The sequence below is a fragment of the Seriola aureovittata genome, chromosome 1 (assembly GCF_021018895.1).
Source record: "Seriola aureovittata isolate HTS-2021-v1 ecotype China chromosome 1, ASM2101889v1, whole genome shotgun sequence".
In the NCBI taxonomy this organism is placed as follows: Eukaryota; Metazoa; Chordata; class Actinopteri; order Carangiformes; family Carangidae; genus Seriola; species Seriola aureovittata.
Window position 1 is genome coordinate 3653309 of NC_079364.1, and position 144179 is coordinate 3797487.

At 39.9% G+C, this 144179-nt stretch overlaps 4 protein-coding genes and 2 long non-coding RNA genes across 8 annotated transcripts; 4 read left to right on the plus strand and 2 right to left on the minus strand.

The window, feature by feature from the left end:
• The first annotated feature begins 14640 nt into the window (after positions 1 to 14640).
• On the plus strand, positions 14641 to 16669 carry LOC130171355 (guanylyl cyclase-activating protein 2-like). The gene is made up of 4 exons (XM_056379325.1): positions 14641 to 14838; positions 14938 to 15087; positions 16212 to 16320; positions 16420 to 16669. Exons 1-4 carry the CDS (start codon positions 14641 to 14643, stop codon positions 16545 to 16547), a joined length of 585 nt encoding a protein of 194 aa, XP_056235300.1. The 3' UTR covers positions 16548 to 16669.
• Positions 16670 to 18217: 1548 nt separating this feature from the next.
• On the plus strand, positions 18218 to 19489 carry LOC130169644 (guanylyl cyclase-activating protein 2-like). The gene is made up of 4 exons (XM_056376545.1): positions 18218 to 18418; positions 18538 to 18687; positions 19112 to 19223; positions 19347 to 19489. The coding sequence occupies exons 1-4, from the start codon at positions 18218 to 18220 to the stop codon at positions 19487 to 19489; spliced, it is 606 nt and encodes a 201-aa protein (XP_056232520.1).
• A 5376-nt stretch (positions 19490 to 24865) lies between these two features.
• Positions 24866 to 31712, plus strand: si:ch211-210p4.6 (malignant fibrous histiocytoma-amplified sequence 1 homolog). The gene is made up of 10 exons (XM_056376558.1): positions 24866 to 25027; positions 25918 to 26782; positions 27084 to 27381; positions 27681 to 27867; positions 27956 to 28149; positions 28407 to 28906; positions 29526 to 29683; positions 29795 to 29969; positions 30193 to 30260; positions 31654 to 31712. The coding sequence occupies exons 1-10, from the start codon at positions 25012 to 25014 to the stop codon at positions 31710 to 31712; spliced, it is 2520 nt and encodes an 839-aa protein (XP_056232533.1). The 5' UTR covers positions 24866 to 25011.
• Positions 31713 to 32864: 1152 nt separating this feature from the next.
• On the plus strand, positions 32865 to 80938 carry mapk8ip1b (mitogen-activated protein kinase 8 interacting protein 1b). Of its 2 annotated transcripts, none has more exons than XM_056379107.1 (12): positions 32865 to 33018; positions 50366 to 50477; positions 60746 to 61003; positions 67461 to 67542; positions 69270 to 70406; positions 73035 to 73110; positions 74865 to 75037; positions 75699 to 75802; positions 75995 to 76111; positions 76898 to 76968; positions 77338 to 77436; positions 77675 to 80938. In XM_056379107.1, the coding sequence occupies exons 1-12, from the start codon at positions 32942 to 32944 to the stop codon at positions 77745 to 77747; spliced, it is 2379 nt and encodes a 792-aa protein (XP_056235082.1). In that variant the 5' UTR covers positions 32865 to 32941; the 3' UTR covers positions 77748 to 80938. The 2 variants fall into 2 exon arrangements, with proteins under 2 accessions (XP_056235082.1, XP_056235090.1); XM_056379115.1 differs by lacking the exon at positions 32865 to 33018 and adding an exon at positions 41148 to 41408.
• Positions 79570 to 82993, minus strand: LOC130171223 (uncharacterized). Of its 2 annotated transcripts, none has more exons than XR_008828106.1 (3): positions 82868 to 82993; positions 82646 to 82722; positions 79570 to 82424 (listed from the first exon to the last, which is right to left on the minus strand). It is a non-coding gene; the product is annotated as an uncharacterized LOC130171223 (long non-coding RNA). The 2 variants fall into 2 exon arrangements; XR_008828105.1 differs by having other exon boundaries at positions 82646 to 82725.
• A 37678-nt stretch (positions 82994 to 120671) lies between these two features.
• On the minus strand, positions 120672 to 122758 carry LOC130169722 (uncharacterized). The gene is made up of 3 exons (XR_008827881.1): positions 122628 to 122758; positions 122427 to 122519; positions 120672 to 120964 (listed from the first exon to the last, which is right to left on the minus strand). It is a non-coding gene; the product is annotated as an uncharacterized LOC130169722 (long non-coding RNA).
• Positions 122759 to 144179: the final 21421 nt, after the last annotated feature.

A 144179-nucleotide genomic window follows, 5' to 3' on the forward strand; every position in this document is an offset into this window, starting at 1 on the left:
ATTTCCAAGCAGGACTTTGTCTCTGACCTTGATCACTGACCCAGACTCTGAGACAGAGGATGTGATTTACAGACAACCAACATGAGTGCGCACACACACACACAAACACAGACACACACCCACACCCACACCCACACGGCTGCCCTCCCTGTCTGCTTAGCCATGTGGTCGATATTCACCGGTGCATGTCATTGTGTCTGGGGAAGGGAGACAAAGGTTAACAATGGGGTAAAGGGCAAAACCTCCATCCCTGCATGCAGCTTGTGTCCATTCCAACTGCAGAGAGAACAGGCAGCACACCACAGAGGGCTAAACAGGGGTAGTAATTGATGCACAGAGAGTGTTTGTTTGTGTGTGGATTTCCCCTAAATGTCTGTGACAAACTGTAGTTTGGACTAAGAAATGTTTCATTAGGTTAACAGTATCTTTGTTGTTTGACTTGATTACCCTGAAATACACTGGGAACACATAACACATTTTAATACCTGTTTACCTGTTTGCATTGTTCTTTCTTAATAACAGCACACGAGGCTTGATTAATGTAATCTGCACAAGTCAGTCTTTATGGTTACACCAAGTGTTAAAGGGTAAATCTGGTTCATTACAACTTCGGTTTTATTATTTTGGTAGTTTTTCCCATCATTCCTATCTGTGGTAATAACTGTCTGCTCCCCAAATTAATTTCTGAGCACTTAGCAGTGTTGGCTAAGCTGTAGCTAATGAAGCTAACTGAAGCTACACACTTTTGTTTAAAGTAGAAAGTTACATTAAAAGCTACTCAAAAAGTAGCTTATTGTAGCTTACCATTTCACATAAAAACATCTACTGTTAATATAATAAACAAATGCTCATTATTTTGTACTTCTTGCTTCAGACCTTACATGGTTTTAAATGGCTAAGCTACACGTGCTACTGGGAAATACAGTAAACTACTACATTTAGTGATGCTAGCAGATGATCATACAGGTGTGTCACCACTTTCTTGTTTGTTAGCAATTGCTTTCTTGACTACACTGTTGTCATCATCAGTAGAGACAATGACCAAAACTACAAAAACAAAAGCAAAAAAACGTATGTATATGTAAAGAAAAGTGATGACTCCTTTTAATTGTTGCACGTTAGCTAGCAAGCTAGCCCAACTTTGAAACCTTAACAAGGCTCTTCAAGTATAATTTTGAGACATTTATCCCTGCGGTCTTTAAATTAAAATCTGCTTGTCATTTACAATTACTGCAATTAAGTTGGATTGCTGACACACATTACACATGGAAAGTTCAACTTTAGCGAGCTTTTGTCAAGTAGTTGTTGTCGGTTAACACATTTCCTCTGGTTGCTAAACCTCAGAGGAAGTTTCGAGTTGCTGATCATTTTGTTGCAGAGTAAATACTGGACGGGTAATACATGGGTATAAAGAAACACCTACATGTAGTTTTCTGTGATATCTCTGTTCGACGATAATGACTCCAGGGCTACAGTGAAAGCAGACTCCAGTTAGACTTGTTTAATCCTCTTTAACTGCACCCTGCTTCTCTCACCAAAAAGAAACTAGCAGCGGAAAACCATTTTTCTACTCCAAATCCCATCAACAAAGGCTTACATTTAGTTCACGCCTCTGCAGAGTTTACTCATGGAGAGAAAATAACACATCAACAGGTGGTCACAAAAGAAATGGTTGGCCTTGAAATCCTTGCACTGGATGTCCCATGATGAAAATAATGACAGGAAATTCTTAACTCTCATGTGAACGAGAGCTCACCACACCTAAAAAGGTCTGTGCAAAGAAATTTAATTTGAACTTCCACACTTGGACTTTAAAAAAAACAACTTGTCCTTCATCGTGACAATCATAAGGGTATAAGCAATCGTGGTATTAAAGAGTTTGTTTGCTCCTTGGTGTGTTGCTAGGTGCTACGGCAGCCATTGAGCCTGATTCATTGTTTTCACTGAGTCATCATGCCGCTGCATCAATACAGTGGCTTAATTGAAATTAAAAAGCGGGCTGCGTTTTTTCATACAGTGCTGATATAGGTCTGAACACGGCCTCAGGGAAGAGAAGAGCTCAGTCTGCTATATGGAGAGTGATGCCTCTTATCCGGGCAAAGGGATTTCTCTTAAAATTATCACTGCACTGAAATAAATGACTCTTTGTGGGATTCCCTCGGTTCCTCGCTATACGTAAAATTCATCTTTTGTGCATCATTATATTTTTAGAAAGCGATGTTTATTATCATTTCCCGATGATTTTCCTTCCATATGTGGTAGGATTAATTTGCTATTGAACAATTCCTCTTAACAGTACAATACCTTTTGAAATAGAAAAACATACTGTCAATCAGCTGACAGCTTTGACAAAGACTGAATGATTCCACTTAGAATCTCAGTTTACTGGTGTTTAGAAAAGCACTGAACATTAATTACCGTTAGATCCTGTCGCCATATCAAAAGATTTTAATAATTAACAAAGTTACTGCTGATGTGCCGAATGCCTATCTTTTTTTTTAGATGCAGACACATCGTTCCAGCTGCTGTGTGGTGGCTATAAGAAATTTATAAACTCACTCACTTGTGGGCAACAAACAGAACATCAGGTGGTCGTCATGTTTGCGAAAAGCCCAGAGTACATCCGGTGACAAACAATATTATCAGTAAGACTTTGAAGTTGCGTTGTACATTTCAATCAGTAATAAAAGGGATGAAGCAAAACCCAACATGCATGAAAGCGTTTGTAATTTTGGAGAGGAATGTGTGTCACTCCTGCGGTTCCTGCGTCTCTGTAAATGTTTGAGGACCGATCTCTGTGGAAAAGAGCCTGATCACCTTACACCTTATCCTGCATCCATCCAACACCCCATTTGCTCTCAGAATGCAGGGGTCCAGCTCTGGGGCCTTTTTCCCATCTTGCCGTTGGCAGCACCAGGAAGCTGCTCAACAAACCTCCCAAATAAAATTCTTCATTAATGGTTACGATCTATAATGTTGTCATCCTGATTGTCCATGGTGTAAAGCTACTGTTGCTCTCTTCTGTACACACAACATCTATTGAATGTCTGTCTGTCTCAGAAGAGGGATCCCGTCTCTGTTTTTTCTTCCTGATATTTCTTCAATTTTTTTCCCATTAAAGGGTTTTTTTACAGGGAATGGGGGTTCTTTGTCTGATTGGAGGATCTAAGAACAGAGGATACAGCTTGTCAAACCCCTTGAGTCAAATTTGTGATCTTGTGAATAAAATTTGACTTGACTAACCTTCATAGTATTTCTCATTGGACTGTGGCTTTTGTTGCTTCCTATTCCATGGCGTGAGATTTGTCTGGACAGCGTGAGCATGTGAGACAGAGCCTGAAAGCATTAGAGTTGGCAGCCCTGGATTCAAAACAATATTTGATCACACAGCTGGTCTGTGAGCAGCCAGCTGAAACCTGCAAATTGTTCCAGTCATATCACCATAATAACAGCATTTTGAGGTCGGAAGAAGCTTCAGGTTACATGCGAGCATGCAATGAGAGTCAGTGTTTCAGTGCAGCCTTCAGTAGCCAAACATACAGGTGCACATGTATGCTAAGAAAAAATCCAGGTTCTCACATGTAATTTTCCTATGAAATGGGAGCAGATTTTACAGCTAATCTGAGGATCTCAATTAACAGCATTCAACCCTGATGCCTATTAAACAAACACTTAATTTGCAGAAATATATGGTGAGCTTTTTATGCACATATAAGTTAAATTCCATACAGACATAACGTAGGTCACACATATGATAGTTGGAGCCCGGCAGGCTCGTCCTGGCGTCTTCAAACTGACAATTACCTTATTTACAAGGTTGACAAAAACTGGGTTGGATGTTGAGTTCCACTGATGCCAGTGAAAAGCACTGAAGCGCCATTCCAGAAGATGAAGGAAGATCAAAACGGGTCTGATAAGGAGTTGGGAAAAAGGTGATGATGACTAAAAACAAGACTTTGGTGGTTGGACCAGATATGGTCACGGTGCGAAAACTGCTGTAAACAACTTCCTGAAGACGTAATTGTTTAATTGTTTGTGTCAATTCATTTTGAAAGAGAAACAGGGGAAACTCCAACACCCTGCCCTCCGACCAGTGGTGTAACTGCTGTAACTTCATCACTCACTCAGTCAGTCAGTCAGTCAGCAAAAGACATTTGCGTTTCTATTGCGGTCCTCCCAAAATTCAGCTGGATTGCCGCTGGTGTGAATAGTACGTATCATTAAAATGGGCATACATGACAACAACAAGTCTTTTCTATGCTTGTAGAGAATGATTTTATTTAACCAACACCTCAGTTTGTGCACACACATGAAAATACACTCAGGGGATATACACGAGACATTCACTGGCTTCTCCGCTTTCCATTTCTCCGGAATATCAATATTTCCTCACTGATTTGTTGTTTCTGGGTAAACTTTTAAACTCCCAGAGAATTATCTTGGCTTTGATCACAATTGTACATTTTCAGATTTCAGATTTACCTCTGGCAAGGAGTTTATGCTTCTAACCATTTAATTAGTCTCCATCTGTCAATATGATATCTCCAAAACGTTTGACTGTATTTCAGTGAGATTTGGCAGAAATATACGCCTTGGAATAAGAAACAGCTAATTAAAGTTTGGTGGTAATCTGGGATTTCTGCCATTAGATGAAATATATATGACTACGAGTGACTAAGACGTGATTCCAAACCCTGAGGGACCATTTCAGGAGAAGAAATCAATTTAACTTAAATGTTAAAGATGGAAATGGAAACAGCGTGTTAGGATATTGTTCAGCACGGGCCAGTGTTTCTGCTCTAGTGCTTTTAGTTTGATTTGTCTCTCTATAGCCTCCTGCATGTACCTATGGGTGTTTTTCCCAGCTTTAGCTCAGCTGTGCTGCTGGGATCAAACAGTATAAATGATTCAGAATTTCCTATAGCTCTCAACCCAAACCATGCCTGTTATCCCCACAACACCGCTCGCACAAAACACAGCCACATAAACACACACTAGCACACTCTCAGGCATGAACACGCAGCACCACACACACACACACACACACACACACACACACACACACACACACACACACACACACACACACACAGCACCCTAAAATAACTGCATTCCCAATTTGAGAAGGAATCAGAGGAGCTTGCAGGCCTGTGTAGGAAATGAAACACTGCTAAAAACGTATTTTGTTGGGGGGTTTTTCCACTAACTGAGTATCACTTTCATTAATGCCCCATGTGGACAAATCCAAAGGCTTCATGGGCTTGCCATGCCCCTTCACTGCTGAGCTACAACTGGACGATCACTGTTTGGTTTCGTCATTCTACTGAGGAGGAATCACGAGGCCGTTATCTCAAAATCTCAGCACATAAAACCAAAATGATCTGCATGGTCAGACTCCACAAGGTTTTGGCTGGTCTGCAACAGCAGAATGCCACGTGACTGAGATGGAGTTTCTGGCATATTTTCTATAAGAGGGGGGGGGCATTCACATACTGCAGTGTTGCCAACTTAGATATAGAGCCTTTCTTTCAAACAAACCTGGTGTGGCTGGTCTGTGCATGGATGCCGACCGGGGGCTCAGGGCTACACCTCTTACGTTACAGTGCCTATAACTGAAATCACAGCTCAGTTTTTGTCTTTAATTAATGTGTTTGGTGCTTCTGTCGGATGATGCTGCAGTTACAAAATCAGGATTGGACCTCGTCTTGTTTTGGGTTTTTTTTTGTAATTTGGGTGAAGAGTTCCTTTAAGTATGGAGTTTACAATGGAGCATCAAAATGACCCAAGGTTATGTCTCCTTTTTTTTTTTCAGCTCTAAACCAATACGACTTTTGCTCTTCTGTTTTCTAATGAACATATCTCCCTGGCCCATTACTCATAAAGACAAAAACCATGCTGTGCACATTCTCCCTTGAGAAAGAAACCCATTGATTTTTGTCCTTTCTGTCACATACCCACACAGTTTTGACACTGAGTGGAATGACCAGCTACGGAGATTATTACACTCTACTGGGAGCTTTTATGTGTCAAGCTACAATTCGTACACTCAGTTATTTTCTTTCTGCTTCTTTTTTAAATCAGGGAAAGGTTGGAAATTACACTATCTTAGGAGAACACAAGTCTCAGTAAAGTCTGAAGTTTATTAAATGTGTTGTTCGATGTCACCCATTCTGACTAGTGTTAATTGCACATGAGAAATAATAGTGTAGTGATAGAACGGGGGGGGGGCAAGGGACCTGTTGTTGTGAGACAATTCATCCGCTGTGTCCTTGTGATAGTTGAGACTGTGTGTGCATGTGTGCGTTTGTGTGTGTGTGTCTCACTAAGGAAAGAATGAGGAAGCATTAGGAACATATGTTGACAGAACGTTGTGCAGAGAGAAATTAAAAATCAATGCGTCCTCCTATCAACCGTGCTTTTCCTCTCTTTCATCACAAGCAGCGGTGACAATTGACCTCCACAGACTCTTCATCACGGAGATGCCAGGGGAGGAAAACGTCCCAAGAATCACTGCATCGACCTTGATTTCTTTTCTTTTTTTTCTTTCATTAAATGATTGATGAAACTGGCCATTAACTGAGAAATGATTCATCATCAGGCATTATCTCTACTGAAACCAAACCATAAAAATACTCAACAGTCTCATGCTCTCAAGTTTGAACCGGGGAGATTTAAACACCGGTTCTTGGTAATTCCAGGATGTCTGTTTCAAGGACAGTTCATAGAAAAGGGATTATAACTCTCTTATGTAATACAAGATTGGATTTGGGTTTTTCCGTTTCTCTCAGCGCAACAATGGAAACTGTTTGATGATACAGACACTCGGGGGCAGAGGGGGCTCAACAACAAACCGACAAACTGAAATATCTGATAGATAACGGCTTCACAAAGTCGTTATCAGCGACATGTGGCTATTTACACATCCAGCGACATGAGCGTTCAGTTGAACTTGGGTTGGCTACCAGACAACTGCAAGTGCAGTGGCTCTAAAAGTTGACCGATGCACTGATCTGGGAGACAGGATGGACACGTCAGAGCGACGCAGGATGATTGATCATCACGGGCGAAGACCTCCAGGCTTTCAGCTGTTTCTCATCAAAGCATTGCAAAACTTTCAGGCTCTCTGTGCCAATTAAGGAAAACCAGCCATTCATTTATTTTGCACTGTACAATCGCTTCTTGTGCTAACATTTTTACATCTCCGTGTTACGTTCTTGAGCTTTTTACCTGCTGTTTGTTGTGGTTTTGTATTGTATTTGTGCATGCATGTAGGTAATATTAAATGTCATTTGCAGGTAAACACACATTCAAAACTACTGCAATACAAATGGTTATGCAAGACAGTACATTACTCCATCTGGGTTGCATCACTTTAACAACAGCCCTGTGTTATGTTTTGTGACTTCTAAAAATGTCAGGTAACTTACTCGACACCTGCTCCTTGGAAGCAAAAAGAAGAAACGAACAACCTGAACAATTTTCAAAATGGCTGAAGGGAGTGACCTTTTATTTTGCCTTACAAAAGAGAAAGAAGAAAGAACAAACTTGACAAGTTTTGGGACATTGCGAAACATGTTTAGTAACTTCCTTAAAATGTAATAATATTTTAGTGGAAAGATGGAATAATGAACTGAACTGAATTGACTGCTACACAAGGCGGTACCCAGTGTTATGTCTCTGCGCCACAGGCACTATGTGTTTGCGCTTTGTCCGTCCATTTGCTCTATTCTTGTGAGCACGATATCTCAGTAATGCCTTGAGGGAATTTCTTCAAATTTGGCAAAAACATTCACATGGACTCAAGGGCGAATTGATTTTGGTGGTCAAAGGTCAAAGGTCGAGCGACCTCACAAAATGCGGTTCTGGCCTTGTGATATCTTCGGAACCCCTCAAGGGAATCCCTTCACATTTGGCACAACTGTCCATGTGGAAATGAACTGATGAGATTTTGGTGGTCAAAGGTCAAAGGTCAGTGTGACCACACAAAACACTGTTTTAGCCATTACTCAAGACTTCACACAGTAATTATGACAAGATTTGACATAAATGGGATGTAACCTGAAACTAGTCTGAGTGGAGGAGGGATAAAACTGCAAGGAGGAAATTTCTAGTTTCTATTTAAATCTTATTTATTTTCCATTATTATTTCTATTATTATTATTATTATTTTATAGTGATTGTTATTCCATTATCATATATGTTGTATCTGTGTACTTGTGTCTGCCTTCTTGTTCTGTGTTGTTCCTCTGCTTAAAGAAATAATTCAATAAAGAAATGTTTGAAAAGAAATGCCACAAATAATTTTCCTTCGTAGTTTCTCAAAAATGAATCAGGAAAGAAACTAGTTTGCTCCGTGGATGATCACTGATGAAAATATCCTACATGTTCACACTATGTCATTCCTGTTTCTTTATTACCCTGATAAATACTAACCAACACACAATTTTTAAAAAAGTTTTTCTCAGTTTTTCTGGCAAAGATGAGAGAATAGACGACAGAGAAAGTAAGGCGGTTGAATGCACTGTACTGTATTTACATGCTGCATAGTGGACCTTAATGGCTGTTAATAGACGGAAGGCTTTCAGAAGTGGAGGATTTCAGGATCTCTGCAGTTAGAGTACATCTGAAAAGGATGCTTCCATTCTGTGAGTGCTGCCTCTCAGACTGTGTAGGATATGAGCTTTGGGAAAATATGAAAAGCCTCTTGAAATCTATAAATAAAACCTCCCCAAAAGTGCTGTGACCCCGACCTTTTTTCAAATGAAAAAATAAATAAATAAATAAAATAAATGGTTGTCACTCTCCTGGGAGGGCAAGATCTGTCCTCAGAAAAGATAGTAATCTGATGCACCAGTTCGGAGGGGAACAAAAAGGTGGCAAGAAATACATTTTACAACTGTGCGGCATGTCTGCCAAGTTAGATACTTTCCTGATAATTGATTTTTATCAGACTGTCCAAATGAATCCAAAGAGATGGCTTTGTCTCCGTCCGTCTTTTCTGACTCGGCTCTCATAACAAAGTACCTCTGACAATCTCAGGATATATCTCATGAAGAAGTAGTGAACAGGCTTTACTCAGCAACACTATTGTGTATGTGTAAGAGTGAATTGCTCTGTACAACATATTGAAGGTTTACTTGTATTTAAAGAATATGAAAAAAAAAAATACAGTCCATAATTTGTCATCTGAGCATTTGGAAAGGAAAGAAAGAAAAGAGCTCCCCAATCTACGTGGAGAGGAAGTAACAGCAGCAAGTGCAGAAAGCTCCTGTAGGATCTGAGAAATAGATGAAAAAGGTCTGATTAATGGAGCTTTAATGCTGCTTTTGTGACGATTTTTTGTCACCACCCAAGTGAAGCACGGTGATTTAGAGCCACGGTAACAGTGTGGACTTCACCAACAGCATCATGCAAAAAGCCACTCGTTCGTCCAGCTGAGTGTTTGTCGGTACACAACACATTAGTCACTGTTTATCACTGTCATGCAGTCACCGTTCTGACTCTGCCTTTTTATCTAGTTTCAAACGGCGACTTCATGACATGTAACAAAAAAAAAAAAAAAAAAGACTGTATTGAAGATGTTTGATTTTCACTCATCTGTCTGAAGTACTGTATCATCATGTGATGGCAACTGAGCAGTCTCCATCTGCTGAGAGAAACCACGAGGTGCGGTTGAAAGCGGCAGGAAAAGCGCCGAAAAAAAAAAGGAAAGAAAAAAGCTTGGATGCAGCATCGTCTGTATTTAATACACCGAGCGTTGTATATGATCTGCTTCAGCTTACACAAATCATTTTGGTCCAAGTGGAGGGAGGACATGAATAATGCACAGATGTTTTTATACTCTTTGGTTCCATATATGAAAAAAGGCATTTTCATTTTTTATTTATTCATTAATTTCTAAAATAGTTATTTAAGTATTTTATTTATTTATTTATATTTATTTATTGCAGTGACACAGCAATGACAGTCTTCACTGCACCTCAGTAAATGTAGCCTACCTTGTAAAATATAACGTATCACTTAGGATGTGCAATAATTCATCTTAATGGAATTGATTAAGTGTTTAAGTTTAATTCTGTGTGAAAGCAATAGGAAACACATAAACATTTATTAGGTCATGTGCTTCTGATGCAGGTGAACATTTTCAAAGAAACAAATTGTGGCAGTTGATCATCATCTCATCCCTTGCATCCCTTGATTAAACATTTCAACATTTTAACTTGGTGACTGTTGGAATGCTTGTGTAGTAATAAGTCATGTTTAGCTGTGCTGTATCAATTTGTGTATTAAAATAGTTTCCCAATAACCAGCTTTAATGCTGTAAATCAAACTGCAGCCACACTTTGCAGCCCAAAAGCTCCAACACTGGTTCAACATTACCATCTAGTGGCCATAATCTAACATGGCAACTAGTGTTTCTGCAGAGGTTAAACCTGAACCTCGTCAGTTGCAAGAGGTTATTTTACCTTTGCAACTGTTTGTGGGGGACTCATGCAGCAAAAGGGATACTGAGATCAACTTCACATGTTATGTAAAGGGAAAAATTTGCCAACGGCAATTAGTTACCGGCGGACAGTTAAAAGAGTTCGTATGAGAACTTTAGGTCAGAGTTCAGCGGGGGATCAGCAGAATAAGTGGAGGTCAGAGGGCCTGTGAGGAGAATCCCTCCTTCGAGAGTCTAATCTTGTTAGGCTTGTCTGACTCTGTTTGGTTAAACAAGAGGACCAACAAATCAGAAACACAATCACAGAACGCATTAACCTCAACAAGTGTGAACAGATCTTTTTCTTTACTTTAAGTACTAAGATCTTTTTCTCTTTTTTTTCTTTTTATACTCATTAAATAAACATTACATTTTATTTTGTCATTTACAATGAGTTGGTTTTTAAATCAGCTTATAACCAAAGCACAGGTGAGATAATCGCCTGCTTCTTTACAGCTGATTAAAAATGACTTTGCTATCACAGTTATATCAAATTGTTTTATTTAAAAAGAAACATATTGTCGGAGCATTTTCAAGTTCCGATTTGTAGAGTAATGGTATTATGCAAGTTTGTGAAAACTGTATTTCAAAGGTCCATCCAGGAATAATCATTGCAAACCAGCTCAGGCTGTAAGTGCTCTGGTATGTTACATTGGGTAATTGGTTCATACTATGTTCTTGTCCCAGTCAAAATTAACATAAAATAAAATTGTCTACACAGTTAATGTAAACCTACAGAGTGATGTGGAAATATGCATACGTTATAACATCATAAAATTGTAATTGACGAACAGTCTTGTTTTATTTATTTCTTTGCAACTTCAAGACATGAATAGAACAACCCCTGACGCCTTTCATTTAATCCCCTTAACCTTCTCTAAACTTGGCCACGCCTGAGCTGCTAATTTTAGATCCAAAGGTTGGCCCTGTATCTATTTAAGACCACGGTCCACAGGTAGGTAGTCCTGCCTTCTGCTCCATTTCTGACAGGTTGTAATGGGCATAATATTCAGTGTAAAAAAGCATTTCACTTTCCACCCAAGGGACGAAGACAACAGTCAGATTTCTTGCCCTATTAATATTAATATTATTAAATATTTGATATTTTTATTTAATGCATATTGTATAGAACAGTAAAAGCCACTGAAAAGTAAAGCATTGACACATACCACTATAATGAGCTCACCAAAATACAGTTTTTGCAGCTGGTTTGCATGGCTGGGATAAATCAGACAGGATATGCAAAGTGTTTTCCACTTATTTTGACTACATATGCTTTTTATGGCAAGTAAATATAGTATAAACTTAGTATCAGTAAATATCATGCTAAATAACAGTGTTTTAATACAACATTCGCAAAAGAAACATTAGCAGGGAGGAAATGAGGACGTGAGTGTAAAGAGCAGTTTATATAAACAGGTCAGATTCGTGACCTCGACAGCACTGGCAATAATTGAATTATTGGTAGGAGTGGCCTTTCCAAAATATCCATGGGTCACTTCGAGTATTCCGTTTATTTATGCAACTGTATTCGCAGCCATGTCACAGCTGCTTGAGGCTCCATTTTCTTTGGAAGGAAGGTGGTTGGGGATCCGAAAATCTACTTCTACAACCCGCTGCCTGTTTGTGCCGCACTTTGGGAAGTCAAGCTGAAGAACAGATAAAGCCTGACAGAGCCACATAACCAGATCAAAGAAAGGAATAGGAACCAGTTTCTGTAAGGTCACACCACCAAAGAAAGTTACTAACTGTGCACTCAAAATAAAAAAGGAGCAGCAGACGGTTGCCACAGTATGATCCACTGTTTATTTACTAAAGGTGGCCACATACCAGCATCAACCTTACTCTGCATGGAAATGTTGCCAAAGAAGAATAAATGATTGATGTGGGAATATCAGACATATACAGTAAAGCATCATAAGAGGTGATGTGCATGTACATTTGCATCATTTTCAAATACACGTTACAGAGATCATTGCTAGAGGTGGGCCTCCTGTAGTGTGATAATCTCACTAACCTCTAATCACCTCTCAGGGATTTCACTGTGGATCACACAGTTAATACAGTGCCCACTAACTACTAATGAGACATCAGCATGAAAGGAATCCCAAACTGTACATTGGGATTATTACACACACCACAGATTTTTTGTTTTTTTATTTTTTTGTTCCAGCTCATCCTGATTGGCGGTCCACAACGGTCTTGTGGTTAAACTGTGACTGCAGAGGCTGGAACACTTTATCAGCGCCGCTGTACAGCAACTCATTTTTATTCCATTTGATTTGCTTGAAGGATTGTTTTGAAGGGTAAAAACATTTTCTGGGAGAACCATTTAACTCAACAGAATTACAGAGTTTTATCTTGAGCAGCTCCTCTGGAGGCCTCGCTCGAGGACACTCTCGCTTTACCTATAGTCCAAGAAAAAATACATAGTTTTCTGTCCTTTCTCAGAAAATGCAAATTTGTCTCCAGGTTTATTGCCAACGGTTACTTAACAAAGCATGACGGGGTGCATGACATGAGGCCTCATATGTTCGCTTCACTTTAAAGCTGAGTTTTTGACCCACAACGTAAAAACAGTTCCAGCTCATTTGTGCAGGGTTTGGGGCGTAGCTCCCTTTATCTAAAAAGAAAACAATATAAATTACAAAATGTTTAAACGCCTCAGAAACACACATCAAAACCAGAATTACTTATCCCCAAAAAGCCGCTGGTTATTTCGGACACACAGAGGGATCCTCTCAATCAATACCTTCTATAGGATTTGTCTCCTTAGCTTATTATCTGCAGAGCCAACGCAATCTAATTAAAAGAGATTGATATAACAATTGCAGAGTAGCATGACTTGATCGTCTTAGTCACTTAGCTTCTTCTTTCTGAACAGAGAAACAACACTGAGACTGATTAAGGACAGCAGCTGACTGGGACACCGGCCATTTGGCAGATAAATTTATGGGCATGAATTAAGACGTGTGACTATACGAGAGCTCTAAAACTGCACCGCACCGCCCTGTGCTGCTTAAATGTGTTGATTGAACAAAGAGTTGAGTTGAGTTGAGTTAACAGGATGAGCCTGGACAATTCTCTTGTTTTTATTTTCATATCAGAATCATACCAGCTGCTGCAGCTGGCTCGTCAAGACTCAGGTTGATGATCAGATTAAGTCAATATGACAATGCTAACATGCTAATGTTCGCCCTCTCTGTTTAACATGTTAGCATGCTAAGATTTGATAATTAGCACAAAACACAGAGCATGAGGCTGATTAGTTACAGGCATTTCCTCACATAAACTAAAGTACTGAATACATTTTGACCTGATGATGGCTCCAGAAGTTCAAGTTATTAAGATTCGTCATCTGGGCACCATGGATGTCTGTATAAAATCTGATCTAAATGAGAATGACATCTCATAACGTCTCATGTCCTGGAGATGATTAATGACGTATTTCAAGATGGCATGAATAACTTTTAAAATTGAGTTAAATGTTTTTTCTCTTTAGTTATGGATTAAATCTCTTGTGTAGGCTGCTGCCTGTCTACACCCGTGACTTAGATGAAGATCAGATCATATTTTATGACCAATCGATGCATAAAACCAGGTCATTCTATAGGGTTCACGTTGCTTTTCTTGCCACTGTAAATGGCAGACATTCAAGTTTAGCAACAAGTAATATGTCAGCCAGCTAAAGCTAAGTAATGCCGTTATACTGGAAACAAGTAAAATTTCTGTTGACATACATGATTCAGTCTCTGGCCAAACTGGGCTCACCTAGTCTCACACATGTATTGCCTTAATTTCCTTAATATTCATTGATTTTTTTAATCAAGCAGAGGCAATATATTCTTTCCCACACTACTGGAACACACACACACCTGCAATAACGCCTGCCACTCTAATGTGTTTGGCCTAGACCCACATTTAGCTGCAAATCTAATTAACACAGAGAGAGGAAACCCCAACAGCGTATAATACCATTGTAATCCCGAGGCCCCGCTAATCACTGTCTCACACGCAAACTTCAGCTTTGGGATTCCACAGAGTTATAAAAAAACACCTCAGAGTATGAGATGCACACTTCAAGCCCGGCCTCTCTCCGTGGCAGAGTACATACTCAGAGGCTACAGGACTATGGGCTGTTGAATCACGAGCCGGCCATGGGGCAGACCCAGCACACGGAGAACAGCGAGGAGATTGACGTCAAAGCTCTTCAGGACATGTACAAAAAGTTTGTCATGGAGTGTCCGAGTGGAGTACTTTTCCTGCACGAGTTCAAGCGTTTCTTTGGTGTGGACCCGACGGGAGAAGCGTCCGACTATGCGGAAAACATGTTTCGAGCTTTTGACAGAAATGGGGTGAGAGAGTAAGAAGCTTTAAGGGCCTGGCTCTGCTGTACATCGTTACCGAAATGTTAATAAATTAACCCAGTTGTTCTCATTCAACCTGTTTTTCAGGACAATACGATTGATTTCCTTGAGTTTGTGGCAGCACTCAATCTTGTTTTCCGGGGAGACCTGGAGCATAAACTGCGCTGGTCATTCAAGGTGTATGACAAAGACAGCAATGGTTATGTGGACAGGGACGAGCTACGGTCCATAATTGATGTAAGTCTATCTAGAAGTCATCTAAAAAAATATCTGGGGGGGGGGGGGGGGGGTTTGGATTCAGCACAGGTTTGAAAAACCAGATTCCGTTATAGTAAGCTCTCCTCTCACAGAATGATGTTTAGTACCACCTCCAAACTTAAGCACCAAGTGACAGCAGCTCAGTGTTTGATATTTGCAACATCTTCAATAGGACACGTTTTTTGCTTCTACCGTTCAGAACAGGCTGTGGACTTTGCCATGTCTTCTCCCGCTTGTTCTCCCATATTCGCTGTCTCCCTCTAACAAGCCAGAGCTACTTCGCTTCAAAAAAAACTTTGTTGGTTTTCAACCTCGAATAAATGCATCTCTATAATAAAATAATTCTCTATAGGTACAAATATTCCCTCTGGACAAGTCTTTAACCATGTGAGCCACACACTGATTTATAGGTACACAAATCACTGAGGACAACTTCTGTTTCAGTGGATGGAGATAATATAGAATCTTTTCACTGGTCAGATAATCTCATTGAGTCACTGTAGCTGCACCATTACATCACCTCTCTAGGAGCTAGTTACAGGTCTCACATTGAATGTGAAAATGATGATGGAGCAGCAGTCTCAGGGTCAAGTCTGAACCGAAATATTTTGTGACTTTGTTCCTCTGTTGGATTCCAAAATCTTCACTTCAGTGCCAGTCAGTTTTCATTGAAATAAAAACAAAGTATTAAATATGTGCATAACGAATGAGGAACCAGACGATGGGTAACCCTTGTGTATCTTAACGATTAACATATGAATCTGCATCTTCGTTTAAAGCAAAACACAATGCAAAGCTGGAAATTTGCAAACAGGTTTTGTTAATAATTTTTGAAATCATAGAAACAAGACATGATACACCAAACAATATACAATATATTAATAAAAGAGTGCTAAAGATCTTTGTAGTTGAAAGAGATCAATAGATGTATAACCAAAGTAAACATGATGCTCATTTATCCAATTACATCACTGCTCAAAACACATTGTAATATTGGTCAGTCATGGAGCGTATCGTGCATCATCACTAAGTGCAGCAGCTTATGGTGAAATGTGTTTGATCACGACATACAACATTTCTCTTTCTTTCTTGTTTCTGTCCAGAGCATCTATCGGATAAAGAAAGGCACAAAGACAGACATGAGCGACTCACAGCTGACGGTGGACGAGGTTGTGGATCGACTGTTACAGGCCGTCGACAGTGATGGAGATGGTAAACATTCAGTCTCATGTCACCGTTACAACGCGGTGAAAGTGCTTTAGAAGCAACAATAAACAAATTGAATATTTTCTTTTTTTTTTTGTTCCACAGGTCATATTAACATGGAAGAGTTCATTAGAGGCGCGCAGCAGGACCCCTGGGTGCTCAACATGTTGAAGTTGGACATGAACCCTGCAGGATGGGTGCTGGAGCAGAGGAGAAAGAGTGCGCATTTCTGAAATGGCAACGCACAGAGGCCTTTTCCATGTGGATGAAGGGACAATACTCCAGGCTAATTCTGTAGACGCATTATTGTTCTCCATTTTCACATTTAAAACTAAATAATCATTTTATTGTCTTTAAATACTTTTCAAGCAACAAGTTCAAGTTATTTTAAGCAAGTGCATATATACATTTATACATATATACTTACATACATGCTTGCTAACTGAAGTTACAGCCTTCTGAGCTCATAAAGTGTCAATATGTAAATAGAGATTATGTCTGCTTTTCTATTGTTATGTGTGTGTTTTTTACTGTTTCTAATTTTTTGCAAATGACAATATTACTGGGATGTAATATTATAGTAGTAATATTACGTTTTCAACACCTATAAATACAAGTTAAATAAAAAAAAACACTGAATTAAACCTGAAATGCATGTTGAGCTCTATTAGAAGTGTTTCACCACACGATGCACAGACGCCACCTACTGATCCACTTTGGTATGGCTGCCTTTTCACAGTCAGTAAAATCCTGGGGCTTTATGGGAGTGACTAACGGATTCTAGTTTCACCAGTTTACCTGTACAGGTTTACTTGTTACCCCGAGTGTCACCATGTCAGTTATATTCATGTAGATTCTGTTGTCAGACTCACTGACTACATCTAAAGGCAAACCGCAGTCCTATTATCAAGCCACACCTTGTGTCAAAATTGAAGATGAAAAAAAAGGTGGTCAATACTTTCTAATACAGTCTGATTTGTGGTGTCATTTCCTTCTATGAGTCAGGTACTGATAAAATAATTAAAAAAAAAAGGTTTCTCCCATTTTGACAGGAAAACACAGTGAAAACAAATTAGTTGTAAACATAATTTCCAGGAGACAGGGTTGCAACAACTAATTCCATAGGTGTTCTGCACAAAAGACATTTTGACAAATCACAGAAGGAAAAGCACAGGTTCAAATGATAAATAATAATTCCACTCAGCTGTATTCAATTCAACAGACAGGAAGAAGATGCGAACAAAGAGGTCACTAGAGGCACTAAAGAATGTAATTACTGTACAAGACCTGACAATAGGGAAGATAATTCATGGTTCATGGTTTAGATGCACAAATGAATTAAATCAATAGTCATTAGACTTGTAACCCGACAGCTTTAGCAGCTCCAGTTTACTGCAGTCTGCAGTCACTATCATGATCTCTCCTTCCCTCTGCCCAGGAGGTTATGATTACGTTTGTGTTTGTTTGTTCGTAAACAGGATTACGCAAAACGTACTAAACCAATTTGCACCGAACTTGGTGCATGAAGGGGGCGTGGGCCAGGGAAGAACACATTACATTTTTGGCGCAGATCCAAATAATTAACTGATGAACTGGTGACCCTGGGTCACGAAAGGTTCAAGACGGGATCATGAATGAGGATTACTGCTTAAAACTCATCTTACTGAAGCCTTGGACTAAAAATAAGCCTCTTGTTAGGGTCAAGGATCACATGAATCACTTATTACACTGTTGTAGACCCCTGAGCTGCAGAGGAGACCTTCGACAGCCGCCATGAAGTGGCCACGAAACTATTCATTGCAGGCAGTCTTCAGGATATTACTCTACTAAAACATCTGCATTTATTTCTCAACAAAATAAGAAACTCATCGTTTTTACTGCAGTGGTAGAGTCTGGACAGAGCATGGGTCAGAATCAGCAAAAACAGATAGAGGAAGAAGAACTGGAGTTAAACAGCATCCAGGACCTCTACAAGTCATTCATCAAGGAGTGCCCGAGCGGATCTTTGTACCTGCACGAGTTCAAGAGGATGTTTGGAGTACAGAACGGCACGCCTGAATCGCAATACATGGACAGCATCTTCCGAGCATTTGACATGAATCATGTGAGTTACAAAGCTTGAAGTAAAAATGTGATATCTGATTTATGTTCTTGAAAATATATTTTTATCTATCTGCACAAATCATGTTGGGAATTCAACAGTAATGTTTCCACGTTTTTCAGGACAACACAATGGATTTTATAGAATATGTGGCCGCACTTCATCTTGTTCTGCGTGGGAAACTTGAGGATAAGCTGCGGTGGTCCTTCAAGGTGTTTGACAACGATGACAATGGTCGTCTGGACAGACATGAACTACTGAAGATTGTAAAAGTAAGTCCTGAAATCATACAATGACAAGTGTTTGCTTTGAGGTATAGCATCAGATTTCATGTGTTTTTCAATGATTATATCTTTAGGGTTTTATTAACTGTATATGCATCAAATCCAGCAGTGATATAATGTTCTGTTCATTGATATTTTTAATAAAGGCACTAGATGAAAAGTTGAGGGATTATCAAAGTTGCTACAATTCATCCTCTTGGGACCATGAATGGCTGAACAAATTTGTTTGGTAATCTGTACAGTATTTGTTGAGAGTTCAATCTGGACCAAAGTGGCGAACCAAATGACGGACCATCAGTCCAACATTGCCATCCCCATGCAGAACCATGCCGCTAGCATGGTCAAAACATCACAAGTTCTCAACAGCATGATCAGTATGATAAACAGTCTAATTCCTGGATTTATCTTTCAGATAATCTACAAAATAAAGAAAGGCTCTGTGTCTGACGAAGCGGGAAAACCAAGCCTTACTCCTGCGGAGGTGTGCGATCGCATCTTTCGAGAGGTTGACGACAACAGTGACGGTAAGTTGACTGCATAGTTAAAACCGAAACGTTCTCAAAAAAGCAAAAACCCCCCAAAAATAGCTTTCCGCAGTGTTTAGCCATAAATAATTCAGTCGAAGCTATTCGCTGTTTGTGCTGCAGGTCAGATTACACTGGACGAGTTTGTCCAGGGCGCTCAGAGGAGTCCTTGGCTACAGAGCTTCCTGCGTCTTGATGTCAATCCCTCTGGATGGGTCCAGAGGTATTTGTGCGACAGGAAACTCACGAGTAGCAAAAGTTCCTGAAGTACATTCAGACCAACCTGCCAAATGGAAAAAAACCCTGATTGACGCCTCGGCCAGCAGCGTGTCAGAAGACTCCGCTCGCCTTCATCATGGTACAGTGTAAAACCTGCAATATGGTGACTGAGATAAAAAATACCGGACGCACTGAGCATTTTCACACCTTGAGGAAAACAAGCTTTTCTTCAGATATGTGATTTTAGAAGAAATGAAACATTATATTAAGAGAATGTGATTTAATCTGTGGCCTCATATTACTCTGACGTTATTTTATGAATCATTATTAAATATTTGTTCATTTTTTTAAAAATAAACATTGAACGGAAGTGGCTGTTAGTAGCATACAGTGTGGTGTGGTCTTTTTCTAAGGCTACAATGGAGAGAAAGTGCTCTCATGTTTTACTCATATGTTGCATACAGAAACAGAAACAATAAACAGGAACAGCAGGGGCACTTCAGCAATTTAGTATTTCACTTCTGTCGAGCATGAAGAGAGATTTCAGAGAAAATCAATATCGATAGAGGACAGACTGAAACATTCTGAATTTGAGTCCCTGGGATTAGACAAGCTTAAAAAAAACACTTGATCCTACACTCCCCATAATGAAACTTCATGGAGTCCCTGTTAGCCCCTCCCTGACTGGTCAACAGCCATGTCTTTAAACTCTCCACCTCTTTTTGTAATGCAAAGTTTATTTTCAATATCCTCAGAGTGGTAACCCGTGACTAGTCAGTCTGACGTGTAAAAGTGATGCAGTGCCCCTTTAAATCGTCCAGAGATCAAGATAGTGACGTCAACATAAAGTATATGTGAGTGCTGAACAACATGAATCATGGTTATGTTAGTCTATGACCCTAACCTTCTTAAATGCTTTGATTAAACTTTGCCTTTCTCAGCACGACTGTGTGACGTAACAATGAATTATGATTGATTGTAATTTACTAGTTTTCAGTCGTAAAACTGACAAATGTCTGTCTATTGTTGATGTGTATCTGTAACGGCACACTGCAATGTTTGCTTTAACTACATGTACATGGTAACACATGATTAAATTTACTGAAACCACAACACAACAGATTTTGACGATGACTAATTTTCACCACTGCCACATAAAAGACACAAAGATTGTCCGATGTGACTATTTTGAATTTACATGACACAGGTGGGGAATGAATTTGGCACAAACAGCATCACTAATCTTGACACCTATTTTTGTTACACTATGCTGGAGTAGAGTTCACAGATTTAACGTTTAGCTGACAAATCTACATTTAAATCCAGACCATAATAATATGTGCTGCTCTAACTGAGCAGACGTGGATCCACAACAAGTAAATGTCTTCACGACTCTAAACTGATTATTAGGCCGGAAGAAGAACATTTACTCTAATGATATTAAATTTCTTTGAAGAACAGCATCATAGGATAAAAAACATGGACATGTACTGTGATATTATCAGACAGTATTTTATTTGATCTACTCCGGATCACTCTGTTCTTCTTATTTCACTCTCTCAGCTCCACTCACCTTTCCCTGGAAATATCCTGCTGACTGCTTCTGCTGCTCTGCTCATATTCATCAAGTCAAGTCCAGTATCATCCTAGAACATGTGTGAAAAATGACATTGCTATCATGGAATTACATTTTCATTTTCAAGTTTACATGATTATCTTAATAGTCCCCAACAGGCTTCTATAATGACTTTAATATTTATAATTTTAGCCTGTCATTTCTCCAGATGCTTTGAGGAATGAACACTATATCATAATCATGGATTGTGCATTTAAAGGAGAATCTAACCCTTTTTAAGAATTCACATTTGTTATTCCTGTGCCCCAGAACAAACTGGTGAATAATTGTGAACATGCAGCACTCTGTAACAATGAATGGGGCTCTGATGCTGCAAGGCCATAAAATATTTGTGTAATTTCTTACACTAAAATGAGTGTTTCAAATTTTAAGCTTTATATCCAATTCAAAATCTGGATGAGAGCTGTGGGGGGGTGCTCTACACAGCTACTGTAGATTATTGGGTTCGTGAGCAATTAGGGAATTTAGTGGCTGGAGGTAATTTCAGCTGTATAACTTCAGCAGCCTGACTCAATTAGAAAGAGTAATGCAATTCCTGCATTCCACATTTTCATTTGTCACTTCTGACGTTTAATCGATATTTTACTGGAAATCGCATCGGTTGATTCTTCACAAAGTCAGTGCCCCTCATGTTGATCTATGGATTCTCTCTGACGTCTCGCCTCAGGACAGATAATTCAGATTTAACTGTCTTTGGGCCCAGGAGTAACACGTGGTATTTAAGCCTTTCATTTAGTCAAAATTGCTTTCAAATTAATGAACTGCCGGTTTATGTGATTATTATTTATTAGTAACATGAAGTTCGTGCACAGGTGCTGTTGGACTCATAGTTGCAGTTTACCATCACTTACCACCTCAGTTATTGATTTTTGCTGCTGTGGACTTCATGCTGGTTTACTCTGTGTCCATAAGGATGTGAGTACTTGTGTTGTGTAAATGTGTCTTTTAATAAAACGGCATGTTATGTTATCTGATTCCATGCTGCATCTAAGGGAAGGGCCGGCGTGCGGAAAATAGCAGGAAATTAACAAACGCGGTTCAGGCCCACCGCCGGAACAGTAGGCCTAATGGCTGTCCGCCAGGTTCGGCGCGCTTCAGGCCTGGTCGTGGAACCGCGAACCCGGTCCACCTGGTTTTCGGAATCCAACAACCCTCAACCAGGTTTGAAGCACGCCACACTTGCCGGTTGATTTCCTGCAATTTCCCCCATGCCAGCCCTTCCCTTAGATGCAGGATGGAATCAGATTACATGACATGAAGTGCGAGTCTTTGCCAGAATAATGTGAAAAATGTGAATAACAGCATAAGAAAAGTAAACTGGGGAACAAACAAACAAACGCAGAAACGTTTCGTACCTGTGGCAGTTTTAGAAATCGGACGAACAGGAAACGGGGCGTGCAGGGGAAAAACCAGAGGTGCGCACATCTGTCTGCTTAGATTAACTGCGCACATACGGGCATTTCGCCCGAAACGCGCCAACTTTGCTTTAAATACTGAAGACAAAATGCAGAAAGGTCGCAGTTGGTACATGCCTGGCTCTGAAAACAGTCCGCCGTCCAAACACTCAGAAACTTCTACCTTAAATGCAGTCTGCAAGAATCAACTGCCCGGTACCGGAGGTAAGTCCGACAGCGTCGGAAGCTTTGAATTTCCTTTCTCAGCAAAGCTGTTCGAAAAAAATGTTAATTTCTTCACGCCTCATGTGAACAGTGCGACATTTACTGGCCTGAATGTAAGATAGGAAAACACAAACGTTTGCATATCACAAAAAGAATATCGGTAAAAGGGAAACCATGAGTGTAGTTTGTATTCTAACCATACATTTATAGTAATTACTGTTAAAGTAGTTATTTTTGTGCGTCATTCCTGAGCGCACAGTGGGACTTTTTGTGCACAGGCAAAATACATTTTGCAAACACACAAATGATATTTTGAAAAATATATATATTTTTGAGCAAATAATATCGTACCCTGAGCAAACTAAAATCTTAGACGCCATGTAAACTGGTAAAACGGATCTGTCACATTTCATCTCCGGGTTGGTGCTCCTGTAAAAGTGTCGGGCCTCCTATCGGTTAATATGTGTTTTACAGCGGGTCTGGGCTGGACAGGTGACAGGTGTGTTTACAGTGTCTGTGCTTTGAAAGACGTCACAGCAGGAAAGGGGTGAAAATTGGCGGGTTCGCTCGGGTGTTGCGTTTACATCACTGCCGATCGGAGCCGGGGCCGCCATTACGTCGTAATGAGTCGTTTGACCCGGATGTGAATGCCGATTTAGTCCCTTTCCATCGCCGAAAAAAGCCCGATGTTAGCGGGTTTGCAAAGAGATTTATCTTTGTTAAAAACCCGTGTGATTTCAATATAAGATTACAAAATAACAAAATGTAAAAAAAAAAAAACCATTACAGAGAACTTTCTAAATGCAAAGAATGTCATCGATTTCTAGTCTTCTTTCCTAACAGGTGCTACCCAACAGGGAGTTTCTCTAGTATGAGGTGTAATTCAGACAGAGTCCATGTTGTTTCAGCTGCTTTTACACCTCTGTGTGTTTATTACATTCCCACACAAATATTGAAAAACATTTGAAACCTTTCTTTCTCTCTGCATCCAGGACATATGGAGTACAACAAGGTGCCACCTCAGCTGCATTCAGGACCCACCAGGTGTGCAGCTGTACACGGAGACTGGTAGGCTGACAAACGGCGGGGTCAGCCTGCCGGTTTCCACCTTAAATAGTTCATCCCAGGTATATGTGTGGGTCTCGTGTGCGTATGTTGTATATTATCATTTCATGCAAACATTAAAATCTTTATGGTCCAAAACCTTTTTTCCTCAAGCCAGTGCCAAGTACTCCCAAGCTCCTGGCAACACCTGCCACACAGAGCAGGAGTAATGGTGAGTTGTGTATCCTCCCAGATACCAGGAGAGGCAGCTTAGGGTATACAGCTCGCCGGCTGGCTGCATGGCCATTTCTTATGTTACGTGTACCTTACACTATAAGCAAGAAATAAAGTTTCCTTCCTTTGAAAAAATACTATGTGACATCTTTTCCCTGAATAATCACTTATTCATCATTGTCACTTATTGAATTGTTAACTGTCACCCATTCCGCTCCCTTTATCATATGTAGAGGTAACACTCATTTGAAGCAGATAAGCAATTTATTTTTTATTTTTCGCCCGGACAATGATGTGACAAGCCACATCACAATCTTGATGTAATTGAAAGTGACTGTGCAGCAGGTCAGCCAGAGGTGACTTGTCACTCCCCACTCGGCCTTGCTGCTCAGCACAGTTGAGGAGCTGTGGTGGGAAACCCACTATTGCCAAACAGCTCAGATAATAGTTTCAGCGCACAGGCTGCAAAATGAAGTGGAAAGCAGAATAATCAGTAAGAAAAGGTTGAGTAGGCTCATACTAGAGCAATTATTGGGTTGTGTGTGCATGGAATATGGATTGTATTTCTAGCACTAAGACTGTTAAAGTAAAATCAAAGAAGGGTCAAAACTTTTGAACTTAACCACACATGTTGTAATTTGGTCCAAACCTGCAACATAAAGACAGAGTGAGACAATAAGAAGCACAGTGAATGTGCATGGTGCAGTGAAGCCAGAGTGTACAGCACTTAGGCACCATCTGGTGGTAGTATCAAGAACGACACTATGACACTGAGTTTGCAGAGTTTCATTCACTACAAATAATAAGTTGTTTATCTCAAAATTAAGTAAGAAAAGGGTGCTTTTTCTTATTTCTTTGTTCCAAATTGTGACATAAAATAAAATGGGAAGTACTCTGAGTTTGCATATTCCAGTTCCTCATGCCTGCAGTGGGAGCCAGTAGTTTGCATCGATCATAAAGTAACTGGTCTGTTTCACTCTCGGTACACTTCCTGAGGATATCACCCATCAAGAAAACACAAAGATCTGTGAAGAAAATGGCCTGTATAAGTGGTAAGCAACCTAACATGCACTTCAAATATTGTTTGAGGTCTGTGATTTCTGTTGGGAATGTTGACATATCTGTTTGGTACAGAAATATTATACTGAGAGATACCAGTATAATGTTCCATAATACTTGTCTACCATCGACACAGTTGAGGTAAGTAACTTCCAATGAGGTATTATGCCTTTAAAAAAAAAAAAAAAACAGTTTATATAACAATATTAAGGTAGTTTTATGGGGAACAGGCTAAACTCAAATACCAAAACAAACACCATTGAGTTTTTTATAAGTATAAATTATATATTTATAAATAATAGGATGAACCTACGAAAATGCTCTCTTTTACATTTAATATCCTATTTTGAGATTTTCAGTTGCAAATCATGAATCACTTGTTTCGCTCTGTTCAGTGTAAAGATTTGTGGTCACTGACCATATTCATTAATGCTTCTTTCTAAGCTAAGCGGCTGCAGCACATGCTCATTGTACAATTCAGTAGTGAGTTGTGTCTGTTGCTGGTTTCAGGAACAGTCCACTGGAGGGAGTTCCACTTCTAAAAGCTAACGAGTCATCCAGTAGTGATGATGACTAACAATAGTGCTGCATCCTGTTTTTGATCAAACTCTGGTTATGGTGTTTATGTTGAACTAGTGTCCCCTTGTTAACCTCATCCTATACATTATTGTAACCTTCGTTCTTTTGAAGGCAACAGGTTTACTAAGTTATCTAACTTTTGCTCAGTGAAACTCCCAAGACCCCCTAAACCTAGAGCATGGACATAGAAATAGCTGTGCCTGCTTTTATGTTGTGAGGTTCTCCAGGCAACTCAGTAAACCTGCTTTTTTGACATAATGCCCATGTCTTAAATATACTGTAAATGTATTCATTCACAACACAGCAAAAAGTTGGGAGGAGTGGGACCTGTCAGGACAGAAACTGAAGTCTCTTCCTCGGGATCTGCTGACACATGCTAGGAGTGTGGATTTGCAGAGGAACAAACTGAAACGGGTCATTGGCATCTCCAGATTCACCCACCTGATGGAGCTTAATCTCTCCAGGAACAAGATAATGGAGTTTTCTCAGGAAATGTGCTACCTGGACAAACTGGAGATACTCTACATGAACCAGAACAACATCAGAGTCATTCCAGAGGGAATCTTCCCCCATTTAAAAATGCTAAAGTTTGTAAAACTCAGCACCAATCGCTTGGCCAAGCTTCCTTCAGATATAAACCAGTGCACCAGCATCACTTATCTGGACCTTTCCAGGAACTGCCTGCAAAACATCGAACCACTGATCGGTCTCCCGAAATTGAAGGAGCTTTTTGTTGAAAGGAACCGACTGACCGAGCTCCCATTCCAGCTCTTCCAGGCCAGTAACTGCGAGCTGACTGTGTGTGAGGCCAAAGCCAACCCGCTGAGGTGCCCACCAGAGGAGGTCTGTGCTGGAGGGGTCGAGGACATCCAGAGCTACTTCCGTCAAATTGAGGAGAACCCAAACACATGCAGTGCCTGGACGGTCAAGACCATGTTCCTGGGATCCTCCATGGCGGGGAAGTCCACACTGTGCCGCAGCCTGAGAGAAGGGAAGCCCGTGGTGGTGGCAGTAAAGGACCGGACCGAGGGAATTGAGATCAGTCAACTGTACACCCAAAAAGTCCGTTTCTTTTTCTGGGACTTTGCAGGGCAGGAGGAGTACTACCTGACGCACCATGTCTTCATCACATCACGAGCCCTCGTCATCCTTACTGTTGATTTATCCAGGTGAGCAAGTATTAAGATTTTGATAAATCTATAATCTATAAAGTCACTGGTTCCCAGTCTTTTTGGCGTTTGACTCTGTAATGCTAGGATCATATGTTGAACCCTGCCCAATCATTACTGAGCTTCTTGAAATGCAAAGCTTATTGGGTGAAGTGGAAGACAAACAGTGTTTGTTTTTTTTTTTAACTGTGGAGTCATTTTATTTGCACAAGTAACAACCACTAATGTGCACACTGGTTTATCTTTTTAGGATTTTGAAATGAGACGCTGAGAAAATTGTCTGATTTTCATTTCCAACCAGTTACAGCATTGAGAACCCGCAATCCTTCAAAGACAAACTGTGGTTCTGGATAAACAACATCCAGTTGCGTGTGCCAGACTCGGTGGTCCTGCTGGTGGGAACACACTGCGACCAGTGCAGAGACCAGGAGGAGGTGATGGAGAAGAAGACGGACATCGAGGAGAAGGTCAAAACCATGCTGGAAAACCGGAGGATGGTTTTAAAACACCAGAAAAAAAACCTGGAAGAAAACACAGACCCCTCTCTCTTTGCAGACCAGGTGGATGAGCTGGATTGTCTTTTGGAATACAATTTGAAGGTAATGATGAATTGATGGATATATATTATGTTGTTCTAAAGGTCTTACTTTTGTATAATATATCACTTTTTTGCCTCTAAATTTGTTTTTAGATATAGTTTAGTTCCATGTGTACTGATACATTAATTTTACAATATTGCCATGTAAATAAATGCTCTTAAAATCTTCTATTTTAATAATTAAAATAATTAATTTCAAGAAAAGCATTAGGAACCCCCCTCAGTTGTGCTACGGTCTAAATGAACTTTTCTTGTCTTGCCTATAGAGCCTTTCACAGATGCTCTTAACCTTCCTTTCAGGTTCTTGATCTCTTGACTCTTGACTGCACAAAGATTGAGGATATTGCAAAACTCAGAAGTCATATTTTGATGTGCATTCAGTCGGAAAGTGTGTTTCTGTGTTCTGAGAGTATCTTACCAAAAAGCTATGAAGAAGTGGAACAAGCTATTTACACACTTGTTGCTTTAGAACAAGTTCCCCAGCATGGTAAGTAACTCCATCAACTGCGTATTTAAAGAAAACTAAGATTAAGACTTTACATCTTAATTAAAATGTGTTCTGTTTTCCATATTAGGTATTGTTCTGATTGACGAACTGAACGATTTCATTCTAAACCATGTTAACCTGAGCAGAGACAGTCTCCAGTCCATCTTGCGATTCCTCTTGCGGTATCTGCACCGGATTGGGATGATCGTTTGGTACGAGGACATCGATGTGCTAAGTGACAGAGTGTTTATCAAGCCTTCGTTCCTCATCTCAATTTTCAAGGTCAGCATTTGCTTTTCGTCTTGATTGTTGTTCTGTTAATGCCCATTGTGTCTTAATTCCCATTTACATTTTCACAGAACCTCCAGCTTAGTCGTTAGAGACAGTATGTGTCACAGAGGCGGTCTGTCTGCAGCCCTCCACATGGATAACAGTAGAGTTCGCAGAGACAAGGACTGCAGTGCGGTGTCAGTTGTCATAAGAGCAGCTAAACTCTTTTCATCCATTTTTGCCCTTCCTGCCGCTTTCTCTAAACACAGGGCATTGTGAGACATGACCTGGTGCAGCATCTGGAGGGGGTCTCCAGAGACCTTCTCATGCAGGAGGGGGCTCTGGTGAAACAAAAGTTCACCTGGGTGGATGACCTGAGGTGCAGAGGGACCCTACACAATGCAGCCATGCGAATCTTGGTCCGCAAAGAGTTAGAGAAACTGTTTGTGGACGATGACGACTTGATCAGAGAGGTGGTGGGAACCAAGAGGGAGGAAGGTGTGATACTCACCCTGCTGCAGTATTTTGAAGTCTGCCTCCCCACTCTTGTCGGAAGCCCCCTGAACCCCCATGCTCTAGAGTCCATCTCCGGTGTGAAGCAGTGGGAGTCAGGCAGGGAGGCCAAAAGAGATCCAGATGGCGCCTGTCTCTTCCCCATGTACCTGAAGGACGACCGCATAGTGTGCCACAAGTGGGGCGAGGACAAGCGAGACGACCTCAGTGTTCACATCTACTTCCTGCCCGAGATTCCTCACGGCTTCTTCCACAGGTAGAAAAAGCTCCTGACATGTTTCCTCATTGGACATTTTCTGTATCACAGTTAATAATTACAGTTATAGCTGAAATCCATAATAATGAGATTATTGTTATTATACCCATCAGTATGGGTATGAGGAATGTTCTTGATTTAGCCTATATGTTGTTAATGTGTTTTATTGTTATTAGGCATAATTTTAGGCCATGAATCTGCTGTGTGGGCACAAAAACAAATTATGGTTATCAATAGCAGCGAAGTGTGGACATTTAGTGTCACTCATCAAAATGCTATTTGCAGCCTAACAGATGTGCTGAATTAGCAAGGATCACATTTTTTGTTCCTTTAATACTGTATACCTGCCAATACAGAGTCCGACCCCATACTTATGTTAATTCAAATGTTGATTAAATATGTATCTGACAAACTGAAATAGCAACTGTTAATCTGGCACATCTTATTTTTCACAAGCTACTTGATCCAAATATCGAATATTTAGTTTATAAGCTTAAATAATAGACATGATATAAATGAAAGTTAACCTGTGTGTTTCCTCTTTGAAATATACAAATTAAATTAGTTTAGAGCAATAAATGTCCGTAAATTACTTTCATGTACTGTATGTAACCATCAGAGTGACCATCAAGACGTGCTCCTTGTTCACGACTCACTGGGCGGGCAGAGAGCAGAGTCTCCTCTGCTGTGGGAACAGGCTGGTTCTGGTCAGACAGAGGAATAAAGATGGAGATCCGTTCATAGAGATCCGCTGCAGGAGACCTGAGAAGGATGAGGGTAAAAAAAAATATTGTTATTTATTTTTTAAATCTATGATCGCTCTTTCATAATGAGACCAAACACTGTGCACAGCTACAGAGCAGACAGCCGTTCCTGTTCTCTCCTCAGAGTTTCGGCCGTTGTGGGATCTGATCTTGGCCGTGATGTCCAAGCTGTTCGTGCTGTCGAGGCAGTGGCCAGGACTGACTCAGCAGGTGCACACTCCTTGTCCAGAGCGAGGCTGTCCACACTACTTCACCTGGAGGGACTGGCAGGAGCTCAGCAACACTAACCTATACAACCTGTAAGTGTTGCGTGGTTGTATTAACAAATAAGATTATAAAAACTGTCTGATTTATGATTTCTTATTAGATGTTTTGTGTTTTAAAATAGTCACTGAGTGCTCTCATTGTCACATCTTTTGTTTCTGTTGTCAGCAATACAAATGTGATTGACTCAGATTGACTTGTGTCTCAAGCAAAGACAACACAGTCCCACGTTTCCATTTTTGTCTTTTTTTTTAACAGCGTGAAGGAGGAGAAATTAGTGTGCCAGGGAGGCCATACACGACGGACAGAGCTGATCTTTCCAAAAGGTAAAGGGGAAAAAATATATTACATTTATTTATATATAAAAAATATATGTTTTGAGTTTGTTTTTAATTATATTACAACCTGTTTTCACTTCAGTTCCCACTTTGCAGCGAGGAGTTTGATGAAAATAACCTCAGAGGTGAGAAACAAAACACCATGAGGATGACTGACTCCAAATGTTCACCTTCAGTGGTTGAGATGAAACATAACCAGAAGTTTACAAATTGTTCTTTAAGTGAAAATTGTAATAAAAATTTGTTTATTGTAGCATTTTGTGATTGCTCTGAAAACAAATAAATGTCACAAAGGTCAAATAATACTAATGTGTTAATCATAAAAACATGTGTCATCATGTGTGATAAGTGACATCAAGAATTGATCATTTATCATCAGCTCAACAAATCCCTCATATTCCTGTTTTGCTTTACGTTGCCTTCAAGTGCAGTCAAAAAATATACCTATTCCCAGCTTGCCTTCTGACTGTAGATGACGAAGTAATCAGGAAGACCATTGATGCCATTTATATTAAATATTACCTTCACAGCAGTGTTGCAAAGATGTCTACGATTGGCCAGAGTGCAGAAACAAAGGAAATGGATTCCACAGCTGTCTTATACCTTTTGATGCAAAAACATTTCCTTGGTGGCCCTGAAGGAGCCGCTCAAAGTATTAGCAGCAGTCCTGCATTTGTAGCTATTACAGTAAGCTGTTACGGTGTGAATGTACAGGTTTAGGACCTTCACAAATTAAGGTTGTGCTGTTTATGTGTTGCCGTGTTTATATGGAAGAATTTTGTGTTTATATGGAAGAATTTTAATTTAATTTAATGTTTCTTTTTAATTACTTGGGCATTTCTTTGAGAGGGGCTCTGGGGCTTAGGAGTGAACCTGTAAGAAAGAATGATAAAAGAATGACAGCAGATCGGGTGGAAAAAAAAGACCAACAGGATGTAGACTGGTAGAAAAAAAAAAAAGCAGAAATCAAGACAAATATTGTTCTAATAATGTCAGTGTCATCACTTCTCCAAGACTTCCTGTATTTGTAAACACAACATGCTGTGTTTGTGTGTAAAGTGTCGCCCTCTGCTGGTTCCTGTCTGACACGACTCCTTAATGATCTCAGTTCTAGTTAATGGACATGTCAACATACTGTCTCCAATGTGAATGTAGTGTTTGTTTCACAGTGTAAGGATGAAGCTGAGAGCTTTGATGGATTCATAAACTACTGTCAGTATGTAGACCCGCAGGAGACATTACACGTGTTACATGCACCAGTAACAGAGAGTTGATAAATATACTGGCTCAGATATTTCAGATTAGTCCAGTCTCATAGTGACTGTTTATATCCACCAGCAACTATCCACCTCTGTTTTTCTACTCTGTGTTTTTCATCCAGTTACTAGCCCTCTCCTCTCTGCTGTGGGAGCTCCTGCTGCCTTCAAGGTCTCCTCGTAAAACTCCAACTTTTGGAGGTAATGATGAGTTTATAAAAGTCTGACGTTTTATTAAGAAAAATGTAATCATTCAGTTTAACTTAATCTTAAGAATCACAGCTGTGAGAGTTAAAACAGACAGATACAGCTGAGATAATAGGCTATGTCTCTTTTTGTTCCTTTTTTTTTTATCAAATATGCAATTTGTGCTAATATGCAAAGTAGGGCAGACCAGTGGTTTCAGTCTAAATTCTACTAATAAAACCTGAACTAAAACATAATTGATGGGATTAAAAAGCAGTGCCATTGTTATTTGATGTTCAGTGCCATCACTTCTCATTGGAAATCGAGTCCCCTTTTTATAGTCTTGGGCATTATTCCTGTTTGGTTATTCTAACATTTCTTAAAACCAGTTTAGTAATTGTTGAAATGAGGTGATGTTGCTACAAATAAGTCTGTTGGGATTGTAAGCAAACCCCAGGTTGAAGCTTTCCCAGTCTGCCCATGAGGTGGGGATGTTTGGCTGCTAACTAATTTGTAAAAGGAAAATAACAACAAAAGACTCTGAGGATCTAGAAAAATACAATATATTGAATATGATCATTAAATCTCAGTGTTGGGCTCCACATATTTACACAATCATCTTTATTAGACTGAAGACAGGTAAGGGATGGTTTCCTACACCTGAGTGCCCCACTCAAGTACCTTTACAATTAAGTAAGTTGAGTTGGTAACAAACAAACAAAAAATAAAACTGAATGCCAATAACTGTGGGTGGAACAGTGGGCAGGCAAAACTTATTGTAAAACATAAATCAAATACATTAGGCTTCGGGCTGTGCCTTGTGCATATAGCCGGCCAGTTATAGCCTACCTGTTTACACCCAAACACTGGCCATTTAAACATTTATACGACCTGCTGGTAAATATATAGCAATATCAAACACTTTTTACAATTTAAAATGTTCAGCGGGCTCTTTTATTGTAAGCTAGGCTAATAAACATATAACGTATACTCTTAACTATTTAGTACAATCAGTAATCGAACCTGTTGTTGTATTGGTTATTGGCAAAAATAGGACACATTTCCCAAGTTATCGATGTAATTTCATAATTCTTGCACAGTTCAACTGAGTTTATATTTTCCCCACAGTCCCCAAAGGCAGCACACTATCGCAGCATCGCCGGACTTCTCAGGTGTCTCTGCCGGGCGGCTGCAGCGGAGCCAATGGAGGAATGATAACAGGGAGGCATGGCGGACAGAGAGAAAAGGAAAGGCAGCCCGCCTTCTGGCCGCAACATCCAGGTGAACTCCCCGGCCAGCTTCAGGTAAGAGCTCCGGGCGAAGGGAGCCGGGGGGGGGGGGCCGAACCGTCTGCCTGCCCGCCCGCTCGCTCTCTCGCCGGGCTGGAGGCTGTGAACGAGCGATGAGGCTCTGCAGCTGAAGGCTCTCGTGCTCGATGCTCGGAGCCGCTTGCAGCTGCGTTTGGCTCCGCTCATCTCTGCGGATACAAGTCGCTGTTGAGTGGCATGTTTTGTGTTTGGGCGTGTCTGCTCCCGGAGGACCAGAGACGAACTGCGTCCAGTATCTACTCGAACCATGCGTTTTTCAATATGTCGCATACTTTTGGGTCATCTGCTCTGACCAAAATGCTTGTAGCCGACTGTAGAGTTCCAGCTTCCAGTAATGAGTTTTTATTTTGGTTGGCTGTTTTTTTTGTTTTCCTGGCATCAGCATGATTTTACTGGAGGATAGTTTCCCCACCTCAGCTTCATGATGATCTCAATCTGTCACAAATGTATTGTTTTTATTGTTGTGATGTTGTTGCAGCCAGTAACCTGCTGTGTTTGTGGCGCACATCAGTGATTGTATTATCAGCAACTCTAACAGCATATTAATCTCCATCCACTGTAATAAGCTATTAGAGAAACACATATTGATTCTGCAGGAGGCACTGGTGAGTTTACAGCAGCGGTATCAGAGCGGGAGCAGAAACCTGTCTCTGTACTTTGAAGTGTAGCAGAAATCTTTGAAATAAAATTCTTATAATAATGTTTTTGGCAGTTTAAAACTGGAGGCCAGAAAAAACAAAATAAATAAATGTCAAAGCTGTTTTGCAGGTTTGTATTTGCAGAATAGAAACTGCATATTGCAAATTAATGGGTTTGAATGTATAATTTAGTGGCCATACAGTTCATTCTCTGGCCCCAGAATAAATTCATTGTTATTTTCACCTTGTGTTAGTTAAAGGTAATTAATGCAGTAAAATATAAACAATTATCTACTATCTGTTTAATTTTAGTTTAATTCTCTTTCGGCTCGGTACGGTTGTTTAGACTGAAAAAAAAAAACACTTTGAAGATTCAGTCTGGGCTCTGGGAGCAGGAGATGGGAATTTTATTGTGTAGAATTAATTAGTAATCAGTCATATAATAACATCATTAATTCTGTAGATATAGATAACCCAGTGTTTGTCAGATCAGTCAGATAATTCAACAGTTCAAATCAAATTATCAGGCTTATATGTATGTACACACACACACACACACACACACACACACACACACACACACACATCTTGTCTTATTATAGTTGTAGGGACCCGTCGTTGAGATAGAGCCATTTACACATGTGGGGTCTCTATAAAGCTTTCAGACCCCACAAGTATAGTTGATCCTCGTTTTTGGACCCCATGAATATAGTAAACTAGGCCACACACACACACACACACACACACACACACACACACACACACACACACACACACACACACACACTCAGAGATCCTTAGAATGGTGCCTGAGGAGAGGCTGTGATTTTTCAGTGGCATTACTGAGTGGATGGAGGTCTGTGATCAATATTCCTCAGTGAGACGTGGCAACACACACACACACACACAGACACACACACACACACACACACACCCTCAGGCTCAGTCTTTCCCTCTATCACTGGCTGAGCAGCAAACAGGCGGATCCACAACCATCTTTCTTCAGATTTTCATTACAGTGGCATCAGAGTCGCTCCAGCAGTGTTTGATTTATCTGACAGAAAAATATATAAATAAACTTTAAAAAAAATAAAAGTACCACAAACACAAAAATCAAACCGTCGGGGGGGGGGGGGGGGGGTGTGTGGGGGGTTGTAGTTTCATTTTCAGTAGCACAATGAATTAAAGATGCATCTATGATCTAAATGTAAAACTAAAGTGTTGTATCATCACCCAAACTCAAAACCACAAAACATCAAGCCGTACAACTAGGTCTACTTAATCAGAGTCATGAATGTTAATGCAGAAATTTTTTATTTATTTATGTAAACAAACAAAAAAAAATACAGTTAGTGCCTTCAAAATAAGAGTTTAGGCAGAAAAATGATAATGACACAGCAACAAAAATAAGACAATAATACTAATTCAAGAGCAACTGAAAAATGCTGTTTAAAAGAAGGATAAAAGGACAATTAGGAAAATTATAATTCCATGTGAATCAGGGGTTATAGTTTGTAACCTCAGCGTGTTTAGTCTCATCATGTTACTCATCATGACTGAACAGTATTGATTGATATTTCAGAGTTATAGACGACTAGAGAAAGGAAGCCAGATAATCCATAACCTCGGGGTCTGGCTGAGTCCCAGAGCAGCCATATGTTGGCATGTTTTTCCTCTGTCACTCTCCCTGCCTGTGCTCCAATCCTCCGTCTCTCCACAACCTGCTGCTGTTGGAGCACAGACAGCCGATCTACCGCCGCCTGTGAGGCTCTTTGTGTGGAGGTATTCACAGAATGAGATGCAAGAGCAGCTCGCTGTCAAATCTCCATCCGGTCCGCGGTCTCTCTTAGCTTTTTAAATGTGACCTCATTTCGAGGCATCTAAAATTTTCATGACTCCTCAATTGAGACTTGTCAAGTCCTCATTTATTTTAGTTTACGTTCAGCATATTTCTGTATTAATTTTAAAAGCCTGAACAGAATGGATGATAGTTTTTTTTTGTTTTTTTTTAGCTCTAAAGCAAAAACATCTTTTATATTTTAGACAACAAAGAAAGATAATCAATATTTCAGTCACAGAAACCTTGTCAGCTTATCAAGCAACAAGGATGGAAACTCTTATTTAGTCATAAAACAAGCTCCATTAAATAAAGAATACATATTGATGTCAGCAAAGATTTAACGTACAGCTCTAAAAAGCTGATTTCTAATGAACAAGTCGTGAAGTTGTTTTTTAGCGAGAAGCACGGAGGATCCTCGACTTCATAAAGCTTCAGTAAACCCGCATATTCAGGGGAACTGTACCTTTAAACTCTCCAGCACTGCATTGATCGTCTGCGGCACGAGAGGGCGTAGCAGGAGATCCTTTCAGATTAGCACTGTGTTTATATCTGTGTGTGTGTGTGTGTGTGTGTGTACTGTATGTGTACAAAGCAGCATGCATGAAGCAACAAGACATTGTGGGCTTGTCCATTCATAATGGCATCGGCAACATGAAACCAGAGGCAAAAACGAATTCTCATATGCAACGCAGCGTTTATCTCATTTTAATCCCTGGCACTCTAAATAAATACAGATAAACAAACTAATGAATTCATGATTTACAAACCCAGTAGATATCAGGGAGGTAACGTTATTGTTGGAAGTGATCTGATTGTGATCAGCTGCTAGCTGTTTGTCTGAGCTGAAACAATCCATCAGCAGCAAATGGAGCAGAGCCGATTATTCAATTAGCTCTTTGATAGAAAATGAATTGGCAACTATTTGAGGTTGTTCTTTAATCACAAATCCAGATTCTTAAATGTGAGGATGGTATGATAGTAAACTGAATGTCTTTGGCTTTTGGACAGTTGCAGATGTCACCTTGTGCAAATTGCATCAGGTCATTTTTCACTATTTTCTGATAACAGTTATTGGAGACAACCATTGTTAGTTGCGGCTGTAAAATAGATGAACTCATGCAGCACTCGACTTGTGTTGTGCTGGTTTGTTGGTGGTTGTGTGTGATTTAATGTCTTCCTCCTCATAATGCATCTGGAAATTACGTTTATAGACAACTAATTTACGAGAGCAGATATGAAATGGGAGTAATCAGACATGATTATTTCTTCTTTTGATATGAGAGATCTGTGCAGGATGTGTTGCACTGTGTTCACAGTTGCTGAACCCTGATTGCAGAAACAGCAAAGTGGAAGTTGAAAGTGGTTGGAATTCATTTGAATTCATTTGTATATTTGTTCAGAGCAGCGGTGTGATGAGTGTGAGGAACCTAGACCTTGAAATCTTGCTTTATACAATAAGATACCTCTAACCAAAACCACAATCTTTCCCTAACCCAAGTGCTTTAGTTCCCTGGACTCTGTGGTCAGTCCTGAGCTCTGTATGCTCTGTTATGTCATTATGTTCAGAAAATAGATGAATGAAAATAAATCAGACTCATTAAGCACATGTTTTGTGCAGATCATTGAAAAATATCGGCATTAAAGCGTGGAGAGTCCATCTCTCTTCTCTTTCATCTTTTCACTGCAGCTTTCAAGCTGCCGTGACTCTGCCGACAAGATCTGCTCAGGCAGATGGATTCACAGGGTGTGGGATGTGTCAGGGATGTGAGAGAGAGAGAGAGAGAGACGGGGAGAGACGAGGGCGGTTAAGGAGATTTTGAAGTGTCAGTTTCTCTGATCCTCTGCATCCATTGACTTTGATGTTTTCTTGAAGAAGAAAAAAAAAACTTGATTTCAGGGTTTTTCCAACAGGATTAGCTTGTAGTTTTTCAGCTGACTTTCATCCTCACAGAGAGAGAGGATGAAGAGAAAGGAAGAGAATTGAGCTGATTTGAATTTCACCCACAGAAGAAGCTGACGGAGAGGACAGTAATTGCTCCGGTTGCAGCCCCCCATGCTGATAATTTACTGCTGTCGCTCAATTCTGCTGACAAGGCGCGTTCCGCCCGATGGCACCTCCCCTCTGCCTATACACTGAGCTCCCTCTTCCTCTGAAAGGCCGTGTAAAACACGACGCCATCAGAGCAGAAATGGATCATTGGTGAAATACAAACCTGTTAAATTAAAACATCTGTTACACATAGACAACAAAATATACTTAATAGATAAATAATTATGAAAACAAGTAAAAGAAAAACTACTGATGGTTTACAATTTGTCCAAACATACTTGTATTAACAGCTTTATACTGAAGATAAATCAAATTCTTCCATTTGGCTCTTTTATAAACTCCGTAGTCTTTTTTTTTGTCTTTGGAAAATGCAAATTTTTCCACAGATGGTGATCTTAGCAATGGGACGGGTTTATACTGGCTTTTTCCAGCACACAGCAAGTGTATATCTGACGTGCAGATAACAAGAATAGATCTTTTTACTTCTTCTTCTTCTTCTTCTTCTCATGACTCATGTTGCAGACAGTAGGAAGCATACCAAGAGATCATAACTTGGGGAACAAAGGATTAAGAGTGTGTAAAGGATTTGTTATATTTTATGAGACTGTGGATTTTAAATGTGAACTGAAATTCGAACTCACATTTTTCGTTTTTCACAAGAGAAGATCATTTTTGGACATATTGTATTTGTGGAAACAGGATCTAACCTTCATCTCTCTGCCAGTGTTTTGTGTTTTTTCAATAAGCGTTAAGCTACTGTTGGTGAAATTCAACACTCCCTGCAGATTCACACATTTAAAAACCCGGCAAAGTAGGAATTATCCCCAACGTCCTGCAGGGTTTTTTGATATGAAACATCTGTGCAGGATTTGTCGAAATGTATCGAGAATTGCTGAAAAGCGATCGCAAACTAAAGGATAAAAAACAAAGATCTAAATGTGGTTCATTACATATATTTGCTTGATTGAATGTAATCCTGTTATATTTTTATTATCAACTCATGATGTATTTTTTATGAAATAATCTTTAAGTGTCACTTAATGGATTCAGCACTTCTGTTATGAACTTTCTGGTATCATGAGACAGACTGAGCTTGTTGTCTTGACCCTCACGGCCATTACAGGGTTAATTCGGCTCTGCTGATGAGCTGTACGGGGATTAAACGTTACACACACACAATACTGCAAGAATACTCTGTCTTGCTCTGAAGACTAGCATGAAGATTTCAACCTGTTTGTCTCAGAATCCAAAAGAATTATTCTGTATTTGTGTTTTTTTTAAATAACATTTCTTTTCTCATATTTCTTCAGCTTGCAGAGTATTTTTACTTCTCTACACTGTGATTTCACGTGTATAGAGGAAGTGTGTGTGAAAGCCTTTCTGGTGGGTGTGCGTCTGTGTGGGATCCATAGGTTCTGGCCAGTGGCCAAGGCCATGCTGTATGTCCATATGGCTGCATGCTGGAAGCTCAGAGTGAAGAAAAACAAGGGCTTAGTGTCTCTGACCTTTTCGTAAGGAGAGGGCTGGAGTTTGGTACAACTTTTATTATTACCTGTCCGCCTGTGTTAAGTTGTAATGCTTCACCTGGGACTGTGTGGCTGAATGAAAATGCTTTTTCTGTCATTTAGAGATTCAATAATGGATTATTGGTCACGCAGCTTATACATTAGCTTGTTATAAAGCTGTTATATTTTACATAGAAGCAATTAATTGCCTGTTTACATGCAGTACTGTTCTTTTTTTTAGCTCTGGTTTGATCTTTTCCACCTGAGAAAATATCTGACCCTTAAGCTGCTAAATTATACACTTTCTGCAAAAGCTAGTTGCTAACTTAGTCTGTCTTCCATATGGTGGAGGGCAGTTAGTGCTCAGTGGGATTATCAGAGCTTGTTTGCTAAAAACTGCTGCTGCTGCTGCTGGAAACGAGGCTGATGGGAGTGGACTTGCAGGCCAGAAAATTCAAACAAATACCCTGAAAGATGCTGAAACGCTCCATCAATCTGTTCTGCAGAGTTCACATTTACTCATTTGGCAGATGCTTTTATCCAAAGTGACTTCCTAGTGAGGGACATCATTAAAGCTTCAGTTCGGTGGGAGACCTTGGCGTAACATACTGCACCTATTCAACCAGTGCAAGGAGATCATTAGGGGAGGAGGTGCTCTTGGAAGAGATGAGTCTTGAGGATGGAGAGAGACGCTCCTGCTCTGACTGCACTCCGAAGCTTGTTCCACCATCGGGGAACCGCAGCCGACACAGTCTGAACCCAAAGACCCAAAGGTCACTCTGAAGGCTGCATCAGTGAATGCTTGAATTTGATCAGGCGGCCACGGGTAGCCAGCTGAGCAGCGGAGTGACATGTGCCCTTGTAGGCTGATCGAAGACCAGACACACCGCCGCGTTCTGGACCATCTGTACGGGTTTCACTGTGCGTGAAGGGAGGCTGACCCAGAGGGCACTGCGGTAGTGAAGGTGATAATATTGTGTGTTCATCCCCATCAGCGATACACAGTCATTCAACTGTTCCATTTTTTAAAAAACAAATATTAATTAGTGCAGCTGAGAGAGTCTGATTAAAGCCCAGTGGCTGTCTTTATGTCATTAGCGTAGTATCTCTCTGGCTCAGCCACATTAGCAGAGGTGAGCTGAGACGCACCTCCTTGCTTCATATATTTACCGAAGCCTTTTTTGGTGGTTAAAATTAGCACAGAGCTCCGATATGCAGCGTTACTGCGCACACACAGTGCGTACGCTTCAGCCTATGAGATGATGGAAGGAAGTTCTAAGGGCAGCAGGGCTGATGGGGTTAATGGACTGTACAGTTGATGTGTGTGTGAGGGGGGTGGGGGTGGGGGGTGCACTGTGGTTCTACACACATGTTGATTTTGAGAAGAAGCTTAACCTTCTGCCTGATCAATGCAAACCAGAGCAGGTTAAAAAATCATTCCGGTTTATTACGGCACAAACTCGTATTAATTAACGATCAGGATGAATTGTTGTCTTGTTGACAAACTTTCTTATCATCTCTCTGTTTGTATTTTATGCCTCATCAGGCTTCATTTCACCAATGTTGTCGTGCTGGTAGACCTCAGAAATCACCATGGGAGAGTGCATCACTATCTTAACTAATAGAGAATTTGGCAGAAACTACAAAAAAAATATGTTGCAGGAAACAGGAATCTTCCTTTAAGAGGGTGAATGGAGAGAAAGCATGAGAAGGGAAGATGAGGATCAATGGGCCTCATGTATAATTGAGCACAGCGATGTGAGAGAGGAGTGTCCTCTTGTTCTGATGTTTCTCCTGTTTGGGCTCGCCGTGGCGTTGGATGTTCTGCTAACACCAGTAGTTTCCTGCAGTGGCGTAGTAAATCTGATGCACACAGGACAGAGTAAACATCAGAGAGGAAGAGAGAGAGAGAGAGAGAGAGAGAGAGAGAAGGGAAACGAGAGGGAGAGAGAGAGAGGGAGTAGATTATATAACACTATACTCCTCTCTGGCAGCTTCAGCTCCTCTGCTTTAAATAATTCCCCCCCTTCCATCTCTCTCGCCTCCGGACGAGCGGCGGCAGCAGCAGCAGCAGCAGGGCATCTGAATCGGACGCCTTTCTCATCGACCGGGACAAGCTGCACCCCTCCTCCCTCTCCTCCGGCTCTCTTCCTGCTCGCTCCTCCCTCTCGCACTCCCTCCCTCCATCCTTCACTTTCTAACCCCCTTGCTCCTTCTCCTCCTCCTCCTCCTCCTCCTCCTCTCCTCTCAGCTGTGGATGCCCTCCTCACTTACAGTATGGACTCAGGAGGGGAAGGAGGAGAGGGTTGGATGGAGGACCAGTGGGAGAAATGGTAGGGCATCTCTCTCTTTTTCTTTTCTTTTACTGGCATGCAGCAACACGGCTGAGTGTGACCTTGCTAACATGCCTTTTTCTTTGCTGTATGTCGTCTCCTTGCATCTTAAAGCTCAGGACAGGCATGCCCTTGAAGGAGAGCGGATGCATATGGCCGTGTGTATGTTTGTCTTCCAGAGGAGAGGTAGAGTGTGCGGCAGAGGTTGCAGGTTTATGTTGAGCAAAAATAGAAAACACACACCAACATAAAGTGTGGTGTGTGTATTATGACAAGTAACGCTGTGTAGGAGAAGCATCGTATGGATGTTTGAGTTTGTTTTCATACAGCGGATGATGGAGAGGGGTTTTTTTATTTTATATTTTATCTGGATGAATGAGATGGGACAGTCCTGATCCTGATCCTTGTCCTGGTCCTGTCCTTGCAGGAGGGCGAAGCCGATGAATGACAGACAGCGTGCAGCCTTGTAATCTCTCAGTGGGAGAATAAATTTGTGAATTATTGTGGAGACGTGGGGGCAAAAAAGACCCAGGCGAAGGGTATACATGCGTCTGCTGTGACGACTAAAGGCTGGGCTTAATGTGCATGGAGAACGAGATGATTGGATCATAACAGCACAACACAGATGCTAGTCGTAACATGACTGTCCTGGTCCTGCTGATGCATTAACAGACATTGCAATGAAGAAATAATAAATAGAAGTGAGATCGTTTTGTTTTATATTATATTTAATTTTTTTTTTTCTTGTCTTTTTTTTACCTAAGGTGATTGTTGGTCATAATTAGCAGTGTGTTTGCATTTTTTATCCACATTTCCTGTTTGTTTTCTAATACTGGAAGCATTTTTCTTATCCGTCTTCACCACATCACGACCCTTTTCCACTGTAAACTGCAACAAAAGTGTGTTTTTTGCACAACATGTGAGTCTTTAGAGACCAAATCCTGGTGAAAATCGGGATTAACTAATCTCCTTTTCAGTGAAAATCTGTTAGAAGGACCCATATGAGCTTGGGTGCATATATATATGTATTTGACCTCACGTTCCACTTGTGAACAAAAACTCTAGTTGATATTTGCAAGCAAGCAGGACTCACATACAGTGCCGCTGTTGGTATCAGGGTCATAGCTGGATTCAGATAAAGACTAATGAGCTGGCCAGGCCTATCATGGCCTGAGCGCGAGGTCATGCTGTCCTTCATTAACACGAGCAGAGAGGCAGACAGGCACAAACACTCCAGTGTGCCGCCCGGTCACCCTCCACCGTCAGAACAACGCAGGAGTTTATCGTAAATCCTCAGAGAAAGACACTGAAACATCGATCCTGCGGTGCTGTGGCCCTCTGATGTCATTTTACGACATAGACTGTGGGACATGATGATGTCACGTTTGTGAAGGGACGTTTTAGTAACCTGCTGCTATTTTGTCGTTTATTTGGATCCTGATAATCTGAATTTGGGCAGAAGATTAGACCTAGAAACGACCAACTAGTAGCACTTTATACAGAGTGTAAGTCAGTGATGCACCTTAAAAACCTGATGAGGAGTTAACGTCATCAGCTGATCACAGAGCCTTATTAAAAAATCACATTTACTGTCATTAATACTGGAACAGTGGGAGGAAGATCATACATCCTGAGAATGGGATCAAAATCACTGAATAGCACATGAAATATTAAAATGGCCCCTGGAGGGATGAACGCGTGGCTTAAGGCACATTAGAAGTAAAATTAACTAATGAGACTCTGACATCTCGTTGAAAAGAATTTCGATATCACAGGATGTTGGGGGTGGGTCCAGTTAACTTAGATTTCCTGGAGCTGGTACTGAGTGTCTCTTACAGAACTACATCTTATCTTGCATCAGTGGCATCAGCATTTAGCTGTGATTTTTCCATGTTTTCCATTTAAGTCCCAGTGTGTAAACCTTTGCCAAATCAATTCTTAAACTATAAGCTGCGGTATTGTTTTATGTTGTCTTATTTGCTGTGCGTGCGTGTGTGTTTCTAACACATGTAGAAATAGAAAAAAACAAGACATTTTTTAGTTTCCACACTGGAGCAACAACAGCTGAGGACAGCAGCATGAAGCATCTGTCCTCTCCTCATAAGTGGCTGCTTTGCACCCAGCTGAGTCTTGGATGTTATATCCACTTGTAACAACTGAAGCAAGATGAATGTTTTTATGTTTTGTTGGTTTTGGTTGAAAGTCAGCGCTGACGCAAAGATGAGAAAGCATAAGTCGAGTTTGACATTTAACCCGTGGCCAACCAGTCCTCCGGCCTGAAGAAACCACACAGCAGCGTCTCCTGAAATAGCCCCCCCCCCCTACGGCGGCAGGCGTGGCAGACCTTGGTTGTCGTAGTTGCAATAATAAACATGCAGGACTGTACAGAGAGTGGCATACCTATTTTCGTCACCATGGTTACTAAAAAAAAATGGTCATGGCTTGGTTAGGTTTAGGAACAAAAAAAATACTTGGTTATGTTTAGGAAAAGAACGTGATTTGGGTTAAAATAAGTACTTCCTTAACATTAGTTGTCATGGATACAATAATAACAACATGGTTAACTAAACTGCTACCTTCACATGGGAATCGAACGTCACTGTCCTGTCTCACATTCCTGTGTTTTGTTGATGCGTCCATCCACCACAACCTCGTCCTGACGTGGACTTTGTCTCTCTTTATGCTGCGTCACCGCGCTTTTCCCTTTGCTCCCGTCATAATTACTATGACCACTAGATGTCGCCTAGCAACGAAACGTAACGTAAGGATCCAAACGTGTTTTTGGCTTCTTAAGTCATGAGCTATGTGCGACCAATCCACATCCACTCCCACTTCTTCTGATGACTCGTGTGCTGCATGAGAACGCTGCACCGTCTGAACTGGAGAAACATTAATGGTATAAATGCATTTTGTTGGAGACAGATTTTACAATTATGTCATCTGCCAAAATGTTGTTATGTTGAAATGTTGACCAGTTTTTAGCAGCTCCCTTCAGGTGCCTGGACGGTGCCCAGGATGTGAGGCTGTGAGGAAACAGTGTCACAGCGATGATGTCGGTGTCAGCCGGTTCTTACTACAGTCATTTGCTGTGTCTCACTTTCAGCGATGATGACACAGACTCTGTATCATGGGCATCTCTGACCTGGGCCTGCTCTGCTCAGCTCAGCTCAGTCTGCTGTGTCAGCCTACATCGATCACTGGGGGTGTTGTGAGTGTTGTGAGTAGGGAGATGTTGGCAATACGTAGTTCAGGAACACAATCCCAGAGAATACTAACGAGGATGTTTAAGGTTCCAGATTTTCTCGGTTATCCATTTAGTGTTTGTTTAGGATTTTTCTTTTTCTTTTGTGCATATGAATGTGTGCTGATTGTTTGCTTAAGTTTAAACAAAAGTTTAAGAGATTTGGGTCAGATGTGTCATGTGCCTGCAGTGGACCTTTGTTGAATGTCAACACCCCCCCTTTCTATTCACACATTTCCTGTCTATGTGCACTAGCAGGAGCAAAGTCAAAATGCCTAAAGACTCATTGTAAAAGTAAGTGTGAAGGTTGTCTTCACACTTCGGACAGTGCCACACCTGAGGCTGTTTTCCCTGAGAGTCTGAAACCTTTAAGGTGGTATGGAAGCTACTTCTGAGCGCAGGTGTGATCCACAAAAAGCGTCTCTGTACCGCCACAAAATGCTGATCTCGTGTTCTCCCTCGGCTCCGTCGCTCTTGAACAATGTAAAATGTCAGGTGACATCTTCCAGTGTTTTTGTTTTGCTTGACCAACAGTCCAGAGCCCTGAAGGATCTTCAGTGTACCATCAGAAATACTCACATTTCAGAAGCTGGACTGCAGTTTCTTTTCTTATATTTTCTTTCTTTGATTTTACCACATAATGATAGATACTGATGAAAAAAACAACCTTTTTTTGTTTTCTGGAGATCAGAGATTCAGAATCGTCGAATCATTTACGTTAATTGAGGAAAAAATACCTCAGAATTTGTGACTGGAGGTTTTTATACCGCAGCTCTGATGTGACTGTGACTGTGTGGCCTGTTTGATTGTCAAGCGTGCTCGACATTACGCGCGCTCCATTCCTCCCTGTGATGTCTGAGCTTTGATGTGTGACAATGTAATTTGCTCTGTGCTGTACACTCTGTTGGTTTTCTTTGGTGTCTACATCCCTCCATACCCACAATTCACTGCAGTGAAGGGGTCACCCTGTCCTGTCCAGGTGGTTTATCTCCCAGCACTTAATTTGCTCCCCCCCCCTTCCCCTCCCTTTATTATTGTCCCCATGACTCTCTCCATCCTCTCACTGTCCGCTGCCTCTGTTTGCACTTTGCTCAGGGTTTAATCTACAGTCACGGCATTGTTTCCTCTCACCTCTCCTCTTTTTTTTGTCCTTGAAAATCCACAATTTCATGTCAAAACCTGCTATTCACGGTCAAAATAACACGACATACCTGTGGCTGATTGGTTCTGATTGGCATTCCTGCTCCACCTTCCTCCTCCTTTCCTGTAAGTGATGCTGATAACAGGGGGACACTCAGGAGCGTATTGATTTCATTCCTTTCCCAGGCATCTGTCGGTGTTATAATACATTTGCAGTGAACTGATAAGCTACAGTTTTTGTTATTGAAAAGCAGGAGGAGTGTTCGCAGACCGAAGGCTGTCAGTATAATTCGGTCAGGACAAAAAATAAAAAATAAAAAAGTTCAGCTGGCCACATGCCACATGTTGTTGCTCAGTGCTGCTCGTGTTCGGTGTGAAAAGATGAGGGGAGCTGGATGGATATTGGCAGAGCATTTTTTCTGTAATAATAATAAAGAACCTCAATGACTCAATGTGAATGCATGAGTTATATTCATATAGAGAGGTAACAGCATTTTTAATGCTATTGCAAATCAATCTATGTAACCTACTTAAACATGCATCAAGCGATATTTTGAATGTAAACACAGTAGTTCTACTGAAGTTAGCATGCTAACCAGCTAACGGTAGCGGCTGACTGTAGCCCCAAATCTGCCCTGGAGACGTAGCGCTGCTCAGAGGACGTATTATAACCTCTGGTCTTGTAAACACAATGATAGCTGAAGCTTTTGTCCAACAACAATCGCCACCACCCCACCAGGGAAATCTTACAAATAGCCCCTTTAAATAAAAGCGAAAAACTTTTAAAGAATTAAGAATAATGTTAGTGTCTTTCAATATTTATCCTGTTAAATCATCACATAAAAAAGGCCAAAACCGAGGCACTGTGGCCGAAACCTATTCATACTGATGACGGCTTACAGATGTAGTGTTATGTCTAAAAAGCTTTTATAGCAAACTACTCAATCAGGTGTAAATAGCACCTTTGTTGGGGACTATTTTCAGCTGCAGATCAATACATATTTGGTGCGTTAGTATTTACAGCAGGATGGAGTAGAGTAAGTAGGATTGATCCTAAATAAACTAAAGTAGCTGTGTTCGTGTTGATAAAGAAACATGTCACCAAAAGTGTGTCTCACTGGCACTCAGGGATAAACTGCTAATACTTATGCATAGGATCAAGTCATTGTTGATCTCAGCTTTAATCCCAGTAGTAAAAGAGTTACACTACGTTGCATTTACGCAGGTGTCATTTTAGAAAGTCAACCCTGGATGAAAAATAAAATGAAATCAATCACTCGAGGTTAAACCGTCACTGTTGCTGCAGCTTCACCAGTTGGAGGATTGTTTAATGGGCGACTGTATTCCATTGGGTGATTTCTTAATGTCTCCCTCTGTCTCTTGCTTTCTATCAGGCGTACATATATTCCCATCTGAGATCCTTTTCTCTCTACCAAAGGATTGCTAGATTCATATACTCTCTCATCTTCCTCTCTTTCTTTCTCTCTTTTCCTTTCCATACTTCAGCCCTTCTCTCCCACCTCCTTCAGGGCCTCATTATAGAGGTAAACAGATGCTTCTTCCCGGGCTATTTAACTCCCATGCCCATCCTCCGACACGTGACGGCCAAAGCCGGTCGCAGCTGTGCAGGAGGAGACAGCTGCACTGTCGATGTAGCCAGAAATGACATTAGCATCATGCAGCAACAGGGGGATCGCAGCTCTCCAGGTTCACCAGGTCTCTCTGACAGCTCGCTGCCATGCTTCTTGTGATCGCTGTCATCCTTTCTTTCCTCCCTCTAATAACATTTTCCTGCTCTGTCTCTGTCTGTTACGCCCAGGAGGATGCTGGGTAAAGAGATAACAGGCGGACATAATTACAGATGGGGAAAACAGAAGCATTGTTTACTGGGAGCTAATTGAATCCTGCTACAGACAGCAGGACAGTACACTTCCCTGCCTGAAACTGCTGCAGGAGCGATGAAGACCTTATGCTCTTCCCTGCAAAATAAAAATGTTTTATTCATGATTCTATATTTTTTTTCTTATGTCCATGGACATTTGATGCAAGAAGATGCATGCCTCCATATGCACTTGACTGCCACACCAGGTCGATGTGCTGACAGGAAACTGATGCAGAGGATCATGCTTTGTAATGAGAAGAAAGGTTCAGAGGTTTGCACACCACTGAGTACTTTTGTATTTGTATGTAGGGATGGGTGATCTGGCCAAAAGATCATATGTCTCAGTCTTGATCTGCATCTTGTTTCTGTACAGATTTTATTGTGAAAGTGCTGACAGGAAGTTGTGATTCATACCTTTTTCTGCCGTTTTTAGATGCTTCCTCCGGACGTTTGTTTGCTCTTCACCCAAAATTCTTTCTTCCGTTTACAAATTGTGTCGCACCACGATCTCACTTTCACAGTTCTCACAGTTCATATGAGAATTGGTTTGGATTAGTGCTGTTGTTTATGTATGAGGTGCTATATGTAAGTATTTTGATTTTGAAAGTTCAGCTCATCCCACCTCATGTTACATGTGGCGCTACACCAAGCTCACCAGTTACAGTTAGCGGTTAGAACCTTTTGATGATGCGATCTGTACGATTCATCTGAAAAGTAGATCATATGCCAAAGTAAGATCCATCCATGATACAAGCTCGTCAGATCGCCCGCCTCTAGTTGTATATGCTTTGCTGTTGACTTAAAAGTTGTTCCAGTCGGCTTGTTAGTCGCTAGTTAGTCACCTATATCAACAACATTAACACTGGATATTCCTGGTCCCCAGAGGATGAATCCTAATGTTTTTCTGGATCCTGGCCCATCCAGCAACACGGCCATGCCAATATTTCCACGTCTACACAATAAATAACCAAATCATGCCATGAAATTTACTGAGCACATTCATCGCTCCTTGATAATGAACCTCTCCGAATCTGGATGACTCGTGTATTTCACAATCTCTCTGAAATTTCTCTTTCTCTGAAAATCGTTGAAATGATTCATGCTCCAGGATGGAAAACTCTTTTAATTGCCCCATGACCTATTGTTTTAACCCTAACACATTATTTAAGAGCTCAAAAAGCAGCAAAATCAACAGTGTGTTTCATTCATTCAGTGGTTTGTTTTATGAATGAACACTGTGGCCTCTACACGGAGCTAGTGAGGCTTTTTGTCTTGTTGAATTATAGATTGAATAACTTCTGTCACGCTGTTGTTTGCGACAGTTTCTGTTCCTGTTACAGAGCAGAGATGAAGATGTTAAACCGTGTTTTCTCTGTATCTCTGGGAAATTAACCGAGACACTTTTAGCTTCTGTCATCGAACTAGGATCAGTTCAGTCTGCTCTGGAGGCTGCTGGGATTGTAGTTACAGTGAGCTCGTGGACTGAGCTGCCGTCTGTGAAGACGCCTTCCCCTTCCACTCCACTCCCACTGTGATTCAGTCTCCTCCTCAGTGTTGGTGTGTTGGCTTTATCCATGCTGCTAATGCTTCACCAGCAGCCAAGTGGACAGTCTCATTTCCCCCCACCAGACAATGACAGTCACTGAGGGATGTAACACTTGTTCCTGCTTGTGATGAGAATGTGCAGCCAGTGGCTTTTTTCCTCCTGTACTTGTGGAGAATCTTTACTTTCTTATACAAATAACACAATTTCAGTGATTGTATTTCCAGAATAAAAAGCATTATTCATCGAGGATTAGTGGGGAGCAAAAATCTCGTCAAAATAAGAGTTTCATCTAAATTGTACCAATCCTCTCATCATGCAAAGACTTACGCAGATGCAAAATAATAATTTGATATCTTTTTTTTTTGGGGGGGAATTTTCATTTTATAAAGCGGGGGTCTCCAACAGGTGGCTTGTGAGCTACAAGTAGCAAACTTTAACCAACACAACTTCACTCAGTAGATTTATTCCAATGCAACTAAATCAAATACACAGAGCCCCCAACCACCCCACCCCATCTTCACCACCACCAGTCACTTGTCAGTCAGAGGAGTTACTGTCAGGTTTGTTTACATCAGATGTGCCGTAGGCGACATAAAGTGATAGCAACTCTTTTGATAACAGAACAGACATAAACTTTAACGTTTACTTACAGTTGTGTCACCGTGTCTGTGTGTTCAGATTTGACTGAATCACAACTCAGATTTTTGCGTGAGTTGAGTTTCAGATGTTTTGGATATTGATATTAGAGGACTTGTTAAATGATCTCATTCATCTGATTTGGTTTTTGAGATCAGTTTGAGTGTTTTCATATGATATGTAAAAGAGTAAAAAAAAGGGTGGAGACCCCTGTTTTAAAGGCTAAATACAGTCCTTATATTAAATTACACCTATGAACAAGATCAAACACACTTTTTTTTAGTAGTAGTAGTTTTATGTTATGACCAGTTATGACCAGAGCTCGTGACCCACATTCATGTATCTCACTGCCCCCCCCCCCCCCCCCCCCGTCAGACAGATAAATTCGGTCAACGAGAGATTTTGAGATGTACTGCGGGTGAGGATGAGTGCTGGAGGATTAACATTGATTTTTTTTTTTTTTTCTTCACCCTTTACTTCCTCTTCTAAACCTAATCCTCCCCTTTAACCAGGTTGACCCATGACATCAGCCTGGATGAGTTTGAAGATGACGACCTGTCGGAGATTACGGAGATCACGGACGAGTGCGGGATGAGTCTCAACTGTAACGGGCCGGATATTAAGGTAAGCTGCGTCTCACCGGAGCGCGTGAAATAAGTTTATGTTCTTAAAAGCAAGTCTTCCTCTTTTCAAGCACTTTCATTTAACTCTTGACCTGATGTGAATCTGTGACGGTTCATTCAATCAACAGTTGTTCTGCTGTGGATTTGGTGATTCACCTCCCACTGCTTCTTTCCCAGCTGCGAGAGAACAAGAAGAACAAAGAAAAATCATTTTACATTGGCAGCTTTTTTTTTAAATTACCTGGGAGGCAAACTAGAGGAGAGTTCAGTAAGAGGTTGATTTCACACAGATACAATCTCTGCACGCTCTACTTTCACACTGAGAGTTTTTAATCAGTGGTACTGGAGTGATCTTGGCTATTGCTCATATTACTTCACACCTTCTTGGTACTAAAATCACCAGTAATGTCAGACATGGTCACATCCTTTAGATGGCAGTGCATAGTTACATGCTGGATAGGTTTAGAGCAGAAACCCCCGGAGTCTCAGAGTCTCATGGGTTTGTCTTCAGGTTACGTCACACAGAGAGAGGTGTCATCTCATCGGTGGCGCTTGGAAAGGTCGATAACAAACCAGGTCAAAGGTGATACTGACCGAATGCAGATGACAGCGCTCCCCGGGTTATGGTGCTGTAAGGTTTAGTGTCTTTGCTCTGTCCATAGGAGTGTGTGTGTGTGTGTGTGTGTGTGTTTGTGTGTGTGTGTGTGTGTGAATTTTCACTCACATTTGTGTCCACACAAACACAATAGTTTGCCCCCACCACCCCCAAAAATATCTTAAGTAGAATAAATAAATAAAAACAACAAAGCATACACATAATATCCATTCTTTATGCAGAACCCGCCGCCATCATTCAGCGTCACTGTGTCCACATCCGAGCTCAGGCGAGGGGGTCGGACTCTCCTCTCAGTGGCATTTTGTCCTGAACAGCTGCTGCATTCAGCTTCCTGCCAGCAGAGGAAAGAGGCCAGAGGCAGTGAAGCCAGACAGACGCTCTGTAAAAGGACTTGAGTCTGATTGCATGTGATTGCCCCGCTTCATCCCGGGTATCTAAATAATCCACTCTGAGCTGTTTACCGTTTGTTCAAGGCCTCCGAAACTTTGATAAAGTGTTTTTTTTTTTTTTGAAGTTTTTTTTTTGAAGTTTTTCTGAGCACCATGTTCCCACCAGCATCCTGGTTTTCTCAAGTTTTATTGGCATAGAAATTAGTAGGACATTATCAGAACTGGAGCGAGCGTGAAATGCAACTAGAGAGAGAGAGAGAGAGAGAGAGAGATGTGATGATTAGGTACAGAGGGAGAAAAATAAGCAGAGGTAAATTTATCATTCTTTCAGATCTCTCCAGCAGCGTTACCATCATCACCTCCTCCTCCTCTATCCAGCTTCACTACCGTAACCAAGGCAACAGGAAGGTCGAGGGGCTTTTTTTCCAGTTTCAATTTTGGGGGAAGATGAGAGATTTTTTTTTTTTCTGATGTAACTTTTTGTATTTGATTGTTTCGGTGACAGTGACCTGACATGAGAAAATCACTGCGATATTAAGGAGTGGTGGGAATATTTTTAGGTTGAAAAGCCCTCTCTCTCTCTCTCTCTCTTTCTCTATCTCTCTCTCTCTGCTTTTTCTTCTTCCAGGGAGCTAATTATGGCCCAGATTATTGGATGTGAAAGCTCTCTGCTGGAGTTGTGTGTGCGTGTGTGTGTGTGTGTTTGTGTGTGTGTGTGTGTGTGTGTGTGTGTGTGTGTGTGTGTGTGTGTGTGTGTGTGTGTGTGTGTGTGGATGCAGATGCTGATGACTCATCCTCTTGTAGGGGCCTCAGAGAGATCAGAATCCAAAATGGCTCTTGGACGGACAAACAAATCAGACACATCAGATAAAGAAGACCGAGCCAAAAACAACAAGAGAGAGTGAGAGAGAGAGAGAGAGCGAGCGAGAGAGAGAGAGAGAGAGAGAGAGAGAGAGAGAGAGAGTGATGGCTACCATGAACAAGACTTGGACCAAAGGACCAAAATATCATAAAAAGAAATTTGTGCAGTAACTGAAAACAGAATTCACAAAAGTAGGTGACTGTTAAATGAGCTGCATTGTCCCTCATGCCAGACAGAAACGCAGTATCACCAGCGAAAGATGAGCGTGTGTGTGTGTGTGTGTGTGTGTGTGTGTGTGTTGGTTAGTAATGTAATGAAGAAGCATGACACCAGGATCTCAGCAGTAGCAAAAGGAATTTGAATTCTTTTTTTTCAGTTCCAATTAATATTCAGCCAAAAGCTCCTTGATAAAAGACTTTCCAAAGCTTAGATCTGATCACATGAGTGAAAACTTTAACATTCAGTCTCACACTGTCTATTAGATTTGGGATTTTAATGACTTGTATGATGAATTTTTCATTACTGTGATCATGGTTTTAAGTGATTCTGATAAAAACAGAAGACCAGAGGTGATAGGACCGATCATATCTCTTCCTTTAAACATTATATATTCACCCAGGGCTGAGCAGTTCACCGACATCAAAACAGACTTTTACCACCTTGATCTTACTTTTATAAAGCATCACTTTTTCTGCGTTTACGTCTGGCGTCCACACTCACACTCTCACGAGGAGGAACAGAAACGTTTGGAAACAGCGACACAGACTCCCGCCTCCTGATTGGGTCTTATCAGTCACGACTATTAGACGCTGGTTAATGCAAAATGGACAGCGACCAAACGTAACACCAGGAATTAGTTTAATCACTTAGAACAATGACAGAGAGACCAATAATCTCCAAAGTCGTCGTCTATTAAACATAATTGAGAATTTAATTATGTAATTTGAAAATAATCGAGATATTGATTTGAAGTTCTGTATTCACATATAAAATCTAACTGAACATTAGAAATAGATCCGGTGATCAGGTGATCAGGTGGTTTCTAAGCTCTGATTTGGCGACACAGCACATCCGCTCGTGAAGAAAGGATAAAGACAGAAGAGAAGACGGACTCCTGTCTGTGATGAGGTAGAGTCAGCAGGTGGACGATGGAAACTGGGAACATCTTCAACGGCACGATGGTGATTAGAGAGGTGACGGGTTGCACAGCAGTCTGGAGGATAAAATGATGCAGTGATTTTTATCCATTAACCCACTGGCTTTAGGCGTGTGGTTAGAAAGATGACGATGGCCAGATAAAGGACTTGTGATTTCCTGACAGCCTGGGAAAGCAGAAGTTATTATTTATTATTAGTTATATTATTATTTTTCAATTAGAAATACAGTTCTAGATTTGATTTCTTGCCTTCTTTTTTATAGTTATTTCTTATTGTTATAGTGTCATTAGGGATAGTGAGTAGTTTGATTGTCTTGTTTTTGTCTGGGGAACCTGTTTCCTGTGATTACCTGAATGCTGGATCTACAAAACAACACAGATATGCCGTAGATGAGCTCTTTTTCATGTGTAATTACAGGAAAAATTCACATATTCATTTGTGCCATTCAGTAACAACATACACCATCTATCCGTGGAGAGTCTAAAAATCTTCTTACCTGTGGTGTTGCGCTTAATCTGCGCGCATGCTCTGTTCTGTGAAGCTGCTCAATATAAAGCAGAAAAGCGCTCACAGAGACCGGAGGACTGTTTGTTTCATGAGCGTCTAATCCGCTCCAGATGGAGGAGCTTGTAATAAAACACAAAGTCAAAAGCCACAAGAAATTACATCACAGTGTTTAATTTTTAATTGCCGCTATTTTCATTCATTCACATTAAATTGAAGGGAGCAAATACGCTCCGATAAACCCAATGATAAACCCACCGTTGGCTCTCGGTTAACAGTTAGCAACTGGCTGCTGAAGAAAGTGGAGCATGTACAGCTGAGGAGCTGGATGTTTTTCTCAGAACACAATCCACAGCTAAAGCACTTAGATTCATCAGGTGGATACAAACACAACTCCAGTGGGATGCTAACATGTTAGCTCTAACAACATGTTAGCTCTGTGTTTCTGGGAGTTTATCTTTCCTTTGTCTTTTATACTTACTGAGGAGCAGTGAATGGATCAGCCGGGTCGGGCAAACGTTCTTGCTTCCTCCCTGTCATATATCAGCTGTCATCACAGACCTCAGAGACACAGCTTCATCCCTCTGCTTTCTATTTAAAAGTGCCCAGTGTTCGAAGGAGGTCCGGCCTGTTTAAAAATGCATGAGGAGGTGTTGCAGCTGTGGGACGTCAGGAGAGAAAGGGGTTATGAACTGTGAGCGCTTTATGCAGAGCCCTCACTGTCTGTACACACAGAGTGGTGACCTCATCAGTGAGCTCATTGTCCCGGGGGGGGGGGGGGGGGGCGTCAGGATGCATCTTCTCTCATCAATAATGGACGGTCACATGGAAGGGAGCATCTCACACCCTAGACAGGCGTGGTGCCTGGGGGGGGGGGGTCAGAGAGCATTATTATTATTATCTTACTGTTACACATACATTTGAAAATGCCAATACAGGTCAAACTGGGCTCCAGTCACATTAACATGTTCAGATTGATTTAAATACTGGTCTGTCTAATCTTATATCTTAGATATAGTTTATAAACACTACAACAATATAATGAGTATTTAAATTGTTCTCACCTCTGACACCCTTTGCAAAAAAAAAACAAAGGTTTCCAAGAAAATGTTTTAAGAAGTTTACTCCACGTTTCAACCACAGGAAGCTGGTTTCAGGTTTAGTTCCTGCCCCACATTCTGCAGGACAAGCAATGAGAAGATCAGGCTCACAAACCAAAACCACATTATTTATAAATGGACAACACATCTGTCTCCACAGGAGTGCAGACGGACTCAATTTTTATAGCTCCTGCCCCCCCCCCCCTTAAAAAAAATAAAATCCCTGCTCTCAAGGGAGCACTACACAAACACCCAGGAACTGCCAAGTTGCAGAACTTAATATTGCTGACTAAATCTCCTTTTTAACTTAATCTTAACCTGCTTCTAAATTAAGTTTGCAGCCCCATAAAAAGTTCCTGCTCTGAGACTGGTACTTTCCTATAGGAGCGTTAGCGTTAGCGTTAGCGTTAGCGTTAGCGTTAGCAGTGCTGAACGCCTTCGTTGATGTGACAGCTTGTGTGCAGGATTCATTCACAAAGTAAACAAGCACGTGTTGCTAGTAGCGTCAATATTAGGACTGGGAATAGGACTTTTTATTTTTGTAATGTTACTGACTTCTTGAAAAACCTTATTGACAGATCCCAGTATCTCAAACAAACCTGCTGCGTTTTATTCTGCTCTCTAATTTACCTAAATGTTTGTGGCTCCTCAGATGTGGCGGAAACACAAACGTGAATGTGATAAAGATCATTTAGTCCTGTGACTTATAAGTCACCATAAATAAGTTAGTCTTGTGGAATCTCAACTTAGACTTAAGATTAAACAAAGTTTGTAATTTATTTCCCAAAAGCAAAACAAACATTTGAAAATATTATTTTCTGATTCTGAAACTCAGAGAAAGAGAATCATAAAGGAGAGAAAATATGGTCAGTAAATATGAGCTACAGTTTATTATATATTATTAATATATATTTTATTGATACTTAAATTATTGATATTTCTGATGTATGCTTTGTTAACATTGTTTTAAAACCTTTGTGTCAATAAAGATGATTGATTTTTATTTAAAACACTTCAGTAACAGTGCTAAACTACAAACAGATTTAATTAATGCACAGAGGAAGAGGGAGCGAGATACAGAGATACAGAGAGAGAGAGAGAGAGAGAGAGAGAGAGAGAGGGTCCAGCAAAACACATACAAGAGGAGAAAGAGGTCTATTTCCATGGCAACAGTGTTTCTCTCACCTACTGCACGTGTCAGAGCTGAAAATACATGCAGTGTTGGAGCATATGACACACACACACACAACGCACACACACACACACACACACATATGCACTGCCCCCATGGATACTGCTCACGTCATCTCATCCACACATGGTAACAGCAGAGAGGAACCTGCTTCATCAACACAAACAGAAAGAGGAGAAACCCTGTTTGTCTCCGGTCCCCGTTTAGAGCGTCACTCACTGTCATACGCAGCATGTTTACTGATAGTGAGCTGATAGTCATGCACCATTCATGCACACCAGCGCGCTGTTTACTGGGAATAATCAGTTTGATCAGCAGCATGTCGGTATCCACTATCTTAAGTGTTTTGCATGGATTCATTCGCAGCTGTAATAATAGATTTTTTTTATATTATGTATTTATTTATTTACTTTGAGGCTTTGGAACATGTTGAAAACAAAATACTGACATATTATCACTTGTTAATATTATCTTATTATCACATATGTCTACATTATGTGGCTACATGACTCCTGAGAAAAATACCTGGCTCTTTAAGAGTCATTCCAGATGTGATTTTTATATAGTCATTTCTTTTGTAAATGTGATTTTCTCCTGGATTTTGTTGTGTACAAAGTTTTTTAGTGTTTGATTCAGATATTTCATAGTCTGTTAAAGGAATCTGAAATTCCCGTTTGCATCACACCTACACCAGATCTTGGTTTTATATCTTTGGACTTGTGTTGTTGTATCTGACCTGTTGGCCGTGTGGTTCCCCTGCTTTGGCTGCTCTGATTGGACCAGAGCCGAGCATCACAGCATCGTCAGGGCAACAGCACTTTTCTCAGCCTCCTCATCGTCACTGAGCTCCCTGTCTCCTAGCAACAACGGCCAGGGCTCTCTTAAAGGGGCCAGTTGTAATTTAAGGTCATAAATCATGAGAGGAAGAATAGAAACTACGTATAGCTGCATTAGTGAGCACAGAGCTTGAGCAGGTGAAAAGCTGAATGGAAGGAGAGAAAGGAGAGGAAATGATGGCGGGAGAATGGTTGTCTTGTTATTACAAGCACAGAGACGGAGAGTGGTCTGATGTGGCTGAGCTGAAAATACAGGAGGAGGAGGAGGAGGAGGGGTGACGGGAGCATCTTCTGACAGCCCCCAGACTTATGAGCTGTATGGGTACTTATTGATGGATGATTGATAGACGGGTGGACAGTATAAGCAGGATGGACAGATGAATGGGCAGATGGATACATGATGGATGTTTGGATGGATGGATCAAAGACTTTACAACCAGGGTATTTAAGTTAAACAAAAAAAAAACCAAATATAACATTAGGTGTAGACGTGTCAAACAGCAGTAACTACAGCAGATACACATCAGTTCTGCAGTCTGACAGTTATTGACTTTTGCTTATATCTGCATATGTTCGACATTTTCATTCAAAACAAACATTCACAGCTTCCATTATTTACACCCTGCTCTGGTATTTTCAGTGATGCACATCATATGATGTATGTACCGTTGCCTGACGACCATCTGCGCCTTAAACATGCATCATTCAAAAAAGGCAGCATTTCTGGTCTGCATTTGGAGAAGCCTCTGAAAAGGGGACAGGTTTTGTGTTGGTATTAAGTCTGAAAAAATGTGGACTTTCCAGGACTCTGTTCCTGAATAGAAACGCAGCTACACAAACACTTCCCATTTGAGTCTCAACACAAAGGTATCTGGCTTTTTAGCAAATCACTACAACAACCCTCTTGCAAATACACACAAGCGTCTTCCTTTCATGAGAAATCTGGATATCTGTGATCGGTGTCTTGCTGCATACAAATGTGCTTGAAGGCAACACTTAGCCGATGGAATTGGATTAACCTCCATTCCATTCACCCACTGTGAGTTAGCTTTCTGTCTGCAGCTGCGCACACACACACGTTAATACCCGCTCTGCTCCATTTACAAAGGGAAAACGCGCACGGTGATCTTCATAATACAGTCGTTCACCAAACTGCTACTTTGCATGTTGAAATAAACACACATGCTGCCTATTGTAACTACGGTTTAAATACTTGGCACATGATTTTGGCTTTGAATTGATCATTAGTCGGGATGTGAATGTTGTTCAGGGAATGAAATGTAAAATGGTGGTTAAAGCCGAAGCAGTTTTGTTTCCTCTGTGATCTTCTCTCCTGCTATAGTCCAGACTGTGGTGAATGTGGTTTTCATGGCGGCTGAGTGTTAACACAACTGTTGCATTGTTGTTCTCCTGTCTTTGGGTTGGTTTTCTTTTTCCTTTTTTTTTAAATCCACATTACTTTGATCAATACCTGAACCTGCTGTTTGTTTTCTTCCCAATATCTTCGCTAATTAATCTCCCAGTTAGGATCTGACTGATTTGTAGAACTGGGTGATGATTCATTATCACACATCGTCTCACCTTATGAACCTTAAGATAAGAGTTAAAGCATTTCCTGCGTGACTGGATATAGTAACATATTCACATGGAGATAATCTGATAACAATTATGTGTAATAATTAGTTCAGTCTATGCTTCACTTGATTTTTATGCATAATGGTAAAATTATTCTTTTTCTTTTCAAACTCTTTCAAACAAAGGTGAAAGCCTCTTAAGGTGTCACATGACACTAAAACCAGACGTGAGATCAGGTTTATAGGCTTTTTAGGTCAAAGCGACTCTTACCTGTTTTATAATTTTATTTAATTTTACCTTTATTAGATTTTGAAGTTCTTTTTACGGCAGCAGATTAAGACTCACATGAATCTGCTGTTTGTGTGTTAGTTATGTATTTGTTTATACATGTGAAGCAAAGAGCGAGATCAACACAGTAATAGGCTTAACAGTGACTCTGCTGTCAAAGCAGCTACATCAGCTGACAGGAGGAGTTACCATGTCGTGTGTGCGTGCGTGTGTGTGTGTGCGCGTGTGCGTGGCTGCAGGGATAGTGATGGTAAGTAAAGCAGACTGTACTGGCCCAGTGCCCTCTGACTTACTGTCTCTCAGATGACACTCATGTTTGTCATTTGCTTTGATTCCAGCAGTAATGTAAAAGACAGTTGAAGTGAAGCTCAGCACAAAATTAAAAAGCCGCTCTGGTTTGTTTGCGGGGAGAGGACCGGCGCTGCAAAGCCACTCCGTTCATTTCAAGTCTAAAATTGAACGATATTTAATTTAAATGTTGCAGATCTTTACAAACAGAACGACAGTGTTTTAAGGTGGAAATTATAGTTGGTTTTTAGGTGATTAAAATCATCAATCATTGTCATTGTCTGTGATATATGGGCGCCAACCTGTCAAGAAAAATCTATGAAGTTAAGAATTATATCCGAAGTATTATGGTTATAATAATGAATCACAATGACTTTTGCCTTGCTTAATTATGAAATACTTGGTTATAGTTTTGACATGTCTTACATCAGAATTGTGAGATTATCATCTTTGATTTTCTGTGTATTTTTCTTGGGTATGGAGTATTGTGATGTTGTAATTCCCTGTGCACTCTTATCCTTGTCCCTGATAAATCTACTGGTGTCCTGTAGAAGCTGCAGGGAATCCCTCAGTGGTTTCCCATCTGTCAACAAGGCTGGTTGTGTTTGTTAGAATTAACGATCAAACCGGGAAGTATCGAACAACAGGTGGTGCAAAGACTAGCCTGGTTCACGACGTTCACATCTCTGATTTTCAGCAATTCAAATATGTCTGGTGATGCACTAACTGACGGCTATGTTCCCAGCTGGAAAAGAGTTGAGCCTGGTTCCTTTCTGTGCCGGAGTAAAGAGAACAAGGACAAGAGTACCAAGGACAACTTAGTTCAGCTTTTTAGCATGCTAACATTCGCTAATTAGCACTATTCAGCTCAGGCTGTCAGAGGATCAGAGTTATTACAATTCATCCATTGGGGACAATGAATGTCTGTGCATAACTTCTCAGAAATCCACCAAATACTCGTCGACATATTTCATTAAAAACCAAAAACATCAGCCTGATGGTGGCAGTAGTAGAGAGGTCAGGGCATCGACGAGGGCAGGGGAGTTCATCCTCTGGGGACCGTGTATCTTTGTACCACGTTGCTAACATTGCTAAAAAACAGATGGCCAGAAGCATGGAGTAAAGTTACAGAAATAACAACTCAGATATATTTCTTCTATCAACTTGGAAGCAATGAGAGTTAACAGCAGTCTTCATTAAAAGAGACAAAGAGCTGTGAGAGTGAAGGCTGTTGATTCATTCACTCATCACCACAGGTACAATGTGGAGCAGCTGAAGCTGGGAAGAGCTCAGTGTTGGCAGCGAGAGTGTTACAGTCTGAACGCGGAGCAGCTTCTAATTGGCCGGCTCAGTCTCCTCATCCCATCCACATACACACTCTCTCGCTCTCCCTCTCTCTCTCTCTCTCTCTGTCTCTCCTTTGCTGCCTCGACTGACGGCTTGTTTCCTCCAATCCCTGCAGGGCCATGTGAGGCGGGGAACCAATAGCATGTCAGGGAGGGCGGAGCTGGGCGCTGTCGGCCACCTTCAGGCAGAGATGCTGCATTTGGACCTTATAGACGGTGCTGACAGTTACTGCGGTGACAAAGAGTCCTTGAAGGCATCCGCCATCGCACCCCCGCCAGCCACCAAGGACCCTGCAGCACCTGTTACCATGGATACCTACCGGCCCAAGAGACCCACGACCCTTAACCTCTTCCCAATTGTGCCGCGCACACAGGTAAAGCCTAAATTAATCTTATCACACACACACACACTGAATATTGATTAAAAAGCAGGGGGAGTGGAGGAAATGTTTCAGTGAGTGAGCCTGTGTGAGTTCCTCCTCACACACAAATATTATACACATTTTTAAAAAAAAGGGAGATATGAATGGACCACCTGCGTGACATCACCACAAGATTCATTACAATTCTGCCTCTGGCAGAATCTGTTTACTGGACGGAACAATAGCCGCAATTGTCTGGACACAGAGATTTTTTTTTCCTTGGTGCCCGTCTCTGTTTGTGTTTGAATGCTGCTGGAGCTCGTGACTGTGTGTGTGTGTGTGTGTGTGTGTGTGTGTGTCTTCTTGTACTTCAAGCTTTGTGAGGACCAGTGTCAGCTCAAGATGGAGGACAGGTTGTCTTCAAAGGGCTGTTTGAGGAACTATTTTTAAGCTTCACGGCAGAATCGGGTTTAGGTTGAGATTAAGAGCAACAGAAGGTCCAGTATCAACGAGGGTCCTCACAAGTACAGACATACAGACAGGAGTACGTGTGTTTGGGTGAGGCTGTGTGTGACGGTGGAGGTATGTGTTGGTCAGTGTCTGTTGATCTCATGTTCATACAGCAGAGCTATGCTCCATGTTCTCCTTCATTAAATGGACACACTACTGGTGTGTGTGTGTGTGTGTGTGTGTGTGTGTGTGTGTGTGTGTGAGTGTGTGTGTGTGTGTGTGTGTGTATTAAACACCGACAACTGCCAGCAAATCCTCCAAATTAAACAACAAGATTAATCTTTTGTAACTGCCCTCTAAAACGACACATAAAAGCGTTCTCTGATCTGACGCCCCTGACAGCCGCGTGACATCATTCATCTATGACTTCCAAAGCAATCGCAAATCACTGTTGGAAAATAAATCTGTTTAATGATGTGACAACACTGGTTAAGGTTCGGAAAAAATGACTTCATTAGCTTTAAAATGAAGACAATAAGTTTCAGGTTAGGGAATAATTGTGGTCATACTTGACCTTCAATAGGCAACTGGAAACAAACGATCTCACATGTTGAAAGCCAATCCACGCACACCTCCTCCTTACACAGACTGTGGTGCTCTATGAGAAGGTCACATGACTTCCTCCTTTACTGTTGTCATAGTTACTTCAGCCCCTATAAGGCTTTGCCACTTGGGTCAGCTGGTAGTTGCCATCGCTAATATGTCAGCAAACACACACACGACCTACATATCCAGCAGACACATTAGCATTCCTTTGAAGTTGCGTGTCCACTGGCAAGATCAATGTTCGCTCTCAGCCCGAGCTAGGGCGTCGTTAACTAGCTGCTAGGTTGCTTGTTGCTAACTTTGTCTTGCCATTTGGTTGTGGGCAGGGTTGGTTCAGGTTTAGTCAGTTTATCACGACTTGTTCGGTCAAAACAGCTGCTGACAGCCAGGTTGACGAGAGAGGTGAGAGTAAACCGTTCAGTAAATCTGCGTGAAACCAAAACAATGAGCTGAAAGCTCGGTAGACCTGCAGAGTGATTCATGCGCCATAAACAATATGATTCAAAGAAACAAATTAAAGGATTTCTGGATTTGGTTTTGTGCATTTAAATGCCTGTATGGTGACACTCTTGTTATGCAATGTATACAGTAATGTGCATGTTAGTGAGTTTGCCCATGACTTTGACACACACACACACGCACACACACACACACACACACTCCCCCACAGTATAGGCTGTCAACATGATCAACCAAGCGGCGCTATATTTGTCTGCGCTTTGTTCTTTGCCCAGTTTCCATGAGGTGGAAACAAGCCTACTGTACTTGCTGCTGTGCCTTTGTTCTTTTGCGTGGGTGTGTGTGTGTGTGTGTGTGAGTGTGTGAGAGCTGTCAGAACTAAAAAGCATAAAGGAAATAATTGCTTTGAAACACTCTTCTTCTTGGGAAGTCTGCACGTCTCCTGGGACCCTGTTCGCTCTCTTCATCCAGCAGCTAGAAAAGAAAAAACAAAAACCTGATTTTAAATATATTTCAATGTAAAGTGGGTGAAGTTTTCCTGAAAGTGGCTTCTGCATGAACCATGAAGACATGACGCGACAGAGACGACATCTCATTAACACAAACATCCTTCGGCAGCAGATCCTGCGGTCTTTACTGCTCCTGATGTTAATCATATTTACGGTTGATAATTTAATGTTCTCTGTATGAATCTGTCTCTTTAAAGTGCGAATGGAGCTGTTTGTTATGACCGTGTATAAAGCTTAAGACGGCTGAACTTCAGGAATCTTAATGGGCTAAGAGTAAAGAATAGTGTCAGCTATCCACGCTGCAGAGTTATAGAGTATTTTAATCAAATCCAACAACAAGAACCAACAAAAAGAAAGGAAATACAGTGTTGTAGTTTGCTCTTTGCTGAGCCTGCTTTCTCTCAATTGGTTGAGTGGCTTCCAGCATAGTAGGTTTGTAAACTCAAGAAAACATGAGTGGGAAGGCATGTCGTGCCTTTGTACTAAATACACAACTAACGACAGATCTGCACAATACAAGCTGTGGCTGCATTGCATTCTGGTCTGTTTACTCTTCTGCCTTGGGTTTCTCACATAAGCAAAGGAAGTGATTTTTTTTTTCTTTTCTTTCAGCCTCTAGTGTGTGCAGAAAGCCACTGGTCCATGTCTAAAATATGCAGACACATAAGACCTTATGGTTTACCCTAAAGATCCTGAAATGCATAACATATCACCAGAGTAGGTTTATAACAAAGGTAAAGTGCTTGATTGAGACACTACTCCAGCTCCAACAGAGCAAACTGAGGTTTAGCCAGGCGACGCAGGCGAAACCCGAATGAGCTGAGATAGATGAGTACTGATGATCTCCAGGCAGTTTTTCCTCAGACTGACTACTGTAAGAAGAGGGAAGGAGAGGAGAGAGAGAGAGAGAGAGACGGCACGCTGGGCGACTGTTTCCAGGTCAGTGGATCGGTAAAAATGCAAAATATACAGTTAGCTCTGCACCATTTGGCAGCAAGTGACAGACTTCTGTGGCTGAACAAGAGCAGCTCTGAGTGCTGATCAGGGTGAGAGGAGAGAGGCTTCTTTTGAAAAGCAGGATTTTTTAGATCCTATCCAACATTAATATTTTTTGCATTGTTTTTCTCAGGTAGGGGGAAGACTAGTTCCCATTTTCACAAAAATAAATACAAGCTTTGTTTAAGGAGTAAATAACTGGTTATTATCCAGCCAGAAGCCATGAGATTAGGTGAAAACCTATTGTGTATGTTCAATGTGGGAAACTGACGACGTAGTTGGAAACGAACAACTACTTTCAACAGAAAGTAAACCCTGGAAAAGTTGGTACAATGTCGTTAGATGATGTTTTAGGCTAATTAGCATATTCATATCATTGTGTGTATATTCTGTTGTGTTCTGTTGAAACAGTGACTGAAATGCAGCCTATTAAGACTCCATGTTAACCATCGGTCCGTTCCAAGCTGCTGCTGCTGCTGCTGCTGCTGCTAAAATCCTGATTTCATAACCACGACATCGTCTGAGGAAATCACCGAACACTGTGCTGTAATTTTGGCTGCAGAAATGGGGGAAGGTTTAATTTCACAGATTGTTTCATCTGTAGAAGCTTGAGTACAACAATTCGACAGACAGACACACAGACACATCTTAATCCAAGTCAGACTCTAATCTCACATCTGGCTGTGGCACGCTCCACTGAAGCCTGAGACTCCTGGCAAACGCTCCCCACAACGACTCGGGCTTATTCCAAGTTTATCTTATTTTTGTTGTAAACAATCTCCCAGTTATTACCTAAAGTATTTGCTGCAAACATCCAGCACAGTTTACTTCCTGGTTGAACTGTGAACAAGCCGCCAAACTGTCGGCTTCGATCTGTCTGATCGTCTGGTTGCTTGCGTGTCTGTTTTGTACCAATGTCACCGTGTTTGCAGATGTCAGCACTTACTGGGTTATTATAGTGCTGATGTTAGTGGTAGAGATGATGGACAAAATTATGAATTTAACAATTATTAATAGACTGTTGGACATAATCCACGAAAAGGAAGATATATCCAAAATCTCGGGATTAGATTTAAATTATGAGAAACACAACAAACTATAAATCAGTTTTAATAGTCTGCAACATGTTTCCTACAATATTTTAGTTGAATAAAGCTTCATTGTCATATAAAACGTTTGCTGTTGTAATATTCTCCGTTATGTAAGTATGTGTACTGTCATGTAGTGTTTTGTGTGTGTGTGTGTGTGTTTGTGTGTGTGTGTTGCCTGCAGCCAAACTCAGATGTCTAGTTGACAAGGTCATGTCTTGTCAGAGTCCCTTCCATATAAATCTTAGTCATTAATACAAACACACACTCGCGCTGTATCTGAGTCCCTGCCCTGGGCCGTGATCTTTTTGTAAAACAAACCTTTGCTCTTCGGAGTGATGCTGCTGTCTCCCACCTGCTGATTCACTCGTTGCCACGGCAACAGCTCTGTCTCCGCCTGGTAGGCTGCCCGTAGATGGGGAGTGAGTCATGCAGTGGGTGGACAGAGGAGGAAGACTTGATCTTATTTTGGATGACACGTCGTCGTCGTCGTCGTCACAGGAGTTTCCAGTTCTGTTTCCATCTGTTAAAATCTTCCATTTACCATCTCTGTGTCTCTCCGTCTCTTATCCGGGGCTGGAAATCAAACCTCAACACTCTTCTGGTGCCGACCGAGCCAGATACGGAAAGGCTGGCATCAGATGTTGGTTAGATTTGTAACCTTGTTTGCTTTAGATATTAAAGATTTGAACACAATATTGACATATTATGGAAAATCATTGTTTATTGGCACAGCCAGCAGTGATGTATTACTCATTCATTTGTGTTGAGTTGTGTCCAATCTTCACTCTCTTTTAGCTGCGTTTGGTCTTTACCAGCAGCTAAACGATGAGCTGAAACTCGTAAAGCTGCAGCTTCAGGCCATAAATCTCTGTAGCTCATCACTTACATTGTTGCATTGTAGTTTCACATTGTCACTTGATAGATTATTTTAAAATGCTGATCATATCCGCATTAAATAGAGTCTATAATTCTTAAAGTCATGGAAAAGGTTTTGACTTTGTGTTACTGAAAGTCATATATCGTATCATATATGAAACCCAGGCCCAGTCCGTCTCTCCTTCTCTTCACACACCCTCATCACATTAAAGAAATCACTTCTAAAGGCTTTCTAAAGTTTGGGACGAGAGAAAGTTTCGTCAACTGAAAGCAGCTAAAATGAGCAGTTTAATTTGCGTTTTGTGGGAGACGATTGTCATTTTGTTCTTTTTACCGTTCAGCGGCTCCGTGCAGGTGACGGTTGTAATTCACTCACACGAGAATATTTCAAATACAGTTTCTCCTCACTGCTGGAATAAAAATCTACAGTCAGTTATTTTAATCACTGATCGAAGAGTAACTTGGCAGACGAGAGCGTCACTGTCCTCTCTGGCTGAGAGTTTCCAGTCTGCTGCACCTCCGCCTGGGCGTGGTTGGGTGTGGTTGGGTGTGGTTGGGCGTGGTTGGGCGTGGTTTGGCATGGTCGGGCGTGCCCCTCGGTTGCACCTGTGACCGCGCTCCACAGAGACGTCACCGTGCACTGACCACAACCTGCAGTGCTATATCAAAGCCACAGGGTGCAAAGTTAAACCAGTGAAGGTCAACTGGTGCTAAGTTGCTCTTTAAATAAAGTGATTCAGTGATTCCAACCTTTTCATTAATTCTGCTCCTCAGCCACTGTGTTAACCTGGGAAACATCTGCAATTTTCTTGCTTATCTGTTTTTATTTTAAAGAAAATAAGAAGGAGGGAGATGAAGTGGTTCTGTTCTGTAGTGCACTTACTTTTTTCCAATGAAACAAGCAACAATGGAAGTTAAAAGCTGTAGTTTGGGTGAACTGACCCTTTAAATAGAAATTTGAAAGAAGTAAAAAGGGCATTTGAGGAGTTTCATGGTTTCTAGAAAAGGCTCTGTCCTATCTATTAACAACTCCCCCAAAACAGCCTAAAGAGACTCCCACAGTGTGTGTGTGTGTGTGTGTGTGTGTGTATGTGTGTGTGTGTGTGTGTGTGTGTGTTCCCAGTAGCTTGGGTAAAAGGTCTGGTTCCCTTTAAATGCACATCACGGAGCACAGACAAAAGAATCCCTGCTCATTCATCAGAATAAAAGCTTTGTGTGTGTGTGTGTGTGTGTGTGTGTGTGTGTGTGTGTGTGTGTGTGTGTGTGTGTGTGTGTGTGTGTGTGTGTGTGTGTGTGAGAGAGAGAGAGACGGAGAGAGAGAGAGACAAAAAACTTGTGTACATTGAGCGTCAGGATCCAGAATTCAGTGACCAAACCTCCCTCTCTCTCTCTTCCCGTCTCTTTTTCTCTCTGCTCACTCCATCTGTTTTTCTTTCTCACCACTTCCTTCTTCTTCTCTTCCTCTTTTCTGCATTTCCACAGGACACACTAAACAACAACTCCTTTGGGAAGAAATACAGTTGGCAGGAGAAAGTTTCAGGTTCGTCCTCGCCTCTTAAAACAGGTGAGCTTTTTTTTTCTTTCCCATCACAAAACAAAGCTCATATTTCAGTTGAATTATCTTCTTTCTTTTTGACTCATGGTGACACCTGCGATGTGCAGACGATCAATATTGTTGCCGACATTATTCGTCCTCGGTTCTACAAACAGCAGCAGCTGAACGTGTGTGTGATTTGCATTGAGTCTGGCAGGTCGTGTTCCTCTCTGATCCTCAGGAGACAGTGTTCAGGCTTGGATTAGCAATGCTGGACTAAGTCTAACTAGTTGAGGCAGTAGTATATACTCTGTGTGTGTGTGCGTGTGTGTGTGTGTGTGTGTGTGTGTTAGCCGGCTCAGGGCTTAGCTAGCCGGGAGCTGTCGTAGCTCGTTGCTACAGCTCTTTTCACAGCACAATGTGAAGTGACTAACCAAAGTCACTGCCAACAACCCTCACTGTTGGAATAAGTCACACATTAATTATTATCTCAATCATTTTAAAAGACAGCTTGGAAAAAAACCCTCAAACATTAGGATGAATGAACTTGCCTTTTGTGCTTGGATGCAGAATGGAAGCATTCACACATTAATCCCAGGCAGTTACCTCATTGCTGGCCCTGTATTCACCACATAGACTGACATCAAGCCAAATGCTAAACCAAAACAAGGTGTTTTTTTATGTTTTTTTTTTACGTGTTGTGAGGTTTCCCCCCCTTTGGCAACAAAACATATGATTAGAATTCATTTTGGATTTTAATTCAATGGTTAAACACGGCATAAAGATCCTTGTGAACAAACCTTAACAGAGCATCATTAAGGTAATCTCATTACATCCATCCTCACGAGGTCGTATAATTATTCAACATTCACAGATTGCTTCAAACCGCAGTGTATTTATCCTGGTCCAGGTTAATGACGTTTCCATTCTACAACATGGACATTATATAATCCAGTATAGATACTTACAGAACATTTATGGAGGGGTGGGGGGGGTCCTTATTTGGACTTTGGTCCTGTTCATGAACACAACTGGTGCCATTCGTATGCAAACAAGCAGATGACATCATATGGCCTCACAAACACTTGAGACTCATTTTAAGTCAGGGAGAAGTTGCTTTAAGGAGCGATCTACTACACTCTGTTGAAAATTGAAAAGCAGATCCAGATGAGCCCACGAGGATTTTATTTTATTTTTTTGATATGATGATTATTGTGAAACAGATTTACGTCAATCATAATCTGTGATGCTGCAACGCTTAGTGACAATTTCACAAAAATACAGTCTCTGTTCCTGCTCGGCTCCTTAAATGCTGAAGTGTGTACAAACATTCAGGACTCACCTGACGTTTGCTGTCCTGCAGCTCAGACGTCTGCGCTGCATCATCATCCTCGGTGACAATATCATGCCTGGATTTTCCTGGCGATGGATTATGACATAACACATCAATCACCTTCCCTTGGCTGCACTGAATTTGATGAGTAATGGGGATTTAGCTGCATAATCCCGACATCCGTTACCTAACCATTTCTACTTTTCTCTCTTCTCTTGTTTGTGCATTACTTTATCTGTCTGTGCATTCGCTGCCATGTCTGCCTTCACGTCCGTCTGTGCGTTTGCTTTTTGGTCATGTTTGCGTTTCTGCATCATGTATGTTTACTCTGTGTGTTTGTATGGCCTTTGCGCGTGCTTGTGCGTTTGCTTGTGCTTTTGTGCGGCTGTGTGCATGTTGTTGTTCGCGTCTTCTCTTCCTCCAGGAGAGCTCACCCCTCCACGTGAGCACAGCTGCCTGAGCGACGAGGACAAGGTGCAGGGTGGGGGAGCACAGACCAAAGACCGCGGGACCTCCACCGACGCCCCCTGCAGACACGGCCACAGCTCTGGACACTCGCACAGCTCGTCCACAGCAGCTGTGACACGCTCCAAGCTTCAGGAGAAGCCACCGGCACCCCCTCCACCTCAGAACTACACACCAGCTCCTCTATATCCGGCGGGGAAGGCAGATGGAGGTGGGCACCACCGGGAGAGGATCCGCTACCACACGGACGTTCGTCTAGAGCCCACGGAGGAGATCTACCTGACTCCTGTGCAGCGCTCCGCTGACGCCCTAGAACCCTCCAACGTGCAGGAGCGGCCTTTTCTCTCACAGCAGACTGAGCAGGGCCGCATGTCCATCAGCTCTGACACTGAGGGCCCGCCTCCTTACCAGCCCCTCCCAGATCGGACAAACCCCTCCATCTATGAGGAGGACGAGGTCTACATCCCCCCTCCATCATATGCTTCCTGCGTAGAGTCCCTCATCACACCGCCCAGCATGGCCATCTCCGCTCGCTCCTCCCTCGCACTGGACCTCAGCCTGAAGGGGGCAGGAACGGGGGCCGGGGTTATGCTGCGAGCTGGGTCATCGGTGGAGTACGTGGATGCCACGGATGAAAGCTACTGTGGAGAGGATGAGGATGTGGACAGGATAATAATGGATGGAAGGATGAGGAAGGGGGGAGGAAAAGGCGACGGCGGCGGCATCAGAGCGGCCCCGCTAAGGACTTCCATGAGCTCGGAGGCCAGCGGCCTTTCATATGACTCAGTCAAATACACGCTGGTGGTGGATGAGCACGCTCAGCTGGAACTGGTCAGTCTCCGGCAGTGTTACCAAGGCTACAGCGACGACAGCGACTCGGCCACGGTCTACGACAACTGCGTCTCCTCTCCCTATGAGTCGGCCATCGGGGAGGAGTATGAGGAGGAAGATGAGGAGGATGAGGACGGAGCTCAGATAGGAGGAGTGAGGAGAGAGGCCACGGCTTGTCTGTCTGAGGACTCCACTCCGGAGGCAGACCTGCACTTCTCCAAGAAGTTCCTCAACGTCTTCATGAACGGACGCTCGCGCTCCTCCAGTAAGTCACCGTCATGGTAACGCAGAGTTTCCCTCTTCAGACAGGCAGTGTTCCCTATACCCATCCAACAAGAAGGGTAGACTTAATTGGGATGTTCCCAAAGTCCAAACTGTCACATGTTACACGTTCAGGGTGATGAATTACTATTATCATGTGTCGACTGTGTGTGTCTACTGGGATCACAGTGTTTTTGTTTTATTTAAGTGAAACCATTAAAAAGCATTAAATATAATAATTCATATCTAATCTGTTATGTGTTTACCCAGATGTGACAGAGTAACAATAATGTACAAATATTTGTATTAAATAGCCACATCTGTCAGAGATATCACCCACGTATAGATACCTTTTCTTTTGTCAGGGAAAATTCAGATAAGGGAACAAATATTAATTTATTTCTGATTTATGCCATTTGATCATTTTTGTTTTTTTTACCCATAATTATAAAATTAAAAAAAAATAAAAAAGAAAGAAAGAAGGAGAGAGAGAAAAACATGAATCCAAATGTTGACAGAGTCAAGAGAACATTGAAACGTGTAAGTGATGAAGTGAGAACGGGAGGCGTTTGGGTTTGGTTTGGTTTTTTGTTGTTGTGCAACTACAAGGACATACTGCATGCAAAGACATGCAAACGAATACACTCACTCTGTTTTGTATATCCAGTGGCCACATTGTGCTTCCCCTTTTGGCCGTTTGCTAGACAGAGCGATCTCTCATTTCACCCTCCCACCCTGCTCTGTGTCTGAAACTTCTTATTTCGTTTTTTAAGAATAATATATGAATCCAAAACTTTAGATTCCAAAACAGCCGGCGAGCACATCAGCACTGCAAGCTGTTGGCCCTTGTAATTCCCTTTTAAACATACAGTAACGCAGCGGTGAATGCTGTCTAGCCGAATTGGCAGCGCGGTGGAAAAGGCTTAAAGTGATGTGGCTGATAAAGCCACAGAGATATTCAGGAGCAGGAACACTCTCGTACAGCACAGATCATTATCCACATGACTGGTTCAACTCTGGACATTGTGACCTCCTATAGGTCAACAGCAGTGAGTCAGATTTAATGTAAAGGTTTGATTATGGCTGAACGTTCCCCAGGTGGAACCGAGCAATAATGTACTGTCATTTGAAATGTTTCTGTTTATCTTTATCTGTGGTGCAAAGATGAACATTAGTTCGTTTCACCGTGTGATTTACGTGTTAGTTGTACTAATTTATGCCGTGTCACCCGGCTCGGCTTGTAAGTCTTTTAAATGGAAGCTGCAGTCTTTTGCTGCTTTGTTCAAATTTGTTATCAGGGAACCGACAGCAGCACGTTCAGGGCAGAAACCCAGCTGGACATTTAAATGGCCTGCTGGGTGGAGGGACACTGAGCCAAAAAAAACAGTTTGCACTTTCATGGATTTGCCTCCAGTCCCTTTCTTCTCCTCTGCTGTCCCAACCAATCACATCCACAGACAGGTCTTGAGCCTCTTTCAAGGCATTAAAACAATGGTAGAACTAGAGAGGGCGTTTGGAAGGACTGAGGGGAAAAAAAGAAGCAATGACACAGGCTGTATGAATTATATTTTTCACCGTTGTTATTCAGGCGAATCTGCTAAATGTTTCGACTCCATCATTTGTATTTTTGTGGCTTCAAGTTATAATCCTGAAGGTTTTCAGACCTTGTATTTTTTGGACGGTTTTGTTGACTGTCTTCTTTAGTGAAAGAAGCTGTGTAGGTAAGAACTTGAAATACAATCCAAGAAGTCCGGAGATAGTGAGGCCTTAACACTACAAAGAGACAACATTTTTAAATTCTGGAAAGTTATCATCGCAAAAATGTGTCCTCTGTCTAGATGATTGTCGGGGAATCGGCAGAAATATCTAATTCAGTCTGAGAGCTTTGCAAGTACGGGGCTAAAAATGTTAAGTGCACAAAAATGGAAAATGTTCTTCCATGAATCCTCTCAGTGGATTTCACTAAAATCCGTCTGATAATCTTTGAGAGATGTGAGAGAGATTGTGTGTTAGAAGAAAAATCAGTGAGTCAGCATAATAAGAGAGCAACTGGAGACTTTGACGGTCCCGTCGCTGTTGTCCATGAGCTCACAGCAACAGCTTCTGTCAGTTTCCAGCTTATGGTTTTGCCGCTCTCCCAGTGGAAAAGAAAAGTCGCCTTTAAGGGGAAAACAATAGGAAAAGCATCAACAAGTCACACACCGACCCACGACCTCAGCGCGTATGTGTGCGTAAAGCGACGAGCAGTGATGGGCAGAAGGGAGGAACCACGTGAAGGAGACTGAGAACGGTCATTTCCCTCTCACGGTCCTGCTGGCCTCCTGGACGCCGGCCATGTTTTACAGGCTCATTAGAAACAGCAGTGCAGTTTATCTGAGTAGTGCAGGAGGGGATAACTGATGTCTCAGGGGGAATGTGGGCAGAAATACACAATGCTCATCTGTTTCACGCCTACTTAAAGCGTGATTCATAGGTCCTAATGTGCGCTTTAAAATAAACACCATGTGCCCTAATTGGGTTTTCTATTCGTCAATGACGGACTATGGTTTCAATTTTACATTGATGTGATTATTCTTTTTGCCAGCCTGTTGCAGAGGCTCACACTTATTTCATTTTCTCTCATGTCGTCAAGGCGCAGAGTCCTTTGGCTTATTCTCATGTGTCATTAACGGGGAAGAGAAGGACCAGAGCCACAGAGCCGTCTACAGGTGAGGAAGAACTACAACATCATCATCCTCACCAATACTAACACTCACATCATCATCATCAGCATCATCATCATCATCATCATCCCTACATGCAGAGTATATATGGCACCATGATTTAAAATACGTGTGATATCATCAGCCATCATTATTATTGAATGTGATTATATTTTAGCTCAACACGTCATACAAGCATTTTGGCAAATAGCGTGTTGCTCATTCATCTTATATTTTTGCTTTTAAACAAAGTCAACAAGATTGTAGATCCTGTGATTCCTATTCAGGCTTTTATATGTTTCATCAGACAGGTTGTAAACAAACAAACAGTTCAGCCATATATTGTCTAAACATGGCTACTTAGACTATGAACTACCAAACCGAAATGCCACTTAAATTCCAAATATGTAGTTCAGATCATTTGCTTCTGGCCTGAATACTCATGTTTCTTTTTTTTAGCAAAGTTGCCGCATTCCCGGGTTCTCAGAAATGAATGCAACCACCATTAAACCAACCTTTTCCCTTTGGCTACTGCCTTAAAGCAGTTTCAACACTTAACACAAGCAACTGTTTGTTTTTCCGCTCAAAATCACCACAAGTTCTTTCTCTTTCCGTTTCTCTTGTATGCACATGTAGCAGCTTTCAGATTATGGTTTTACACATAGCGCTGGTTTTTTTATCTTCCAATCTACCAGAGATACTGGCTCTGCTTTACAGACATTTAATGGGGAAATGTGGTTGAGAAAAGTTTTATTTCAGTGTGTTATTAGTGATAAATCAGTAGGAATTTAAGAATTGGTTTTCCAGGTTTCCGGAAACCCATTTCCATGTCTGATCAGCCCTGACCACTAATGTGGAAATGTGTCCCAGATCTTAGAAATTAAGCCGGTTAGTAAACTTTATGTGGCTGTTGGAGCAGAAAACACAAATTTTCTGCTTGTTTTCTCAGTAATAGTCTCACTCCAGTTATAGCTGTTGTTGAAGACCTCATGCTGATAAATGCAAAAAGAACAGCAGTGCAGTCATGTGAACAGCAGCATCTCTGTGCACAAACAGATCATGTGATGATGCAGGACATTATTCATGCATAGCTGAAAGCAGGGGGCTTGTTACAGTGTCCCTTCGAAAATGGGTTTCTAGTTTGTATGTATATAATATTTAACTCTACATTTGTGTAGTGTCTCTACAGCCATTAGCATTACATCTGATTACGTCACGCTCGTTAGCTTGACTATATCATTGTTTCAGCTTTGTATTGTTTCAGATTAAGGTTTATTTTCTATTAAAAGCTGACGCTGGAAACCTGTGTTGTGAGTGTTTAACCTATGTTTTCAGTATAGGCTTAAAGGAGTTAGCAGCTGTTGTCAGCTTGGATTCACAAATGCCATTTATCATTTGCGACGAATGTAAGCAGCTTCAGTAAGCTGCGTGCTACACAGGTAAACTGCTAAATGTGACATAAGTATATCCTTACACAAATGCAAATGGACAGAGGAGAAAGAGGAGAAGGAGTCATTTGAGGAGTTTGTGTGCAGCTTTATTTCACCATGAAACCGGGCTGCCATTGGAATCTGTTGTAACTTTGTGAATCAAAGCTAAATTCAGCTGTGTGCTCTGTGAAGAAGCAGGCTACACATTTCTCGTATTGACAGTGGGTGAATGTTTGACACTCAAAACACAGATTTCAGAGACGTATTCCTTTAAAAATACCTTAGATCTAGACCTTAGATCCCCTACATTAACCTCATCCGCCGCGACAGGTTTGTCCCTCGACATGACGATGAGTTGGAGCTGGAGGTGGACGACCCGTTGCTGGTGGAGGTCCAGGCGGAGGATTACTGGTACGAGGGCTACAACATGCGAACTGGTGCCCGTGGGATCTTCCCGGCTTACTACGCTATAGAAGTGACCAAAGACACCGAGAGCTACAAAGGTTAGGAAGGATGCTGAAATGCTTTCTAACAAGCTGAAACGTGACGTTTTCTCTTCATATTCTGAGATAAATGAGAATCTGCTGCTGTAGTGGCAGGTAAAGTTGACAAACTTAATTTCAACAGAGATGACATAAGTGCTTTGTTAGCACAACAGTGTAGCTGAATGCTAACAAAAATAATCCTCTATATTATCACAGGCTTCTCATTTATCTGAGAACTTGGATAGAAAAATTCAAATATGATGGTTGAATGTTTAAAATAAACAGCTGGTGGAACTGCAGAAGGACTCACAGCCACACAAAATGTAAAGAAATCAACACAAATACGCTGACTCGTAACAGATCCAGTGGAAAAATGGTATTGGTATTTGTACCTTCACACACAAGTTGAGTGATGCTTCTTCTGAGTCGCGTCATGCCCGTGTAGCTGAGAGTGATCTAAATTTAGAAGCTATTTATATTCAGAATATTTTTTTTAAGAAGAAAAATGACAGAACGAGTGCAGAACAGAATATTTTGGCTGTTCCGCCTGTGAGGCTTCACGTAAGGACAGAGCTGTGATCTGCCGGGTTAACCACCGCCCTCTATGTTATTTTATGTTATGTTTATTATTTTGTAGGTATTTGCTTTTATTCTATAATTTTGTTTCTGTCCTGTGCAGTGAAGAGCAGCGAATGGATGGACAGATACCGGCTAAAGTTCCTGGGCTCGGTCCAAGTGCCCTACCACAAAGGAAACGACGTTCTGTGCGCTGCTATGCAGAAGGTACAAGGCCCATGTTGTGCACGTTTGTGCGTGTAAAAAAAACTGACTGTTATAGTGGAGCAACATTAAGGAGGGGTAAACTAACACCTATGTGACGTGACGCATCTTTCATGTTATCATCATCCAGCACAGAACTGCATCACAGAATTCCCTCTGTAAGAGTTTGGAGCTTATTAAACATTTGTTTTCCAGATTGCCACCAACAGAAGGATGACAGTCAAGTACAACCCGCCTTCCTCCTGCATCCTGGAGATCAGTGTGAAAGGCATCAAGCTTGCAGTTCAAGAGGATTATTATGCTTGTGACAGAGTAAGACACTTTCTATCCCTTTGTCTATCTAATACAAATTAAGTGAAGTGCAGCTTCATGAGGTTTTTTCATATACAAGCTCATCGTCACACCAGAAACCCTTTGAACAGTTGGGACATGCCGCCCCCGTGTGGCTGCTAATGGACACTGCAGGGAAGTGTTTTCTAGGTTTCTGGGTTTCTTTTCTCTACTACATTGATTTCACAGCTTTAGTAATAATAATAATAATAATAAACTACTGTATTTGTTTAGCACCTTTGATAGAAGAGATTTAATCAAAGTGCTTCACATAAAAATAGACATAGAAATGAGGCCTTAAATCTGCAATTTAGATTTTAAACATCAGACCATCTTTCCTTATATGTTGCCACTTATAGAGATATTACACTGTAAGCTGTTTTGAAAATTTAAAAGAAAATTACTCTTTTTTTTCTAGTGAGTTGGTTTTGTAGATAATATGATGCAATGCTATTAATCACTCTACCCAAAATAGTCATACAGTAGTTTTACGTGCCACTGCCTGGGCAAGCTACAACATTAAAATGTTGTAATGTATTAGTAATGATAATCTTTAATATATAGTGAGTGTGTTTTCTTGTGATACTTTTGTACATTGTGCTGCCAGTAATTTCATATTTTTAATGTAAGAAACATTGTGAATGCAGGACTCTCTCCTGTAATAATCGTTTGAGTTTATTATTCGTTCCATACAGCAATCAGAACATTGTTGCTAGAATTTCCCTCCATCCATTTATTCTGCCCCTGTTTTCTGTGTCTTTCTCACAGAGTAATGAGTGCAGTCACTTCTTCCAGTTAAAGAACGTCTCCTTCTGCGGCTATCACCCCAAAAACAGCAAGTAAGTACAGACAGAAAGCATGAACACTGCTTCCAGTCAGGGATTACCAAGTCCAATACAAACCAAAAGATAATTATTGGCTGGACGATTAATCAGCAATCAGTTTTTTGTTTCTGTCTGACTACAATAAAAGAAATACGGTGAAAACGTTTGATGTTCTTGCACTTTGCTAGTTTTCATCTGCAGACACCAAACAATTATTTACCACAAGGCGTCACTTGAAATCAACAAATGTACCAGACTTCAGACACAGAGCTGACCTCTTCACTGACTGAGGAAACATGAAACAGCAGTTAATCATACATACGTGACACAGTGAATTTAGCATGACCAAACTACTTATCTGTTTCTTCTCTGTCTTCTCTGCAGGTATTTCGGCTTCATTACAAAACACCCAGCGGACCAGAGATTTGCCTGCCACGTGTTTGTGTCTGAAAACTCCACTAAACCTCTCGCAGAGTCAGTGGGGTGAGTCGGCCTGTCTGTGTATCGGCTCTTAAATATTCATTCTTTGCAGTGAGGACGTTTGTGCATTTACTGACACAAACGGATGGATACTCCGCCAATCAAGGCATCGCTTTAACAGGATTAGAAAGAGCTGATTTCAGCATCTCTTAACAGACCATGATGAATTAGAAGACGCTAGGGTGTTTGCTTTTGAGTGAAGTGTTGAAATGACGCGTTGCATGTTCTTGTTTTTTTCCAGGAAAGCCTTCCAGTTGTACTATAAAGAGTTTGTGGAGTTCTCGTGCCCTACAGAGGACATCTACCTGGAATAGCACTGCCCTGCCTTCAGCCACAGCACTGTACAGTACACTGTATCATAACATAACGTTGCATGAAGGACAGACATATCTAAAAATTTAAGTAAATAAATAAAAACATAACACATCTGACAAACGAGCGGGAAAAGGAGGATGGAGTATCGGAACGTGTGGTGAAACCTTTGTGCGACGAGAAGAGGAGGATATGTGCCAAAGGCCATGTGTACTGAGAAAAGAAAATATGCAAAATGGAGTCGGTGATGAGTAAGTGATCACGGGCTGTCCATGGAAAGCACAAATCACCACGGCCTTGGCAGCGCTAGTTAGCCTGTAGCATCGTCTCAGCAGGTGCCAGCACTGAGTACTTGACAAAAGTAAAACAGCGGCTGAGACGTGGACAAATGAACATGTGATGAATTTGCTTGGACTTCAAACATTCACAGTCTGAACATGAGGGACGTGTGTATTTACTAAATGACATCCTCACACTGAAAATGTACTCTAAGTGAAACAACAGTTCATGTAGGAACGGTGAATTGTATCCTTTTGGCACGCCTAATATAAAGGGGATTCACACGGTTCGAAGCCCACCCTGTAGCACTGTTAGAAAACCGGCTGTAGGTTGATGTTCTTTGCATTTTTGGGTCCTTTCAGATCTTTGTGCCTGAACTTGTTGTCAAATCCTCACATTTTTTCATCAGCTGGTTGACAGCAGAAAAGTCATAGTCACCTGGAAGAGCAACACACGGTCTGCGGTATGAGCTGTGCAGAGGCACAAGTGCAGCAAAGGTTCACGTCTCTATCTCCAGCGTCAGGAAAAAAAACAAAAACTAGCCTAGCAAAGACCACGTATTTCAGTTTAACACAAAGGTTGGTAAGGGCTTAATTAGAGCTGAAACAATTAGGTGATCAACAGAAGCTGAGAGATGTTCTGCTGTGGACAGGCTCAGCAGAAAAAATGTGTCAGAGCCACCGAAAAAAGCCAATGACAGTTGACGTGCACTTTATTTTGAATATTTTTGCCAGTTCACTCAACCATTGGATTCCCGTATTACTGCGGACACTATTACAGCACAGATCAGGTGTTTGAGTCAGGAAGAGCTGAGTCTTAGTGCAGGGTGTGACGTCATCAGCGCCACAGTTTTCAAGCCAGTGCATCTGTTGTTTTCCTGTGGGATAGAGGGAATTCTGGGAAGTGTAGGTAATCGGTAATTCACATAGGACTGAGACATTTCAACAGTGAATCACAAAGAACTCCTGAAATGCACTGAACATCATTTTTCCATGCTTTAAAAAAAAAAAAAAGTGTGAGGGTGTAAGAGTGTGGATTTTTTCCTTTCAAAACTTTTTAGCGGCTTCTATCGGTACTGTAGTCCCAAGCTAGACAGACGCCTCCATCATTTGCCCAGTCAGGCTTCAGCCCTAATTCCTAGTCTAACGCCAGAAACACTGCGCTTCTTTACTGTGTGTTCTAACACGGTATGAAATCAGTGATGAAGATGTTTAATAACAAGGGGGGGGGGGGGACATCCAGGCTAGGCTCTGTAACGGTAGAGGATGTGGGCCGACATGCAGAATATCCTTCGTGTGGTGTTCTAGAAACTCTGCTCCTCGTAGTTTCCACATCAGAAATGTTAAATGAAAACAGCAGGTACAGGTGCTGACAAGGGAGCAAAAGCAAAACTCTGGTGTCTTCAGATCTTCACTAGTAGTGCCTCTTTCTCATCAGATCATTGTGACCTTCCTCAGTGAACATTATCACATCATTTTAAGGGATTGCCATTGAGTGCGTGTTGAATTTAAGAGTTTGAATGCAGATTTGAGACGTAGGAGTATGTTTGATGTAAGTTGAGCTTTCTTTTTTTTTTCCATTGCAGTACGTGTGGTGTGTTGTACCTGTGCTGTTTAAGGCCTGTTCTTTCCTGCCATGTTTGTTTCAGAACATGCAGAGCACAGTGAAACTTCTTCCCTGTCCCAAGAGTAAGAAGTTAAAAAGATTCAGTCCAAGAACACTCTCTAATCAACGGGATACAAGTATGTAGGAGGTAAAAATTCACATATTATATATATATTTTTATATATATATATATATATATATATATATATATCCAATTCCATTCCGTTAATACGCATCTAGTTCTCTTAAAAAGTCCACGATATTCATATTCAGGAATGTGGACAATACATTTAGAAAATTAGGCATGTTTAATAAGCTCGCTATCTTAGCTGCCAGCTAACAGTTACCAAACCAGCTTCGCTATTTAGACAGTAGAGCTGTAGGCATGAAGCTTGGGAGTCAAGTCTCTCTCTTGAAACCAGAAGCTTTCAAGTCCCAATTTCTGACCTACTGAAATTCGGGAAGGATTAAAAAAAAGACAGAGGCAAACAAGCTGTGCACAGTCACACACATGAATATTTATTCAGCCCAGGCATCATTCAGATGAAGCATTGACTTCATCAGGAGTGAACAGTTTTACCTCTTGTGATGAATTGTGATATAATATAATGACCTTGATGTGACCAGTCATCACAGATGTTGCATCAAATTCATCCAATTCATCGCTCTGTGGTTCATTAAGTCATGGAGACATGTTCTGAACGAGGCCCCACGTGATCGTAGCAGAAAAACAAAGGATTTCCGTATGATTTTGAATCATCCCGGGTCCAGCGCGGGTACAGCACAGATGTTCTGCAGTGAAAAACAAAGTGTGCTTCCTACATCATTTATCACTAACACTGATTTGTAACAGATTATTTTATGTGATCCATATTAACAAAAGATAAAATGTCTGTATAAGAAAGATTAATTAATGGAGGATGTGGAAATTGTCAGTTCCAGTCATCTCGCCAGTCCCCACTGTTTGTCCCTTTCAAAAACAAAAACAAAAAAACAACAAAAAAAAAAATCCAATCTTGAAACAAAACAAAAGAGTTGTCTGCTGTTGCTAATCGAAGCCATCGCATCAAGATATCAACACTGACTTTTATATGAGTTTCCTTTCTCGAGAGCCAATCAGGTGGACGAGAGAAAATGTATGGGGGCTAAACAAAGGGTGTACAGACATGCCATATATAAATAAATAATTTAATATCTGTAATTATAAATATGACATTGTATTGATTCAACATGTAGTATGTGAAATTTCTCTTTATTTTGGAATTTTTTTAGGTGTGAATTATTCTTTATTTAAAAATTTTAATGCAGATGTCAGAGTGTCCTGTCATTATTTTGTCGGTATAAAAGTATGAGCGGGCGAGCGAGCAGGTGTGTGAAGTTAAAGTCGCTTCACAGCAGGGTGAAGGTTCTGGGTTAAAAACTTGCCGACCGGCCGGGGCCTGTCTGTGTGGAGATTGATGTGGGTTTCCTCTGGGAACTCCAGCTTCCTCCCACAATCCAGAGAGTTGCAGTTTTAGGTTAACTGGTTTACTTCACTAATTCTCACCTCGACAGTAGTAAGTTAAACTCTGACCGTGTGCTGCTGCAAATCATTATTTTATAATCACGACAACGGCAAACAAAATCGGTATAAAAAGGTTGATTATAACAGTTGTGTGATTGGATATATCAGCATTTTGAAGGATTGAGCTCATATCACAGATATCTTAGAGACAACTGCTGCAGGAGATGTCTGGACTCTTTAATTGGAAAAGGTTTTTCAAACATTAAAAGGAGGAGGATCAGAACAAACAGCAACCTGGACAGCTTCAGGAGACAAACCAAATATTACAATGAAAAATGGAGAAAGTTAGGCCTGTTTCTTGTTTGATAACAGATTTTCAGATACTTCTCTTCGATGCACGACAGAAATAACGAGAGAGGCTGCTGGACTGAGAGCTCTGACAAGAATCAGTGATTCTAGAGAAGCTGCAGAATCCACAAACAGAACCACACATGAAAGCAGCTCATGATCCGTGGTGTATGAAAACACCCTGCACAAGTCCACATTAGTCGTACACATTATTGATAGCAGATAGTCAGAGCTGCTCACACACATTTATAATTACTGGTGACAGGACAGGGAATTAAAACTAATGGTTGTTTATCAGTTTTTTCAGGGGAGCTCAGGTCTGTTTTGGGGGGGAGTTAAGCCCCCCTGTTTCCTCTGTAATTCTAATGCTGGTTCAAATCAAACACAGCATAATTGATGACAATATAATTAAATCAACTTAAATATTATTAGCTTATGTGACAGTCTACATTTTAATTTACTGTGTTTTAACAGTCGAACATACATATCCGTTTCCATTATCAGACTACTGAACAAGGAAGAACTAGACTCAACATGTCATTCCCAAGCTGCTGCAGCTTTAACTTACTGTCCCGCAACTTCAGCCGTTATGTTTTGCCTACAATTTATGAAACAGATATGACAGGGAAAATGCTACCTGATAACAACAAGACACAGCAAAGCCCCACCCTCTCTGAAGTTTGAGAAGGAAGTTAATTGAACATGCACTAAATAAAATACTGAGAAATCTGCAAAAATGTGGGCAAAAGGAAACAAACAAAGTAAAGATAATTTCTTTTCAGTTTTTAAATTTTTTTTTATAGGTCGTCTATGCAGGGAAGATCAGCTTGATTTCCTTCCATCAGGATCTGTTTCTGTTAGTAGTATTCATCCTCCAGATTCGGCTGGTAAGGATCTTCAGTATCAGCTGGCAGAGGGGGGAAGAGGGGCCTCTCACCATAATCTGCACCAACACATCAACACAATCAGATGGATGGAAGTAAATATAATACCAGTGAAAGACATTGTTTTTACCACATTGTCCTCTCTGTTCTATCAGTGCTGCTTTTGGTCAGTGTTTGTCTTGGATGCAAAGCACTCGGTATCTTGTTTGGAAATGCACATTGTTGGGTAATCAGGAGTTGCTAAGCAAACTTTAATAAAACTGATATGATGCCGTCTTACCACCAGTCAGGCTGACATGCTGTTTGAGGAGGCCGGGGTCAAAGAGCAGCTCCAGCTCCGCTGTGCTTTCATCAGCTCTGCTGGAAGAAGACAACACTAGATGAAAATAGTGACAGTGCCACCATCAACACTGCAGAGGTGGCTGATATCAGACAGGGTTTCTATAGTTACGGTGACTGGCTGACTGTTTTCTGAGTGATCAAATAAAAGTATAGCACCTACCTCCTCAGCACAGGGGCAGACAGGTGTCCAACAATTACAAGAGAGATAATGAGAAGAGCCAACATGACTTTACTGATTGTGTCTGGCCACGTTGTTAAGAGATCACCTAAAAGTAAACTACTGCGTCAAATCACAACAAGCCAAGCCATCAGCTTCTAGAATTATTACACTTGTTAAGGTGCAGCAAACAGTTGCCCCTGCCGGCTCCAGTGTTTATATAATATTGACAGATCAATGAAGAGATATTAGTTATCACAATGTATATATATATATATATATATATATATATATATATATATAGGTTGTAAACTATGAAGGTAAAAAGGTGACCTTAACCTGGATGAGGAAACTTTATCCTGGCAGTCCATCATCTGTTCCATGATGCATCGTGGAAACAGATGATGCTTCCAGTGGCAAATTACAATCAGGACAACACAGCACTGCAGCTGCCTGATATCAGTAGAGGCAATCAAGATGACAAAAAAGAAATATCAGCGGTTCATAGAAATGGTACACAAACAAAACCTCGAAACTTACAGCCGCAACACTGATTGTCTGCAGATGGTCCAATAGTCCAAAATAGGCTCCTACTAGCTTTTACTTTCTATTAGAGGTCGGCCGATTATCCAATCTGATATTTAGAATTGTTACAGTTATTAGAAAGATTTATGCAATGTGCATCTTAAGATGTCCCCGTTTACAGGCCTAAAATGTGGGAGGAGGGAAAAGCTGCTGCACCCGATTTATCACAGCTGACTGGTCACTGTTGTAGAAGAAATTGTGTCTGAGAAAAGCTGGTGTAAAATCTATGACAAAATGAAGCATACACAGAGGGAGAGAGGCCACAGGAAACAGTGAACGAGCGAGAGCACAGCACAAAACACTTCTTTTTCACACAAATTTAATCAAGTGCAATTCAGATGTTGAAATTTTTAGTTAATTTTTAGTAGAATAAATGTGTCAACAACTATTGGATGAATTGCTTCCATATAACCATGGTGTTGTTATCCATGGACTGCTATTAAAATTGTTCTATTCTATAGATAGAAATGAGTATTAAATGTCAAGAACCAGTCTGCCCATCGCACCTTTGGGTGGCCCACCCCACCCTCAGCATGAACCACACACCAGCCACCTGTGTCATTCAGCTGACCTCAGATCAGCTTGGATCTGTCTGACTGAAGAGAATGATGCATTATTCATAGACTGCCACCATCTGGCGCATCAGCAGACCCTGCTCCACCTTAGCACTCACCCTGTCAAAGACACACCAGGAGAAAAGGGCAGAATATCATCAGAACAGTACTTGCATTAGTGCCTATAGTTTACAAGCCAAATAGAGAGGTGTGTTTTTGTTTAAAAGTCTCTTAATAGATACCAACTACCTCACCCCCCACCCCCTTTTCTCTGAGACAAAATGTGAGGGGATCATATGCAACACACTCCAGTGACAGGAAGTGTATCAAACTCAGCCACTGGACACAACAAAGCTCAAGACAGCGGAGGCTTGAATACAGAGTGCAGCAGCGCTTCTAAGTTTGAAGAGCAAACAGTGAATACCAGAAAAGAAGAGAAAACAATAATAGTTATTGTGCAGTTCAGCCACATACCACTTGAGGGAGCTAGTGTCAAGTCTACCTCTAATGAACAGCATCAAACCCACAAGGTTCACCCCAACAAATGGAGAATTAAGAGCTCATATTCCATAGTCTCCAATAATCTGGTTGTGATGAACAAAGCATTTGTGTTTCTCCAATTGTATGACATAATAACTGATATCCTGCTTGCTTCATGGACTCCTCTACTTCTATCTTTCTTTCTATCACTTTTTGACCCATTTATGTCAAGTCATCTTCACCTTCGAAGATGACCTGGAGGAGAAACACTCTTACTGTCATTTTTGTCCATTGAGTCCTGAGAGCATTGTGTCCTTAAAACAAGTGGAAAAAACAGGTGCAGCAAGATTACTTCTTTTTTTATTTTAACAACTTACTTGATTCAAAATCAGGGTCATTTTTTCCTGATTGTCATGCTGTGATCTCATTAATTCTGTCAGGATACTGACACTCATTTATAGAAAGAGATGGATTTGTACTGGAAATATGAGCACTACAATAAACAGAAAAAAAAACTCAAAGCACTGTGCAGGCGGCGCCAAATACCAGATGGGACACAGTGCATTCTCTCGGAAAAACACCACACAGTGGCGCTCAAAGCCCACAATAATTGGAGCAAGGAGCACAAAGTACTTTCCAGACAAAAGAAGATGCAACTACCGTGATATCAACATCAGAAAAGTCTAAAGAGATTAGCAAAACAACAATATCTTAACAGAAAACATCAATGCTACTTATACATATGGTTTGGTTTTGGTTTTATTCTCTTATCTGATGACAGACAACACATCGTTCCAACATGTTCAGCTAACAGTCAATCACTGCTGCTTAGCCACATCAATATACCAGCTGGCTTCAAAAACCATTTCTAAAAAGTTGAATGTCTTTGACGTCTAATTGAGCTTGTGATTATGTGAACAAAGCACCAACTTGAAAAATAACATTGTTCATGACTGTAGAGTGTCAGTCATGAGAGGATCACTTTTGTATTTACCAGGAAGTTTGCCAACTGGTTAAACCGTACAACAGCAAGAGTGCTTTATTATATCACAACCAGCGCCTTCTCTCTAATTCCTCTTCACTGAGCTTTAATCCAGTGTTGAACTAACTCGGCCAGCAGAGCAGCACTGTCTGTGCAAAGTATTTCAAATAAAGCTCAAGACACAGTCGTAAAAATTCTAAGATATCCGCTGTGTTCACATTAAACATACTTTTTCCCAGTTGTTACCACAGTCCGGCTGTGCATCCTAAACCACAGTACACACAACACAAATGGTTTGGACGTGATGGATCTCAATAGCTGTGGTCTTAATTACAAAAACAAATGTGAAAGAATTTCTTAGTTTCACTCGACTGTGTGAAAATAGAGCGTGAGACAAAGAAATCTGCTAACAGCACAACTGGTTTGTGTCCTAATTTCTGCTGAAAACAGGAAGAGTCGGGGCTGGGTCGGCAACACAGACAGAATGTGTTTGTTCATAAAGAATAAAATATAAAAGCTCTTGATAGATGTTTTCAGCTGGTATTTCAGCATTTCCATTTATGACGTTTATTACCTTTCTATACTATGTTATTTTTTTTACTTTTTATGACTTACTATATTATGACGTTTTTTTTTTACATTTTTATGCCTAAAGACATTTTTGTGGCTTTTTATGCCTTACTATACTATGATGTTTCTATGAAATTGTTATACTTTTCTATAGTTTGTTGTTTTTATGCCTTACTTTATTATGACATGTTATGCCTTGCTATGCATTTTTATGACTTTTTATGTCTTACTAGTCTGTGAAATTTTCATGCCTTACTATGGCTGTTTTGAATTTGCTTCATAGATGAACTTGACTTGATTGACACAATACTGAGTTGTTTTCATGCCTAACTATACTATGATGTTTTATGATGTTTTTATGCCTATTACACTATAATGTTTTAGATGTTTCTATTCTTTACTATACTATGAAGTTATATGTCGTTTTATGCTTTAATGTACTTTTTATGCGTCACTATACAATTGCATTTTATGTCTAACTATTCTATGACGTTTTTATAAAATTGTTACACACTATCAAACTATGACATTTTTATGTCTCTGCTATACTATGACGTTTTTTGACATTTTCTGCCTTACTATACTATGACGTTTTGTGCCTTACTATACTGTGAGGTTTCTGTCATTTTTATGCCTTACTATACTATGACATTTTTATACTTTTATATACAATGATGTTTTTTGTCATTTTTATTCCTTACTATATTATGTCTTTTTTTATATCTTTTTATGACTTAATACGCTGGGAAAGTTTTATGCCTTATAATTTTGTTTTCAGACACAATCCTCTGTTTCTTCCTATGTAAATGCATCAGTAATCACTTTGGAAGAGATTGACTACTAAAGTTTTGAGAAGATATACACTTTATCTGTCAAGAATAAATCACATTGTCACAATCATTTCATGGAAAGAGGTAAAAAATATTTTATTCAAACTTTGTTTTATGTACTTCAACACAAGTTATTTTAAATTTGCTTCTAAAATAAACTTGACTTCCTTTGATTTGATAGTCTATTGTGGTGTTTTTGTGCCTTAATATACTATAACATTTTTTGGCATTTTTATGCCTTACTATACAATGATGTTTTTTTGAAATTTTTATGCCTTACTATACTATGACGTTTTTATGCCTTACTATAATATGACATGTTTTTGACATTTTTATTGATTTATATAATATGATGTGTTTTGATGTTTTTATGCCTTACTATACTATGACTTTTTTTGACATTGTGTATGCCTTACTATAAGATGATGTTTTCATGTCTTACTATACTATGACGTTTTTTTTTTTTTTATGCCTTACTATACTATGACTTTTTATGCCTTACTATATTATGACTTTTTTTGTCATTTTTATGCATGCACTATACTATGATGTTTTCAGGCCTTACTATACAATGACAGGTTTTTTTTACATTTTTGTGCCTTACTATATTATGACGTTTTTTAAAAAAATATTTTTATGCCTTAATATACTATGACTTTTTTATGTCATACTATACTATGACGTTTTTATGCTTACTATACTATGACTTTTTTTGACATTTTATGCCATACTATACTATGACCTTTTTTAACATTTTACAGCCTTACTATAGTATGATGTTTTTTGACATTTTTATACATTGCAATGCTATGGCATTTTATGCCTTACTATACTTTGACTTTTTGTGACATGTTTATTATTTTATGTAATATGACATATTTTAAAATTTTTATGCCTTTCTATACTATAACCTTTTCATGCCTTACTATACTGTGACCTTTTTATGCATTACTATACTATGACGTTTTATGATGTTTTTATTCCATACTGTACTGTATATTTTTTTATGTCTTTTTATCCCTTTATATACTGACAAAATGTTATGCTTTAATGTAATATGTTTTTTAATGTTGTTTTATGTGCTTTGTTCAAACCTGGTTATTTTAAATTTGCTTCATAAATAAATTTGACTTCATTTGATTTGAAACTGTATTGTGTCATTTTTATGCCTAACAATATTATGATGTTTTTTGACATTTTAATGCCTTACTATACTGTGATGTTTTATGCCTTACTGTACGATGAAGTTTTTTGACTTTTTGAGCCTTACTATACAATAACAGTTTTTGACGTTTTTATGACTTACTATACTATGGCCTGTTTATGCTTACTATACTATGACGTTTTGGTGAAATTTTATGCCTGACTATACGGTGACCTTTTTATGCCTTGCTATACGATGACGTTTTTATGCCTAACTATACAAAGACGTTTTTGTCATTTTTATGCCTTACTATACTATGAGGGTTTTTTTAAATGTTTATGCCTTACTATACTATGACGTTTTTATTCCTTGCTATACTATGAAGTTTTTTTTTAAATTTTATGCCCAACTATATTGTGACATTTTTTGACATTTTTATGCCTTGATATACTATGACCTTTTTATGCCTTACTATACAATGACGTTTTTATGCCTTACTATACAATGATGTTTTTTCTTCATTTTTATGCCTTACTATAGTATAAGGTTTTATTTTTTTATTTTTATGCTTTACTATACTATGACGTTTTTTGACATTTCTATGCCTTACTATAACTATGACATTTTTATACCTTTCTATACTATGACGTTTTTATGCCTTACATTACCATGACGTTTTTTCTTCATTTTTATGCCTTACTATACTATGACGTTTTTTTTTTATTTTTATGCCTTACTATACTATGACATTTCTTGACATTTTTATGCCTCACTCCACTATGACTTTTTTATGCCTTACTATACTATGAAGTTTTTTGACATTTTATGCCTTACTATACTATGACATTTCTTGACATTTTTATGCCTCACTCCACTATGACTTTTTTATGCCATACTATACTATGACGTTTTTTGACATTTCTATGCCTTACTATACTATGACATTTTTATGCCCTGCTATACGATGACGTTTTTATGCCTTACTATATTACAACGTTTTTGGTCATTTTTATGCCTTACTATACTATGAGGTTTTTTTTAAATGTTTATGCCTTACTATAATATGACATTTTTTGACATTTATATACCTCACTATAGTATGACTTTTTTATGCCTTACTATACTACAAGGTTTTTTTTTTAATTTTTATGCCTTGCTATACTTTGATGTTTTTTTGAAATTTTTATGCCTTACTATACTATGACGTTTTTTCTTCATTTTTATGCCTTACTATACTATGACGTTTTTTTTTAATTTTTATGCCTTACTATACTATGACATTTCTTGACATTTTTATGCCTCACTCCACTATGACTTTTTTATGCCTTACTATACTATGAAGTTTTTTGACATTTTATGCCTTACTATACTATGACGTTTTTTTGAAATTTTTGTGCCTGACTATACTGTGACTTCTTCTGACATTTTATGCCTTACTATACTATGACATTTCTTGACATTTTTATGCCTCACTCCACTATGACTTTTTTATGCCTTACTATACTATGAAGTTTTTTGACATTTTATGCCTTACTATACTATGACGTTTTTTTGAAATTTTTATGCCTGACTATACTGTGACTTCTTCTGACATTGTATGCCTTACTATACTATAACATTTCTTGACATTTTTATGCCTCACTCCACTATGACTTTTTTATGCCATACTATACTATGACGTTTTTTGACATTTCTATGCCTTACTATACTATGACATTTTTATGCCTTGCTATACGATGACGTTTTTATGCCTTACTATATTACAACGTTTTTGGTCATTTTTATGCCTTACTATACTATGAGGTTTTTTTTAAATGTTTATGCCTTACTATAATATGACATTTTTTGACATTTATATACCTCACTATAGTATGACTTTTTTATGCCTTACTATACTACAAGGTTTTTTTTTTAATTTTTATGCCTTGCTATACTATGATGTTTTTTTGAAATTTTTATGCCTTACTATACTATGACCTTTTTATTCCTTGCTATACTATGAAGTTTTTTTTTTAATTTCATGCCTTACTATTCTGTGACCTTTTTATTCCTTACTCCTCCTTTTATGTCTTTTTATGCCTTAATATACTGAGAAAATGTTATGCTTTAATGTAATATGTTTTTTAAAGTTGTTTTTATGTAGTTTGTTCAACCGTGGTTGTTTTAAATTTGCTTTATGAATAAAATTGACTTCATTTGATTTGAGACTGTATTGTGTCATTTTTATGTCTAACAATATGATGATGTTTTTTGAAATTTTAATGCCTTACTATACTATGAGGTTTGTTGACTTTTTTATGCCTTACTATATTATGATGTTTTATGCCTTACTGTACGATGAATTTTTTTGAGATTTTTGAGCCTTACTATACAATGACAGTTTTTGACGTTTTTATGTCTTACTATACTATGGCCTGTTTATGCTTACTATACTATGACGTTTTTTGACATTTTATGCGTTACTATACTATGACGTTTTTATGCGTTACTATACTATGACGTTTTTTGTCATTTTATGCCTTACTATACTATGACGTTTTTTGACATTTCTATGCCTTACTATGCTATGACATTTTTATGCCTTTCTATAATATGACGTTTTTATGCCTTACTATACTATGACGTTTTATGCCTTACTATACAATGACGTTTTTGTCATTTTTATGCTTTACTATACTATGACTTTTTTTTGACATTTTATGCCATACTATACTATGACGTTTTTTGACGTTTCTATGCCTTACTATACTATGACGTTTTTTGACGTTTCTATGCCTTACTATACTATGACATTTTTATGCCTTGCTGTACTATGACGATTTTATGCCTTACTATACTATGAGTTTTTTTTTTTATTTTTATGCCTTACTATACTATGACGTTTTTTGACATTTCTATGCCTTACTATGCTATGACATTTTTATGCTTTTCTATACCATGACGTTTTTATGCCTTAGTATACTATGACGTTTTTTGTCATTTTTATGCCTTACTATACTATGACGTTTTTTGACATTTCTATGCCTTACTATGCTATGACATTTTTATGCTTACTATACTATGACTTTTTTTTGACATTTTATGCCATACTATACTATGACGTTTTTTGACGTTTCTATGCCTTACTATACTATGACATTTTTATGCCTTGCTGTACTATGACGATTTTATGCCTTAGTATACTATGACGTTTTATGCCTTACTATACAATGACGTGTTTTGACATTTCTATGCCTTACTTTGCTATGACATTTTTATGCTTACTATACTATGACTTTTTTTTGACATTTTATGCCATACTATACTGTGAAGTTTTTTGACATTTTATGCCTTACTATACTATGACGTTTTTTTGACATTTTATGCCATACTATACTATGACGTTTTTATGCCTTGCTGTACTATGACGATTTTATGCCTTAGTATACTATGATGTTTTTTGTCATTTTTATGCCTTACTATACTATGACGTTTTTAAGCCTTACTATACTATGAGGTTTTATTTTTTTATTTTTATGCTTTACTATACTATGACGTTTTTTGACATTTCTATGCCTTACTATAACTATGACATTTTTATACCTTTCTATACTATGACGTTTTTATGCCTTACATTACCATGACGTTTTTTCTTCATTTTTATGCCTTACTATACTATGACGTTTTTTTTTAATTTTTATGCCTTACTATACTATGACATTTCTTGACATTTTTATGCCTCACTCCACTATGACTTTTTTATGCTTTACTATACAATAAAGTTTTTTGACATTTTATGCCTTACTATACTATGACGTTTTTTTGAAATTTTTATGCCTGACTATACTGGGACTTCTTCTGACATTTTATGCCTTACTATACTATGACATTTCTTGACATTTTTATGCCTCACTCCACTATGACTTTTTTATGCCACACTATACTATGACGTTTTTTGACATTTCTATGCCTTACTATACTATGACATTTTTATGCCTTGCTATACGATGACGTTTTTATGCCTTACTATATTACAACGTTTTTGGTCATTTTTATGCCTTACTATACTATGAGGTTTTTTTTAAATGTTTATGCCTTACTATAATATGACATTTTTTGACATTTATATACCTCACTATAGTATGACTTTTTTATGCCTTACTATACTACAAGGTTTTTTTTTTAATTTTTATGCCTTGCTATACTATGATGTTTTTTTGAAATTTTTATGCCTTACTATACTATGACCTTTTTATTCCTTGCTATACTATGAAGTTTTTTTTTTAATTTCATGCCTTACTATTCTGTGACCTTTTTATTCCTTACTCCTCCTTTTATGTCTCTTTATGCCTTAATATACTGAGAAAATGTTATGCTTTAATGTAATATGTTTTTTAAAGTTGTTTTTATGTACTTTGTTCAACCGTGGTTGTTTTAAATTTGCTTTATGAATAAAATTGACTTCATTTGATTTGAGACTGTATTGTGTCATTTTTATGTCTAACAATATGATGATGTTTTTTGAAATTTTAATGCCTTACTATACTATGAGGTTTGTTGACTTTTTTATGCCTTACTATATTATGATGTTTTATGCCTTACTGTACGATGACAGTTTTTGAGATTTTTGAGCCTTACTATACAATGACAGTTTTTGACGTTTTTATGTCCTGTTTATGCGTTACTATACTATGACGTTTTTATGTGTTACTATACTATGACGTTTTTTGTCATTTTATGCCTTACTATACTATGACGTTTTTTGACATTTCTATGCCTTACTATGCTATGACATTTTTATGCCTTTCTATACTATGACGTTTTTATGCCTTACTATACTATGACGTTTTATGCCTTACTATACAATGACGTTTTTGTCATTTTTATGCTTTACTATACTATGACTTTTTTTTGACATTTTATGCCATACTATACTATGACTTTTTTTTGACATTTTATGCCATACTATACTATGACATTTTTTGACGTTTCTATGCCTTACTATACTATGACATTTTTATGCCTTGCTGTACTATGACGATTTTATGCCTTAGTATACTATGACGTTTTATGCCTTACTATACAATGACGTTTTTGTCATTTTTATGCTTTACTATACTATGACGTGTTTTGACATTTCTATGCCTTACTTTGCTATGACATTTTTATGCTTACTATACTATGACTTTTTTTTGACATTTTATGCCATACTATACTGTGAAGTTTTTTGACATTTTATGCCTTACTATACTATGACGTTTTTTTGACATTTTATGCCAAACTATACTATGACGTTTTTATGCCTTGCTGTACTATGACGATTTTATGCCTTAGTATACCATGATGTTTTTTGTCATTTTTATGCCTTACTATACTATGACATTTCTTGGCATTTTTTTGCCTCACTATACTATGACTTTTTTATGCCTTACTATTCTATGAGGTTTTTTTTTTTAAATTATTTTTATGCCTTACTATACAATGACGTTTTTTTGAAATTTTTATGCCTTACTATACTATGATGTTTATATGCCTTAGTATACTATGACGTTTTTTGTCATTTTTATGCCTTACTATACTATGACGTTTTTATGCCTTACTATACTATGAGGTTTTTTTTTAATTTTTATGCCTTACTATACTATGACGTTTTTTGACATTTCTATGCCTTACTATGCTATGACATTTTTATGCCTTTCTATACTATGACCTTTTTATGCCTTACTATACTATGACGTTTTTTGACATTTCTATGCCTTACTATGCTATGACATTTCTATGCTTACTACACTATGACTTTTTTTTGACATTTTATGCCATACTATACTATGACGTTTTTTGACGTTTCTATGCCTTACTATACTATGACATTTTTATGCCTTGCTGTACTATGACGATTTTATGCCTTAGTATACTATGAGGTTTTTTTTCATTTTTATGCCTTACTATAGTATGAGGTTTTTTTGAAATTTTTATGCCTTACTATACTATGACATTTCTTGGCATTTTTTGCCTCACTATACTATGACTTTTTTATGCCTTACTATTTTATGAGGTTTTTTTTTATTATTATTTTTATGCCTTACTATAGTATGAGGTTTTTTTGAAATTTTTATGCCTTACTATACAATGACGTTTTTTTGAAATTTTTATGCCTTACTATACTATGACATTTCTTGACATTTTTATGCCTCACTATACTATGACATTTTTATGGCTTACTATACTATGAGGTTTTTTTTTTTATTTTTATGCCTTACTATACTATGACGTTTTTCTGCCTTAGTATACTATGACTTTTTTTGTCATTTTTATGCCTTGCTATACTATGACGTTTTTATGCCTTACTATACTATGAGGTTTTTTTTTAAATTTTATGCCTTACTATACTATGACGTTTTTTGACATTTCTATGCCTTACTATGCTATGACATTTTTATGCTTACTATACTATGACTTTTTTTTGACATTTTATGCCATACTATACTATGAAGTTTTTTGACATTTTATGCCTTACTATACTATGACGTTTTTTGAAATTTTTATGCCTTTCTATACTATGACGTTTTTATGCCTTAGTATACTATGATGTTTTTTGTCATTTTTATGCCTTAGTATAATATGATGTTTTTTGTCATTTTTATGCCTTAGTATAGTATGAGGTTTTTTTTTTAATTTTTATGCATTACTATAATATGACATTTTTTGACATTTTTATACCGCACTAAAGTATGACTTATTTATGCCTAATTATACTATGAGTTTTTTTTAATTATTTTTATGCCTTACTATAAAATGACGTTTTATTGAAATTTTTATGCCTTACTATACTATGACTTTTTTATGCTTTACTATACTATGATGTTTTTTGGAAGCTTTTATGCCTTACTATACTCTGACCTTTTTATTCCTTGCTATCCTATGAAGTTTTTTGACATTTTAAGCCTTACTATACTATGAGGTTTTTTTTTTAAATTTTCATGCCTTCCTACATTATAACAATTTTTGACATTTTTATGCCTTACTATACTATGAATGTTTTTTTTTATTTTTACGCTGTACTATACTAACATTTTTTTGAAATTTTTATGCCTTACTATACTATGACCTTTTCATGCCTTACTATACTATGACGTTTTTTGACGTTTCTATGCCTTACTATGCTATGACATTTTTATGCCTTTCTATACTATGACCTTTTTATGCCTTACTATACTATGACGTTTTAAGACCTTAATATACTATGACGTTTTTTTGAAATTTTTATACCTACTATACTATGATCCTTTCATGCCATGATATACTATGACATTTTTATTTTTTATTTTTACTACTTACTATACAATGACATTTTTTGCCCTACTATATTATGATGTTTTCTTTATATTTTTATGCCTTATATTACTATGACCTTTTTTTCCTCACTATACTATGATGTTTTTTTACATTTTTATGCCTCACTATACTATGACCTTTTTATACCTTACTATACTATGACGTTTTTTCAAACATTTTTATCCATTAATGTACTATGACCTTTTTATGCCTTACTATACTATGACGTTTTTTTGACATTTTTAAGCCTTACTATAATATGACGTTTTTATGCCTTACCTTACTATGACATTTTTATGCCTTACTATACTATGACGTTTTTATGCCTTGCTATACTATTTAACTTTTTTTTTAATTTTTATGCCTAACTATAGTATGACCTTTTTATGCCTTAATATACTATGACGTTTTTTCGAAATTTTTATGCCTTACTATACTAAGATCCTTTTATGCCTCACTATACTATGAGGTTCTTTTGAAATTTTTATGTATTACTGTACTACGACGCTTTTTGACCTTTTTATGCCTTACTATACTATGACATTTTTATGCCTTGCTGTACTATGACGATTTTATGCCTTAGTATACTATGATGTTTTTTGTCATTTTTATGCCTTACTATAGTATGAGGTTTTTTTGAAATTTTTATGCCTTACTATACTATGACATTTCTTGGCATTTTTTTGCCTTACTATACTATGACATTTTTATGCCTTGCCGTACTATGACGATTTTATGCCTTACTATACTATGACGTTTTTTGACATTTCTATGCCTTACTATGCTATGACATTTTTATGCCTTTCTATACTATGACGTTTTTTGACATTTCTATGCCTTACTATGCTATGACATTTTTATGCCTTTCTATACTATGACCTTTTTCTGTTCACTATATTATGACTTTTTTTGTCATTTTATGCCCTACTATACTATGAGGTTTTTTGACCTTTTTATGCCTTACTATACTATGACATTTTTATGCCTTGCTGTACTATGACGATTTTATGCCTTAGTATACTATGATGTTTTTTGTCATTTTTATGCCTTACTATAGTATGACCTTTTTATGCCTATGATGTTTTTTGACATCTTCATGCCTTACTATACTATGATGTTTTTTGACGTTTCTATGCCTTACTATACTATGACATTTTTATGCCTTACTGTACTATGATGTTTTTATGCCTTACTATACTATGACCTTTTTTGACATTTTTATGCCTTACTTTACTATGACCTTTTTATGCCTTACTATACTATCAAGTTTTTTTTACATTTTTATGCCTTACTATACTATGGCATTTTTATGCCTTGCTATACTATGACTTTTTTTTTTAATTTTTATGCCTTACTTTGCTCTGACCTTTTTATGCCTTACTATACTATGATATATTTTTGAAATTTTTATTTCTTACTATACCATGACATTTTTATGCCCTACTATACTATGATGTCGTAGACATTCTTATGCCTCACTATACTATGACGTTTGTTTGAAATTCTTATGCAATACTGTACTATGACCTTTTTATGCCTTACTATACAATGACTTTTTTTAAAAATTCTCATGCCTTACTATACTGTGACGATTTTTGACATTTTTAAACCTTATTGTACTATGACATTTGGTATGCCTTACTGTACTATGGCCTATTTCTGCTTAATATATTATGACGTTTTTTGACATTTTATTCCCTACTATAACATGGCGTTTTTTTGACATTTTTATGTCCTACTATACTATGTTTTCATACATTTTAATCCTTACTATACTATGACCTTTTTATGCCTTACTACACCATGACATTTTTATTCCTTACTATCCTATTACATTTAATGCCTTACTATTCTATGTCATTTTCAGTCTTTACTATACAATATCGTTTTCATACTTTACCATTGTGTGCACGTTTTTATGATGTTGTTACACTTTACATACTATCACATTTTATGTCTCATAACTATATGTTGTTGTTCCTATGCCTTACTATATTATGACGTTGTATGCCTTATTATACTTTGTTATTTTAATATTTTTTTTATGCTTAACTATACTCTGTCATTTTTATACTTCACCATTCTGTGACATTTTTATCACCTTTTTATACTTTAGCATACTATGACATTTTTATTTCTTTCTATACTATGACAGAAATACAGTGGTTAGAACTTTTGCCTCATATAAAGCCGTTTCTGGGTTTGATCCACAGGCCCGGGGCTTTCTTGTGTGGAGTTTGCATGTTCCTGCATGGGTTCTTTCCAGGTGCTCTGGCTTCCTCTCATAATCCAAAGACATGCACATTAGGTTAATCGGCAACTATAATTCTTTACTATACTCTTGACTTTTTAATGCCTTACTATACTATGACACTTTTTTTTTAGTTTTGTGTCCATCTGAGGCTTTGAAGTGATTGGAACTGTCAGTCATCTAACATAGTCCATGCAGAAAGTGAATCAGACTTTTACCTCCAGAAGCCTGGGCAACTAAAATAGCTCTTACCACTTAGTTACTCTGTTGTATTTTGGCAAATGGAAAAGCTGTAGACAAATCAAGGGCAGTTATCATAGTAACATGAAAACATTTACGATTTAAATACTGGGGGGAAAAAAAAGGGCTCATCCCAATATGTGCTGCTTTAAGTACATGACAAGCAGGCTGAGTAATCACAGCTAAATACAGTGACTTCAGCTGCTGGTATGAGAATTACAGCAGGAGCGGGAGGGCGTGTCTTGAAGAATCCATGGATCACAGAGCTGACAGCGTTTTCTTGTAAATTCTTCCAGTAGCACCAGCACAATAAATCCTCAGCTTAATTCCTTTGTGATGGCTGTGTGTGTATGTGTGTGTGTGTGTCTGTGTGTGTGTTTGTGTACAGTTTGTGTGTCAGAGAGAGACACGGTTCAAACAGGTGGTTTTCAAACACAACATGCAGTGTTAAGTCACATTTGTACATAGACTTACAAAACCCCTTGTGGCATGATAATTAAAACACACACAATAATGACTGACGCCAGGGGCAAAAAATCAGGCTTACATCATAGTTTAAAAAGACAAAATTTCAAATTCACAATACTTCAAATAATTAACCCTTGTGTTCTATGGACATAGGTCACTACTCATTATTTGGGCTTTCACAGACCCCACTGCTATACGTGTAAATATATAGCAATGATGATGATACAATATATTTTTACCTTCGGCCTCACGAAACCAGTATATTTTAATTTTGTTTACCAAAAAGTAATTCACAAACAAAAACATATCCATTTTATATAGTGATGTTTGGGGTCCCCAAAAATCTTACCACTAATCTGAAACATTAAGACAGGTGAAGAAGAATGGCTTTTAACAATGGCAGTTATACATACATATATTCCATGTGGCATTTCATTACCTCTAAAATTACAACTGGCAGATGCAAAAATCAAAACTAAGCACATGAACATATTTTTTACACACAACCACAGACACCCAAATGGACAATGCACACTACAAAACCCTTTTACAGACTGTGCAGTGTCAAACATGTCTTAAAAGCCTGAAAAAACTGTGTCTCTAGCAGCAGAAACCAGCCACCTTATGGAAAGGTTACTCACAGGTAAAAAAAAAAAAAAAAAAACTGTCACCTGTTTGTTTAAGCTGTGCAAATAATCAAACACCTCCACTGACACATTGAAAAGTGTGAAGTGTTCTTTCCCAGAAAGGGCTGTTAATGTCTTCAACAGGCCGTGTTTTTGGAAGCAGCAGTTTCAGGTTGGGACGTGCTGACATCATTTCACTCTTGTGTTTTGTTTTTTTTTTTTTTACAAGGGGTGACATCGATTTTGAAACCCAGCTATGAAAATATGGTGGTGAACTGGAATTACACAAGCCACTGGCACATAAACATCATGGTGAACATGAAGTCAATAGTAAGTGTTCGTACACCTGCGTGCGTCTCTGGTAGTTTGGCACGTACACCTCATGTTTGCAGATCTGCCAAGCCTCCCTGTGCCCTTTCCTCTTGAAAAAGCTGCCTTCTTAAGAGCTTTTCTGAGCGGCTCACTCAAACAAAGAAGCAAACATGAATGAAGGTGTGAACCAAACCTTTATGGTTCTGCAGACCTGCGTGCGAGAGAGTGTGTCGAAAAAGAGGTGGGGTAGACCTCCAATAACCAGTTTCATTTTGGATGAAATAAAAAATTAATCCAGGTCAGATTGGTAAAGAACTCGAATAGAATTTATTATGTACTCTTGTTTTTTAGCCATGCTAGTGGCCTGGCTCTAAGTTGGTCTGTCAGTCAACCACTTTGGTCCAAGGCTACTATTTAATATATTGTCATTCATAGACCCCTAATCCTCATGATTTTGATGATCCACTGACCTCTCCTTTAGCACCATAATGAAGTTGGCATTTATGATTTGGAGTAAAATGTCTTAACAACTATTGGATGTATTTATATGAACTTTGGGACACGCAGTGGTATCCTCCTCAGGATGAATTGCAGTAACTTTGGTGATCACTTAAATTTTCATCTATGCCCATCATCGGGTCAGAAGTTTCATTTGTCCAGCACTTTGTCTCTTAATGATATTTTCATTCATGACAAAATCAGTGACTTTACTTTGTTTTTAGTCCCTAATTAGCAAATGCTAACAAACAAACATTAGCATTGTCATTGTAAGAATATTAGCATGCAATTATTTAGCGCTTTAGCACCATTTAAAGTGCTTTTCAATACTCGCCACATTCACCCATACACATCACACCCATACGCCCATGATGGAACAGCCATCGGAGGTCACTTGGGGTTCAGTATCTTGCTCAATGGACACTTCGACATGCGGACCGGAGGAGCCAGGGATCAAACCGCAGACCTTCTGATTAAAAAACCACTGACCTTCTGAGTGACGGACAACCCAACCAGACAAATGATCTAACATGTCTTGTTTTCAGCTTTAACAGATCAGAAAAATCACTACCTCATACTCCAGGTTCCACACATCGGTCCCTTTTCTTGCCAGTGGATAGCATCTCTTCTTCCGAGATCTTGTAACGAGGCATTGTTGAAGAGGCATTTTCAGGCAATGTTCTCTGGACACAACGCTTTAAAGGAATAGCTGTTGGTTCCCTCAGTAACTCCGCTTTCATTGAACTCTGTTTATACACAGAAATAATAATGTCCAAGGCTTCCCAGTGGCCTACAGAAACCTAAAACTAATCTAAAAAAAGAAATTCCTGTGGATTATTCTCCTCATTTATTCTTTTTTAAAACTCTAATAAGACACAAGAATAAAAGAGTAGAGTGTTGTTTGGTGAAATGAAGGGCAGATTTTGGAGGTTAGAGGTTTTGCCCCCCCTGACTCTCACGCCAATCTTTGACTTTAATGAAAGTTGCTTTCACAGAGTTCTAAACACAATGGATCACCCTCCCCACGCACACACACACACACACACACACACCCACACACACACACCCACCCACCCCTGCATACCCTTGTGGGGATATATGTCAAAGCTGTAACATCATACTCCAAAATATCACTTTGACTCTGCACGGTTCACATTCCTTTGTGATAGAGGAGGACATGTTGCATGGATTCACGCATGTGAGAAAAAGAAGAAAAAGGAGAAGAGTTGACGAAAAAAAGGAAGAAGAAAAGCAGCAAAAATTGCAGAAAAGAGAGAAAGAAAAAAGAAAACGTGAAAGAAAAAGAAAAGACAAGAAAGAGGAAAAACAGAGTTATGAGAGCGAAGTCTACCGACACAGAGCACCATCTGGCACAGCTCATCCTTCCCATCATACACATTCCTGTCTGACACGCTCACAAAGCCCCATTGTACTGAACTGGATCTGACTCATATCCTCGCTACTACTTAGCCTATAAGCTAGGAAGATATACACACAAAAATGCACACACACACACACACACACACACATTTGGCCTTGAGCCACCTCCATTGTGCAGTTATGGGCTGACAGTTTTAATACCATCTGTAAATGATTCTCTACTGTACAGAGAGGAGGTGTGAACTTCAAAAGATAAGGAGAGCGGGGAGGAGGAGGAGGATGGATGAGCCTTGATATACTGTTGCTCTAATGTCATGTGACCTTTGGTCAAACATGCACTGAGCTCAGTCTGTGTGTGTGTATGTGTGTGTGTGTGTGTGAGAGAGAGAGAGAGTGTGTGTGTTCCCGTTCTCCCCTCACCTGTTAAGTCTTCATACCCGTCAGTCCTTTACACATTAGCCGCTGCACTTGTCTTCAGAGAAAGAAGTAGAAGCCAAAAAATTGACTCAATTAAGGAAAGTGTTGTACTGTTGGGTACGGAAAAATCCTCACATTATTAATTTTGGGGATAAGAATAAAAAAGGAGAGAAAAGAAAGATGAAAAACTACAGTAACATGATACATAAAGAATGGAAATAAATAAAAGGAATGAGAGTTACTTCTCAGTTTTGGTATTACAGTTCCTTTATTGCAGAATTTTCCCTCAAATTCCTTAAAATGTGGGTTGGTCACCACCTCCGTTCACAGCCTCTATAAATATAATGAAGAAGATACAGCTCAGTACCAGTTAACTACTGAACAAACATTTTGTTCAACAATAAGTTCCTTTTGAAATCCTCAGTGTTTGTTTTCGAATAAAAAACTCATCATTGTCAGAGTCCTAATCTGCATGGTCTATCAGCTGTACACTGTAATGGCTCATGCAGCTAATAGCAGTCAGCCAGCAGTGATAATCTTTCACTCTCATTGTAAAACCAGCAGGGAGAGCTCGAAAACGAATTGACTAAAATCAAAATCAAACTAAAACCTTCTCTATAAACCAAACTGAAATTAAGATTAGGTTCTCCAAAACTAAATGGAAAGTTGCACTACAAACAGAACAAACATCCCTTTTGTTGTTTGTCATGAACCTGCAGCATGGAGCCATTTCAGGCCCGAACCAAAAAGTAAAAACAACAACTTTTTGAGATATCGTGTTTAACAAATTAAAATTTGAAACATTCCTCTTTGGTGAATTGCATTAAATTAAACATTGAAGTCTAAGATAACATGTTTCAGCATTGTTACATCAAATAGAAATATATATGTCTTGAGCATCACTTTATAATTCATCTAGATTTATTATTTATCTTTAAAAACTTTGTGATCTCTTATTCAATTTAAAAGTTTCCAGGTCGGAACAAAGTTTTTCACACTGAATGAAAAAGGAATCCACCAGTGGGTTGCTGGAGTTATTACCAGTAAAATAAAATAAAAATGAAACTAAATTACTTTGACGCTGGCACAAAACTGCAAACTGTAATACATCAAATGTCCTCAAGTCAACAACAACAAAGTTTTCTTCATGGCCGTAATGTAAGCTCAAGTTCAAAGTGAATGAGAAGGTTATTTTCTCTTCATCCCATTAACACTTAAACAGACACAGTAAGCATTTGCTCCACAGTCATCATGAAAAGAGCGAGCAGGGTTTTTTTTTTTGTTTTGTTTTTCGGGAGAGCTGCACCCACAGAGTCGAATGTCCCCGGGGCAGAGGTGTGTGCCCGCTAAATGGGACAAGAGAGAAAAATCCCCAAATTCCCCCAGTGAATGGCAGAGTAATTAATCTCCAGCAGGGGTTTGCCCTCCTCTCTGACATATGAGTGACATGCAGGTTCTGAGCGTGTGTGTGTGTGTGTGTTTGTGTGTGTGTGTGTGTGTGTGTGTGTGTGTGTGTGAGAGAGAGAGAGAAAGGTGTTTCATTGCCTCTCCCCCAGGCCTGCTCCATCACGGCCTCTTCTTCTTTTGATGTGCTCCCTTTCTTTTTTCGCTCCTCTCTTCTTCCTCTTTTCTCTCCGCCGCCCGCTGCGCTCACTGTTCTTTTGTTCTTCTTTACTTTTTGGTCTTTTCCTCTGTAAAATGGATCATACAGTGAGTGTGTGCATGCCGAGTCAGAGCCGACGGTAAGCTGATATACACAGGTGAGGTATCGTACGCACAATGCTCAGGGGCCTGCGTGATTTCTTTTGAAGTGAACTGTTCCTTTAATAGTAGACAGGTCAATGGACTTTAAAGCTGCTATAATCAATATTTTTTATATTAACAATACTATGATGATGTTATTTGAAAAGAGGTCACTCGTGGGGACAACGCCTTAGAGAAACTCTGCAGGCCCCCCACAGCTCCACTGAGCTCTTTTAGCATCTTTCAGCTCATTGTTTTGGTTCAGTGTCAATCGACGGTGTCATTTCCAGCAGCAGCAGCAGCAGCAGCAGCAGCAGCAGCAGCAGCAGGCTGGTGTTTGCAGCAAAGAAGCTCTGATAAACCGTCTCTATGCTCCTTGTCAAGCAACAGACCGACACAGTTAGCAACTAGCTGGTGGAGCATTTAGCTGCTAAAGAGCCAGCAGTTAGCAGAGAGCAAATCAGAACTAAGAGGTGGTGTATTGGACTTATATTCACCATGTGGCCGGAGACACGACGTTAAATAAGTGATATTGTTGCTCCCTGTCTGCTAGATGTCCAGATATACAACCGTTTGCTTATATGTTGTGAAAGAGTGTAATACACACAACAAACACAAGATGATTAACAAATATAAAACTGAAGTATGGACACCAGAGTGTACATGAAATGTGTTTGGGATTTTCAGGTAGGCAATAGGCCTATATAATGCGTATATACTAAGCCTCTGTTACTTTCTTTTATTGCTCTGTATAAATTTAAAAGGAGCTGACAAAATAAAGTGTAATAAGCTAAGGCTTTCAGCCTACACCTTTTCGATCCTGTTTTGCTTATAGTTTATCTTTTGTTTTAGTGCTAATAAAAAGCATTAACTAAATGTTTATTTGTTTATTTGTTGTCTATCTAACTGAGTATTTGAGTTTTATAAGTTGGGAAATGACCAAAATAAACTAAACTATGTTTGCCATATATTAATGTCGTGTTTACAGCCCATAAGTGGCCACAAAAAATCAGTTCATGCATGTCTAATAACTTACACCTGAACTTCCTTTGAGCGTGTGCAAACTTCAAGGCAACAAAGTCCCCACAGAGCCTTTAAACAAACAGGTGATCCAGCTGTGGCACCCAGGGCTGGACTGGGATAGTAATTCATGTCAGGAGTCTCCACCCAGTCACAGCAGACTATATATACTGTGGATTTCACCAACTTTTTCTTCAGAGACCAACTCCAATCCAGACCAATTGGAGCACTGATGGATTACCTGGAGCGAGATTGAATGCGGCTGGAAAACCAGCGGATTTTCAAAACCTTTAAATGTAACCACTCAAACAGAGGCATGTGTGTCTGCATTTATCATCTGTAAATACTGGAATGTTTTATTTCCCATAATTGTGCTTCTTTAAATAAAATCTCACTGGTGAGGTAAAGCGACGGCCTACGGGCCGTAACTCGAGAAGCGGCTATTTGTGAGTAACACTAAGTGTGTGTTAGTGCTGCAGAGGAGGAACGGAGGAAAGCCTGCCACATTAATGACAACCACACTTATGTAAAGCTCCACACAGTATTTATAGAGTCAGCTGGGCTTCAGTGGGCCACGGTCGGAAAGTCCACAAACCACCAGTCATGACACACATACGCAGACATTCAAGCACACACACACACGCGCATACACACACACACGCGCACACACACACACACACACACACACACACACACACAAAATTAACAAAAGAAAGCAATGTATGGCAAACAAATGGCTTTTACCTATCATTCCTCGTGATCAAATTCTTTATGTACAATACACAACAAAAGACTCTTCTTTCATCTGTATCTATCATCATCTTTGATTATAGATCAGGTCTAGCTTCTATATTAATACTGCGAAAGTATCAAAGCGCTCAGTCCCCAGAGAAATGCACACAGCCTGTATTCAGAAAATGAGCCTTAAAACCAGCCATCAGGACTTCCTGTTACTTTGTGATGTCACAACAAAGCAGTTACAGCTCTCAGCCTTGCCCCAAGCCCCGCCCACCTGGACCCACCATTCAAACCCTGCAGGATTTGGTTTCTCTGAGTCTTTACCTGAAATCTGAAAAAAAATGTATTCAACTCAGAAAACAGACCTCAGACCTGTTGTTGCTATGGCTTCAGAGAGAGGCTTGAGAGAGGAGATGTAAAACTACATTGAGATGTTTATTGGTTCTTAAAAACACGAATATATCTCCTTATGGATCAACACTTCAAATAAAACACTGTGTCAAATATGAAACCTTTAAATAGTGTGTCTAGATGCAGATAAATATATCATCACTATTCTTTCAAGTGTCCCAGGGTTTTGTTTTGACCCCCTCATGACCCTTTTTCCCTAAATGTCTTTGCTGGACTCCTCCTGCACCAAACAGACAAAAATGGCATTTCGTCACATAATTTTATCGTAATCTTAACATCATTTCTACCCACATCAGATCGTCTGAGATACAGCTCAAGCTTATTTCACAGTATCAGATAAAACCGGAGCTGGACGACAGAATCAGCCCCGCTGCGTGTCTGTGACCTGATAGTGACCTCACTATGACTTCAGACTTTCTCTGCCATATTTACCAGAGCTACATCTGTGTTTACTGAGCTGCCAGGGAAACTGCACATATACAAATATACACAACATCGATACTGACACATCTGTATCTGTATACATTACAGAGGACATGGAAATAAATGTGTACAACTCTGCTGTAAAGAAGGAAGGAGAGTCTAAAACAGTTTGAAAACCACCTGCATCACCTCTCTTCTCCCATCATGCATTCTGAATTTTTCCCAGTGCTGTTCTTTCTTTCTCTTGTGTCAGGTTGACAGTAAGCAGTGCTGGAGTGTGTAGCAGTTCTGGCCTCGGTGACAAAATGTGTCATCAGTGTTGCACTACAAGTGTTTGACAGCTGACATTGGGGTTTTAAATTCTGACCTGTCATCATAGCGTCCTCATACGGCCATTTATTTTAAACAGGGTTGTGGATGTGTGCTGCAGGATTAACGTCAACACACTGTCAGCTTTTCCAAGGTGAGCAATGGATTAATGCACTTCACAATTTCTAAACTCGAGCCAGTTACTGAAAAACACAACCATCCAATTAGGGTTTGCATAATGCTGTTTTTCGAGCAGTAATTTGAATAGCAATCCTAAAACTAGTCAACCACTAATCCTGTGTTTAGCAGCAGTTCTTTAGCTTTATTTGAAAATGTGTGCACAGTAAAATGCATTTACATGCACCATGAGAATTAAAAAATTTATAGCTGTTTTTGATGAGAAAAAAATCTGGTATTTTGATGATGATGATTTTATTCTCTTGTTATAGAGAATAATATTCTCACCTTTTTAAATGGTAGGATGATGATCTTGTGATGATCATGATCTTGTGTTACGTTGTATTTTCACTCCACATGACTCAAGTTAGTTCTGGCAGCTGGTCTCATCTTCATTCTTGAAGTGTCTGGGGTCTTAAAGCCAACAGTATGGTAACCTGTCTGTCACTCGAGCATCACACCCACTTGTAATTCAGACTGCAGGTTGGAGGCCATGGCCTGATGAAGCCAAAAATGACAGCATCATCCACGAGTTAATGCAACACATGTAAACAGACACATGTAGCCTGCGAGCGAACATCACACAACTAGAGAGCTGTCAAGGGACACAACTTAAAAGTTTTTGGGAGAAAGTTACTGCAGATTCAAAAGTTTACAGAATGAAAACTTAAAGAGACATAACTCCCACATCTCCATTGCCCTAATATGTAGATGATTTCATTTCTGTCAGTCCTGACACCTCCTCAGACAGATAAAAGATGCTGCCGCGGTGGGGGGTCCCTGTAATTGGCTCAACCTGACGGATGATGGACGGAATAGGATTATGGGGGTGGTGTGTGTGTGTGTGCGTGTGTGTGTGTGTGTGTGTGTCAGGGGATAGTTGCAGGCTCATTCTGTGGAACAAAATTTACCAGAAAAACTGTAAATTGTTCAAAACTGCACACCACGCTGCACACACGGACTCGAGAGGCATCGCTTTGTATCACAATCAGTGACAGGCCTCTCATTTGTCTTTGTGTTACAGTGTTTGTGTGTGTTTCTCTCACAGGCTGTTTTCTTTCCTGTGTCAGTTTTATCTCTGCTCTTATCTCTCAGGGTTGTCATGTGTTTGGGCCTCTCTCACCAGTGTGTTTACAACAGCAAAGTTTTGCACCAACATTAATTAATGGATGAAAATTGCCATGATCTCTGTGATTGCAGTAAAAACAATTCCACTTCAGTAGCCAACACGCTGACACACAAATTCCCTGTCAAGAGACATTTAGTTAAAACAAGTTAAAACAAGAGAAAATGATTATTTCATCTGTGCTCCAACATTCAGTTCTGTATAAAGGGGGGATTTATAGTTGTGTGTTTACACTGTAGTAAGGCCAAAGCGCCGGGACTATGGCAGCGATACAGAGATACCATGTGGAGACTGCAAGGACTCTGTTAGTTGGCTTTGGCCAGTAGTGTTTTTTTTCCTACAGGTTTCTGAGGTTGGTAGAGATTTAGAGTGAAGACAACATTAAGGGAGTTGAGGAAAGCCACAGAAATCCCCTTCTCTGCTGCAAACCCAGTGCTCACTGCGCTCACTGTTGTCTACATCCATCTAACAAACTGAAAAGTAGTGCAGAGCGCTGTGAGTCTTAGTTTACTGATGCATGGAGGTCACACGCAACAATTTGTGTTTCCTTGGGGTTTCAGGAAGTATCCCACCGTGGCGTGTTGCTCCGCTGCTCTCTGCACTTTTGTCGGTCATACAATATCTCCGCACATGTTGGAAGAGATTGGCTGAATGTTTTCTGAGTGATCGAATAAAAATACAGCAGATTTCAGAAAAACACTCAGAGAAACCAAATCCTGCAAGGTCGGATGGTGCGTTCAGGTGGGCGGGGCTTGGGGCGCAGCTGAGAGCTGTGACATCACAAAGTTACAGAAGTCCTGACGGCTGGTTTTAAGGCTCAGTTTCTGAATACAGGCTGTGTGCATTTCTCTGTGGACTGAGGCTTTGATACTTTCACAGTATTAATATAGAACCTAGACCTGATCTATAATCACACTACACATGGACATCTACATTTATACAATATGGGACCTTTAAAGCTGCTGAAAACACACCAAAAAAATACATAGAGCTCAGGGGAACTGCAGACCAAGGTGATAATTGATCACTATGAATGGTGCCTTTCACATACATTTGATCCATGTCAATAGAAAGATATTGATTGCAGAAGCTTTTCATTTGGCTGCGTAGAATTTTGGTTGTGAGTTGTGAAGGTTCTGAAGAAAACTCACTTCTCTGTCTCCTCAGATGAGAGATTTCTCCCTGAACACAGTGGTTGTCAAAATGAGTAAATATGACAACAGACACAATAGTCACTGAACACAAACATCCTTGATAATATTGCACAATATAGACTCTGGAAGACAAGTAACACGCTCAGCCATTTAACTACCACACACTAGAGCTGCATAAACTGTAATGCTACACCAAGGTAACCGGGTTTCACGGTTCAGTGCTGACAACTTAGACTCCACCAAAGCCCTAAAAGCACATTTCTTGGCTGCAGGACGTGCACACAGTAACTTGGGGACTGGGAAAGCTGTCCACTTGAGCCTCATTTCTGTCCACCCGAGAATGAATAACGCTCACTTCAGACATCCATACGTCCATAATCGTGTTTAGCAGAGTCCGAGACGTGTCCACGAGCTTTTTCCACACTGTAAATCTGCTTTTACAGCTGGGATATCCATTCATTCGTCTACACGCCTTTAACAATTTACAGTTTGTTGCATGAGTGAAGAGAATCTATCAACAGCCGATATGTGTGTCTACACAAAGCGGTTTATGGTAAAGCTCAGGGTCTTTTGAAGCTTTTTTCGACTTGCTGTGTTCATGTGGTTCCGCACTGAAAACTGATACGTGACAACTGACATCAGAAATCGGTGGAAGCACTGCGTTGTGTTCGACACCTTGAAGAGGATTTTAAGCAAAGCTACTGCATTAGTCCCAAGGACACTTTGACACTGAGCCAAAACAAAGAGTGTTTTCTTTAAACCTAGCACACACACACACACACACACACACACACACACACACACACACACACACACACACACACACACACACAGGCGCAATGGCAGCCGTGAAATAAAAGCTGCTGCCCCATGTGACCAACAAGGACAAACCAACAAAGGAAATAAAAATCACTGAAGGTGTTTTGACAGTCTCTTTTCACCACCGCTCTCTCTGTCTGTGGCTTACCTCTCCTCTCGGTTTTGTGACTGTTTTCTCTTTCTCTTGTGTACTCTGTGCGCCTCTCAGCTCAGCGGGCGCCGGGCTGCAGTGGCAGCCACGCTGCAGGATGAAGATGGGTAGTTTTGTCCTGCAGCCTGACACCTGGGAGGCAGATTTAAGCTGCTGGAAGTTCAAACGCTCAGACAGACATGACGCCCCCTGAGTCACTGGGACAAACACAAAGACTCTGCAAAGACAAACTTCTCTCAGCTTCTTCCTCTCTTTCTCCCCGCTGAGTTTCAAGGCCAGAGACGTCTCTGTGGTCCAACCAGCTCTATTGTCATTCCTCTGCTCACCTTCCACTTTTATTTCATCCTCCACTTTCTTTTAAGATACACCTGATGTTGCTGTTGCACCTGATAGAAAAAACAAAATTACAAACATTAGCTGCTTAAAATGCTAAAATAAATGAACTTTTATGAAAAGAGTGAACGGGCTAACAAACATCTGAGGAGTTATAGAGAAGCCTGGTTATAATGACAAAATCACTGATAAACTGTTGACTGCTTTGAATGTGAAAGGTTCTGAATGTGAAATGAAGCTGGGATTGGTTTGTCTCAGGTTTGGCATCACAAGCCTCCAAGTGTATTTTTGTGGTTGACAGCTGAAAAGAGTAATCTCTTAAAGTACAGCTGAGGTGACAACAGCGGCTCCCAGCTCTAAATGCTCTCGAATGCTGAGCGTTCTTGAACGCTGCCTCAGCCTGAAACAAAACAGCTTGTTATTTTTAAAATTCGAGTAAAATCCAGAGACAAGTGATGATTTTTGATGATGTTTTCTAGTTTATTTGACAAATAAACTAGAAAAGGTTTAAAACGGAAACAAAAGAGAATTAAAAACAAGTGATTAAAAGAACGTGTGTGTGTGCAACTTAAAGGAAACAAGGGGTAATTGAATGGTTAGATGAGTATGAAAATTATGTGAATCATATGCTGCAGCCGTGTTTGTGTGTGTGTGTGTGTGTGTGTGTGTTGTATTTTCAAAGATATCACCAGATCCCTTATCACTGACAATCAGAAGCTTTGGAGGACATCCATCTATCACTGTCAGTGAGCTGCAGCCTCCTCACTTACACACACACACACACACACACACTCACACTCACACACACTCACACACACTCACACACACAAAGGCACAAAGGTAAAAAAAACAATTAGGGCGTGCTCGTTCACAGCTTCACACTTTGTTCACTGACTGTTTTGACAGACTGTCCTCAGGAGACCTGTTCCATATAGGAAAAAGGTTCTTTTTATTTTTTGCCAGTCATTCCTTAAAGCAATGACATCAGTTGACTCATCAACGTGCTGAGATCAGAGGGAGCAGCTTTACAGCTCGTTAACAAACCTTTACTTTAAACCAGTTCTCCACACCACACAGTGAAGATGGAGGTTGAAGATGTCATCGAAACTGTTGTCTGCAAAGACTGTGGCCCACCGTCTGGCCCACGCTACACTACTCAGTATAGTTGTAGTCATACATTTTTACAACATTAATGCTGTGCAGCCCCAGATTATCACCGAATGGAACGACAGAGAGTCCAAATGAATGTTTGTGCCAAATTTTAAGAATGTCCTGCAAAGCCCTACTGAGATATGGCGTTCACAATGCCAAAAAACGTGTTTTGTGAGGTCACTGTGACCATGACCTTTGATCACCAAAATGTAATCAGTTCATCCTTGTGTACAAGTGAACGTTTTTGGGGACGGGACGGTCCGACGTATGGAGGGACAACATGATGCCTCCTGTCCTGGCTGTCCTGGAGAAAACCAATGTATGAAAAGCTTTGAAAAAATGTTATCTAATGGTTTGACAACAAATAAAGTTTTCACCAAGCTAATAAACTTGTGGTCAAGTACTGCTCATTGTTGTAACTGGTCGGTTTCTCTATTGTAAGGTCTTGACCTTGAGATAATGTATATTATGATTTGGCGCTATACAAATAAAATTGAATTGAATTGAATAAAACTTCTTAATATGGGGTTGGAATCATTATTGGCTGCTCCAGTATTCTGGATGATGCACTTTTCCTTTTCTTAAAAAAAAGATTTCGACTTTTCCAATACTTTAGAGCTCCCCTCTGGATATTCAGAGTCACCCACAGTCACCCACATCACCCCCCACCCACAGTCACCCACATCAAAGACCCACCCCCATCTCGCACTGTCACCATGCTTTGAAGACAAAGGTGCTGGTCCCTGTCAGTGGTCCCGACTGCTCCCGAGCATCTGAGTAATTCATCAACAATCACAATAACAGACTGCTGATTAGATCTGTGTCTGTGTGTGTGTGTGTGTGTGTGTGTGTGTGTGTGTGCGTGTGTGTGTGTGTGTGTGTGTGCGCCATGACTCAGTGTACAGTGGGGAACAGGCAAGCTGCCAACCAAATCTTTATTTTCTTCTCTGCAGACACAATCCTCCAAAGTCAGGGGGATTGACAGGGTGTTAGAGAGAGAAATGAAGCAGTCACTCCAAATCTCAGATTCTACAGTCGTTGCGTAGCTGGTTGGAAACAAGGTGTTGTGAAAACAGTACACACTGCACGCTTTTATAAGGTCATAAATGATCTATTAAGATTTCTTTTGGTAAATCCGTAAGTCTTTCTTCTTTATGGGAAGATCGTTTTCTTTTCTTCCTGGAGGAGTAGAACATTTTGATGTAGACAGGTTTACAGATGAGTAAGTCTGACTCACATGTGCTGTGAAGCAAACCGGACCGAGCTGAGATTCCTGTGCTCATCATAATTAATTTTAATAGGATATAAAAATACTTGCTGCTGGATTAGGCAACAAAAGTTACAGTTTAACTACAAATACGTGCAGTGGTTCATGTGGGAAACTAGAATTACCGCCTCACAGTTGTCTGCCTCCGCCACTCACACTAGTTTCAGAATACATCCCTGTTTATCCAGAGTCATAAGGTTAGGATTAGATTTATGGCTAAAAAAAAAAAAAAAAAAAAAAAAAAAACCTTGATCTTTGATTACCAAAGTCTGATCAGTTCATCCTTGATTCCAAGTGAACATTTGTGCAAAGAATTAGAAGGTACTCCCTTCAGGAGTTCTGGAGATATTGCAAAATCATGTTTTGCGAGGTCAAATATGAAGAAATTCCCTAAGAGGTTACAGAGATATAGAGTTCACAAGGCCAAAACCGCATTGTTTGTGCCATATTTGAAGAAGTCCCGTCAAAGCGTTACTAAGATATTGTGTCCATGAGAATGGGACGGACATAGGTGTCCAGCTCTTGCTGTCTCCGGCGCGGAGGCATAAAAAAGTGAAAATATTGAGCAATAAGAAAGAAATCAAAACTTCTGGATCTGTACCAAAAGCTGCTTGTTGGATCTAACTTTAAATCAAACAAAGAAGTAACCTCCTCAGTGGAAGTAAAAATACTTCTCAACAAAGTAAAAGTTCCTTTTCAAATTGAGATGCTTTAAAATCACCACATCCTGCTCTGCTGCCTAAGCTCATGTTTGTTTGTCTGTGGTTTTTTTCATTTATCATTTCCTGTTTTGTCTCATGAAGATAACTTCACTTCCTGCCCTCATGTGTTTCCCACCCTGATGTGATTCACCTGCGTCCAGTTGTCTCGGCCTCTTTGTGTGTATTTAGTCTCTGTGTTCCCGCTGTGCCAGTTCGTCTCAGTACCTTCTGTCTATCGTTCCAGCCGTTTTCTCCTCTTGTCTTTTCCCTATGGTAACGACCTAATTTCTTGTTTTTTTGACCCTGGCGCTTTTGATACCTCTGTCTGATATTTTTGGACAGAGTTTTGTTACCATACCCTGATTCATGATTTAAACATTTATGATTCTACTGCTTGAGTTTTGAGTCTGAGCCCCAATTTAGCACCCAGTTCAATCAAGAGACATTTCATTCTGAGTCAGCCACTAAACTTTTATTGCCATGTGAACAGTGTGTGTGTGTGTGTGTGTGTGTGTGTGTGTGTGTGTGTGTGTGTGTGTGTGTGTGTGGGGTCTTACAATCTTACAATCCTTACAGTACCATGCTTGTTTAACTTCATGTCTACAGTCTGTAGATGATGATGATGAATCAAATCCATAAGAGCAGTTCATGAAGCAGGTCCCACACAACAACCTTTGTAGTCAGGGCTCACCAACAAAGTATTCAAGAGCAAAACTGCCACCACATCAGACCCACACACACAAACAACAACAGCAGACCATCATTTCCGCTCAAATACAGACCCCACACATGGCTGTGGCAGAACCCAAAAACACTATCAACTTAACAAAGAGCTGGACAGATGTGTTACCACCATACAGCATCTAGGCCTGTGCCTGACTAACATTAAAGGCAAAGACCACGATACTCTAAACATCCCACATCATCTCATTAACCATTACATATAGTGTCCCGTACTGGTCCCAGTACCAACATGAATGGAAAAGATAGGACTCAGTCTATTGGCCCAAAAGCCTGAGCTGGAGTGAATCCTACCTTCTCCATTAATTCAGAAGTATGAATTAATTTGTTTCTAATGTTTCAGTCCTTAAAGTAGCATGACCTCCTCCTGCTTGCTGACTGTCTTTATGACCTCCCTCTGCTTCCTTAATGCAACCAACAGCACATACGTAAAACTCACCATCAGCCATACTATCCTGCTGAGTATTAAGCCTGCATGCCATCCACAGAAAATACACGCTGCATTATAGGTCCTAATTTTTTACAAGTTTCAACTTACTCTTCTTTTGGTGCCAAAAAAGTGACTAATATAACTAATATAATACACGGTGGTGGAAGAAGCATTCAGATCCTTTACTTAAGTAAAAGTACCAATACAGCAATGTAAAAGTACTCCATTACAAGTAAAAGTCCTGCATGAAAAATCCTAAATCCTACTTAACTACATGAGTATTGGCAGCAAAATGTAATTAAATTATTAAAGTAAAAGTCCTGGTTAGGTTCCTCTGACTATTATTATATATGACATCATCAGATGATTGATACTCAAGCTTTTTGTAAGATGTAAGAAGCTAAAAAAGTTGAAATGTACTTAATTACTTTCCACCATTTTCCAAACAATGAGGGTGTTTCTTAAAAACCTAATACCAAAAAGGTAAAAGACTAACTAAGCCACCACAGCCACACAAAAGACTATTAAAATGAATAAAGTCTATATTGGTGTCAAAACTTGTCTCTACAACAAATAATCCCCCAATGTCTCACTGCTCGTGACTGAGCACCAGCGTCTGCCAACATTACATATTGGTAATGAAATGACAAGCTAACATTGGAAATGAATGGGCGCTATCAGCTAGCAAACGTTAGTTAGCTAAACTGTAACTTAAGGCTGAAGTAAGAAACAAGATGATGTCAGCGTTCATCTGTAGGTACTTCACTCATTCAGAAACTGCGCTCAAAGTGTATTATACACACTGGATAGTTTGATACTGCCACTTACATTTACCATCACTTCCGCACGGGGGCACAGACGCAGCGCGAGCCACTGACGCGAGTAAGGAACGTAAACAAGACGCTACACGTCCGGGTTTAGGAAATGGTACGACCCACTTTAGGGGCGTCTGAAATCGTATCACAACATTCCTCCAAGCATGAATATGGGAAATATATTGTAATAGTTATAATTACAGGTAAGAAAAATATATAGATGTTGAACTATAAGAGCGTGCCATTCGAGAAACTGAATGCAGTTTATATAGGATACAGTACGTGAGTTCACAAGCAGCTGCATATGTGCAAAAACTGCACTTCACTTTATAAGAAAATGTAAATGTCATTTACAGCGGGCTGTATAAATTTTCTTCATATGTAACACTACTTGTGTATGTTTTCAAAATACAAAGCTTAATGGCAAACCAACTATGTAGTAGCTCAAAAATGGAATGATTATTTACACGTACCTGTAAATAAATAAAAGGCATTGATGTTTAGTAAAATGTGCAAGGGAATGGTTTTAAATGTGACACCTATTCTTCTGGGTGTGAGATTAGCATGAATGAACCAGGTCTGAAATTAAAAGAAAAAAAAAAAAAACATGCAACAAATTCACAAAATGAAAAAAAGAATTAAGAAGAAAGTTTATTCATTTTTTGAAATGGATTTTTTTCATTCTGAATCAAATGGTGTCCTATGAAGTAAAAAAAATCTTGATATTTTAATTCAGAATACCATTGATAATGTGCTTGTGGCTGCATGTGTGTGTGTGTGTGTGTGTGTGTGTGTGTGTGTGCTCTGTTCTGATTATGCTCCAGCCATTGCGTGCCGGACAGTTGTAATTGCATTCTTCACCATGTATCTGTAAAGGTGGCCCCCCAAGCACAATTTGTCCCTAATAGCTTACCCCCCCCCCCCCCCCCTTTAGCCATCATTCCCATGATGCTCGTCGTCTTTAGTCCCCGTCGCGCTCCTCTGTCTGTGACCATCCAGCTCCTCATTGTGATCTTCTCGCAGCAGATGGGGGCCCATTCAGTGACATCAGCTGGGGCTTCGGCCCACCAAGACATTAGTCATGCCTCCAGGCTACCAGGGACACAAGAAGGCTAATTGGAAACAGATCACACACACTCACACTTGTGATCACATTTACACGTGCAATCACACACACAGACGAGCGAACCCACATGCAAGCCACTACACACACACACACACACACTATCACACACGTAATTACTCAGACCCTCACAGTAATACACTCTCACAATGCGTCACACACACTTGCACTCTCTGTCTTTCAGAGGCCCCTCCGTCTCCCCAAAGGAAGCACCTCAGGGTGAGGGGAAGGGGGTCAGTTTATTGTTTCTTATGAAGAGCATGTGAAACAAATGAGGGACTCCACAGACGGGGTAATGAGAGAGGGATAGAGGGATGAAGGGACAGGCAGAAAGAGAATCCTCCACCTCCATTAATGTGGCTTTTCCTCTCTGTGTATAAGGGACAGCTCCGTCCCGGCCACATTGTGTGAAGTCAGCCCAGCGTGAACCCTTAATGGCTAATAGCAGAGCACACACAATCCCCGATCTGGCTGCACGTCAAACTTTGCAGCTCCCACAATCAACTAACTGCCTCTTAATTAGCTCATCAAGCCGTGACAGGTGGTTACACTTTACCCATGCAATTACAGGTTGTGTCCAGGCATGTCTGAGAAAATCTGAATCATGGTTGTTGGGGACCAGGTGCAATTTTCAAGTGGTTAATAACTCACCTTCGTGTATTGGTTGTGTTTTTTCTTTTTCTTCCCAGTGGCAGCGGTTTATAAAGACAGTTTGATGACATCTGGAATCCCCATAGTCGTCTTTTTAAAGAGAGTGATGGCAGCTATGGCCATATGACTGCAAATTAGCCAGAACAGGTGACCGTTGTGAAAATAAATGCAAAATACAACCTAGCTAGTGGGAGTGTGAGTAGCTGCAGGTACCGGTTTTACTGTCTATACCATCAGTGTCATGATCAGTCATTTTCAGAGGACGCCATGAACACAGCGCACTGCTCCTGTCTTTATTAAAAGTTTTATTTCATTAGTCCTGGGGAAGAACCTTTCTGCTGGTCAAACACAGTTAAAACAACCGCAGAAGTATCAGGCTCCTCGACAGTCTAGCTCTATCTACTCAGGTCAACCTAGTGAAGTGCAATCAGTTTATGGGTGCTAGGTTAAGCGACAGAGCATATTCATTTACGTGAGGCGCTGGTGGAGCTAGCTGCTAGTAAGAGCCTAATGTAACTGTACCACAGTCCTCCACTGATCAGTTTTGTGCACATTTGCAGATATTCTAACAAAGTTTAAAGTTCACTGGTCAGTCTTTTAGGTTTAATAACATCCAAGGCAAATGCAAATTTGACTGTATTTCAGCTCTAACAGTGGTATCTTAGGAAGGTTTCATGATTACCGTGATATTGCTGACATATTATTGCAGCATGAAAATTTGATCCGGCCAATCAGTAGGAGCCGTGACAACATCATCCCCAGCTTCCAGGCTTCCAACCTGTGTATGTGGCCACAAACAAATCAGAGGTACCACTACCAGGAACTGGAACAATCGCTGAAAACAAAACAATGATCAGCTGTTTATTTTACTCCTGTTCAACCAGTGCAACATTTAAGTGGCAGCGCGAATCAACTTGAAAACACTTGTATTATGCAAATGATGAGTCACCGATTACAGTGAATCACGTTAACTTGAAGCTGGAAACTGTTTTTGTCTTTTTCTCATGCCATGTTGAAGTAGCCAAGAAACTACTCATTTTAACTCTGGGATGCCGAATAAAGTAGTATCACCAAAACATTTCAGCTTGTTTTACATTCATATGACTTGTATTTGGGTAAATTGCAAAGAGGAAAATAATCCATTTATATTATTATTGAATAGCAAAGCAAAGTGGGTGGCTGGATTTGGTCTGCATGAACCAAAACTGAGTTAGAGAATGCTGGAAATTTTCCTTAGTTTCTGAAGGTGCAGTTGCACAGCTCATACAGCAGCTCATGCTCAAAGAAATACTAAATAATTTAGCAGCAGGACAAACACTGAAAAGTACATACATTTTAGGAAAAACATAGATTTGTGTGTGTCTGTAGGTGTGTCCGTGAGGTTTCACTGCTGCCCTGAGGTACGAAGAGCAAGCGCTCAGTCAAACAAACATTCGAAAAAACATTTGTGTTTTCAAAGTCATCACATCTGAAAGTGAAATTTTTAAGACTCAACATTTTATTTAGAGAATATATTGCAACTGGCCTTGGTACAGTTTGAGTTTTCTCTGAGCCATCAACTAGTGGATGCACCTTTGTGCCGCTCGTGTTCTGTGCTGTGTATGGAGGGTTTCTCTTCGCTTTGCCCTGCAACATGTTATGATACAGATCAATAAATCAGTCAGGGACAGGAGCGAGACAGGCAGCAAGAAGCTCGAACGTTGAACCTTGAATTACATGAGTGAGGGTGCATACATATGTATATAACCTACATTTTTTATGGGCTGTTGCAGTAAAAAAGGCCGAACAGAGGATGTGAATGAAGTGGATGCATGGTGTTGGATGGGAGGTTAAAGCCGGCTGGTTTGAGTCAAGGTGACTTCCAAAATCTGCGCCTCTGTGCCTGGGTTTGTGCGTTTCTCTTTCGCTGGCAGATGACGGAGAAACAGAGAGGAGTATGTCACTGAGTATCTGCCAATTAAATGATGCCCCGGAGCATACCTCGCTAACGCAGCTAATTTGTGTATTCAGGGGGCAGCAGTGTGGCGGCGCTGGTGGAGACGGGTGGGCGGCTACTGTGCCTGGCCGACTCAGCAGCAGCAGCAGAGCGGGGCCAGCCGTGATGGACAGCGGCTGATTAGGGTAAGTCCAGGTTGGGTTTGCTCTGATGCCCCGAGGCTTTGTCAGGGAAGAAAACATCTCAGCCTATGGTGCAAACACCCCCCCCCCCCCATTACTTATTTATTCACTCTCTCCGGGTGATGTGTTGACAGCTGAGGGCTGCACGGAGCTGCGGTGAACAGGATAGTGTTGTTCGGAGTTGATTCAGTGACGAACTGCTCTACGGTCCACTGGGCTTACCTGTCACGCTGAAAATTGGGCAATGAATGACATTAAGAGGAGAAGAAGAAGAAGAAGAAGAAGGGGGGGGGGCCCTGACACACACATAAGAAAACAGCGGAAACTGGACAGGTGTCATATCATCACATGACCATGAGCTGAAATCTGTCCTGAGGCTGTGAATACTTTCCTCCTCTGTGATCAGTCTGATAACACATTCATATCTACATTTTCTGCTTTGCAAATATGTATTTGACCTTCGTATGTATATTTCTATCAGGCACGCAAAATATGCTAGACTGTATAATGAGTACAAGGGAATAACTGTGCAGTATGAGATAATACTTGGAACAGATTCAGTGTGTAAAATGGATGCCACAGATTATTAAAATCAGTCCAATTATATTTATTTAGCCCAACATCATAAATCACATGCTGTACTTGCGTCAAAGGGCTTTACAATCTCCTCAGAACACAACGCCCTCTTTCTTTAGATCCTCGGTTCAAATAATGAAAAACTCTCCCTTCAAAACAACCTTCACCCAGGAAGAAAAACAACGCAGCCTCAACCTCAAAAGCAGCAAAGGAAGTGGACCCTCTTCCACAGCAGCCAGACACGACAGAGAAGACCGAAATAAATAAAAAAATCCTAGAAATTACGTTTATATAAAACAAATTTAAAACAGCAATTTTTTTTTTTATCAGAATAAAGAGATTGTTAATGAGCCGCCATGTTGGGAAATGTTCTGCAAAATATCACTGACATATTTCATTTGCTTTTCCTACATCAGCTCTTGCAGGACAGTAGCATCTGCAGCATGATCAACATTTTTTATTCTTATGTTTGTATGTCAACAATGACTTCAAGCAGGAAACACAGCAAGTCTTCTTTTGACCAAAACTACGATCTTTCCTTAAACTCAGAGTCCAACCACATAAGATGAGAATCCCGACGTCTGGTTTCAGTCTTGTTATTTCTTCCTCCACCATCAACCCCAACCACCGACCTACAACCTGCATGTAGCACAAGAATGTAGCGCCTGCGAACAAATTAGAATATAAATGTAAATACTCAGAGACATGGTTACAATATCACACTAAAGATCTTCCAAGAAAATTATATTTTATGTATGATGTATGAGTTTAAATGACATATATTTATGTATGTAGTTATATAAACACACAACAGTAGCACTAACAGAATTCAGTTGAGAAATATACTCATTGAACTGATGGGAGGCTTTTAATGTGAAATAGAAGTGTTGAGTTGGGATTAACAGCAAACAGCAGCAACAGCAAATTATCACAATTAATGGTCGCAGACCAAAAAAGATTCAAATATGGAAAAATATATATTTATAAATATAACACTCATAAAAATACTCCTATAAAAACCTGTAATAACACAAATAAGATAAAAAAAATAAATGCCAATATTCACAATATTTAAGAATTTATGGTATTGGTCTTCAGCATTCTGTGTAGTTATATATAAATATATATGAATAAACAACACACCAAACACACAATAAAATATTGAGGGAAAATGAAAAGAGTATATATGGATTTTCATGAAAGCACAAACACTACAGCTGATGTGATGCACTCTGTGGATTCAGAGATGAGATGAGAGAGATAGGTAAAGAATGAGTCGGTGTTTGAACTCACATACAGTCCTGAAATGTCATCATCTTAGAAATACAAACACAATATTGAAGCTTCGTGTTCCCGTTGGCTCTCTTGACATATTTCATATATTGATTTCCTGACCTCCTCCTCAGGTAACAGTGTATCCTTGGAAATACCCAGAAATCCCTGCGCCCGGCTCCCGCTGAGACGCTGGTTGCTGTTGCATGAAAGGGAAAATGGTCTCAGCCTTTTGGACCCCACCGTATATCCATGTATTAAGGTTGATTAGGGATTTAACAAAGGTGTTTTGTAAGCATCTTTATCTAACTGTTTTATTTTCAAATCATATTCCTTCTAATAAAACACAATTAGGACGTGATGCACTGCAAATGGTGCTGCATTTACTCACTTCGTGCATTTAAATAACAAACAGCCCTTTAAGCCTGGTCTTCGGAAATTTCACAAGTTACTACATTTGCTCAACGAACCCTGAGATGTTCATTTTTTACAGCTATTACCTTTGTTTACATTTCAGCTTTCAAAGTTTCCCTCTGTGGATAAATAAAGTGGGAGCAGCATGCAGGCAGCAGAAATATAGTAACTGTAATTTATACAGCAGCAGGGACTTCGAGTGCAGCCACTTTGTGGGGTGGGGGCATATGCATTCAATCAATGATCACATTATGCAAGAGCGCACGAAATTGGGAATATTAGGAGAGCATTCTTTGGGTTTGCAAGTAAACACATAAATTGAATTATTCTCATAATCAAAGTAAGAGCAGGAATTACATTAGGGCCGTGTTATGCATGAAAGAAGAGTCACTTATTCTATTAGTGTAAATCCACCACATGGGGCCAGTGGAGATTATCTGAACACCACTCAATGCTGATGTGCTTCCATTTGTCCCTGATTGGTCCCTTTTGTGAAGTGACAAAGCTGAAAGTATTTGTGTTGCTCACTCATTATTGTTCAAATTAGTGTAGGGTCAGTGGGTTTTTATGCTTCTTCTGTGGGTGCAAAGGTTTGATTTGTCACATGGACGATCATAAGACAAAAGGAAATACACTCCAGGGGAGAAATATGAAAACAGACGACGGAGGCAAACATAAAACACAAAATAAGACAAGCAATTTGAGAGGAAGTGGATAAAGGTGACAGGGTTGTCCCGCTGTGTGATCATAAATATTTATGCAAACTTAACCTATTCTTGATCAGATTTAGAAAGCCACTTTAATCCCCTCTTCATTTCTACATTACTGATTTCTTCTATAACATATGTGGCTCGTAGAGCATGAAATTGATTTACAGACTGGGGACCTCACCTACAAATGACACAAACACAATGGTGACAGTCCAAACACGGTAGTCTTCTAATGATTTTGACATTTCATCCTGTGTATTTCCTACTAGTGTTATCTGTTATTTTAATTACTGATGGTGATAGAGAGCAAAGCGCAGACTTAGCATAAATCTACTGATGAAACAAGCTATTTTTTAAATGAATATTTCTAATCATACAGTTTACCTAAAACCAGAACGGCTTCAGGAAGGCCAGCTGAGCATATTCAAACTTAATGCACCATTTTTGGGAGGATCTATTCAGTCTGCAGGCACCTTTTATTCTTTTTGTGTATAAGATTGTGTATAAAAACATGTTAAATAACAGAGTCAAACTCACACCCAATAGCACATGTTGCCTCTGTTTTGACAGCTCCTTATCAATACTCCGATCACCGCTGCAAGATCTGAGGCCTCCAGTCATGTGACCCTCCTGCAAGTTGGTTAAATGAAAATGCGTCATGGTGACCAGGCAGTCATTACATTATTGCAGCCAAGATTCCCATTATTTTTGCCAAACTGTTGTATAAATATAGCATACCTGGCTCCCTGTGCCGTGCCAGACTCGTGATGCACGATGTGCCAGAAAAGGTCCAGGTACACTGGCCCCAATTTTGAAATATGACACCAACCCAAAGATGCCCCCAGGTGCTGCTAACACGAGCTCTTTCTCCAGCCAAACCGGCTGAAGTCCACGCCTTATAGCCATGCACGGGCCAGAGCTGGGTTGCACGTGTTCTATGCGTAGGTCAGAACACAGCTGATGGCTGCAAACCGTCAGCGGACATTTAGCCTGACTTGACTGACTACCTGTGTGGTGAGGTAAAATCGTCATGCAATGCTGATCAAGAGGCTGCGCCTGATGTGGAATCAAATGAAGTATGTTTATTTTCTCTCCCCACTTTCACTATTTCCTCACCTCAACTGATGGAACTACTAATTGCAGTTTGATGTTTCCAGCAGCAGAGCTTCCCCACGGAACAATCCATGCGTTCATTGGTAATAATCTGTCTGCGGCCCCCAGACACAGTTCAACTAAGCTTTGTTTTCCTGCTCTGGGTCGAAGAACTTTGACTCTTCTCTCCCTTGTCTGGCTCTGAAGCAGATAAACTCTAATTTCCTCTCATTACCCAATCAGATTGTGAAAACCACCACAGGGGCAGACATTTCCTGTAGGACAAGGAAGAAAAAGAAAAGAAAAAAAAAAAAACAGAAACATAATGAGAAAGAGAAAGACGGCGGTCAGACAGACTTCTCAGGCAATTTGGAAGAAATTCGAGAGAGGAGTAAGAATTTAACTGACTATGAATAAAAAAGCTCCGGAGATGTACAAAGGACTCTTACATGCAAGAAATAAACAGCAGCGTACGGGTAACACTCAATTTAAACGAAACCCATTGTGTTCAGCCGTCAGTCCACTGGCACTCAGTGCAGTGAAGTGGACAGAAATGAGTGGCAATTAGAGAGGGGGAGGAAGTCTGAGGGAATTATCGAAAGAAAAGGGAAACAAGGGAGGTGAGTACTCCTTAAACTTCAACTGGAGACCCTCCAGTGTGATGACAGGAGAGGAGGAGAGCAGGATGACGGACATCAGAAGGATTATTCCCCACTGCCAAACCACTGTCTCCTCCAACTCTCGCTGTAGACGGCAGACGGTTTATGGTGGAGACGGAGGAAAGAGAGTTGGTGTTTAGCTGGCAGGATCCTGGGCAGTAGGAAGCTTCTTATCTGGGACAGACAGACTCACAAACTGAAAGTCTTACAGTTAAAGTAGAAATTATGATTATATTCAGCTAGTTTCGAAGTGCGTACAATCAATAGGTGAAAAAGTTTTCAGACGGTCAAGTGTGGATGCTCAAATTCAGATGGTGCAATAGTTATGGAGAGAGTAAATATTCATGATTACTGTAAGGGTTTCCTGCTTCTGTAGACAAACATAATAGAAATCAGCAACTGTCTCCTGGCTGCAGCTTCATATTGGACATACAGACGTGAGACTGGCATCGATCTACTCATCGAATTCCCAGAAAATGAATAAATTAATTTCCCAAAAAGTCGAAGTTACTCCCTAACAGACAACATCCCTTCTTAGAAAGCAACGGTTAACAGCTTCTCTCCGGGCAAACTGAAAAGCCAATGGCGCAGTTGATGCACAAGTTTACATGTTCTGCCGATAAAAAGGTCAAAACTTCTGTTGTGCGGAGCAGAAGTATGAAAAATACCCATCAGCACCTGTTTGTTGTTGTAGTTGTTGTTAGCTTCTCATTTTCAAAAAGGGCTATTTATGCTGGTGTTTTGCTGCCACATCGATCTGTTTTTAAAGCCAGTCAGAAGCTACAAGTTTACATGTAACTAAGAATGAAAGCTGTAAATTAATATCTGTAATCATTCTATTCTCATTAATTTCATGTCTTGTTGCAATATGGTAAGAGTGTGGCAATTCTCAACAAATTTTTTTTTTTTTTTTTAAATCTTATCTTTTCTACCTTATCTTATATCCAGACTTATTTTGCTACAAAGCTTATTTTATCAATAAATAAAAATCCATTATTTGAATGTCAGGGAAGCTGTTGCTCAGGACACTGGCATCGTGTTTTGATATAATGATGATCCAGATCAGACTGTCAGAGCTGGTGGATATTATGACGTGACTATTAGATGCACAAACACGCACACGCATGCGCGCGCACACACACACACACAGTTAAACACAGCCAACAGGAGAAATACAGTTCAAACTCCGCTGCCGCTGCTATTGTTACTGTCTGTTGCAGTTACCACAGCAACTAATACACAAACACACACGTCTAGGCTTGTGTTTGCTCTTGCACACATGTCCATGCCACCTGCCCTCACTCTTCCCCTCCCCCACACGGCAAACACACGCACGCACACAAATACACACAGTCGTGTCTCCATGACTTCAGAGGACATTGCACTGATTTATATTCATTTCCTGGAGTCTTACTCTGACCTTAACCATAACTACCACTTACCTAACCCTAACCTTTACCTTAAAACATTTCTTCACCTCAAAATGTAATTATTTACATTATGGGGACTTGCTTGTTTTTTAGGTCCTCACAACATGAGTAATACCTGGACCACACACACACACACACGAACGGTGGTGTTGAATGACAGTGCTCTCCTGACCTTGGCGGCACTTGGAGCTCGTCCAAGCGGGGAGGCTGCTGGAGGTGTTGAAGCCTGAGCGGCGCAGCACGGTGAAGGACGGGCGCTGGAGCTGCTCCGCTCTTCATTCTTCACATCACATTCCTCCTCCAGTAGAGGCAACTCATCAAATTATTTTGACTCTACATACATTCACCCACACACACACACACCTAGGCTTGTTACCACTGCTGCTTCTTCTCCATGACGTGCCACAACTCGGCTGTTCTGTTCTGTTGATGCTGCCATTCTGACTCGTTCACAGTTTGTGAGAGAAAGTGCCAACTGCAGCTATTTCACTAAATAAACACTTTACTTCCAGAGTACTAATTAAAATGCCTGTCATGCACTGTGGCCTCTTTTGTGATAATGGTGTCAAGATAGGAGGAGGGTCCCGTTATTTGCCCAATAAATAAAGAGAGTTGTGACACAGCAGCATTCATTTATAGCAATGATCTTATCTTTTCTGCCTGGTGTTCAGGGACATTTTTGCTCTTAGAGATGAACAATGTTTGGACACATTCAACCTCCAAAGTGACAGCAAAATGTTTTAGTACTTTTCAACCGTATTAAATGTGTACTGCTAAAATTTAACAAGGTGTTTCACAGTAATTAGAGCAATTTATGTAAACTTCCTGGGCCACTAATTTCCTTTTACACTGTTTTAAAAAAAAAAAAAAAAAAAAAAAAAAAATCCAAATTTTTAAGTTTAGTTTTTTTTTTTTTTTTTTTTTTTTTTTTTTAAAGTGTACAAAAGTCTGTAAAATTACAGAAAATATCTGTAAAGTAACAGCCAAACTTCTATTTTAAGCATTATGCCATTAATAATGAATTACATTTATTTCCCATTTTTGTAATGGGGAAAAAAAAAAAAAAAAAAAAAAAAAAAAAAAAAAATTCTGCTTTCTTAAATTACATACAAATCTGTCAGGCCGCGACTCAAAGCAGGACTCAGATGCAGAGATGTTTAGAAAACCAAAGGCTTTTATTGAATTCTCTGGCAACCTCAGACAGAGTGACAAACCAATGGCTATGAAAAACTAGACTCTGAATCTAAGGAACAAAAAACACTCCAGGAGGAGGAAAAAGGTACTAATCAAAAGAAACCAACTGATAAACACAAAACGCTCTGTACGGAGGAAAATCCTGACTATATAGAAATAAACCAAAAAATAATCTACTCACGCTACTAAGCGGAGGATCTAGAATAATAAATAACTGGCTACATGAAATGAAAATCACTCTTAACGAGGAAAAACAAAGATCTATGAAAATATGCTTAGGTAAAAACTACAAACAAAAAAAATCACTCTTAATGAGGAAAAACAAGGGGCTATGAACTTTAGCTAGGGCAAAATTTACAAACAAAAAAACACTCTTCTCGAGGTTCAGAAAGCTTACTTTGGCGACTACTGTGGCTGTGGACATGGACAAAGCCTCGGGTGCAGGACGAGAACGAAGACACTCTGGCACAAGGTAAGGGGAACACAGACTATTTAAACACACGGAGGGAAATAGGGGACAGGTGGAAACACTTAGGGCAATCAGACTGAGACACATGAGGAAGGGCAAGTGACCTGAAACGAGAGGAGAATTACTTTTCAAAATAAAACAGGAAATGACAGGACAAAACAAACCTAGGACAAGACAACCTCACCACGGTGTGACACAAATCTATGTAAAAATGACAGTAATTATCTGTGAATAAAAATCTGTTTCCTACTGAACACCGTTTTCATGTTAAACTGGTCAATACTTTCACCTGTGAACGTGGTGACTGTGCTAGAGATGAACTGATTCTGCTCTTCAAATGTTGTTACTGTCATCTATCAACAACAGTAGAAATGAAGTAAAAGGCAAGAAACTGAATCTGTGAACACTGAAGACAAAGAATAATAAAGAACTAGAAAATTCCTGGAGAAATTTTGAATGTTCCTGCTGCTTGGTGCGTGAACTTCACTCCTCTCATTTCAATCTGTACAAAGGACGTTACTTTCAGCTTCATTCATGTCGTAGAGACTCATCCTGACACTGACCTCAGTCACTGCAGGTGTCCCCCAAAAAGCCTTTTGAAGCCGTCACAACTGGCCAAAATAACCTCACACTGATGGTTTCAATCCCAAATTTGTCCCCACAACCACAGCAAGACATGTATACACACACGTACATGTCCTAACAGAAGTTGATCTGCAAGAAAGCTTTACCACTACATCCCCATATAGACGATAGCTTCTAAGATCGAACTTTTATAACCTACCTTACCTCTTACCTTTTTGAGACTCTTGTTTTGAAAGTGTCTGTGCTTCTGTGTTTGGCAGTATAAATTGCATAAGGTTTTGTACAACAGAGCCAATAATTCCCTCTTACCATGTTGAGAGTTTTATGTTGAAGGTAATCCAAATCTTGGAGATGTTTGTGTTTCTGTCAAGTGTGTGTGTGTGTATGTTGAAGTATGATGCAGCAGTAGAGCTCCAAAGAGGGGTGGGTTTGGTCATTTTGAAGACATCTCCCCATTCACTCTCTATGGGAATTATTTCGCCTTTTACGGCATTTACGTCAACATGGTTACTCGAATCGCTAAGAAAAGGTCACAGCACACCATTCCCAATCGAGCCGCGCGTACTGATATTGTTTTCTCAACTGATGCCCATCCATCCACTGTACCACAGCACATGATGTAAGCTGCAAGAATAAAAGAAAGCACAAATTACAAATGAATCCTTACATTGTGCCCAATGAAAACTATTCACAACATTTTTACCAGAGAAACAGTCAATGTCCAATCATTGTACTGCGCCATCCTGAGTGCAATTTAAAAATATCATTAAAAGAAAAGTGCAGTAAAATAATGATTCAGTTAACGTCTTTGTCATCTTCGAATATGTATACTTTTTCGGCTGTAGCCACTGTCCACGACCTCCTCAGCAGTAAACAGCAGACAGACACGGTCCGAGAGCAGCTGGTGAACATAGTGGAAGATTAAGAAGCTAAAGAGACAGATTTCCCTCAGGAGCTGGTGGAGACCAAACACAGAGCTAAAAGAGAGGGAACACTTGACTGACATCATCATGAGACATCAGGTGACACAAACACCACTCCAAATGCAACAAATGAAATATAATAATTATAAATAATGTCAATTAAAAGTTATAAATGAAGATAGAAAACATTGTCCTGTCTTCTTTTCATCTCTTCCCTCCACAGTCTTTCCACCAACAGTCTCACAGTGTGACACACCTGCAATGTGAGTGAAGTCAGTGTCAATCCTTCTGGGTTGGCCACCCTTACAGCAGATGTATGATGTTGGCTGCCGGTGGGTTTTTTCCTCCAGGCAGCAGCCCCCGCTCTGCCACAGCAGCTTCGGGCCGCCTTCCTCTTCCTATAGGCTCTGGTCCTGGGTACAGGTAGTCCAGGCAGAGGAGGTGGCTGAACAGAACAGGGGAGGGGCACTGGAGCAAGGGGAGGACCAACAGCCCTGGATGAGGGGCCGTGCTGTTCATTGTCTGGAGGAGGAGGCAGACCCTTGCTGGAGGGCCGAGGCTGCTCCTCTGGGACATTGAAGTTAAAGGGCTGTCCTTGTCCCACCTGTACCAATGATAGACCCTTTGCTGAATGGAGAGTCTGGCCAGCACCTGGACACACAGACAAAGACTGTTTTTGGATTTTCAGCTTTCATTAATAGATGAATCACTGAACAGATTACAACACAGCTTTATGACAAACTCTTATCACTGAGTCCTCAATTCATTCAAAGAGCTGCATGTTGGTCTGAGCCATCAACCTGGGGCCGGCCAGCACTGCCTCTCTAATGGCCACATAATCCTTGAGAATGAATGACCACCAAGTCCTCATGGTCCCTCTGGACCACGTGGCCAATGGGTGAAGACGGCAAAGCAAAGAGGAAAAAGGTTTTGGATCAAAAACTAATTTTATGTTTGTATGAAATGATAATACACAACACACATGGGATGAACTAGTTAAGGTGGAAACTGGAAGGCTGACCCCGCCCTATGTCAGCCTACCAGTCTCTGTGTACAGCTGCACACCTGGTGGGTCCTGAATGCAGCTGAGGTGGCGCCTCTGTGTACTCCGTATGTCATGGATGCAGAAAATCCAGCACTGTCCAGGGTGATGTAGAGATCCTGGATGAGGAGGGCCGTCTCCTCAGCCCCATGTGTGGACAGTGGAGCCTCCACTCCTCCCAGGAGATCCTCAGGATCACCTTGGCTACAGTCAGGCCGAGCATCCCCTGGCGCATTTCCCTCCAGCGAGGACCGCTATGCCTCAATGTGACAACAGACCTCCGGGGCTCCAAGCCAACATACCCATATTGGTAACCCAGGCAGCCGTTCCAGAAGCAGCACCAGCTAGCTTCTTTGTCACCTGGAGGGAGAGAGAGAGACAGAAAGGTTTCAAATGTTAATGTTATTATTTGTGTGTGAACCTGTTGAGAAACAACACTACAGATGGCTGTTGGACTGATCAATCAGTTGGACATACAGTGCATTTAGAAAGTTCTCACTTTTTTACATTGTATAATTTTGAATAAAAACTAAAAAAAACTTCTCACAGAGCCAGGTTTCAGTTCACCACAGCCATGTTGGTTTTTCTTGCGTCCGTATATGGAGGTCATGGCACTGTGCTCCCAGTCACTGTATGTTGGCAATCTTGTCTTTATGTTATGACCAAGCTAGGGGAAAAAGGGAAGCAACATAAAACCAGGTGTTATTGGTAAATCAAATTTACTGATTTAATTTATTGCATAACCAGGAGGATAAATAGGTAAACAAAAATACAAACAAGGCAAGAGGATAACTGAAGTAGGGGAACAGGAGCCAACAAAGAGCCTAACACTGCGATTCTAACCAACCCAAAAACACAAGAAGCAGCACCCCTGTTCCTAATGTGTCCAACAGTCTTTTTCTGAGGGTGTGATGCACAATCAGAATTTAAAACCTAGCTCAGTCCCCAACAATCATTACCAGCATCTCAAACCAAATCACAAATTACACACAAATGCTCATAAAGGAGATACAGAGGCGAGCTGCCTATCATGTCAGCCGCCACTAATGATGTAAGGGCCGGGCTCTTAAGCTCTTCCTCTGAATGATTAAACGTCTGCAGCTGTGGTGAGGACTCGCAGGATCATTGCTGCACCAATAGGAGAAGCCGGCCGTGGAGTCGAGGCTCCTCCTCTCTGCTCCGACAGGGACAAGTAATCCATCAGTTAGTGTTACAAATGCCCAAGCTTTGTGCAGCAACAGGCTGTGATAACAAGAAAAACGGATCTGTCTTTTCTTTCCCAAAGGATGCAGAGAGTTAAGTCTAGACAGGAATAGACTACTACTACTGTCACATTTCATGCCAGTTGCCTTCACTTGAGGGAGGGGTTGAGGGACAACATCCACTTAGGAGACCGGAACTGTGTCCCATTTCATACCATTGGCGCTGCCTGTAATGCGCATCTTCTGTATAGAGGATCTTTGCTATGCACGGCCGCCTACATCGGCTACCTGACCACAGCAGGCTCCTGGATACGCGGTACGAAGTCACTGCTAACACAGTTAGCATTCATAAATTGAGGTAAACTTTATATCTTAGTGTTAAAATAATCTGAGTAGCTAATTGCATACATGTCCACATTTGGTAAATATCACATATATGAGGAGAAACCTTGTAATATTAGCTGAAGTTACTGTGTGTAAGCTAACTGTGAGGTGTAACCGCTTGTATTAAAACCATAGACCGAGGGAAAACATGTTATAACGTGTTTTAGTTTCTATTCTATTGTTATTTAATGTAAAATGGTTCAGCAGACTGTTTATTACAACTAAGCTGAGGGAATAATGTATTTTCAGATATCTGTGATCATCTAATCAGTGCTGTTTCTTTTGTCTTTTTCTCTATACTGTAGAATATGATATTGATATGATTTCTCTCTATTATAATGTTTTTTTCCATCCAGCCAAAGTCTGGATCTTTGGGGACACCTACAGCCTCTTGCAGCAATGATGGAGGCCCTGCACCACCTCCACCTGCAGTGTCCACACATGAAGATCTTCTCTTCCCAAACATAGACACAGTGTCTTATATGATAATATAGTATTTTTTTGTAACACTTGTAGCCATAACATTGTCCAGTCTTATCAGCTATGCTGTTCCTTGTTCCCTTCACCCTCACTGTCGTATTACACTCTCTGCCCCATGTCAGACATACAATCACATGACTTTTGGACTCCACTGTAGCTGTAACAAATTGGCAAGTCTAATACATTAGAGTTCATATTTCATAGTCCTCAGCCATTATAGTTAATATCAGTGTGCTGTTCAAACAGAATCACTTATTGAGAGGGAGATTGTTACTGGAGCAAATAAATATTAACCGTCTCACACATTAGGACTCATGATGAATAATGATTATACTTGTTACTAAAAATTCTGTTGCACTGTTGATTAAACTACTTCTTTTTATTAAGCAAACTTACATATGACAGAGAAATTCAGCTTCATCTTCAGCCACTATTTTTTGATTTTAAATAGTTGATTGTAAATTGTACACTACAGTATTTATTTTTTTACAGTCTGCTTCAGTTGAGGACTGGTTTGATTATTAAATGAACAATCTTATATATGACAAATATTTGTCTACACATTTTGCATACGTCACGTTATCTTAACTTGAACTATCAAGACGTCTTGATGGACACTATTAACTAACATTAACGCTGCGCATTACACTAACGCAGATCACTTAAACTGGGTCACTTGTGCGAGAAACGCAAACCAAACGTCGTTAGATTAACGTCGATTAAATGTACCTTTTCATTGGGCTTTGACTGAACACCTCCACGGGCTAACCCAGGTTGACACAGGTTATCAGCCCAAATTAAGTACTGAGATCCCGGAATTGGCATTTGCTTTTATCCAAAATGGCTTACCTCAGTGTCTTGCTCAAGGACAGGAGGAGCTGGAATTGAACCATAAACCATCTTGATGTAACGACAGACACACACAAATTAGCATCAGCCACCTGCGACATTCCTGATGCAGTCTGATGGAGACAGGAAAACACTAACAATGAGATAGGTTGTAATAAAGCCAATAGTTTAGCCAGACGTGGTGTGTACAACGTTTTCATAAATGATGGCCAAACCTATGAGAGTAATATCCAAGAGGTAAAAAACTGGAATTAACCTTAAAGAATTATCCAAATCAGCTAAACTTTTTAAGAATAAAATTCACCCTTTGTGCTGTAGAATGTCTATGTTTGCTTACTGTGTGTCGTCATTGTTTAATTTTGTGTTAACACAGGTGATGACTGCAAAGCTTATTGGGGAAAAAAACTGGGAAATTAAAACTTAGAAAAGCTAACTCAACATCAGTTCCCACCTGTAAACACATGACAACACTATGATGACTTACTGTCACTCTGACTAATATCAAAAGGCAAATTAATTTTCACTGTGACCAACCTCCAAGACATAAGGAACTGAAATTAATTGCTGGATGAGTGTTCAGTTAAAAATGAATTTCTTTGGCTGCATGAATCATAGTTGCCTAGTAGCACATATTGGTATTGTAAATAAAACTGGCACTGTTTTTTAAACGTCTTAAGTGGCTTCTGTTCTTCTTTGTTTAGATTTTGAAGACAGGAGGATGTATTTTTCAAATCCCCAGTGCTTCTGAGAGGAAGCCTAGAGGATAGAAAACCCATCTTAACACGTGCGCTTTGGAAAACAGCCAGCAGTCAATTCAAACATTCACAATTGGTACGTAATGAGCTGAAACATGAAAACCATAGTTAGCCCAGCAGTGATTAAACCAGAATACGAGGACACATTTCCAAGTAATGGAGTGAGATGCTTGTTGGTTTTAACTCAACATCAGCAAAACACTGGCATCATAGCTTGAAGCACATTGTAAAAAAAAATGTAATTTCTCCTTTCCTTATGTCATGAAGTTTGGAGTGAACTTTTGCCAGAGACTGACTTTGCTCTCTCCTTCTTGTTCTTTGCCTTGTTGCTCTTTGTCAGCATGTCAGAATAATGAGGGCAAGAGAAATGCAGCGTTTGGGCCGGAGCAGGGACAGCCAGCTCAGTGCCCACATGAATATTCAGTCCTGCATATGGTGCCGTGCATAAGGATCTGCATTCACTTAAAAGCACTAATTAGGACGCTTGATTTGAAAAGAAGTGGCTGCGGTTGCTGTCAAAGAGCCTCTTGAGCTTAGTTAGTAGTTTTTTCTTCGCTCAAGAGGAACAGGGAGGGCAAGAGAGGGAGAAGGTGGATCTCCTCTGGAAGTGGGTTATTAAAGTGTGGACTGACCTGTAACAAAACACTGAGGAGCTTTTATTTGGGAAGGAGAGAGAATGTCATGTCACATCATGTCATGGATCACTGAGCTTAAAGCACTGATTCTTCTTACAGGGTAACACTGGTGTTTTTTAAGTTAGTGTCAACAGTTCAGTTTCACCTCCCCGAAGTTGAAATAGTTACAGATATCAGGATGGTTTTTCCCTCCTTCAGAAAAAAGCTATATTTACTCTCCATCAGGATGAAAAACCAACCAGAGAGCGAGATAATCATTCACAGTAAACAAAGCAAGTATTTCTGTTTTATTCTTCTTTCATCTGTGCTCTCATTTCAGAAAATAATTTGAAACATCTTACAATGTAATACAAACACAACAATACACCAAATTACAGGCCGAGGTAAGACATCAGAAACATAAAATCCTCTGGAGGCCAGCATTTGTAAAATATTGTGAGAATGCAGACTGTATTGATTTTGGTTTTTACGCAGATAAGAAGGAACCAGCCCAAGGAGAGATTTATATACAGTATAAAAGCTAACCAATGTGAAATGCTGCAGACATACAGACACCGATATGCAGCGATATGCAAGATTTCCACAGCTAGTAATAGAACATAAAGCATAATGGTATACAGTATCCATCTTCTATAGGCACTGTCAGGTGCATTCATAAAGAGCAGATCATCGTAATCCAATAAATGTAAAAGAAAGTTGCTGAAATCAAATGTTTCCTCACCTGGATGGAGAAACAGGATTTATTCCTAAAAAATACATTTGATTTAAGTTTCAGATTGGAAACAATGTTTTCAATGTGTGATTGATTTTAATTGCAGATTTTGATCAATAATAATACCTAAATACTTATATGTTGTGATCATTTAAATTTCAACCCCTTGAGAATCTTAGGAAGATTCGATGTTAACTTTCAACCATTTGAATTTATTTTGTCTGCACCAATTTAGGTTGAGTTACATAGGACTGAACAACAATGGCAGTAAGAATTCAGGGGTTTGGTCTACTGAACAGGATGCAAAATAGATAATTGTATCTATACATCTGTACAAAAACAATTAGGTTACATTTTGGAAAACATTGCAGTTTGAGTTTAAATTGCAAATTTTTAAAGGACAAGGGACATTTGTTGTCATGGTTTCATCAAGTTCCCTTTGGTTACAATTTGGGAATGACCATGGCCATGGTTCAAAACAAAAGCAGAAAAGGAAAACTAACGGTGGTCTCAAAGTTAAAGTCCAACGTTTCGTTGGCTCATTCATGCCGACCTCCTCCCTCTGCAGACTTCATGGCTCTATCACAGTTCCACCTGTCGTAGTTATGACGACCACTAAAGGGCTTTGTCACTTGAACATAAACAAATATTGTTACTTTCACTGAAATAACTGATCCTCTTGTTTTTCTAGGGAGGACAGTCTTCACATAGCAGATTAATCGTATGCTTAAGCATGGGTTGCAATTATGGTGTTTGTTTGAGATGCTAAAGTAGTGGATAGCAAATTATAATACTATGACACAAGAAGCTATTTTGGTGACATTTGGTTTATCCCTGTGTAAGTGCTTTCAAGAGAAACAGTAAAAAATTTGAGCATAACACAGGAATCTACCAGAAATGTTGGCTTTGATGTCTGGCAATTGCAGAGTATGGTTGGAAAGAATAGTGTCAAAAAATTACTGAGGAAACAATAGAGCATAGCGAAAGAATCATATATACAAAAGAAATGTATATTAGAGGAAAAGAGGGGAAATGTGAACCAGATGCAGACAGGTGAATGTCGTACAACTCTAAACACCATTGGTATGCCCCTTTAACAGAAACCTTACCCTGCATTCACTTGTTTTACACAATTGTTTGACCCTTTTTTCTGTGGAGAGTTCAGTCTGTCCCACAAGTACAATAAGTGTTCGGATCATGGATTGTAAATTCTTGACCACATCCTGACTCTGAGGGCGCCTCTTCAGCAGGAGCCAACCTGTCAAGGCTAGCACTCAGGATGAGTTAAGGTTTTGACCCGCAGTAAATATCTGGCAACCCACTAAGTACCTATTTGGTGGTTTGAGGCCATCCCATCCCATGTGAACGTATCTCGCCCCTGTTGATATATGGGTAGTATTTCCATGTCATCCTTCATCAGTCACTTCTGGTAAGGACAGCAAAGACAACCAAGAAGTTTGTTGAGTTATGTAAGAAGCATTCTTCAGTTTAAGACTACATTTAGTAGGCCTACTGGGCCAAATTTTTTCCCTCCCGTTTTCCATAATACAGCGTGCTGGGGAAGTTATGGCCACTTAATGTCTGTTTTCAATCGTTGTAATAAACAAATGTGACATTAATTCCTCAGTTATACCACTATTTTACATACAGATTGTGTTAAAATCTCTGTTTAAGCAGTCATCTGTTAAACTACAGCCTTTACATGCTGGTTTATAGCTCCTACGCTCAGTATAGGCAGATGGCAAATAAGCCATAGACTGCCACATAATGTAAAACAAAACATGTTTGGGGGGGGTTTAATCAATTTTCACCCAAAACCAAACCCAGACGTCATGTTATTACAGTATATTCCTATGCAAGAAATGACACTGCACAATAAATATGAATTTTGAGGAGGCCAGAAAATTTTCCAGTTATAGAAAGTGAAGAAAAAAATAATGGTGAGAAAATGCAAATAAGTTACAGGTTATGCACCACTATGGAAGTAAAAAGTAATCCCCTTCAGGTATAGCCTCATTGTTCATTTGTAGTTTGTTTTTAATGTAATTTTACAGATTAACCAGATCAGAATCATTCTTTCATACGCTACATCTGAACGATCTTAACCAATGGACGTGATTTGATTTCTCTCCATAGACACTTACAGTGTTGCGAACATTAGAAATAGGGAGACACAGGTGTAGAAGCAGATAACAGTATGTCTGAAACACCCTCACATCACTTGACCTTTTTCAGCAGATGTTACTCATGTCATTAACAATTACTCTGTTCTATGTTGGTTCCAGAGTTGTCTATCAGTGAACCAACATCATTAAAGTTATTAGCAATACCTGTGGTTGCCTCATTATGACAAGTAAAAAGGGTTTGGTGTTTGAAAGCTTCCTTGCTACCCCCAAAACATTAAGAACCATAAAACATATTGTACATGAAAAATATGTTGTCTAGGCTCTGGGAACTTTTTGCAAGTATGAAAACTTTAATTTAGGAAAATTTATTGACCTTTGTGGCAGTTGGAGGTGTAAAAATGGTAGTCTATGGGGAAAAAGGGTTTTGGGAAGCAGGGGATGTTTCTGTTGCAGTACCACAGTTGGCCACTGAGACAAATTGGCAGGAACCCTGACTGCACAGTATCCAGCTCTCATAATACAATACATCCGAGGGAAAAGAGGACCCTGGTCCTTGAGCACCTCAATAGGGTGCAGTCCAGATTAATGTTGATAGTTTCAACAGTGTTTGGCAAATCAAAATATCTGCACGTGGGTCTGTTTTGGCATTTGGCAGTCTGGATTTTTCTTGTCTTTGAAGTAATTGTATTTCCTGGGTTGTAAACACTTTTAGAAGCTTCAAAAATTTGACTGTCACTCAATGGGTTATTTTAATAATGGTATGGACCTGATTGTTTAAACGCATATTTTTAGTTATAAATAGAGCTAACAACTCTGTCCAACAGACCTGTGCTGCAGTGAGTCTTGAACTCTTCATTTTTGATGATTTTTTCTGTTGTGGACGGCAACACAGTGGTACTTGTGAATGCCTGTGACAGGGGCAAGAAACAATCAGTGCCAAAAGAAATATTGGTGGCCGAGTATGCTAGACACTGCCCAGGAAATTGAGAAATTGCATGGAGACGCCAAAGCTTTAGCATGAAACACAAGCTGACAGTCAAGACTTAACAAAAACGAGCTGACAGTTCTAACCAGTAGAAACAAGTCACTATATGCCGAAGTAAGTTTCATTGTAGACTGTTTATTTTTGTTTAAGTCTGTTGTAGAAGCAGCTCAGAGGGATTTCACAGTGTGACAACTGAGGGTTGACGGCTTAAATAGTGTCCTTAAAGGCAAACAGAAACGAGAGAGAAGTACTGTCTAAGTATTTATGTTACCATGTGTTCGTATAGGCAGGGACACTGTCATTCTTTATACTTAAACGGTTGTTAACAACTGCTAAAGTAGCTTAACTACCAACTACAGCTGCTGTTGTAACGACGTAAAATCATCTCTCTGCTCTTAGTTTGTCTTCTCAGTATGTTTCCAATCACTCATATTTTTACCAATAAATATGGCTAAATACACAGTTAGCTTTTAAGCACAGTTAGCTGTTTAGCATGCAAGCTAAATGTGCTAGCAGAAGCTCTGTACTCACCCACATTTCTTTTAATGATGTGGTTTTGGTGTTTGCAGCATATTGATCAGACAGACAGGCAGAGAGGTTGATTAAGCTGCAGGAGTTGTTTAACAATGCTCTATGGACTGCCTGATACTGTCCTGAGAAACTGTTTCTTAGTTTGTCATCAGTTATTCTGCTGCAAATCCAGGCTACCAAATTTTCAGAGCCATCTTTCAAATGTAAGAGGCAATAAGAGGCAAGTGCTCTATATGCAAAACACAGGTTTTTGGAGAAGGATTCCTGTAATTAAGAGGACAGCTCCCTGAAGCACTGCGAAAAGCTAATCCTAATGTCAGTATCATAAAGTTGCTGGTTTATCTCCAAGCACTTGTACATCTTGTAAATCACAGAGTAAGCAGTGATAGAGTAGCTGGTTTTAAACAGTGGATATCCTGCTGCAAAAAAATTTAAAAAAATAAACAAATTTAAAGAAGAGAATCCAAATCCGAAAACAAATTTAATAAGCCAGATAAACAAAGGTATGGTTGTCCTACTTACAGGAATGAGGGACCTGCTGAGAAACGCTAAACCATTTAATTGAGGCATTTGATTTAGGCTGGTGATCAACACGTCCATATGGAGGCTTAATGGATTCACTTAAATCAAGCAAGCTTACGATTCAAAACAAAGAGCCTCTCTGTTGGAAAGCCTTCGCTGTGCTTATGTAATGTGAGTGCTGTTGATACAAAAACCTTCTCTGTGACTGGATAGTAATGATATCTGAGCCTTGGGCTTAATCCAGTATGACTAGTCCTGCATGTAGAGCCTGGACCATGATGAAGTGACTGCTTGCTCACCCATAGACACACAGAGAGAGAGAGAGAGAGAGAGAGAGCGCACTGGGACAGTAAAGAACTGCTTTTAGGCGTATAACACTGATCTTGGACTTACTTATCACTAAACCTACTTGTAGACTCGTAGTAAATGTCCTTTGTTTTTCTTCTGTAACATATGTATATGTGTATATACACACACACACACACACACACACACACACACACATATATATATATATATATATATATATAACTTCTCTATCTGTATCTAAATACAAGTCTAAAATCTAACCTAACATATTATTTCCATTATCTTTTAATCTGACAATTACATTCTTTGATTAATCAAAATAGTAAAAAAAAAAAAAAATGTCTTCAAAGTGATTTTTTTTTATCTAACAGCTCTATACCAAAAGATTCAATTACACTGAAATAAACCATAGAAAACCAGGAAATCCTGAGTGTGCTTGAAAAAAAAAAGTAATTTATTATCAAAATAGTTTTCCAATTAATTTTTTCTCAGTCAGTTAATAGAATAATCATTTTGGCTCCTGGCCTCAGTAATTATGATTTTTTTTTTTCCTAGACCATGTATTGCCTCTTAGAACCAGTAAATTTATATCTAATAACTTTATGCCAACCTTGACCACACTTTTTCAAGATATTCTATTTTCTTCTTTCCTTAAAAGATTATTTTTATTGATTAAAAAAATACATTTACTTTATTTTTTTTGGTATTATCTGAAGCAATTTCCCCCCCAGCGAGGAACTGTGAAACTGGGCTAAACAAAATAAACCTGACACCCATGCAGAAAAGATACTTGTAAATGTTTATTTTAGCAAGTGGATTTATGTATTTCATGATATACTATCAATCCTTTCCCCCCTTGTAAAACCACCAGCTGCACTTGAGCTGGAATTCTCATCTACTCACAGAAAAGGCTTTATAAGGCAGTGTTATCCTGAAAGTGAAATATTTGGACTCAAAAGAAATCTGTTTATCAGTGGAGTGCCGCACTGACATTGTTTACTGAAAACCACAGCAGCACTGAGCAGCTTATGGAAAACAAAACCCCCCGGAGGTTGATAACACTTTATGTTTAATTGCAGAGAGAAGCAGGATAGAAGATGATCTGAATATTTCCAGCCCCCCCCCCCCCCCCCCTTTGGTTTCTCTCTGTACACTCTCGATCTAATTTTATTTCCTTTATTCCTTTGCCAAATCTCTGTATCAGTTTATCTTTCTCCACCTCCCCCATCTTTGGATCCCCTTCCCTCCTGCTTCATCTCCTCTGAGGTGGGGTCGAGCCTCCAGTAAAGCCGGTTCGAGTCGGTGTTGTTGACAGAATCAGGATGTCTCCTCCCAGAGGGATGCAGGAGTGTCAGGCTGGGACAGAGACTAAGGAGGGCTGCAGGTCTCGCATTAATAACACTATACTGCACACACACACACACACACACATACACACATATTTGTCCCATATGCTCATCACTATTCATCACTAGTCATCTCCATGTCCTCATAAGCTGACAGGAGGTGGAGAGACACAGGAAGAACGAGAGAAAGAAAGATGAGGTGAACAGAGAACAGGGAAGGATAAAAAGAGTTTATCCTTCAAGTTATAAAGTATCAGGGATTTCAATAGTTCCTTGCTTCTGTGATTAATGTGTTGCTGATTGAATCAGCATGGTAAGGCGGGATGTGACACAGTTAGAGACTGCTCATTGCAAAGATGTTTCCTTTCCTGTATTCTTCAGCTGTATTCATCATCTGGATACTTCGAAATGCACAAATTCTAGGAAGTAAAAGGAACGTCATTTTAAAATGGAAGAAAATCAAATGCAAGTTTTGTGTTTGGCATTTGTTAGCCACACTGGCTTACCACTAAAGATGGGAATCATGGTCTTCTGGTCAGTCCACCACTTGGTCCAGAGTGAAAACCCTCTGAAAGTTTATACAGACATTCATGGTCCCCAGAAGTTGAATCCTAATGATTTTGGTGACTACCTGACTTTTCCTCTTGTAGCATCACCTGTGAAATATCTCACAATCTACTAGATAGGTTGGCACAGAATGTACAGCAGACGTCCACGCTGTAACGACCTTGGTGATGCCTTGATTTCTCATCCAGCTGTGAAGAAGTGAACATGTTGAACATTACCTGCTAAACATTAGCGTGTAAACATTGTTATTGTGAGCACGTTAGCATAGTTACCACTAGCATTTTTACATTTCCTTCCCCACTAGCCATTTTTCTCTACACGGAACATTGCAGACTCAAGAAGCAGCTTGCATGGCTGCACACGATTCATTTACTATGCGGCTCCTCAAAGCACTGTGTTCTGTGTAAAATCCTACACACCTTGCAGAGCTGCAGTATGTTTATCCGATGCATCCGATGTGTGCTACAGGCATTGGTAAATTATGCATTGCTACACGATGTGGTCAGAGGAGATGGCTGTTATGGTTATGGCTGTGAAGTTGTATTATATATACTGAGAGGTGTTTATGCAATCTAATTGATATAAATATGGACAAAATAGTAGTTAAATGTACCTATATAGATGGGAAACTGTTGAGGTGTGTGTTATGATTTGATTTCAGATAAAGCATTAAAATGAAAGCATTAAAGTATTAACATTTCTTTTCTGAGAAACATTTGACAGCTATGACTTTTGGAAACGACATATTGGTAGTAAAGTGAAGGCTGGACCACTGGTTATTATTGATCTATCAGTGTTCCCACATAAAAGTGGACACTTTCCATCGACAGAGGATAATAAACTGGACTTACTGAACAGACACTGTGCCATTATGTTTTGTGTCAATATGAACATTCGTTCTGGCTCTACAAAGAAATCAGCTCAAACAAGCTTCCCACGCATCCTTAAGTCGGTGTCTTATTGATTATCAATGCTCCAGAAAACTCTCCTTTAGTCGAGGCCCAGTCGTTTGGCTCCTAGTTTTGCTAGACAATCGTTCACCATCAAAAATATTGATCCAATTAGTCTAATTCACTTTAATGGAGAGTGGAGAGCCAAAACAAAGATTAAAACCCAGCCTCTGCAAACCCAGAGGAAATGTAGCTCATGTGTTTATCTCAGCTCCAATCACTGGCTGAGCTAACTGAAACTGAACAGGGAAGAAAACGACCTGCATTCAGTTCACTGTAAAGCATTTGAGCTAAAAAATAAGCTACTTCCAGGAACCGCATGGTACAGGCAGAAAATAAAAACAGCCCTCCCTGTAGGTTCAGCAGCACGATTTGTTGTGTTTTGAGTTGAAACAGGGACGACTGTTGATTCCTTTACGCGGAGATAAATTAGTTTTCTTTGCCAAACTGAGCTGAGGGAGAAATTACCAGCACATAATAAGTGGGTTTTTCTGATATAGCGACACACACAAAGTAATGATACATTGTCCTGAGATAACCCAACCCTCCCTCTAATGTCCTTCTCTTTTCCTTCAGCTTGCCTTCGATCCGTCCCACTCCTCCCTCCACTCCGCTCGCTGCCACTTTCATCCCTCTCTCATACGATTTCCTTTAATGTTGCAGCCTGCGCTGCTTGGTGTGTGCATAACCCTGCCTGTGCATGTGTGGGTACATGTACTGTACACATGAACATATGTGTACCAAACTCCATGTAATATTAGACTTATAGATCTAAACAGGACACATCTGCAAGGCATTAGTGATTAATAATCCAACCAAACCACACAAAACAGGCACAGCAGAGTAAGTCAAGCAAAACCAGGGGGTTATTACATCCTTTCGGCATTTTTAGGAATAGTCAAATATAGATGGCACACTAGTGGTTTTGCTTGGTGTAACTGGCCCCTCACAGAAGGAAATACATTTTCACACTGTCACTTTTTTTCCCTCCCTCTAGGTTCATTGCTGCCTGCGATGATGGAAGCTAATGAAGTGTTTCAGTGCTGAGCTACTGGAGACGCAGCTGAGAATCTGTGGGAGTTAGGGGGAGAAAAAAAAACAGGTGAACAAGAAGGAAAAAGTGTAACAGGAAACGTGGGAGGCGGAAAGTTTGACAGAGACGTTGCTGTAGATGAGCTTCCAAACCTCGAGTGGAAGACAAGTCCACAGCGGCCAACTCCAAGTTTAGTCTCAAGTTCAGCATCTTTGCAGTGTTTTCAGATTTTGAACTCTTGATGAAAACCCAAAAGTGTACTGACCAAATTTACTATTTCAAGTCAATAAAAAGGCTTATTATTGGCAGCTAGCACGATTTTACTTGTTTAAAGGGGCTATATGTAAGTTTTCTCCGCCACTGAACATGGTTTCTTCCCAGGAGCAGGTGGTGGTGATTGTCGCTTGATAAGAGCTTCAGCCATCGTTGCATTTACAAGACAAGAGGTTATAATACGTCCTCTGAGCAGCGCTACATATTCAGGGCAGATTGAAGGCTACAGTGAGCCGCTATCAGAAAGTGATGAGATGGTACGGGGCTAGCTGGTTTGCATGGTAACTTCAGTGGAAGTAAATAAACATGATAGAGACAAGACATTGCCGTTATTTTCCACCTCTGGAGACAGCTGTTGGCGAGTAAAGGCATGAAGTTTGATGCTGAACTCACGACATTTCATCTAGACTGGTAAGTAAACAGCTGTTAATGCTAACGCTGGCTATGTAGCAATAGCAAAACTTACAAATGGCTCCTTAAAATGATGAATAAAACATTAAACTATTCCATTTTCAAGCTGCTTCACTTTTTTGAACACTAAAGGTTATCAAAACATTATCACCTTAAACTCACTACTCAATATCCAAACTTTCTGTTCTGTTTTGGTTTGGACGTTTTAGCTGCTCGATTAATCAGTTAGTTGTTTGTTCCTGTTGTCGGTGTGTCAGGTGAGTGGTAAGTGAGTTTATCAGACTTTATGCTGGAAACAGCTGCTCGTTGCTGCTGGAGATGAGGTTGATGAGAGTGTCATCGCAACCAGGAAATTGCCCTGTAAAGTAAAATGAGCTAAAGAGGCTAAAAGAAAAAGAAAGGAGTTTAGCAGCAGTCTCTCACTTATCAAGATGCAGCACCTTTATTATGACTGTCTCTATTTTTAATGTTTCCAACAGCTCATACTGATTTAAGATACATGCCGCATCCTGGAATGATCTGAAAAAGTTACCGAGAAAATAATTAGATATTAGCGGCACTGTGGAAGTGAGCCTCAAGGCCAAACAAAAGTTAGCAGGAAGGAGATTGGTAAACAAGCAACAAAAATGCATAAGAAAATAGAGAGAGTCTATATTTAAAGGCGTCGTGATGCAGAAAATAAATTCATAGGCAGAGTTCAGTGGTGATTAGGGAAGGTGTGTCTGTGGGAGAGAGACAGAGATGTGTGTCTGTTCATCAGACAGAACTAAACCTGTATTTGAAATTAAAGTGACCCCGAGAAGCTAATGTTATTTAATTTCAGATA

Bases quoted from the DNA above. Each gene is read 5' to 3' on its own strand.
- mapk8ip1b (XM_056379107.1), top strand. From the start codon at position 32,942: ATGGCGGACAGAGAGAAAAGGAAAGGCAGCCCGCCTTCTGGCCGCAAC. The intron at 73,111-74,864 runs GTGAGGAAGAAC...CCGCCGCGACAG, and splicing joins AGCCACAGAGCCGTCTACAG to GTTTGTCCCTCGACATGACG. The intron at 76,969-77,337 runs GTAAGTACAGAC...TCTTCTCTGCAG, and splicing joins TATCACCCCAAAAACAGCAA to GTATTTCGGCTTCATTACAA.
- si:ch211-210p4.6 (XM_056376558.1), top strand. The intron at 26,783-27,083 runs GTGAGCAAGTAT...ATTTCCAACCAG, and splicing joins CTTACTGTTGATTTATCCAG to TTACAGCATTGAGAACCCGC. The intron at 27,382-27,680 runs GTAATGATGAAT...CCTTCCTTTCAG, and splicing joins TTTTGGAATACAATTTGAAG to GTTCTTGATCTCTTGACTCT.
- LOC130169644 (XM_056376545.1), top strand. From the start codon at position 18,218: ATGGGTCAGAATCAGCAAAAACAGATAGAGGAAGAAGAACTGGAGTTA. The intron at 18,419-18,537 runs GTGAGTTACAAA...CACGTTTTTCAG, and splicing joins GAGCATTTGACATGAATCAT to GACAACACAATGGATTTTAT. The intron at 18,688-19,111 runs GTAAGTCCTGAA...TTTATCTTTCAG, and splicing joins AACTACTGAAGATTGTAAAA to ATAATCTACAAAATAAAGAA.
- LOC130171355 (XM_056379325.1), top strand. From the start codon at position 14,641: ATGGGGCAGACCCAGCACACGGAGAACAGCGAGGAGATTGACGTCAAA. The intron at 15,088-16,211 runs GTAAGTCTATCT...GTTTCTGTCCAG, and splicing joins AGCTACGGTCCATAATTGAT to AGCATCTATCGGATAAAGAA. The intron at 16,321-16,419 runs GTAAACATTCAG...TTTGTTCCACAG, and splicing joins CGTCGACAGTGATGGAGATG to GTCATATTAACATGGAAGAG.